A 123240-nucleotide genomic window follows, 5' to 3' on the forward strand; every position below is an offset into this window, starting at 1 on the left:
GCATAATTACTGTCAAAATCAGGTTTGCCGGAATAATGAATTCAATTTAATTCAACAGACTTACTTTTTTATAACCTTAAACATTAAATAGAGCCAAGGCTAATTTGTTTGATCAGCAAATTTGTAGAAGTTTGTGAAGAGCAGCCCCAAATAGAATAAGATGGGCTTTCCGTCTCGTCTGGCAGCCATCAGGTGAGCCAGGATGGGTGCCTACAAGTACATGCAGGAGCTATGGAGGAAGAAGATGGGACGTGATGCGCTTCCTGCTGCAGGTCCGCTGCTGGCAGGACCACCAGCTCTCAGTGCTGCCCCAGGCAGCCCTACAAGGCGCGCAGGCTGGGCTACAAGGCCGAGCAAGGTTATGTCATATAGAGGATTCGTGTGCCTAGGGGCACAACCTATGACAAGCCCGTCCATCATGGTGTTAACCAGCTGAAGTTTGCACGAAGCTTGCAGTCTGTAGCCAAGGAATGAACTGGGTATCACTGCCGGGCTCTGCGAGTCCTGGATTCTTACTGGGTTGGTGAAGATTCCACATACAAATTTTTTGAGGTTATGCTCATTGATTCATTCCGTAAAGCTATCAGAAGAAACCCTGAGAGCCAGGCCACAAGCACAGGGGATGCAGGGGCTGACATCTGCAGGCCGCAAGAGTCCCTTGGAAAGGCACACAAGTTCCACCACATGATTGGTGGTTCTCGCCCGGCAGCCTGGAGAAGGCACAACATGCTCCAGCTGCATAGCTACCTCTAACACCAGTCAGTCATGTTTGTGAACTTCATACCTAATAAACCGTTCAGGACAGTCATGTCTGCCTAAAGGTGTGGTTTGTTAAAACTAGCCTGCAGATACTTCATGGGTGCTTTGCTTTGTCTTAATTTTGTTACGGAGTTATGTCAGTGTTTAGAACATGCTGTTTGGTATAACTGATGTAAAATAAATTGAAAAAGGAATGCTGAAGCCAGCCCTGTAGATTGTGTTTCGTGCATGTGGTATGCTCTTCTGGGATTTGGTTTAGCAAGGACAAACAATCAGATTTATGTGGAAACTGATATAGGTTGGGAGTGTCCTGACCTTGTAGTTATGACCGTGTTAGATTTTCTAGACCTGCTCCAGTGTTCAATGTTTGCAGCTTCTGTCTCTAAAAACTGTTTTTCTTAATGCCATTATTTTCAAGCACTGAATAAAACTTAAGAAATTAGTCAAATGAAATTAGATTATTTCAAACAGCATTACTGTGCATTCCATGATACCATGAAAGCTCCTCACTCAGCTCTAGGGCTCTGAATTTGTGTTGTGTCTGCACTGGAATGTTTCCATGGGAATTGAATCAGGTTAAGTGATTTACCTAAAGATTTACAGGGTACAGCCCAGCATGGTAGCCTAGCAGCTAAATTCTAAAGCCTAGCATGTACCAGGATCCCATATGGGTGCCGGTTCTAATCCCAACAGCCCCACTTCCCATCCAGCTCCCTGCTTGTGGCCTGGGAAAGTAGTAAAGTACGGCCCAAAGCCTTGGGACCCTGCACCCACGTGGGAAACCCAGAAGAGCTCCAGGTTGCTGGCTTTGGATCAGCTCAGCTCCAGGCATTGCAGTCATTTGGGGAGAGAATCAGCAAATGAAGATCTTCCTCTCTGTATATCTGACTTTCTAATAAAAATACATCTTTAAAAAAAAAAAGATTTACAGGATAGTAATCAGTACTAAAGTGGGAATCTAGTAGACTGTCACATGAAGATGTTCAAAAGTATCAATAGTAGAAAACCAATGTTGAGATATGCCTGTGGCAGACTATATGCTGTAAGTCCTCTATCCACATTTAGGGCAGAAAGTGAGGTTAGCTGTTTAAACTTGTGTCTTTCAGTCCAGCCAGTTCTAAAAGATTATCTTGGTCAGCCCACATTAGTGAAAAAATGACCGTTGTTACAAGCTCCTGGTTTCAAGTCACCTCTGTTAGCTGTAGTTAATCTGTCTCATCCCTTGTCAGACTCACTAACTTTAAGATCTTCCTGAACAAATTCTGCCCATCGGTTGTTGCCCAACCTTCTGATTGTATCACGTCTCCAGGTTAAACTGCCATTTCCCTGGGTGGATTTTCATTGTGAAGAAAATTTTAATAAGTAATTGGATTTCAAAATGTTATTGCTGGTTTCCCCGAACCAAGTTTTCTATTTTCTCTATGGATTTCAGAAGACTCGGTTCATTTTGAGACATTTTTGGTGGCAATCTCATTCAAACCTGAGGCCACAATTCCTTTCCATTTAAAACCTTAAACCATGTATTTTAATTGTATAGGAGCCGTTTAACTAAAGGAATAATTGTGTTCAACAGCAACAACAAAAAGAATAAAATAGAACTCCGTATTATACTTAATGCTGAAAACATATAAATTGCATTAGCAAAGGATATCTTCAAATGATGTTATCTTGAATGTTTAAAACATTTGTATAAGGGACCAGCTTGGTGGTACAGCAGGCCAATTCTCTGATTTGCGGTACCAGTATCCTATATAGGCACCAGCTCATGTCCCACCTGCTCCACTTTCCATCCAGCTCCCTGCTTGTGGCCTGGAAAAGCAGTGGAGGATGGCCCAAAGCCTTGGAACCCTACAGCTATGGGGAAGATCCAGAGGATGCTCTTTGCTCCTGTTTTTTTGTTTTGTTATTGGAAATACAGATATACAGAGAAAAGGAGAAACAAAAAGAAAGATCTTCTGTCCACTGGTTCACTCCCCAAGTGGCTGCAACAGCCAGAGTTGAGCCAATCTGAAGCCAGGAACTTCTTCCGGGTCTCCTATGGGGGTGCAGGGTCCCAAGGCTTTGGGCCATCCTGACTGCTTTCCCAGGCCACAAGCAGGGAGCTGAGTGGGAAGTGGAGCAGCTGGAAGCAGCCAGGATACAAACCGGCATCCCCTGAATCCTGGGGACAAAGCAAGCATTTAGTCCCCAGGCTATCGTGCTGCACCCACTGCTGGCTCTGGATCTGCTCGGCTCTGGCCACTGCGGCCATTTAGGAAGTGAGCCAATGGATGGAAGAACTCTCTCTTCTCTCCTTCTTTCTCTCCTCTCTCTGTAAAATTTGCCTTTCAAATAAAAATAGTTTTTTAAAGCATTTGTATATACTTTTTTTTACATCAAAGTATCAGCAGTTCGATTTCTTTTTTTAAAAATGATTTCTTTATTTTTATTGCAAATTCAGATATACAGAGAGAAGGAGAGACAGAGAGAAAGATCTTCCATCTGCTGGTTCATTTCCTAAGTGACTGCAACAGCCAATCCAAAGTCAGGAACCAGGAGCCTCCTCCGGCTCTCCCATATGGCTGCAGGATCCCAAGGTTTTGGGTCATCCTCAACTGCTTTCCCAGATCACAAGCAGGGAGCTGGATGGGAAGCCAAGCTGCCAGGATTACAACTGGCGCCCCAGATGGGATCCTGGAGCATTCAAGACGAGGCTCCTAGCCGCTAGGCTACTGTGCCAGGCCCAGCTGTTCAATTTTTAAATTTGGAGGAATTTTAGTAATGTGAAATTTGCACAGGCTTTAGCCTTACCATGGCTAAATCTCAATCACTAATGAGCTCCTTTGAGAGATCTGTCATGTGAGCCTACCTTGCTGATGCCATCTGGAGGTAAAGAAGTTTTCCAGTGTCAGGTGAGTCAACACAGCAGCCCCCGTGGTTTCAGTCGTGGGTCAGGAATACATGCACAGAGGGGACAGGCGGCTACTGCGCCAGGCCCTCTCTTGCCTTTCACTTGGGTTCCACATTCCACTTTGCCCAAGGGGACCTCCTTCTGCGTTCTGCTCAGGCACAGGCTTAACGCTTCCTGAGGAAGAGACAGAGAAGCCTGCACACTGCCCTGCACGCTCCCAGCACTGAGGCCGGCTTTTCCTAGAAAAGCCCAGAGTGCAATGCGCTTCTTGTCCTCTAGGCTGTTCCTTAGCGAATGTGGTAAAGGAGAGATCCTCGCTAGCAAAGATCAGCATCTCAAAAAAAAAAAAAAAAAAGATTAGCATCTCTTTGTGGCCACAGGAGCACTAGCTCATCATGAGTCCCAGGGAGTCCACCTGGGCATCACTCCCTTGGCAGTGGACAGGGCTCACTCTGTTTCCATAGATGTACCCCATGCTGCCTAGGACCTGTGGCATTTTACCCCATACCGTATTTAAACATTTGTTACCGGGGAACCCCGGAGGGCCACTGGTCTTTGAGTGGACAATAGCAGGAACTGCATCTGATGGGCCTTGACCCAAAGAGGGATTTGTGGGGAGGATTCTGGGAATCTCAGGAAGGTCTGGAACATTCCCAGACACACAGGGCTTTCCCTGGGAACATAGCCATGGCTCTGCTGAGACCCATTAATCCAGTGAGGTAGTGTTGAACCTTGTAGGGGAGTCGTACTGGACCATGCTGGGGATGGCTGCGGACTGTCACAGGCTGCTGTCACAAAAGTATCGGCTGTCACAGAAGCAGTTGGTGGCCATGTCAGGCTCAGACATCTGCAGCCAAGGGTATGTGTCAAGGAATCTGCAATAAGCTTGAGACAAAACCTCTTGTTGGAGGCTAATCCTCCACCTTCGAGCATATGGATGCTGGTTCTGTCCCAGTGGCTCCACTTCTGATCCGTCTCTCTGCGTATGCCCTTGGAAAGCAGCAGAGGATGACTCAAGTACTTGGGACCCTGCACCTGCGTGGGAGACCTGGAAAAAACCCCTGGCTTCAAATCAGATCAACTCAGTTCCAGCTGTTGCGGCTATTTGGAGAGTGAACCAGTGAGTGGAAGATCTTTTCTTCTGTAAATCTGACTTTCTAATACAAAATAAATAAGTAAATAAATCTTTTAAAAATAAAATAAACCCTCTTGTTGGTTCGGGATGTCAGGGCTTGGAATCTCGAGGCCAGCAGCCACGCTCAGGGGACCACAGGCAGGACACTTGGCCCAGGGGGACAATATGGGGCTGTGTCTCCACGACAGGCCTGCTACAGAGGGAGTGTGACATGATCCTGCACACGCATTCGTCAGGCGCCAGGGTGGCTGCAGGTGCCCAGGACATTGCTGTGCTGTCTCTGCAGTGAGTACTGGGGAGCAGGGGCCTCCTGTCCACAATCTGAGTGCCACATGCATGGACACCACAGGCTTGCATGGCAAGGGAGAGGGCACAGCCAGGACTTGAGAAGGCAGAAATACCGAGCACTTAGTAGCTGATATACAATCATCTAAAGAATGTAAGTTTGCCTTTACTCACCAAATAAAAGTGTTATAAAATGTTTACTGCGTGACACAAGTCATGAAACAAACCATTTATCAAATCACCCTAACCATGGCCACGTCATCTGTTGGTTTTTCAGCAGAAGCCATTGGTGTGTGGTCTTTGTTGGTTGGACATGGCTGTGTGTAGGTCACTGTGCCCCCCACTGAACCAGATGGGGTGTCAAAAGTTACACACCAGGGCGGGTGTCGGGTCAGTACTTGGCATTCCCTTCAGGACGCTCACATCGCACATCACAATGCCCAAGTCCCCACCCTGAGTCCTGCTTCCTGCTGTTGTGTCTCCTGGGAGGCAGCAGGTGACGGCTGAGTGCTGGGCTTCCTACTCCCGACACAACAGACCTAGGTTGCGTGCTGGGTCCTGGCTTTGGCCTGACCCAACCTTACCTGTCGTAGGCACCTGGGGAATGAACCAGTGCATGGAAGATGGATTCTCTTTTTGCTTTTCAAGTACAATGAAAATAATTTTAAAAATGTATAAACATCACAAGTTTTCTCTGTATAGAGAAGGTTCTTTATTGCCTTACTTTGTTAGTTTATTCATTAGATGAGTCACTAACTCCAACCCACGTTCCGGGAAGGGAATCAGGCTCCACGTCTGGAAAGGAGCGTAGGAATTTACCAGGCAAATTTCAAAACCGCCCTCTGGCCATAAATTATTTACATTCCTCATTGCATCCGTGCTATTAGTCCACTGTTGCTATAATAAGCTACCTCAATTCGGCAGCTTAAACCAAATACAGATCATGATACCACAGTCCCGGAGACCGGAAGCACAAAGCATGGGGCTACATCAGCCATCACAAGACTGCGTTCCTACTGCGGGTTCCAGGGGCATCCGTTTACCTGCCAGCTGTAAAGACCACTGCGTGCCATGGCTTGTGGCTCTTTCACCTCCACAGCTGGCAGGGGGACAGGTGTTTGGCTTGGGGTGGGGGGACAGGTGTTTGGCTTGCAGGATGTGGCAGGCTAATTCTCTGCCTGTGGTGCTGGCATCCCATTTAGGCTCTGATTGGGGTCCTGGCTGCTCCACTTCTGATCCAGCTCCCTGCTGATGTGTCTCGAAAGGCACTGGAGGATGAACCAAGTCCTTGGGCCCCTGCACCCATGAGGGAGACCCAGAAGCAGCTCCTGGCTCCCAACTTCAGACTGAACCAGTTCCAACTATTGTGGCCACTTGGAGAGTGAACCAGTGGTGGATAAAGTGTCTCTCTGTGTCTTTCCTTCTCTCTCTGTAACTCTGCCTTTCTGATAAAAAAAAAAAGTAACTCTTTAAAAACAACACAAAGAGGCTGCCTGGGTTGCCCAGGTCCAGTAACAGAGCACCTGGTTGGGCGCGGCTCTACCTCCTCCTCTGCTTTCTTGCTCCTGTACTCCTGGGGAGGCAGTAGGTGGCGGCTCAGAAGTACTTGACTCCTGCCACCCACTTGGGAGACATGGACTGGGTTCCCAGCTCCTGACTTTGAACCTGGCCTAGACCTAGCAGGCATTTGAGGAAGGAACCAGCAAATGGCATATCTTTTCCTGTCTCTTTGTCTTTCAGTCTTTCCCATAAATAAATATATCTTTAAAATGGGGGAGGGGCAGCGCAATCACGTAGCCGGCTAAGCCTCTGCCAGCCTCCCATATGAGTGCCAGTTAGAGTCCTGGCAGTTCCACTTCCTGTCCAGCTCTCTGCTAATGGCCTGAGGAGGCAGTGGAGAATGGCCAAATCCCTGGGCCCCTCTGCCCACATGGGAGACCCAGAAGAAGCTCCTGGCTTCAGATCGGCTCAACTCCGGCTGCCATTTAGGAAGTGATCCAAGGGATAGTTCTCTGTCTCTCTTAGTAACTCTGCCTTTCAAATTAAAACAATAAATAATGCACAAGATTCCCCTAAAATCACACCCTAATCTCTGATTTGGAACTGTAAAGATATGGTGAAAGGAAGGGGGGGGGGACAGGTAATTGCACTGCTGTGAGAGCTGCCCAGTGCAGCCCGTAGGTGTGCACCTGCCTGTGCACATAGCCCCTGTGCACTCGCCTCTAGGGGTAGAATAAGGGAAACCAGCTGTGTCCCGCCCTGCTGCCAGCGGTGCCCTTAGGCAACTCATTCCCTCCTTTAGCCTCCTCCTAGGGGAACCAAAGGTGAAACTAGAAATTTGCTCATCAAGAAACCTGGGCCTGCCTGGTACCAAACCTGGAACCAAGTATCTGGCAAGTGTTAGCTGTCAGCATTACAGTCCTACTTGCCCAAATTTCCATTGTGTCCTAGAAACTGGTGTTTACTGCAAGAGATTGGTCATCATGAAGACATGGCTATCTTCTTTTCTTTTAAAAAAACATTTATGGGGGCCCGGCGCGGTGGCGCAGTGGTTAAGGTCCTCGCCTTGCATGCCCGGGATCCCATATGGGCGCCAGTTCTATCCCGGCAGCCCTGCTTCCCTTCCAACTCCCTGCCTGTGGCCAGGGAAAGCAGTCGAGGATGGCCCAAAGCTTTGGGCCCCTGCACCTGCGTGGGAGACCCGGAAGAGGCTCCTGGCTTCGGATCGGCATAGCATTGGCCTTTGCGCTCACTTGGGGAGTGAATCATCAGACGGAAGACCTTTCTCTCTGTCTCTCCTCCTCTCTGTATATCTGACTTTCCAATAAAAATAAATAAATGTTTTTTTAAGATTTATTTAAATAAATGTTTTTTAAAGATTTATTTAAATAAATGTTTTTTTAAGATTTATTTAAATAAATGTTTTTTTAAGATTTATTTAAATAAATTTTTTTTTAAGATTTATTTATTTTTATTGCAAAGTCAGATATACAGAGAGGAGGAGAGACAGAGAGAAAGATCTTCCATCCGAAGATTCACTCCCCAAGTGGCTGCAACGGCTGGTGCTGCGCCGATCCAAAGCTGGGAGTCAGGAACCTCTTCCAGGTCTCCCACACGGGTGCGGCGTCCCAAGGCTTTGGGCTGTCCTTGTCTGCTTTCCCAGGCCACAAGCAGGGAGCTGAGTGGGAAGTAGGGCTGCTGGTATTAGAACCAGCACCCATATGGGATCCCGGTGCATTCAAGGTGAGGACTTCTGCCACTAGGCCACTGCGCCGCTGGGCCCAAGATTTAATTTTAAATTTTGATTTGAAAGGCAGAGTTACAGACAGAAGGAGAGACAAAAAGAAAAATCTTCCACCCACTGGTTCACTCCCAAATGGTCCCTCCTCCCCTTTCCCTTCCTCCCTCTTCTTCCTCTCTTCTATCTTTCACTGAGGCTAGAGAGGGGAGGGGAGGAGGCAGTCCAGCGGGAGGGCTCCCAACAGGTCTCCCTGATTACTAAGCCAGCTGTCCCACTCTGCTGCTCGTGGTGATGCGGTGCCCAGTCCAAGCCCCGCTCCCCGACAACCTGTGCTCACCAGTGGCGGCTGCGGGAGCAACGCCAGTGAGGTCAGGGACCTGAGTTTGACTGCAAATCAACATGTACTGGTTACATCATAGCCCTCAGAAGGAGAGGGCACCCACGTGGCAGGTGAGCCTCCGCACCCCTTTCTGTGGCTGTGGCAGACATTACTAACCAATTGCATCACTCTCACACTGAGCCAACCCGAAGCTGCAGACAACCACAGCGGGAGCTGATACCTGGTTGGATTCTCAACTCACAGACAGACAGGACACGGAGGTCAGGGAGGGCGTGAGTCAGACTCTGGGCAGGAAGGTGGTGGTCAGCACCCACATGCAGGAATGTCAAGGGGGTGAGGTGGACAGTAGGGCCCCCAAGCAGCCAGGAGAACTGCGGCCAGGGCGGGCAGAGCCGACTCACAGTTAACAAAGCATCGTCCCCAAATGCCCAGCACTCCTGAGGGCGCAGTGACTCATTTCCACGCCACAGCTGAGGCCCACGGCCTGGGGTGACAGGGACGCACGGACCCCAAGGCCACACCCCAGCCAGGCTCGAGAAGCCCAGCTCCACGGGCTAAGGGGCAGTGGCTGGGCAGCGGGCCGGGGGCCTTACCCAGGGGGCCGGGGGCCTTACCCTTGGCCGCTGTCAGCACGGGCGCCTCTCCCAGGGTCACCCCGCTCGTGTGAGGGATGCACAGCCCGGGAGCCTCGCTGGGATCCTCTCCTGCGGTTTTCCAGCCGCGACCTCCTCCCGGTGCTTCTCCTGGGAAACACGGAGACGCAGCGCCGCCTAGCGTCCGCGCGGCGGCAGCACCTGGCCGGGCAGAGGGCGCATCCCCCGGCCCTGGGTGTGCAGGCTAACCAATGGATGGTCACTCTGTCCGAGGCCCTGCTCAGCTTCGGGAAGCAATCCCTGCGCCGGAAATCCCCCTTTTTTAAGGAGGGAAAAATCTCCATATCCACATTTTAATTGGAAAGCCATTTCTGAAACGAATCAGCTGAATTCAAAAGACTGAAACCCATCTTCAGGCCACCACCAGCAGCTTCTGCCCCTACTGAAGCCGAAGTAACCACTGCCTTCCCTCCTAGACTCTAGACTGCCCTTCTAGTACCTTCCCTGCCAGCCGTCCGTGTGCTCACCCAGATGGACACACAGGCAGTGCAGGACTAAGCAGCCGCATGCGAGATTTTTCCCAGGACAGACTCCAGGGGGCGCCACCATCAACGCTGATCGTCCTGTGTCCACCAGGCCAGAGGCCCACCTTTATGGAGGGCAGAGCCAGGGTTGCTATGCAGATGGAGTCCTGGCAGCCCCGGCGCACCACAGGGAGCCCTCGCCTTCCCCTTGCAAAAGGGATCTAATTTCCATGAATTGCAACCCAGTGCCGAGGGTGTCCGCCTGGACATCAGGCCGAATTCAGCGGCTGCCTGTAGCTCAGGGCTGGCAGCCTGGCTCCTCCCAGGAGGAAGCAGGGACTGGGGAGGTGTTGTTGTCCAGTTGAGGAGTGTTCACGCAGTGCTGACCGCTGCCCTCTTGCCTGAGCCCCTGCCCAAAGGCAGCCCCTGAAAACAGAGACTGGAGGCCCTGCTCCCCCAATTACCCACCCCTCGGTGACAGGGAGTTTGCCTGCACCCTGGCCTCACTCTCTACCCCTGGCATTTAGGTGGCAGCAGGAGTCCTGTGTCCCTCCCTTCACAGGTCCCTGCACTCAGTGCTATCCTGCTCTGAGCCTCTGAGGACTGCTTAGGCATGGGCTACACAGCAGAGTCTGAGCAGTATCCCAGGAGGCCCCCTTGGCTCCTGGGTGGGCTGGCATCACCCAGTTCACTAGAGGACCTTTCTCTCTCACACTCCTGCACTGGCAGTCTCACCCGTGCCCTCATATGACATACAACTGAGGCAGGGTGGAAACACACTCGTGTCTTTATTGGGCTCTCTGAAGGCGACCCCAGTGCCTGAGCTGCCCCCAGCTCCTCAGGCCCTCCCAGCCCCTTCCACCCATATACACCAGCCCCTGTTCTGGGTGGCTCTGGCTGGAAGATGCCCACTGCCCACCATTCTCTCCCAAAGTTTGAAAACCACTGGGTCCCCAGTCCCTGAGACAGTCGGCTTTCCCACTGCCTCCCTGGGCACCAGGCCTTGGTTGCCCATCTCCGGCCATGTGGTGTGGCACGGTGGGCTCTGACCTACAGCTTGGTGTTGAGGTGGAAGAAGTGAGGTGCCGCGTAGGTTGGCCCAGGTGGCACAGACCAGGTGGCTGAGGCTGGGCTGAGTCTGTGGTTGAAGGATGCAGGCGGCAGGTGCATCAAGCCGGTGGCCAGGGGCGCAGGACCCGTCGTGGTCAGGAAGTGGGCCGGGAAGGCCGGGATGACCAAGGGGCTGAAGGGGAAGGCGACCTGACCCTTCAAGGGGTCTGGGGCGCAGGCCAGGTTGAGCGGGCAGCGCAGTGCAGTGGCAGCCCTGTAGGCTTCTGGGGGTGCAGGACCCAGCAGGCAGGAGACAGCCACACCAGGGCCCGTGGCCTGGGCCCCGCCCTCTTTGGAGTCTGGCTCCTTCTGGAAAGGAGATACGGCCCGTAGTTTTTTGCCGCCATGGACAAAGCCCTCTCCCTCCAGCGCGCGCTTGCTGCTGAGGCTGGGGCTGCTGCTGTGGGGGGCAGCAGGTGGAGGCACGGAACTCTCGGGGGGCACCTTGGCCATGGGGGACACCCAGCAGGCCTTGGGCTTTGGGTAGAAGCCACTCCTTTGGGAGCCACTCCTGTGGAAGGCTGAGGGCCGGCTAGCTTCCCCACCCCATGTCAGCGGGGGCTCCTTGGCTGGTGGCCCCTCAAGCACCCTGTTGTGGAGGCTAGCGAAGAAATCCCGGGGGTGCTGGCTGATGGGCTTCAGTACTTCGGCAGGGTAGGCATGGAAGCAGCCTGTGAAGACAGGGGTCGCCAGGCCCCGAGCCTCATCCGGGGGGCTGCCCCTTGCAGTCTGTGGTCCCTCCTGAGGGGTGTTCAGCTCGGACCCGGAGCTCTCGGCTGGCCTGCTGGGGCTCCGGGGACTCTCTGAGAGATGGGTGGCTGCTGGGGTCCCCCGGGGCACCCCGCTCAGTCCACCTGCGCCGTGCCGACAGCCTTCCTCCTGGCATTGCAAGGCCCCTGCCTTGCTCACGTGGGCCAGGAGCTTCTTTTTGGCCAGTGGTGACATGATGCCATGAGTCCCCTTGCAGTAGAAGCTGGACAGGAACCGCTGGTAGGCCTCAGGGCAGCTGCTGGCACCCACCATGGGCAGAGAGGGCCCCGAGGCTGGGCACAGCTCTTGCATATTGTCCCTGGGGGGCTGCTGGCTAGGGAAGTGTGCTAGGTCGGTGGCATCGGCCTTGGTGGTCTTGCCCGGCATCATCTGATGGGAAAACAGCGAGGTCAGGGCTGGGGGCTCAGAGAGGACAGCCATGAGCCCGTGCTGGCCCTGGGAGCACCTGTGTGCCCTGTGACCATTAGCTGAGTGCACACAGCAGTGTTGGGGTTGGGAACAAGGGACTGGCAGGTGGGATGTGGGATGCAGTACGGACCACAGCTTCTGCAGGGGTTGCTGGGGTTCCTAGCAGGGTGCTCTGCACAGCTCCCTCCACTAGGAGGCGCTTTGGAAGCAGGGTTCTTGGGCTGTCAGTGCTGGCTCAGGACTCACCTGGTCCACTTGCGGGTCCACTGCAGCGGCTGCTGCCGCGGCCTTCTTCGGCCTCTCGGGGGCCCTGTCATCCCCCCGTGGCTCTTTGGCCAGCTTGTACTGCTTCCTGGGCTTGGAGGGGGGCAGCGGCTTGTCCTCCTCCCCTTTCAGATGCCTCACGTAGGGGAGCACCAGCCTGAGGGAGGAGTGAGAAGAGTCCACCAGGCCAGGCCTCCCCTTGCCTGACCTCCCTGAAGACTCCTGGCAGAGGGGAGCACTCCCTACCCAACTGCACACAGTTCATCTAGGGCACCCGCTCGCCTTGGGCAGAGGCCCAAGAAGGGTGGGCGTACATGCAGCTGACACCCTGCCTTAGGGCAGGGGATGGTGGTTAGGGGCCTAGCATCTCCACCCACTGCCCTTTCCCAGCCGCTCAGCGTGCTCTGCCTGTTCTGGGGATCCCACAGCAGCTGCCCCTACCCACCTCTCGTAGTGGCGGCGTGTGCATGTGGCGGCGCTGGTGCTGCCCGGGCTGCCCCCCAGTTCATCATACACGTTCTTCCAGAGGCGGCGGCCGGTCACCTGCAAGGGCGCCTGGTGTGGGTGCGGGAGGCGAGCACGCTGGCAGTGTGGTGCTCGCAGCTCCAGGCGTGGTGGGCAAGGGCTGCAGCTTTGCACCTGCTTCTCCTGGAGGCTGCCTGCCCACTCCCAGGGGCCATCCGACTGACTGCTGGCCCAAGCAGTTACCCACACACAGGACAGCCAAACAGATGGGCCAAGCCAGGAAACTAGCTTGGAGCAGCCAATGTTGGCGGCAATCCATCTCCCCCTAGCAAGCAGGGGCATGGTATCTGGGATCCTGGCTCCTTCCTCCTTCTGCAAGTGAGATCAGCTCCACCGCCCCCAGCCAGCCTCCTTCCCCAACTGCCTGGGATGCAGCACGGGGCAGGGTGGAGGTGAGCTGTGGATTGTGAGGTGCTTTCCTTACCAGCTCGTAGGCCCCCAGCTTCTCCACTGCCTTGTAGATCTTCCACAGGTTAACTGGAGGGAAGAGAGGGCCAAGGCGGGTTGGTATCTGCTGGAGGTGGGGAACAGCCTGCAGCCGTCCCTGTGCCCAGGTCAGGTCAGGCGGGCTTCTGCAATGCATGGCATGGCTGGCAGAGGGTGCACAGCCAGGCCTTCCCAGGGTACATCCCTTCTTAGCTGCAATTCCTGCACCTGAAGCCACCCAGGGTAGAGTTGCCTGTCCCAAGGGCCCTGCCCTGTCTGCAACCATAGGGAGAGGGTCTCTCTGCTGGGCACCCCCTCCCTCCCTGCCTGCACCCCAGGGACGCACTCTGCTTGAAGCCGAGATGGGGCACCCTCTCGATGGGCGTGTGTCGCTCCTTCATGAACTTGTAGAGGCTGACCAGGAAGGCCTGCTCCTCCTCCCGCTCCCCGCCTGTCTCGGGGGAGTCCTGGGGAAAGAACAGGAGGCAACAGGGTGGGCCTCAGTGGAGGGGTGGCTGGGGACAGGCAGAAATCACTGGCCGGTGTGTGTGGGGGAGCGGATAGGGTGCCCAGCCCTCAACCCTAGCTCTGGTGGGCAGAGAATGTCACCAGCCTGTGTCCAGGGCCCTAGGCCAAAACCTCCAGAGGCCTGGCGGCCCAGGGTACCCAGGAAGGCCACGGAGTAGTACCTGCCTTGCCCTCCCTCTGTTGGCCAGGATGAGTTGCCCTTCATAGGCCACACGTGCGTCTTAGCCCCTGCATCTCACGGTGAGGTCCATCACACAGGTGCTTGGTGCTTCCCTGCCCTGCAGCCTCACCCGGTCTGCCTCCCTGAGCCGGCAGCAGCCAAGCCTCGGTTATGTTCGCCTGCAGGACCCAGGTGCAGTTCTCTGCTCTGAGAGCAAATGAGGATTCCTGGCCTTTGCATCAGAATAAGGGGCTTGACTACAAAGACTAAACTTGAAAGTGACTGCTAAGTCCCTGCTTGCCTTCTGCTGCAGGTCCCAGGCTGGCCTTGTAAGGAGAGGGGCCCGGACTCCCTTCTGGGCAGCGGGAAGATGTCCTGGGAAGTCACCAAACTCACCTCCAGGCCCACCGGGCTGTGGCTCCTGCTCTGCTCAGGACAGGGTTGAGGTGACGCAGGTGGGTCTTGGGGATCCCCTTCCTCTGACTGTTTCTGTTTCCCTTTCACAGGTGGTGCTGCCAGGGAGAGAGGGGGACAGGGAAGGAGAGAGAGAGGGCACATGAGGTGCACGTGGGGGACAGGTGGTCCAGGAGAGTCTCCCCCAGCTCCTGCTGGCTGGGATGAGGGGCCGCCTCGCAGGGTGAGCTGTGCCCGTTGTCCCTGGCTGCACGTGGGCTGTGCCTCTGAACACCACACACAGATGATACACACACAGGCTCACACACACATAGGAGCTCACACAGACAAGTACACACAGGCTCACACATACACAGGAGCTCACACACACAGGTACACACAGGCTCACACACACAGTTACACACAGGCTCACACATACACAGGAGCTCACACACACAGATGAGACACACACACAGGTACACACAGGTTCATTCACACACACACAGTTACACACAGGCTCACACATACACAGGAGCTCACACACACGAGCTCACACACACACACAGGTACACACAGGAGCTCACACACACAGGTACACACAGGCTCATTCACACACACACAGTTACACACAGGCTCACACATACACAGGAGCTCACACACACAGGTACACACAGGCTCACACACACAGTTACACACAGGCTCACACATACACAGGAGCTCACACACACACAGATGAGACACACACACAGGTACACACAGGTTCATTCACACACACACAGTTACACACAGGCTCACACATACACAGGAGCTCACACACACACAGGTACACACAGGCTCACACATACACAGGAGCTCACACACACGAGCTCACACACACACACACAGGTACACACAGGAGCTCACACACACAGGTACACACAGGCTCATTCACACACACACAGTTACACACAGGCTCACACATACACAGGAGCTCACACACACACAGATGAGACACACACAGATACACACAGGCTCACACACACATAGGAGCTCACACAGACAAGTACACACAGGCTCACACATACACAGGAGCTCACACACACAGGTACACACAGGCTCACACACACAGTTACACACAGGCTCACACATACACAGGAGCTCACACACACACAGATGAGACACACACACAGGTACACACAGGTTCATTCACACACACACAGTTACACACAGGCTCACACATACACAGGAGCTCACACACACACAGATGAGACACACACAGGTACACACAGGAGCTCACACACACAGGTACACACAGGCTCATTCACACACACACAGTTACACACAGGCTCACACATACACAGGAGCTCACACACACACAGATGAGACACACACAGATACACACAGGCTCACACATACACAGGAGCTCACACACACGAGCTCACACACACAGGTTCATGTGAGCATATTTGCTCATATACACTCTCATATGCATCATCATACACACACATGCTTACACTCCCACACATCCTCACACATTCACACACTCACTTACACTCATATATTCTCACAGGTCCCCACCCCTGGCCGGGGCACTCCTCTCTCCTCACCTCTGATCCCACCTGTCCTGGGGCTCAGCCCTCTTCCCACATCTTTGAAGGAAAACCCTAAACCACCCAGTGGTCAAGCCGGCAGGGGTAGGGATTGGCAGGGGTGTTCGGAATGCCTGTCCCAGGCTTAGGGGGCAGGGTGGCAGCTCCTCCCACAACAGCACGACCGTGAATCCTGGCTGTCTGTCAAACACGTGGCCTAACCCAGCATCCAGAGTTCTACCCGCCCCTAATTAGGCAGCATGCTCCCGTCACCTGCGGGGGGCCTAGGAAATCTCCACTGCCCCTTTGCTGGGTGGCTTTCGCCAGCCCCTTCCCTTGTGCCATGGGCTACTGCACTGCCTGCAGCTTAAGCAGCTCCCACCCACGCCAGAGCAGTCAGGTGGGCCGGCAGCCCTCCACACCCCAGCCCCACCCCACTCCGCAGAAGGCAGGAGCAGCCACCGGCTCCATCTGGCTGACAAATGGTCCAGGGCTGCACTCAGGGGGGCAGTACACCTGAAATGGGGAACCCACCTCCTTCCACAACCATTGTCCTTCCTACAGCTGGCACCATCCCACACAGGAAAGCCTCCTGGTTGGGAACCTCTGAGCTGTCCTGTCTCCTCCATTTCAACCACAAAGAGATCTGGCCTGGACAGTGGCCCAGGGCCACTGCACCCAGCAGGCTGGCACAGCCATAAGCAAGCCATGGAGTGGGGGAGCTATTGTGCCTGCCACGACCTGCTCACACCGTGGGCTCCTGGCCTCTGTCCCTGAGCTCTTTCATGTATGTTCTCTGATTAGAAGCCAGAGAGGGGGAGTTGCCTGTCGATCCTTACCTGCCACAGGACCTGTCTCAGACGCTGACCCCAGCAGCCCCCACCAGCCTGTTGGGAAACCCACCCCTGGGCTGTCTAGGAGAAGAAGTGCACACACATGCCACCCCTGACTACTTGTGACCTAGCCAATCTCCAGAAATGCTGAGCATGACAACTGACCCATCTCACTTTCCAACCAAGCTGGCTGCCTCAGTTTTCCCTTCTGTGAAATGGGAGGCCCCTGGGTCTTGGTGAACTGTGAATTCCTGAAGTTCTCTGCCCTTGCCAGCTCTCCTTTGCCTGCCTGCCTGCCTGCATAGCCACTTTCCATTGTCCTTGGCTTCCCTTGTTTTGGGGATGGGGGCCACATGCAAGGGCTCCTCTCATGGGGAGCCTCTGGGCCAACAGCCGCCAGCTGCTGCCCCTCAGCTTCAGAAAAGTCAGGCAGTTGAAGCAGGACTCAAGAGGGACGCCTGGGGGACAACCAGAGTGAGGGGCGTAAGGCCAGAGGATCTGGGGTCCTCTGCCCTCAGCGCCCGCAGTGTGTGAGCTGTGCCTGGGCCAGCCTCCTGGAGTCCCAGTGACCTGAACTGGAGGTTGCCATTGAACCCCAGCTGGGACCGGGATTGGAGCGCCCTGAGCCACAGCTGTCTCCGAGTTCCCAGATGAACCTGGCCTCCGTAGGTCTCCTGGCCAGGACCGGCTCTGTGCTGGCCGGCTGCTGGGCCTCAGTGCCACAGTCTGAGGTGAGGACCATATATTCTCCTCTTCTTTGGGTGTGGAGGGACACCCCAAAAGAAAAGTACATGGAAAACGGAATTCAGAGATCCCTTTATTTTTGGTACCCCAACAACCCACTTTAAAAGCTGTGCAGGGTGTTTTCAGAATGTACATTTTTCCTGAATTCTGAAATGCAAGGATTCCAAACATTTTTTAAAAACAACAGAATAGATTAAGTTTTCAATCCTGTTTTGCATGAACATTTGGACATGCTCCTTTATATATCAGGGCCCCAGGCAATTCCAGCGCTAGCCATAACCCCATATGCCATAATCCAAAAATGTGGAAATCCCCCAAAGTCAAATCCTTAAGCCTAAATTCACAACCCCAAGTGATGAAATCCCAAAAGCAGGAATCCCAAAAGTCAAACGGTCTTTTCAGGGTGTTTCCTTTTTGCTCTTAAATCCCCACTGTGTTAACTTGCCAGCATTATTATTATTTGTCTAGCATTCACTATGCTATATATTCCATCTTTGCATCACTTCCAATACTGGAGGGAGAATCCTAATGAGATGTATGCAGCTTTTGTTTCGTTTTTCAAAAGCACACTATCGCAACACTGATCATGATGCCTGTGCACGTGGTGAGCCTCGGGCCAGAGGCTCGGCTTGGGACGCCTGCACCATCGGGGGCCTGAAAGTCCCGCTTCACTGTCCACCCAGCTTCCCACTGACATACAGCCTGGGAGGCAGAACAGGTGCTAGCTGAAGTCTTTGGGTCCCTGTCATTCGCCCCGAGGCACCTGAGATGAGTGCCTCCTGGTTTGGCCCGGCCTCACCCTAGCTGTTCTGGGCTTCTGGGGTAATGAATAAGCAGGTGCAAGACACCTTCCCCCTCAACCTCCTTCTTCCTACCTTTCACATAAGATACGTACATAATTTTAGAATTTGGTAAAAACTTCCTCACAATAAAGAAGGACATTCTACATTTGCATTTGGAAAACCTTTCTAGAGAGCTCAGTTCTGTGGTGGAGTTCTATGGAAGTTTATTTTCCTTAAAGAGTTATTGACGAAGGGAGCGACAGAAAGATTTTCCATCTGCTAGTGCCTGCTATAGCTTGAGCTGGGCAGGGCCCAAGGCAGAAGCCAAGAACTCCGTCCAGGTCTCCTGCAAGGGGAAGGCCAGCACTTGAGTTATTCGCTACCTCCCAGACATGTTAGTAGGACACTGGATTGGAAGGGAGGAGCCAGAACTCAGTACCACACACTCTGGTGTGGGATGTAGCTGACCTAGGCCGTGGCCTGACCCACTGTACCTGTCCATCCCCCACTGTAGTTGTGGGGGACTCATCATGTCAAGGACTTGTCTGTGCCAGACTTCAGATGACAGCAGTTAGAAAGCTGGGGGCAAGCAGTTACTACCAGATGACATATGTCTCATATACTTCATATCTTATTATTTTTTTAATTTTTAAAATTTTTATTGGAAAGGCAGATGTACAGAGAGAAAGAACTTCCATCCGCTGGTTCACTCCCCAAATGACTGCAATGGCCAGAGCTGAGCTGATCTGATCTGAAGCCAGGAGCCAGCAGCTTCCTCTGGGTCTTTCACGCGGGGGCAGGGTCCCAAGGCTTTGGGCTGTCCCTGACTGCTTTCCCAGGTCATAAGCAGGGAGCTGGGCCGGAAGTGGAACACCCGGGTCACAAACCAGTGCCCATATTGGGATCCTGGCCCTTGCAAGGTGAGGATTTAGTCACTGCAGCATCATACCAGGCATATATATCATATATATATATCATACTGAAAAACTATATGTATTTATTTAGAGAGAACTTTCATTTACCGTTTCACTCCCCCAGGGCCTGAAGTGGGAGTTAGGGACTCAGTCCAGCTCTCCCACACTGCTGGCAGGGACACAACCATTTCAGCCATCCCTTCTGCCCGCCGCCCCACTCCACCAGCGGCAGCATCAGCAGGCAGCTGGAGCCAGGAGTCAGTGCCAGGTGCCAAACCCAGGTACTCTGACCTGATGCATGGCTACCTTTAACAGCCAAGTCAGATGCCTACCCTAGACTGTCCTTTCCAACCTTTTTCTTTAGTGAGTACTGTTTGTCCTCTAATATGTCCAGGCAATTGTTGCAAGTACACATGCTTATGTTTATAAAAATACTATATTATTGCCTTTGTTATTGTGTAGTGACCTATAAAGTATTCTGTCATTTTTCTGGTTCTCAAATTTCGTCTAAAACTTATAAATAAGTGTTTTTAAATTTTTTTCTGGAACTCTATTTTCAGGATTTTGATTTTCAGAGTATCAGTCCTTAGGGATTTTGACATGGGGTTTTTCCATATTTAGAATTGTGCTTCTTGGGATTGTGGCCCAATCCCCAGGTAAATCTTCATTAGTAAAAAAGTGGTCCAACCATGAACAACCAGCTTGCAGCATCTATATATATGGAAGTTGGTCTTCCTGCCTGCCCAGTTTCCAGCTCTGCCACCTCTTGGCGTGGGACCCAAGTGGCAAGTCTGGGTCCCTCTCCTGGCTCTTCAGGGGAGGGGAGGGGCTCATGCAGCTGGCTACCCCAGTGTCCCTACACCTTGGTCCATCTGGCTACTGGGCCCTGAGTGGCTATCATGCTCTGGCTGTGGGTTCCAGCCTTCCCATACACTGCCTCTGATGTCCTGAGCCCCATGCACCTCTTCTGCCCTGAACATCACTCAGACATGGACATTCTCATCGAAGAACTATCAGCAATGAAAAAGGTGGGTGCTGGCTGGCTGCTGATTTCCCATCCCCGCCATCTGTTCTGCGGGGAGGCCTGGACTAGGGATCACCCAAGAGGGCTCCCTGCCAGCCGAAGTGGCCCCATGTTTGACAGGGAGCACATGTGAGTTTACTTTGGGACGTTCTGCTGTGTTTGCTGGTGGAAGGCTGGGATCCCCTCCCAGTGTTTCCATGTGTGTCAAACAACCCACTAGTCAGAGGGTAGGTGACACCACTACTCCTCTTGTTAAATGATTCTGCCTGAATTATCCAATAACTGTGTCACATGCTCTTTAACCAAAGTATTACTTGGTTCTGATTGAACTGCGTGTAAATTTAGAAAAGGATTAATACATCACGGCATAGTAGTTTAGGCCTCCATCTATGGGGTGGGGCAGGGGGCTGCTGGCTTCCCATACAGGCATTGGTTCATGTTCCAGCTGCTCCACTTTCCATCCAGCTCCCTGCTTGTGGCCTGGGAAAGCAGTCGAGGACGGCTCAGAGCCTTGGGACCCCACACACAAGTGGAGATGTAGAAGAAACTGCAAGCTCCTGGCTTTGGACTAGCCCAGCTCTGGCCGTTGCAGCCACTTGGAGAGTGAACCAGTGGAGAGATCTCTGTCTCCCCCTCTCTCTTTGTAAATCTGCCTTTCCAATAAAAGCAAATAAATAAACCTCACAAAATAAACAGTTACTTATCAAAAAGAAAGAAAGAAAAGGACTCAGAGAGAAACAGCACCACTACAGCTCTGCCCCCGTGGGGCCAGCATCACCTGCCCACAAGGATTCCGGTCCACCCTGTGTCCTCTGAGGTGCCTTCTGGAAGCCCTGGCTGGGCCTTTCCTACTTTGCTCCAGGAGTTCCTGGGACTCCCCTTTCATTGTCCACACCGCAGGCGCCAGCAGCGGCTCCTCCTCCCCCTTCCCCAACCTGCTCAAAGCTGTGCTCTGGCTGGCCTCAGCCTAGCAGCTCATCTGCAGCCACCCAGTGGGTGCTGTGTCCCTCTTGAATGCATGTCATGCCTGAAACTAAAAAAAGGCTCAGTAACTCGCCTGAGGTCACACAGCCCACCAGCGCAGGGCTGGGATTTAGAACCGGAGCAGTCTGATGGTTTCAAGATGCTGAACCCTGAAACCCTGCGCGGGTTTGGCCTTTTCAATAGGAACAGTGATACCCCAAGACCCTCAGGTGGCTCAGAGGCCAGACCATGACCGCTGTCCCCAAGTGGATCTACATGGCATCACCTCTGTTCCTCTGCCAGCGAGAGAGCTGGTCCGTGTTGGCTGCTAAATCAGCCACATCCTGGCTGCAGCCCCACCGAGCCCCTTGGCCCCTGCCCCCTTGGCATCAGAGGTGTTCCCAGCTGAGATGTCTTTAACCGCCTATCACCCTAAAGAATGAAGGGAGAGGAGGGGAGTGGGCTGCCCCTGGCCAGAACCTAGGAGGAACCTGGGAGGAAGGTAAGAGCAGTGCAGTGAGGAGGGGCCAGCAGAGGAATTCAACCAGGGTTAAGACAGTCAATCCAGGGCATGGGCTGGCATGGAGAGATCCATGCCTCCTTCTAGGCTGCCACACAACAGCTGGCATCCAGCAAGACCAGGAAGAGGGATGTAGTGAGGGATCCAGCACCACAGGGCTGCAACTGTTGCCAAATCAGATATTTAACTGTTGTGCCTCAGTTTCCCCATCTGTAAGCTGGGTGTGCTGGACTCCACAGGCCAAGGTTCCAAGCAGAAGGCAGGAGAGCAACAAGGCTTTTCCAGCAAGCACAGCCGCGCCCCCAGCCTGCACACACACAGCCTCGAGTGAGAAGTACACCTGCTGCCCTGCTCCCCCCACCCCATCACAAGTTGGCAGGTGCTGCTGGCCTGTGCCCAAATATACTGGGTACCAGATTACCCCAGTGCCCAAGGGAGGGGCTGACACACCCCTGTCTCTCCGCCCCGTCTCTCTTGCCAGCCCCACTCACCCTCTGTGTGATGGGAAGGAAGTGCCACTTCCTTTCATGAAAAGTCACTGACTGGGAACACGGCGTCAGTTACTACCCATCATGGTAACAGCAGCAGCCTGGGGAACGCCAGGCACGCCCTGCCCCCTCACCCAGCCGAGGTTGTTGGCTTAAGTTACTCCCAGCTGAAGCCTGAGCCGGAGCTGAAACAAAGACGGCCTTTGAAGCGGCCAGTCAGCCCCCTGTCCATGGCTGGGAGCCTGCTGCCTGGCAGTTGTTGCTGCCCTTGGGACTTTGAGTCAGTCGTGGGACCCCTGAGGATGGAGGGTGCAGCCCTCCCTAACCCCAGCCACAGTTCCAGGTCCCAGGTCAGTCCCTAGGGCCAGGATGGGGCTCTACCTCTCTGTTCCAGCGACCCCAACCTTTCTCAGCCTTGGCACCACCTGTAGACACAGAGTTTCCCATGCGTGAATTGGTTCCCAACAACGGGGGACTCAGATGAACACAAAAAGCACCTGCTACTCTTTCCCTGCTGTCCCAAGACTGCACAAAGAGGAGCTGGCCCGGCCAGTACTGCATCTCACAAGCCCTGGACCCCTCGGGAGGGATCTGCGCCAGCGGGAGCCCTGAAGCGGCGCCCGGATGGCGCCTCTGTCACCAGGCCGAGCGGAACCCTCTCCATCCATCGCCCGTGCGCTCCGCAGCCTGCACGCCAGCCCTCTGTGCCGCACGCCTGCCCCTTCTGGGGACCCAAGGAAAGAGAAGGGCTGGGGAAAGAGCCCGAAGTCCAGAAGAGAGATCAGTAGGGACGGAGCGGAAGGCGGCGGCGGCGGCGCGCCCCTCGAGCAAGTTCTTGAAAACCCGCGCGGCCACTTTCAGGAACCGGCGGCCGCGCAGGACGCGCCTTTCTCGGCGGCGCGGGCGGTTCTGAGAACCGCGGGTCGTCGCGGGGGCGGAGGCGAGGGGCCGCGACGGCGCTGCTGACAGCTGTCACAACAAATGAGCGGACCCGTTCGAGATTGAAACCGCAGCAGGAAGTGGGACAGCAGAGCCCTCCGCGGCTGGTACATCTCGGTCCCGGAGACGGCGAAAAGAGTTTCGAGATCAACGCCCGGGAAGCCCCGGGCCGCCAAACTTTTAGCCTTGCCCTTGGCTCCAAGAGCGCGGGCGCACACAGCCAGCTTGCCCGGTACCTTGCCTTGCGGGCCGGACTGGGGACACCGGAGCCCCCGGCGCCCCGGACGCAGGCTTGCTCCCCGCGCCCTCGGCCCCGCAGCCGCCTCAGGCCCCGTGGCGCCCCCCGCTCCCCTCAGCCAGGGGTGACCCCGGCGGCGTCCACGCGAGCCGGGGCACAGCTGGCATCCTCCCCGCGGGGCCGCAGAGCCCCGTCCCGACCGGGTCGCAGAGCCGCTTACCCATGGCAGGGCGAGTTCCCCAGGCACCCGCCCGGGACCCTCTCCGTCGCGCGCGGCTCTCCGGACCCCGCGCTCCTGCTCGACTGCCCGCGGCGCCGCTCGCCCGCCGCCTCCCCGCAGCCACGCCCCGCCCCGCCCGGGCAGCGCCTCCGCCCCGCTCCGGGTCCCCATTGGCGGGCCTGGTTACCCCGCGACGGGCAGGGACCGCCCCCAGAGCCCGCGGATCTCTGGGAGTTGTAGTGCGCGTTTCCCTCTCCTGGGCTTAGGGATCAGGATGCCTAGAATGCGATTCAGGCAGGCTTCCCGCTCCCCGCTCCACCCGAGAGGAGCTGGGGCAGGAAACGCTGAAATCATTGCCGCCTTGCGCCTCACTTAGAGTCTTGGAAAATCCTCCTCACTCACACTGGTTGAATCCGACTTTGACTTAAAGGTGGCCTTGGGTACTACCCATGTCTGGCACAGGAGGGGCGGTGGTTGGCATCAGCTCACAAGCCCTTGGCCTAGGATCTGTGATGGTCCCAGAAATGCCCAATGTCCCCAGCCTGTGCGCCATGGCCAATATCCACACGTGTCGCATGGACAGGGCGACAGGTCCTGTTGAGGGTGAGGCTTAAGGGTGAGTGGGGAGGGGGCAGGAGGTGCCACCCAGGCAGCAATCACTTGGACCTGCATAGACCACAGAGAGTAGCTAGCTAGCAAGAAAGAGACAGAGAGAAAGAGGTCGCCTATCTACCAGTTCACCGCCAGCCAGGGCTGGACCTAGGCTTGAGTCAGGAGCTTGGAATTCCATCTGGTTCACCTGCATGGGTGCCAGGGGCCCAAGCACTTGGTCCATCTTCCTCTGCCCTCCCATGCACATTAGTGGGGGCGACCGGGTTGGAAGCAGAGCCTCGAGTTTTGAGCTTGTTGACTTCCATGTAGGATGCCAGCATTGCAGATAGAGGCTTAAGCTACTTCACCACAGCAATTTTCCTCTCCCATCAAATAATGAATGGCGATGAAAACAGTGCGCCCCATTATCAGGCTTACAAGCCACACTCCCCTCCAGCAGAGCTGAGATTGTGGCAGAAAGCACGCTAATGGGAAAGCCACCAGCAAGCTCCCCGAGCCACTTCGCGCAGGGAGTGACTGGTCCAGCCCCGGTAGGGAGTGGCACCTTGGACACTGCCCTTGGGGCTCCAATCTAGGCCAGCCCATCTTTCCTGGACTAGACATCCCATGGATGAGGCACTTACTAACTTACCACGCAGGGGCTCCCCCTCCTATGGGCTGGGTCGTTGTGCCATCCGGATAGGGCTGGTGTAGTATAGACTTTGCTGTGCGAAGCCTCAGAAAGCCAGCACCTGCCCCTGGAAGCATATAAACACTACAACTGCCCAAGCGTCTCCCCCATCCACCTCCACCTCTGACCCCAGGACCCCAGCCCCAGGACCTCACGAGGTACGAGTGCCTACCACCTGCAAGTCTTGATGTGTCTACGTGTCTCAGTTCAGAAAACTGGATCACCAGTAGCGAATAAACATGCTCTTCCTGGGAAAACATTACAAATCAATCGTCTTCTCCAACATTAGTCCAAAGTCAGCTCCGTCTCTGACACAGAGGTAACGGCTACTATAAGCCTGGGTAAAGACTTCCAGCACTTTCCCTATGCAGCGTGTTTATAGGAAGATATGTGGCATTGCCTTATGGTCTTATTTTTTAAGCAAATGCTACAATAACGATTGGTCCATTCCACAAGTGGTTGTTTTGATTGACAGCGGCGTTTGGAAATCATTTCATTAGAACACAGACTGTGGCTGGCACGACATCTCAATTGGCTAATCCTCCTCCTTGCAGCACTGCTATCCCACATGGGTGTCAGTTCATGTCCCTGCGGCTCCACTTCCCATCCAGCTCCCTGCTTGTGGCCTGGCAAAGCAGTAGAGAATGACCCAAGCCCTTGGGACGCTGTATCCACCTGGGAGACCCAGAAGAAGCTCCTGGCTCCTGGCTTCAGATCAGTTCAGCTCTGGCCCTTGTGGCTTTTTGGGGAGTGAACCAGCAGATAGAAGGTCCTTCTCTCTGTCTCTGCTTCTCTGTAACTCTGCTTTTCCAATAAAGTAAATAAATCTTTTTTAAAAATAATTTTTACTTGTTTGATAAGCAGAGGGAGGTCCTGTTCCCTGGTTCACTCCTCACAGTGTCTTTAATTACCTCACCATAGCTCTTCATCTTTTTTTGAGATTATGTGAGTTCTGCTGAGAACTTTCTAAGCCCCCTTTAGAACCCTTTCAAGGCCCAGGAGTTCACAACAGCTCCCCTAGGACTGAACTGAAAGCTGCCTCCTAGTGCACAGCCTCACTTCCTGAGGGTCTCATTTCTGACATGGCAACCGGGCCATCCTCCACAAGCATCTAGGAGTCCTTCAAGGGCAGCCCTTCTCTCCATGCCCCCCACACCTCTGCTACCTCGGCTGCATTTCAATGAGGAGGCCATCAGGCCCAAGGTCACACAGCCAAGTTAGAGCTGTTACTTCCTTTGAGACTGGCACATCCAGCCAGCGCTCAGGAAGCAGAGCACAGCCTCGCGTTCTGTGTGGAGCAGCTCTGATCCCAGGCTCAGCCCTTGCAAAAGGTTCCCTGGGGCTTTGTTTTCCAAGGAGAAGCGGTCTTAGTGCTGGCTGGTTCTGCTTTGCTGCCTAGCTTCTCCCGGCCCTCTCCCGGCCCCCTCTCCAGCTCCATCCCACCCATTCACACCCGCTGTCCAGGAAAAGGCCAGCTTCAGAGTGGCATTTGCAACTCATGGAAAACAACAAGTGTCCGAAAATAGACGACACCCCTGCTCAGGAATGGAAAAAATCGGCTCAGGCATTCAAATGCCTCTTTTAGAAAAAGACGAGAATAGCTCTGGTCTTCGGGAAGCTGCTGGGGGTGAGGGGCGTGGGGCAGTGGTGGTGCCAGCTCAGAGGCAGAGTTCCAGATGGCCAAGGGCCAACTTCCTACAAACAAGGAGGCCCCACTGCTGCTCCCCCAACACTGGGCAACTGAACCCCAGCTCCAAAGCCTTGGCCACGCTGGGCTCTGCATCTACGCTGGCTCAAGGAAGTTCTGTCTGAGACTCCCCCCCCCTCCCCGCTTTGGTCTTGCCCTCCAGTGCACCTGGAGAACTTCCTTATCTGGGCTCGGGCTGGGTTGGCACCCCTGCCTACACCCCAATTCCCAGACAGCTGCCAACAGGTGCAGGTCCATGAATGCTGAGCTTGCAGAACTATAAGAGTGAGAGAAGGACTCCCCTGGAAAGGGCCAGGAGGTGATCAAGTTTGGGCTGTCACCTGCACTTGGACCAACCCAGCTTGTGGCCTTGATTCCAGTGCTTTGACTGGAAAGCAGTCAAAGCTTTCTTTATTCACCTTGCATGCAATTTACGCAGTCCTGCTGCATGCCCATTCCAAGCTGGACACTGGGACATAGCCAGTGCCAGAGCATGATCTGAAAGCTTAGGAACAGGAGTTGGAGACTTCACCAGTGACAAAGGCTGCTGAGAAACACTCTGTTGAAAGAAAGGAAGAAAGGAAAAAAAAAAAAAAGAAAATGAAACACATTCCGTTATCTGTTATGAAGCCAAGGTCAGGGCTGAGGGTTGACCATGCCTGTCATGGTCCATCAAACATCACCAGAGCCTCTCACGTACATTAGTTAACTTAATGCCACCCCGGGGTAAACACTGAAACCCATATACAGCCAAGAACACTGAGCATCAGGGAGTAAATACTGGGCAAGTGCACACAGTAGGGCCTAGCAAGGATTGCCTGTGGGCCAGGATGTTGGTGAGTTCAAGATAAACACAGATTGGAAGAAGCTTAGACTTGGGGGTTCAGTGGGGAGGGTGGGCCTCCCAGGACCAGCCCTGAACTACATCTCCCAGGTTGCTGTGCAGAGGGGGGTGTGTAGGAGCGGGCTGCTGCATAAGCCAGGCGGTAATTTCTTGGTATTAGAAAAAAAGAAAGAGAGCCTCAAGCGTCACATCTAGGAATAGCCTTGGAGCCCAGCCAAGTCATTATAGACGATGAGTAATCCAGTTAAGTCATTTCTCTAAACACCATTCCTTGTAAGAGAATTAAAATATCAGCTTACATCAAAGGGGGAGGCAGGCTCCAGGGACTGGGCAGGACTGGACCAGGAGGCGGGGGAGGAGGGATGGGAGTGGGGAGAGGTTGGCAGTTGGCCAACAAAGGGAGGAAGAGTTGCAGCCCCTGGGCCTCAGTTTACCCAGTTATTAGGGGCCCCCGGGGTGCGGCAGTTTTGATGTTGCCTCCTTTGGGGACGATCTGTGTCCTGTGTGAGGGTGAGGGAGCAGCCGCTGGAGCCCAAGAAGCAGGAGGGCCCTTCTCTTGGTGTCAGCCACGAAAGGCAGGGCTAAGAACACAGGGAGGGGTGAGAGGTCCCAAACCTTCACCGAGGTGTTGATTTCCCTCTAGACAGACAGGAGAGGGGGGTTCCCAATTTCCATTCACGTTTTGAGTCTTTTAGCTGCTGTGTTGTTGAGATGGTGTGGAGCCAGCCATGTGGAGTGGGGCGGCGGGGGCGTGATGCCAGCACTTGTGTTACGTTGCAAAGGGCAAGACTGAGAGGACTTGGCGGAAAGTAAGGCTGCACAAGGCAGGGGCTGGACCCTCCTGTGGTAGGCCAGGGGCCGCCAGGCCTGAATTGCAATGTTGACATTTCTCCCAACCCCTAAGCTTGGGGATGCAGGCTGTTGCTCAGGGGGACCAAAGTGGCCAGCCGGGGCTGTGTTACTGACCCTTCTGCCCCAAGACCTGGCCTTGCTGACCTGGGTCTGGAATCTGGGACCACCCCTCCCTGTCTCTCAGCTTTTCCAGGTTTCAGACGGTAGTTTCTAGGTCCACAGTCTCCTCTTTGGGAGATTCAGGCCAGGTTGCAGGAGTGCAAGGTGAAGGTTCTGGAGAGAACCTTGATGGTCTGCATTAACCTCTTCAATCCTGGAAGCCCGGGTACTGGTGGAGGGGCTGCTCTCAAGAGTTTTAGGCTTGGAGGGCCCTAAGAACTCAGCCTCCTGCACTCCCCCTACCCTCCCCAGAGCTGGAGGCCAGGCCCACCTTCTTCCCCTCAGTCAGGGGCAGCCCCTTCCCTGCCACTGCTGTGAGGTTTGCTTGAGGCAGAACTTAGCAGAAAGAGTCCACTGTGGCAAACCCAGACCCTCACTGTCCCCTGTATGCCCAGATCCTGCTTCCTTCCCATGCTGACCCTGAAGCACTCCCACAGACCCCACGTCTGCTGTAGTGTGCCTACCCCGGGGCACAGGTGTCTACCACATCTATGTGCTCACATACGGGTCTCTCATCACAGCTTGCACACAGAATCACACACACACAGACACACTTGCTGTCACAAGTCAGTTGCTCGTCGGCCCCTCAAGGTTTCCTTTACATCTGGAGCCCCACCCAGCCAGCTGAGGTATGGAATTGATCACCACCCCAATGCCATCCAGCTGCCCACTCATGCTGTGGGATCTTCAGCCATGGCCTTGGTCTAGGGTACTTTACTCTGTCACTGCCGTCCTCTGTCCCTGCTGTAGGTTCAGTCATTTCTTTCCAGAGCTGCTTGAGTGGCACTAGCCAGCATGGGAGGCAGAGGGCTTCAGAGAGAGAGAGAGAGACTGGGGTAAAGATAGCTGTGGCACCCAGTGCTTGTCAGGGAGCTGACAAGTCAGGTAATACAATTGCACTGGTTAGGGGTGGGAGTTGTCACCCCATTGACCCACACTCCTCACACTGCACGTCTATACTTTTCTGTGCCTGGCGCAGTAGTCCCTACCCTGTATACCTGAAGAACTTCTCCCCATTCTTCAAGGCTGTGTCTCAGCCCTCCCAGCGGACACCTCTGATATGCCATGGAACATACTGGTTTCCCTGAGGTCAGTCCCAAACCGTATGCGACTGGTTGATGGTTCCTGAGCCTCTGTCCCTTACTGGAGGTGGCTCTTCCTCACTGCTTCCCTCCTGCCACAGGTTGGCAGCTTGGGTCACAGGCTCTTTGCTGGGCGTATCTGCCATTGCCACTGCCGCCACTGTTGCCACTGCATCCTTTCTGGGAGCAAGGGCAGGAGCTGGAGCTGGACTATTGAACTGCACACAGGGCTGCTCACGAGGGAGGTGGTGAGCACAGGCTTGGGGACTTGCCTTGGCAGAGCAAGCAAGCGATTGGGCATCTTTGTGAGAAAACCAGTGTCCTAGATCAGGGCAGGTTCTCCATGCACCTGCTCCTCACCTGTAACATGAGAGAATAGCAGCTCCCAGCTTTTCCAGTGCAGCTTCATGCATTAAGCGCAATAGCCCAACTGTCCCCAGTTCAGGGCAAATCAGAGGGCATGCAGGGAGCACAGCCTGGGGCAGAGGGCCGGGGTACAGGCCCTAGCCCAGCAGATAGACCCTTTGCTGGGGGAAGGCCCCTCCCCACGCCACCACCTCCCTCCTGCGGCAGGCAGCGTGTGTCATGTTTTGTTGGCTCTGGGGCTTTTTAAATTTTAAATAAACAGAGCTGCCTGAAAGCCCTCATATTCTGGGTAAGTTCTGAAACAGCTCAGAAATTCCCACCGCCCCGTTGTGAGTCAGTGGCAGGGGCGACAAGCATAACCGCTTTGGCCCCCAGCCAGAGCAAGCAGAGTAGCAGCTGGGCAGGCCGGGGTGACCCCAGGGAATCGGGGTACGGGGGATGGGAGTTGTCAGAAATATAAGGCTGTTTCGGGGAGCTCATGGGGCCCAGGGCCCCAGGGATCTGGGCGGAAGAGGCGCAAATAACCCCCACTTAAAAAAAAAAAAGAACATAACGACCACGATGTCCTTCCTCCCACCAACTCTGCATCACTGGAAATAAAAAGCAGTGGAACGGCTGCGAGGGAGTCGCACGGGACCTGTGCGCTTCCCGTATTGCACATGCGACGGCCGATGTGCAGAAAATTGGCTTTCCAAGCATTTTGCTGTTTTCGACTTGGCTGTCTTAAGTCAGCACTCGGTGGGCTGATCACCCTCCACCCACCGGCCTTGCCCAGGCCTCAGCGACCCCCTTGTGGGTGCTCGCGGCAGGGTTGGTGCAGTGGGGAGCTGGGTGCGCCCTTCGTGCTGCCTCCAAGCCCCGCACCCCTGGCTCTGGCCTCCAAGCCCCGCACCCCTGGCTCCGGCTCTGGCTGCGACTGGCACGAGGGGCACAGCACGCTCACCTGCCTGCCCCAGCGCCTCCTCGCCCCGGTCTCTCCCACCCTCCGCCGGAGGACTAGGTGAGGGTTTCGGCAAGCGCTTTCCTCGCCCAACCGGATCTGAGTCAAAAAACGGGAGCTGAGTCAAACCGAAAGAAAAATTCGGTTAGCCAACTCTGCTGATATTTCTCCGGGACCCAAGCGACTGCCAGGCAGGGAGCACCAGGGCCAGAGCATCGGCTGCCCCTCGGGCCCCTAGCAAAAGCCCCCCTTCACTCCCCTTCCTCTCACCTCATAAAGGGGGAGGGGGAAGGGACGGAGAGAGCTGATGGAGAGGAGGAGGCCTCTGCTAGCCGCATAGCATAGCAGCGTCTGCCGGCTGCCCAGGGTGGTCCCTGAGCCTTGATCTAATGAGCCCTCTGTCCCCACTTCTATCCCACTGCGTAGGGATTCTTGAAGGGGCAGGGAAAGCTTTTCCAGAAATCTGGAAGTTCCACTCTGGAAACTGGCCTGGTGGATGGGGATGGAGGGAGGGGACCAGCTGCAACCAACTTGACCTAGACCTAGGGTGCACCCGTTCTCAGGGTTCTCTAGAACTGGCATTCCTGCAGATAAACACCCATCCATGCTTTTCACTTTTTAAGCTCAGCATTCTCGGAGCCTGACCTGCCAGGGTAGAGGAGGGGTGGAGTGGACCAGTCCAGGAACCCCACCCCCCAGGGGAGGGAGAGGGTTTCCCTTGACCAGATCATCCAGCTTGAGATCACCTGAGTGGGATTCTAATCCCTGGAGGAGCCCCCTGCCCCCAGCTCAGCTGTGGACTGCAGGCCCCTAGACTCTGTAGATAACTTTCTGGCCCTGCTGGACTCAAGTTCATCCTGACCTCAGGACAGGTGTGGGGAAGGAGATGCTGCTGGCTCATCTCCCTGGGCTGCCCAGAACACCTGGCCTGGGCCTGCTGGGTGGCTGCCCGGGGCCCAGCTTGCCGCTTCAGCACAAAATCTGCCCTGTAAGCAAGGCCGGGCACCCAGCTACTCGCACAGGGGTGAGTCCTACAGACACCAAGATGGAGTATTGCCTACAGGGCCTGGCTAGTGCACACCAGACATGGGGGGAGGGAGGGGAGACAAGGTCAAGGTCCAAGGAGTGTGCGAGGAGGGCATCTGCTTTCAGCCCATGCCCCCACACAGGACTGCAGGGCTGGGCAGCATGGTCACTGACCTGTTGGAAGAGCTGTCATTAGCCCCCTGCTTGAGTTGCTGTGTTATGGGGAGGAGTGGCACCAAAGTGTAAGACCGTTCTGGGAACTTACTGATACTAAAATCTATTCATATAGTGCGTGGCCGGGAGCAGGGTGGGGAGAGGGGAGGCCAAGAGCTTCTCCTTCGTGGGATGCTAGATGAAAGCCTGCAGGGGGTGGGCAGGAACAGGTGCTTGTGCCTCATCCTGTGATACACTTGGGGGGTGGAACTTCTCCTAGACATGGGTCTGTCACAGAGGGTAAGTGACAAGGATTGTTCCAGACCTGGCCCCTGCAGGGTAGGCACTTGGGAAGGGGATTCTCCTTGGAGCACGTGCCAGTGGCTGGAGGAGGGGTGCACTAACACGCTGGCAGGTGCACACACATGTGCCGGCTGGGTTCTCCTCCGTGTGGAAGAGCATCCTGTCTCTTAGCAGTTTTCAAATGACCTTCAACACCTCCCGCTTTTAAAGGAAAGGGAAACAAGCGGTGGCTGCTCCCTGAGGGATGCCTTTCCGCTTCACATGAATGCCACCCCTGGGGTTCCAGGGCCCAGGAGTCTCCAAGAGACAGCATGTCCTGGCGTCAACCAAAAGGATATCTCTTGCTGTCCCCTGTTACAAGGGAGAGTGGCCAGTACCAGGCCCCACTGCAGCAAGCAGGTGCCTGGGCACCTTCTGAGGTTGCACTGTTGTCTGGGTCTCCTTCATTGCTGCAGGCAGTGGTGGGAGGTGGGGAGACCCCAGGGGCCAGCTCCCCACAAGAGCCAGGGGTTGGCGGTGGATGCTACCCCACTGCACACCGGCCAGTTGGCCTGAACATTTGTTTTTGCTGTGTGGGGATCTCCAAGCACGCAGTAAATTCAGAGAAGATGGTTGCTGATTTCTGTACACTCCTTTTTTTTTTCCCCTTCCTGTGATCTGGCTTGTTTATCAAGAGCTCTGTGAATGAAATCCTCAAGTGCGCGCACACACACACACACACACACACACACACACACACACACAGACACATGACGTTCTGGGGAATTCTCTTTTCTGAGTAACGGAGGCTTAACTGGAAGCCCGGGTTCTGAGGCCTTTCTTGAAAACTTATCTCCAAATGATGAGCATTTCCCCGACTTAGTATTTTGCAAAGTTCCACCACTTTCTAAATATGTGACCTTGGTCAATGTCGCTAACCTCAGTAACCTCAGTTTCCTTATCTGTGAAATGTGCACAGCGATGCTTCTCTTTAGGGCAAGAAAAGAAACAGACTGGAGCGCTACCCAGCACACACGGGGGTGTCAGCATCGCCGTGATGCCGCGCTCACAGGTGCTGAGTGGACCCAGGAAGCCGGCAGGGATCTAGGATGGTGGTTGGGAAGGCATCGCTGATCTGCTGATAGAGTTGTGGGATTTGGGTAGGTCAGCCTGCATCTGCAGCCCTCTGTCCTGGTTAGGTCCTTCCAGGAGTTTGCTTGTCATTTGTTGCGATCTTGCTTGCTTGCAGCCCCTGGGTCTTCAGCCCTTGGATTTTCTGCTCAGTCTCCCTGGGGCAATGCACGAGGGCAGACGTTGGGCTCTGCCTCTGGGCCCCAGCCCCACCCCAACCCTGGGCTGAGCTGTGCTGTAGCTTTGGTTGCTGGGATGCCCAACGGTGGTTTTCTCAAGTCTTCATGCTTAGCTCTCTCTTCTCACTCCCCTGCCACATCAGCCTGTCCCTTCTTCCTTCTCTCCTTCCCTCCCCCTGGCAACTCACCCCAGACACACGTAAGGCTTCTGAGTCCTGCCAGCTGGGCCTGGGTGGGCCATGCAGTGAGATGAACAAGTGCTTGTTATGGGGGCCCCACCACCCCTTCCTACCCCTTCCTACCCCTTCCACTTACTTGCATCTACTAGGCACCAGGAGGCTCACTCTGGTGCCCAAGCTCTTTGGCACACAGCAGGAGCTGGAGGGGGCCACTGCAGCTGTGTGGAGCACACGCAGAACACATGTGTGCTGAGCAGTGCTGCACACAGAGCCCACGCTGCAGGTGTGGAGGGCACAGGGGTAAGATTGCTCTAAAAGCCTTTTGGCTGTTGATAACAAAACTCCCACTCAGCATAGATAGTGTCAGCAGTCTCACAAGGCCGCTCCCGTCCCACCTCGTGCTCATCCCAGCCACCAACGTGCCCGATTTCAAACAGCTAATACTTTAGTCACTGGAGAAAGTTGTTGAAGGGCTGTGATTCAGGCAGTGACGGCGAGGGGAGCGGGGGAAATCCCCGACCTGGAGCTAGCCAGAGGTGCAGGTGCATGACAGGGTCCTGAAACCAGCTGCAGGCACTTACCAAACAGAGGTTAGTGGCTCTGAATGGAGTGGATGGCGGGACCCTATCTGGATGGGGTTAGCAAAAAAAAAAAAAAAAAGAGAGAGAGAGAGAGAGAGACTTTCCAGCATCCCTCACAGCCACAGGGTGTCAACAGAAGCCGGCTGGTAACCTCGGGGAGTTGGACTTGCCTGTTACAGGTCTTGCCCCTTCCTCTGCTTCAGTTTCTTCTTTCTTCCTGTCTGGGAAGAGCCATGAGGTTGAGGTAGAGTCAGAGTGCCAGGACTGAGAGTTGAAGGCTCTGGGAAACTCCTTTTCCCTCTCTCGATATTTCCTTAGCCGTTAGCCAGAGGCTGAGGGAAACGTATTGAAAGTTTGTCTTGGTTTTAAAGATTGCTTTTATTTATTATTTATTTGAAAGGCAGAGTTATAGAGAGAGAGAGAATCTTCCATCTGCTGGTTCGCCCGTCGAATCGCCGTGACGGCTGGGGCTGGAGTGAGAGCTTCATCTAGGCCTCCCATGTGGCTGCAGGGGCCCAAGGACTTGGGCCATCTTCCACTGTTCTCCCAGGCCATAGCAGTGCGCTGGAAGCGGAGCAGCCGGGATACGAACCGGTGTCCACATGGGATGCTGGCACGGGAGACCACAGCGTCCCCATGTCAATGCTTCTCTCCAGCCCCCAGTTTGTTTTGAAGATCCCAGTGGTTGTTATTGTTCTTCCTGGTGTAGTTATTCTGCTCCCCAGGGTAAATCAGTGATGACCTGGATTTATACCAAGATAAATTCTCCATTTCCCGTGGCAGACCCAATAAAATATGTCTTTTTAAAGGCAGAAATAATGGGGCCTGGCAGAGTAGCCTAGTGGCTGAAGTCCTCTCCTTGCATGTACCAGGATCCCATATGGGTGCCAGTTAATGTCCTGGCTACTCCACTTTCATCCAGCTCCCTGCTTGTGGTCTGGGAAAGCAGTCGAGGATGGCCTAAAACCTTGGGTCCCTGCACCCAAGTGGGAGACCCAGAAGAATCTCCCGGCTTCAGACTGGCTCTCCTGCCATTGCGACTATTTGGGGAGTGAACCAGTGGATGGAAAATCTTTCTCTCTGTATCTCCTTTTCTCTGTAAATATGACTTTACAGTAAAAACAAGCAAACAAATAAATCTTTGTAAAACCAGAAATAATAACAACAAAATTATGTGACTTAACCTTTATTAACTTTTTTATAAGATTTATTTTATTTTTACCGCAAAGTCAGAAATACTGAGAGGACGAGAGAGGAAGATCTTCCATCTGATGATTCACTCCCCAAGTGATTGCAATGGCCGGTGCTTTGCTGATCCAAAGCCAGGAGCCAGGAATCACTTCCGGGTCTCCCACGCGGGTGCAGGGTCGCAAGGCTTTGGGCTGTGCTCAATTGTTTTCCCAGGCCACAAGCAGGGAGCTGGATGGGAAGCAGGGGCTGCTGGGATTAGAACCAGTGCCCATATGGGATCACTGGAGCGTTCAAGGCAAGGACTTTAGCCATTAGGCCACAGTGCCGGACCCATGACTTAACCTTTAAAAAATGTAAGAGGGCCCGCTTTTCAGCAACTCCTTTAAACAAAGGCTTCATTTCTCAGATTCTATGACAACCAGCTATGGCCACGTTATGTAATTTACAGTCAAGAAGCTGTAAATGAAAATGTTGCCTAAGCCTTCCAGCAAATTAGCTTCACAGGGCGGCCAGCTGAGCTGAGACATGGGCCCTGTGAGTCTTCTTCCTTCCTTATTCCCAACATTGTGATGTGCCAAGTGGAGCGTCCACAGCCCTTTGGGTGCATAAAGTGACTGAGTATACAGGCCAGTGCTGGAGCTGGGCAACGGCCAGCCTGGGTGCCCCTGTGCCATGGCTGCCCTGCTTGGCTTACCTCAGCTGATTTCATGTGGGAAGTAAAAGAATGTCTGCTCCTTCCCAAACTGCTGTTCTCCTGCGTATCCTTTGTGTGCAGCAGTGTGGTCCTGAAACCGCCACACAGTGTGGCAGGAGCCATGTGCACATCCGCCTCTGCATGCGCTGGCCCAGCTTCCCACAATGCTTTCCTTTCCAAAGATGTTTTTTAAAAATCTATTTGGAAGGTAGAGTTACACACACACACACACACACACACACACACACATCTACCACCTGTTGATTTTGTCCTCAAATGGCCACAATAGCCAGGGATGGACTAACCTGAAGCTAGGAGCCTGGCACTCTATCTGGGTCTCCTGTATAGATGTCAGGGGTCCAAACACAGACGAGATGCTGGTTGTTGTGGTGGCAGTTTGATCTGCTACACCACAAACTGGTCCCTTTCTTGTCTGTTCAAATGCTAATTGTTTTTTAGTTTTCATTTTATTTGAGAGACAGAAAGTGAGACCATTTTCATCCGTGAGTTTAGTTCCCCAAATGTATGCAAAACTGGGAGCTTGGGAACTCAATTGAGGCATCCTACATGGGTTGTGGGGACCCAGTCTCTTAAGCCATCACCACTGCCTCCCGAGGTCTCCGTTAGGGTAGCAGGACTCAGGAGCCAGGGCTGGGTCTGGACGGGCCAGGACTGTCCTTGCCTGAGAGGTGATCAGACTCACAGTCAGCTCTGCTTCCTGCCACTAGGGGGCGGTGCTAGCACAGCCCTGTGGCCTCCAGGATTGCTGAGCTCTCAGCTCCCTTTTTGGCCCTGACAAGCCCGTGCTAGCTGTGGACTGTACCTGCAGTCCTGGTCCCACAAGGGACCTCGATGGACCTTCTGAAATTTCCTCACGATGGGGAACAGATACAAAAGGGTCCCAGCGGAGACTCAGGGCATCCCGGCATCCTGCAGTACTGACCGCAGTCAGCAGGGGCCGCCCGACCGCTTGCCACAGGCTGCAGACTGCACCTGTCCTTCTTGGAAGGAACGTTAGCAACCTCAGTTGGCCAGTTACCAGCTATGAGGTGTGGACAACCCTGGAAGGGAAAGAAAGATGTACCCTCCATCTCGCGGCAGCCTCCATCTCGCGTGCACACAACCAACTAGTATCCTTAAAGCTCCTACTATGCGACAAGGGGGGCACGGATGGGGGAAACGTATCACCAACGAATACTTAGTACAAGGGGCCCAGCGTCCCAAGGGAGGAGCTACAGATAACATGCCAATGAAGGTACAGACTCTTGAGCTGCAGAGCCTGGGGCCAGATGTCGGTTCTGGCATGTATCTGCCTTGTGATCATAAACCAATTGCATTTTCTCTGTGCCTCTGTTTCCCAGTGGGCAGAAGAGGGTTGGTTATGATCCCTTGGCAATACAATACTGTGTGCATCTGAGGAGCCGCTACCAGGACGATCATGTTACTACGGATGACACCAGGCTTGGAGCTGCGGTGTCTGACGGAAGCGCCTGGGTTCTGTGTCTCCTCACTCTGGTTCCACCCATCACGTGAGCCAGGTGAACAAGAGAGAAGTAGACACAGGTATGGAGGCATGTAATCCTCCCACAACATGGGAGCCCTTGGAAATGAAGACTGCAAGGGGCAGGGAAGCATTTTCCCCCCTTTGGTTTGCTGAAGAGCAGAGAGCAGGTGTGGACGGGCGATGGGATACAGGGCTAGGGGTAAAGGGCGGTGGGGGTGGGGCACAGCATGCCTGTTCAGTTTCTCTCTGTCTCCGTGTCTGAGCGTGGGCTTCTTGCTTCTGTTGTCTTCTCACACACCAAGAAGGTGCCCTCTTTGGGGGGGTGATGTGTCACATGAAACTCGAGAATGTGTAGAAGGGGGTCTTGTCCCCTAGTGCTTAGTTTCTGGGCCGCCTACCCCTGCTAGTTGGGATCTGCAGGAGGGCCCGGCCCACCTGGCCTCCTGGCCTTGGGCAGTTTGCTGGTCAGGTGGCCAGGGGGTAGTGACAGCATCTGGGAGCTGCTGTACATATCTCTGGGTTGGGAATGTGGTTTATCCACAACACACGGTGGGCTCAGCCTTCCAGAAACCACCTGAAGTGACCAGCGCTGCGGGTAGAGCCAAGGGCTGGGAAGTGTGAGGAGGAAGTCGCAGGCCCTGCAGCTCCCAGAGACCAGGGAGACCTTTGGGGCACTGTGTGGGGTGCCAAGTTCCGTTTCTCCACCCCAAGAGGCCCTTTACTTCAGGTCGGGCCAGCTGGAGCTGTTGCCCCTGTGCTGATCCTTGCACAGGGTTACTGGCCTTTGCAGCCTGGTCCGGTGGAGATGCTGAGACAGCCCAGCCAGGGGCTGTGTTGGGTGGGTGGGAAGGTTCAGGCTTGTAGGAATGCCTTTGACCATCAGCCAGGGAATGGCTGTTGTTGCCCTCACCCTCTGACCAAAGCCATGGAACATGAGGCCCCTCCCTTGGTCTTCCTGTGCCACACACTGAGGTGGGGGGCCTCTAGGGAAGGTAGGGGAGCCATCCCAGGTAACCCAAGGCAGAAACTGGGCCTCCAAACTGCCCGTCCTCTCCCACCCCAGCCAGAGCCCATGCGTGAAGGCCAGCCCTCCCTGAACTGCACCCAGGGCAATAGCTGACAGTGAACTCGATTTGGGATTGTGGGAGGGACTCAGTCAGGAGGTTGACTTAGGGACCACAAGACCCTCATACCAGCCTCAGGCCCTGACACCCCCATGGGTGTGGGGAGGCTTCTGGAGCCACTCGCTCGGCCCATGCCTGTAGCACCTAGGTGGGGTCTGTGACCATGTCGCCATGTGGGAGTTCCTGGGTGACAGCCAACCTCTTGTTTTCCCTCTGTGAGCCTCAGTTTCCCTTGCAGAAATCACGGGGTGGATGAGTCCAGAGTGCTTTGTCAGAGTGGACACCCTGCAGAGATGGGTCTAGGTGTGACCGCCTCCTGTAGGACCATTTACAACTCCTGGGGACTTGCGACTTGTGAAAAGCTGATGAATAGCTCTGTGAGGCAGGAGGAGGGACACTTGGCTCTGAGCCCTTGTGTCTGCTGAGCCCCCTCCTCCCTGCTGGAAACCTAGGGTGTATAAAATGGGTCCTGAGATCAACCCAGTTGGGCAGCAAATCTCCGATGTGAGTGCAGGGGCCCAATGATTTGACCCATTTTCCATTACTTTCCTAGGTATACTAGCAGGGAGCTGGTTTGAAAGTGGAGTAGTTAGCACCCATCAGCATACCTGTGGACTGGGCTAGGGGAAGGCCAGATGGGCTACCACTTGCGAGAGCCAGATGAGTGCTGGTCATGACAGGCTAGGCCATGATAACTGCAGGGTCACATGAGAGCTAGGTCTGGAGGTAGGCTAGGCTGAGTTAAGTTGTGGTAAGAGCTGGAATGCACTCCAGTCTGACTAGGCTATAGTACCTGCTAGTAAGTGACATGACTGGGAGCTGGCCATGTTAGGCTGGGCCACAGCACCTGCCAGCATGCACAAGACCTAGGGCTGGGAGTTGGCCTGATAGGAGAACCTTGTGGACCTTCCTGCTGGGTTACTGCTTCCTGAGGTGAGTGTGAGAGCTGGGACTGGGGATGGGCTGGGCTGGACAGAGTTACAACACCCATCAGCTGGCATCTGGGTTGGCTACGCTGCTGTACCTGCTGATGTGAGAGAGAGAAGCCATAATAGAAGTGGGCCAGCAGCTCCAACTGGCAAGTTCTGGGACTGGGTGCAAGTCATGTAAGGTTGGACTGCAGTATTCGCTGGCAGGTACAAGGTCTGGGACTGGGTGCAGTCCTGGTAGGGGAACTGTGGGCACTACCCTGCTGAGCTGCAGCTCTAGTTAGCTGAGTTCACTGGTGAGCATGAGAACTGGGTCTGGAGGTGGGCCAGACTGACCAAGACAGCAGTATCCATTGTCGTATGTGTGAGCTGGATCTGGGAGCAGGTTGGGCTGATCTAAACCGCGGCACCCATGAAATGAACTGCGCTGCGTTTCAAATAAAGAAAAATAAATCTAGAAAAACAAACAAACCACTGATGTCTGGGTCCCCCCCAAGCCAATGGAAGCTTTGGGGGGACAGGGCTGGGCATGGCTACATGTTGACATGACTTTGGTAATTTCAAGGTGCAGCCCAGTTGTCCTTGGTCACCCAGGAGTGAAGGCTGCCCTGGAATCATCTCCGGCCTTGGATCCCAGTTTCCTCCTTACAGGCTAGCCAGCTGCCGCAGGGCGGGTCAGCGACAAGCTGTGAGAACTCGTCAGGAAATTCCCTGGATATTGTAACTCGTGACAGCAACATCTAATTAATCATCAACCCTGTAACGTGATCCTGGGGCCATAAAAAGGAGACCTGCGGAATCTCTGGAAACCTGGTCACTGGCCCTCAACACACTTTTCCTCCCAGACCTAGACACCTGAGCACAGATTCCAGTCTGATGGGCGCCCGAATCTGCACCCAGATCGGTGAGTAGAGCTGAATCTGCTTCCACTGTAAGGTGCATGCATTGGGGAGTGGAGGGTGGGTGTCACCGCCTGCTAGGGAGGGATGGGATGGGATGGAGGTGTGGTAGATGTCATCTCACCCTGGTCTGGCTGCCCTACACAGGAGTCCAGCTGGGGTTAGGGAACTGGATCCAGGATCCTTGCAATGATAAAATGACTTGCACGGCCCATTTGCGTTTCACATCCTCGTGGCTGGGTGGGTAACAGGAAAGATGGGAAGCTTGGAGCAAAACGAGTGATCCCAGCTCTGCTGAGTTAAGCTGGGGATGAGGGAATGTCATGGATCAGACACCTCTTGTTGGACCCTCAGCCTCCTTATCTGTAGGGTGGGGCTGAGGCAGCCCACCTGGGCAGCAGGCAGGGCTGCAGATGCACAGATCAAAAGGGCAATAGATGCCAAGGAGGTCCCCCAAGAGCCATGCCTGCAGCTGCTGTGATCCTCAGTGCAAGACCCCCTGGCCCCGATGGGCCCCTAAGGCTCTCACACTAGCCTGCACACTGAATTCCATGGCCACGGTGGGTCCTAAAGGAAGCAGGCTGCAGGTACGAGCAGGGCAAGAAGCTGACCGGGACCACTCCCCACCTCTTCTGGCCAAGAGAATGTGAACTACTCGTGTCTGAGTGCCTGCAAGGTGGGGCGAATACAAGACTGTGAGGAGGGCTTAGCAGGTGCCTGGTACCCCCGAAGCCTTGACAGCTGAAGGGGTGGTGATGATGATGCTGCTCTAGCCAGGTCTTTGCCAAGTAGGAGGCTGGTCCCATGCCACCCCTATTCTCAGAATGTCACCACAAAGATCCTACAGCTTGGATGGGTCTATCTGTCCAGGGATAGAAATACACAAAAGTCGGCACCAGCCTTCCCTAACACCTGGCAGTGAAGGTGTTATTATCCAGCTGGGCACCTGGCCTCACCCCAGCTGCAGCGGGAGCTTATGAGGGAACGGGTTCATGAGGGAAGGTCCTCTGTGGATAGCCACTGTGCTTGTCTGCTGGGAAATGGGCCAGTGGTAGGAACTGCACCCATGGGTGTGAGGGTGCTCTGGCACCTGGCCCTCCTACCCCAGGGGCAGCTCCCGAGCTATACCTACGCCACCACTCCCCAGCCCAGCAGTCGGGTGTTCTGAGTTGACTGGGGCAAAGGGTAAGGGGCCCTGAGGGAGTAGCAGGCCTTCGAGCAGGGTGGAGGAGGCAGATGTCCACACCTTTCATGCCACTGTGATCCAGCTCACAGTTCAGGTGCCAGCGCCCTGGGGATGGGGCATGCTCGTGTGAGCCTGTACAGGCCTGCAGGAGGAGGGAGCTTCCAGACTCACTGCCCCTGGACCTTGTACAGTAACCAATCAACTGAACCGTACAAGAGGATGTAGGTGCCTGGAGAGCGGACTTCCAGGAGCCTTGCAAGGCCATGCTTGGGCCATGCTCAGGGGCCAGCTTGAGGCAGGAAGCGGAGTCCGGCTGGGCAACACGAGGAAGCTGTACGAGTGCCCTGACCACTAGGTATCTGCACATTTATCCGTGTCCCCTTGACCCCCTCGGTTCCTCCCTGGGGTCATGGGGAGCCAGCTCCCAGGGGCTGATGGGGTCACCAGCGATGGGATGAGCTTTGTACATGTCCAGACTCCCATCCAGGGTCCCCTGGGGGGTCTTGGGTCCTGCCAAGAGACTTATGTGCCTACTGGGGTGCTTCCCAGGGAGCTCCCCTCCTCCCCAGACCTTCTGGGAGCTAGGTCTGCTCCTAGCACCTTCCTGTATCCAAAATGGGTCCTTCCAGGGGTCAGCCTGTGTTCCTGGCACCTGCCTAGGGGACAGGCTGGAAAGCCCATCTATGGCCAGGCCAGGCTCATCTCTGCTGGTCCCTCTTCCAGGCCCCTGCAGCTGAGCATGGCCTGTCTCTGGTGGTCCAGGCCCTGGAAGACCCATTTTTCTGTATGGGCTGCCCTCCGGGATGCAGAGACAGCCCCTATTTGACACCTAGGTTTGCCCCTGCCTTTGGTGGGATATGAGCCAGTTGCCTGCCTGCTGTCAAGAGGGGGTCTCTGCTACCTCTTGGGTGGTGGTGGGGCGTGAGAGGGCTTTGATGGCATTGCTCTCTCCAGGGTCAGCTGTTCCACCACAGCCACTGCGCTGGTTCCTTGCCAATCCTACCCCAATTCTTTTTACCCAGTGACCTAGCTGAGGGAGGGGGTGGTCTCCCCGTCCCGGGTTTGCTGGGTTATAGCCACCTGCCCTCAAGAACCCCCTGGCCTTCCATCCAGGACCCCAGGGCTACAGGCAGCTCCTGCCATTGCTTTCTGTGGGTAAGGTGAGCCCCTGCAGGCAGCAGCCAGATCAGGAGCAGGCGACACTGGGGTCAGGGGCATGAGCAAGGGGGCACGCCAGTGGACATGCTAGGCTTTGTGAAGGACCTATTCAGAGATCCTAAGACTGGGGTGCCATTTCAGGAAGTTGGATGTCCCCAGGGCCTGTGCTCCTGTGCCAGAACAGAGCCAGCCTGTCTCAGGGTGGGGGTGCCTGAAGGGATGTGGCAGCCACGTGCCAAATCAGGGGCTGTGCCAGTGGTGAATGACCAGGTCTGGGGGCAGGGAACATGCCTCACCCCTTGCAGCCTGGGGTCTGGCTCAAGTTTTGGGTGAATTTCCTTGACTTTATTTTCAGCAGGAAATAGTCCACGGCTTCTGTCCCCTGACCCAGAAAGTACAGGACCTGAGGGGGCTGGGAGAGGCAGGGATGGGGGCCTGAGAACTTGTTTGGCTGGGGGCAGTTCTGGGCAAGGAAGCTGTACCTGCTTCCTCCAGTCCCTGGGGGGTAGGGTGGGGGTGGAAAATCCTGCCCAATTAGGAATTGCCCTGATGACAGCAAACTGCAGGCATGGGGGAAGTTCCCGGCTCTCAAAGCCCACTCCAGCCCAAGACCCAACCCAGACTTTTAAGGAGCTAATGTGGGACCCGCCCCCCCCTTTCTTCCAGCCTATGAGGGAAGGTTGACAAGCTTCATTTTGCTCCAATAATCAGGCTGTGACCATCATGGGGTGATACTGGACGACATTAGCATAGCAAGCAGAGTGGGAGGAACACGGCCCCCAGCCAGGAACTGCTGGAGTGGGATGGACCACAGCTTGCGGAGGCCCTTTCACCCCCAGGCTGTGTTGGGGTGCATAGAGAGCATGTGATGTAACAGACATAGCATTTAAGTTCCCCGAAGCTGTTGCTGGGAGCTGGGCGTGAGCAAAGCCAGAACAGTGAGTAGCATCCCTAGGGAGGGTTCTAGAGGTAACTCAGATTCCAAACACGATAATGTCCTCTTGGCTCTAAGCGGTAATTGCGGGTGTAGGGATGCAGTGTGGTTGAGGTATAAGCTGGGGAACATAGAAATGGTTCTCCCAGGGGAGGGCAAAGTGAACTAGGGTGCTGAGGAGTGTTGAGGGGGCTCCTGGGATACATGAAGACCCTAAGGTGCCAGGGTCCCTACGGAAGTGGGAGTTCCCTGAGGAAATGACATCTTGCTTTCCCTGTCCCTGTCCCACAGGCGTCCCAGAACCCCAAGAGGCTCTTCGCTTCCACGACCAAGCCAAGGGCGGGCAGGTGCGTCTGGACGCGCAGGGCTGCACGGCCAGCAGGTGCGGCACGTTCCACGATGGCATTGTGTTCAGCCAGCGACCCGTGCGACCCGGCAAGTGCGTCGCGTTGCGCGTGCTGCAGCGCGAGGATGGCTGGTACGGCGGCCTCCGCGTGGGCTTCACGCGCCTGGATCCCGCATGCATCTCCGCCTCCAACCTGCCACCCTTCGTGTGCCCGGACCTGGTGGAGCAGAGCCCCACGTGGGCGGCCATGCTGCCCGAAGGCAGCGCGCTAGTAGGGGACTTGATCCGCTTCTGGGTGGACCATCGGGGGCGGCTGTACGCCAAAATCAACAGGACCCCGCGATTCCTGCTGCGCAGGGACGTGCTCCTGGGTGCGCCCCTCTGGGCTGTGATGGACATCTACGGGACAACCAAAGCCATCGAGATACTGGGTGAGGCGACCGCGGGGACGCAGACAGTTGAGGGTGAGGGTTAGAGATGAAGGCTGGGGTGGCCCCCTCATGCACTCAGAGCCACCGGGAGACACTTCATTTGTCAGTCCTTGCCCAGTGCCAGGAATGAGGATGGTGCTGGAGATATCAGCCCCTCCAGGCCCGGTCATAGGGAGGACAGACTAGTCTTCTAAGAATTTATGATGGGACCAGGACATGGCAGGCTGGTACAGGTTAAGCCCCAGCTTGCAGTTCCAGCATCTGTTATTGGAGAGCTGATGAGAGTCCCAGCTGTTCTGCTTCCCACCCAGCTTCTGGGATAACAGCAGAGGATGGTTCAAGTGTATGGATCCCTGCCACCCACGTAGGAGCTTCCAGCTTCCAGCTGCTTAGCTTCAGCCTGGCCCTGGCCATCTGGGGAGTGAACCAGCAGATGGACAAGGTCTCTCTGCCTCTCTTTCTGTTTCTTTTTTTATCCTGTTCTAATTCTCAAATGAATAAATAATCAATTTAAAAGGACTTATTTGAAAGGCAGAATTACAGAGAGAGATCTTCCATCTGCTGGTTCACTCCCCGAACGGCCACAATGGCCAGCACTGTGCCAGGCCAAAGCTAGGAGCTTATCCTGCGATTCCCATGTGGACGCAGAGGCCCAAGTCCCTGGGCCATCTTCAGCTGCTTCCCCAGGTGCATTGGCAGGGAGCTGGATCAGAAGTGCAGCAGCCAGGTTTCGAACAACTGCCCACCTGGCCTACGGGCATCATCTGAGACAGGCAATCCAGTCTGAATCGAAACCCTGAGAGGAACAAGTGGTCGTTACTGTGAAACCATCAGTTAAACTGAAGACCTACATTCCAGCTTCCCCAGCAACATAAATTATCCTAAGAGACGTGCTGCAAACAGGCTGGACACATCACAAAACTGCCAACATTCACCTTTCCCTGGCTTCTCTGCCCACATTGCATTACTGCCAGGCCTCACCTCTCCTGGAACTCTTGAGAGCAAACAAACTAGAAATACAAAGCATCTTAGCATTGCATCTTCACTGACTCACCCAAGCAGTGAACAGAGGGGCCATGCACAGGGGGTACCAGTCCTTGGAGTCTCTCCGTGGGAAGCTGGAGAGCAAGGAGGTACTGAGGAGGCCAAGACTCACAGTGCCAGAGTGACAGAAGCACATGACCAAGAGCGAGCCCCTCCCCCATCATGGGCACTTATGGGGGCTTGTGAGGGGAGTGGTTACCCAACAAAGCAATACCACCCCCTCTCAGGTTCCAGGTGATGGTAGGAGGGCATTGTAGGTGGGCAGAAAGGACACTGGGGCCTGGTGCAGTGGCCTGGTGGCTGAAGTCCTTGCCTTGAAAGCGCCAGGATACCGGGTGCCAGTTCTAATCCTGGCAGCTCCATTTCCTCTCCAGCTCCCCGCTTGTGGCCTGGGAAAGCAGTAGAGGACAGCCCAAAGCTTTGGGACCCTGCACCTGCATGGGAGACCTGGAAGAAGTTCCTGGCTCCTGGCTTCAGATCGGCTCAGCACTAGCTGTTGTGGTCACTTGGGGAGTGAATCAGTGGATGGAAGATCTTCCTTTCTGTCTCTCCTCCTCTCTGTATATCTGACTTTGTAATAAAAATAAATCTGAAGAAAGAAAGAGAAAGAAAGAAGAGAAAAGAAAAGAAAAGAAAAGAAAAGAAAAGAAAAGAAAAGAAAAGAAAAGAAAAGAAAAGAAAAGAAAAGAAAAGAGACGGACCCTATAGGTGGAAGAGGTGTGGCTTTCAAGCTCTTGACCTTGAACTAGCTGCCTAAGACCACAACAGTCCCTCGGGAGACACCAGTGTGCCCTGGTTCTGTTAGTTTATCCCCTCTTTCTGCAAATTTTATTTTCAGATGTGACTTAATTAACTATTTGAGAGGCAGAGAAACGGACCGGAATCCCCCATCTACTGGGATTCACATACCCAAATGGCCGTCTGGAATTGAGATCTGGGAGTTGCTCACAGTGCCCCAGGTGGAGGCAGGGGCCTGGCTACCTGAGCTGTCACCACTGTGGCCTTCCAGAGGTGTAGAGCAGGAGGTTAGTGTTGACAGTGGAGCCAGGACCCGAACCCAGACACCTTGAGATGGCAGAAGCCAGCATCCCAAGTCACATCTCATGTGAATTTATTTCTATGCAATGTTTTAAAAACATCCCTTAGGTGGTACGTAAGATTTTTTTCCTACATTTTTATTTATTTTATTAATTTTCTAAAAGATTTATTTTTTTTATTGAAAAATCAGATACACAGAGAGGAGGAGAGACAGAGAGGAAAATCTTCTGTCTGCTGGTTCATTCCCTAAGTGGCTACAACGGCCAAAACTGAGCCATTTCGAAGCCAGGAGCCAGGAACTTCCTCTGGGTCTCCCATATGGATGCAGGGTCCCAAGGCTTTAGGTTTTCCTCGACTGCTTTCCTATGCTACAAGTAGGGAGCTGGATGGGAAGTGGGGCTGTCAGAACACAAACCAGTGCCCACATGGGATCCCAGCGCTTGCAAGGCAAGGCTTTAGCCATAGGCTACTGTGCTGGGCCCTTTTCTTCATTTTTATCTGAAATCTTTTTTATTATTTATTTATTTGTTAAAAAAAAAAGGTGAAAGAAAGTAAAATGTCATGGCCAGAGAGAGAGAGGACAGGGGGAAAAAAGACAAAAATAAAGAAAACATCAAATATGAAAATTCTCAGAGATAATGCATTTATAAACATAGAAATGGTTATAATGAAGATGGCTGTGATGAGTGGGTGTGAGTACGCATGTGTGTGTGTGTGTGTGTGTGTGTGTGTGTGTGTGTGTATCTGACCATGGCAGCTAGGGGACTCAGTTCAGTCCTTGCTTGGCCTGATTCTCTCTTTCTCTGCAACCCTTTCTGGGCTTTGAGAACACAACCCCCCAACGGTTCCTTGAGGGTCAGGATGAGGGGACTGAGTGTACAGGACCTTGGCTGGCAGAGAAGGGGGAGAGGCTCCAAGGGACCCACTAACCCACAATTCTGTAAGCCAACTCTGACCAGCTCTGGCCCCTTGGGAACCACATCTCAGCCCTGTCTCCTTTTACCAGCGGTAGGTAGGAAGTGTGACCAGGTCATGGAGAGCAAAGGATGGTTGTCAGGGATTAGGGCCTGTGAGAAGCAGCTGTGTTTTTTTGCCGGGAAGAATAGAAAAGGAGACTGGCTGCAGTTTGGGCTCCCACATCTGTTAACAGAAAGGGCTGGTCTCTAGTCTACATCAGGGTGAGGAGAGGGCATGTCCCGTGACGGGCCAGTTTCTTTGAGGTCATAGCAGATCCTTCCTGTGAGTTCCAACCCCCAATTTAGAAGCTTTGCCTGGGCAGGGGAGGCGGCTGGGTTCACCGTCAACTCAGTGTCCTTGGCCAGTTCCTCCTGAAGAGGAGCCGACAGTCAGGATGGCATCTCAGTGATGGAAAGCCGGAGACCCAGGGAGGGGGAGCCGAGGCTTGCCAAGGGACACTTAACCCTTGTGTCCAAATCCCCAGCTCCAGGCAGTTCGCACAGTCCTTCGGCACACGGTCCAGTCCTGGAGCACTGGGTGGGCTCAGCCCAGGTTTGTCCGGCCCCACGGCAGTCTCTTGCACCTCTGGCTCCGGATGCAGGTGAGGCTGAGGGCTTGCCCTTGGGTGGTGGCGAGGAGAGGAAGGACTGAAGGCGGTGGGCATAGGGCAGAGGTCACAGCCACAAGGTGTAGCTGCCAGGGGGAATGGCCAGAAGCCCAGCCATCACGCTGCAGATGGAGAAGGAGACAGGTGCTTGGCTGCTGGCCTCAGGCTGCCAAGGGAGAGGGGAGGCCGAGTTCTCTCAGGGCTCTGAATTGTCCTTTCTGCCTTAGATCCCACAGTCAGCTGGTGCCCCACAGCCATGCCACAGGCCCCGTGGGAGAAGGTGCTGCCTGAGCAAGCAGGTAAGTAGCAGAGGTTCCTAATGGCAGCCTCCCAGCTGTGTGGACCAGGACCTGGGTCAATTTCACAAGTGACCAGAGCACATGCATGAGTAGATAATGTGACTGTATTCTTGCTTGCAAAACTGATCTCTATTCATTGGAAACGCTTTGCCAAATAGACATAAAGATAAAACGATAAAAAAGTTTTTTTTTTAACCCATTACCTCTTGAATGGATTTTTTCCCCTAGTGCTTTTGTGATTTCTTTTGTTTTTAAAGATTGATTTTTGTGAGAGGCACAGTGACAGAGCAAGAGCGATCTTCAATCTCTTGGCTCACTGCCCCAAGAGCCAAGCCAGGATCCAGGAACTCTGTCCAAGTCTCCCTCGTGGGTGCAAGGGCCCAAGCCTTTGGACCAGATCAGAAGTAGAGCAGCTGGGACACAAGCCATCCCCCATATGGGAAGATGTGTTGCGGGTAGTGGCTTAATACACTGTGCCACAAGGCCGGGCCTAGAGTTTTGTGTTTTTGTTTTTAGACAAAGAGACAAAAAGAGAGACAGAGAGAGCACTTCCATATACTTGCTCATATCCCACATGCATGTGATGGTCAGGGTTAGTCCAGGAAGCCAAAGCTGAGAGCTTGCAACTCAACCTGGGTCTCCTGAACAGGTGACAGGAACCCAAGGCCTTGAACATTCACCTGCTGCCTGCCAAAGGTCTGCTTAGCAGGGAGCTGGCATCGGGAGGTGGCGCTGGGGACAGGATTCAGGTGCTCCGACATGCAATGTTAACGGTTCACCAGGTAGACCAGGGACAGCACCAATTCCTGTCCACACTGCACTTCCGTCCTAGTTATCCAAACCTGCCCCTGTGATCGCTCACGCTATATCTGGGGCACAAGAAAGAGAAACAGTAGTTAAGAACCCAGAAAACAATTCCAACAATATAGCCTGTCATTAAGAATTATTAGTTATTTCTAGAATGGAGGGGGTCTGCTGCCACCGTGGAAAGTGAAGGTGGGGGAGGGCTACAAAGGTAACTTCAAGAAATTCATGCAAAGTGTAATTAAACTGTGAATTAAAACAAATCAAAGAGATACAAAGTATTTTGAAATGCAGGCAGAGTGTATTTTTTTTTTCCCCATACATTTCCCCTGAACTGTTTGAAGACCCCCTAGCAGGTACATCACAGCTGTGACACTTGGTGACATCTTCAGGGTGTCTTTGAGGTCATGATTTTCGCGGTACTGCTCAGCCCTCTGCCCTGTGGCTGCATTCTGACCCCCAGTGTCTCTCCTTTCCCCCAGTCCCACAGGCCGAGGAGTGTGTCATCTGCTTTCACCACGCCGTCAACAGCTGTCTGGTCCCCTGCGGCCACACACACTTCTGCAGCCACTGTGCCTGGAAGGTCTTCAGGGACACAGCCAAGTGTCCCATGTGTCGCTGGCAGATCAAGGAGGTGGCCCCAGCGAGGGCTGTTCCTGTTCCTGGGACCGAGGAAGGCTCGTGAGAGAGAGAAGAAAGCTAGTGCCAACAGCCAGATGGGCCCAGCTTGAGCAGGGGTACCCTGCAGAGGGCCCAGCAGGGGCCTGCCCTGGCCAACGATGGACAGTAGAGAGAGGAGTAGTGGGCCTGGCGGCTTTCCTGAGCCTTTCCCCAGCAGGGATGGGGCCAGCTCATATGCCGAGCCTTGGAAAGGTGTGGCCGGGTCCCTGGTCTGGCTGCCTCCAGGAAGGCGCCCTTGAGTTGGCTGGCATCTCCGTCCAGCCATGAGGTTTACAGTCGATGAGGGCCAAGGCAGTGGTTGTGTGTCTGCCTCGTCCACCAGGCCTCCGTCTGCAACTGAGTCAGCCCGGAAATTGAACGCTATTGTTGCCGGTGTTTTCTTTTCCGCTTCCGGGATGTGAAAATAAAGCTTATCCTGCAAGGAAGTTCTTTTGTATACTACACTCTCCTCACTGCGGTTGCTGGGAGCAGGCAGTAGCAGGTTGGTCAGGATACCTGGGTGTTTGAGCACTTGTGTTCTTTCTTCAGCTGATCCTCGGTGCCTCCCAGGGGACTGGGTGGGGCTGTCTGAATGAACAGCAAGGAGCCTCCCCCTGTTCCCAGCCCTCATGACCCTCAAGTCAGAACCTTCCTTGCCCACCTGTGACTTTGCTGTTGTCCCTGGCTCCATGACAAGGTGGAGGATTTATTAGCTTGAGGCATCTCCTTAGAGCAAGTTTAAACTGACTGTGCTCTGGGGTGTGACTGTGACCTCTGTGCCTGGCCCACAGCCAACTAGGGACCAGCAGGTCAGTATGATGACAGCAGGGGGACACCCAGGTGTCGTGCACTCGGCAGTAGATTCTCCCCTCCACCACCCATATGTGCTGTGACTCTGGGCTCTGACCTCTCTCCCCTCCTGGCAGCCTCAGCTGCTTCTTCTGTAAAGTAGACACAAGGTCAAGTAAGGTCATTCTCTTGCTGGGGTTGAAAGACCTTTTCTAGAACATGGACCCAAGAGGGTGCCTGGACAACTATCAGGGGCTTAGCTTGAGTCCTGGCAGCAGCTGGTTCATTCCCTAGTAAGCTCAATGGCAGGAGCTGATCAGGCTGAAGCAAGGAGCCTGGGATTCCATCCGTGTTTTCCAAGTATGTGCAGGGGCCCGAGCAAGCACTTGGGCCATATTCCACTGCCTTCCCAGGCACAGGAGCAGGGAGCTGTATGAACCGTGAACAGCCAGGACTCAAACCAGCACTAGTATCGGCATCTGGCGTTGCAAGGCTGGCTCCATCCCACTGACTTTTGCCAGGAGCCCTATATATCCAAAATAACTTTGGAAGGTGTTACCAGAAATGCCCGGTGGGTTCTTTCCTCAGCTTAGTACAGAAATAAAAAGCCGGGAATCTGTTGCAAACAGAAAAGTTTATTTGCGAAGGGACCAGGGGGCAGGGAAGGGAAGGAAGGGGAAGCACCTCCGGAAAAGAAGCCGGGAGGTGGGGTGCCTATCGAAAGAGGGAGAGAGAGACACCAAAGGTTTGAGGAAGGGTCTTGGGGTTTTAAGCCTTCCTTGACCCCTCCTTGTTGGGTGGGGAACCTACAGGTGAGATGTTCCCCATTGGTGGTCTCTTGACTAATTAGGAAATGGGTGGACAATGCTGGTACCGCCCACCTGAAGGTGTGGCCAGGACCTCAGAGGACCTGGATGGTCTCAGAAGGGTTCTGTGACTCCTGAAATAGACTTTTCATTCTCTTGTCTTCTTGCTGTTGTCAGGTTTCACAGTAACCTCCAGCCGGAGGTGGGGCTTCTGGAATGGGACAGAAGAAGGGGGGGAAGGGTTGCTGTGAACCATTCTTCTAAAACAGCAACAGGAAACTTGGACATGAAACAAAGACTAAGAGCAACTTGCAGAATGCTTATCCAAGAGGAAGTGCCCCGTGCTGGTTAGGACCATGGGGAACTGCTAACTACTTGCTCCTTCATGCTCCGCAGGTGCCTTGCAGCCCCTGGGGTGGGGAACAGATCCAAGCAAGGTCCCTACCTGGCCGGCCCCTCACGCGCCTTTGAGAGCTTCATCTCGGGGTGGTATTACATAACCAGGCATGCAGTTCTCCCCAGGGGAACACTCGAGTTTCCCAGGACCCCTGTCAGGCATAATCAGATTCAATTATTCCACATCATAGGTGTTGAAGGCGCTGAGACCACCTGTGATGAACACGAGCCTAGGTTAACCTAAAAAGGGAAAAAAAGATGTCCACAGAGAGCTAAAAAGGCTCTGGACATTCCTGTTTTGTTGATCGAAAAAAGCTGGGCTCATGCCCAGGCAAGACCTGAGAGAGCCCCAGTCTCACTTGTGACCCTTCCCTATGCAAGCAGGAAGTGGAGAGCAAGACAGAGGGTAAGCTGTCTACCAGAGACAGGCAAAGGGTGGGCAGTTCATCCACTCAAGGTGCTGAAGGAAACCTCTGGTGAGCCCCAGCTGACCGTTTCACTGAGCAGAAGTTTCATCCAGCTGCATGTTACCAGGAATATACGCGAACAGGGTTAGCCCCGGAAAGTCACTAAACACAGCAACAACAATGTCGCTGTCCTGCAGCGATGGACTTGGAGCACCGAGCCAATAATAACACGCGTGGATCCTGACTGATGGTCAAAGCCGAAGTTTATCAATGGCATCAGACTTTATACACTGAGGGTCATATGGGATAACGGAGGAAGTATTGAGCTCATCAACAAAACCCAGTTACAGTTTCTATGCTTTTGTTTGGAACTCCTTTTGTCTTGCATATTCCACCAAGTGTTCTCAAACACATACTGTCCATTCAACTGTTCTTATACAGATGATATCCAATCAGGTATACAAAAGGTGGCCATTCGGTTGTTTTCATGCAAATATTATCCAATCAACTGTAATCCTGTGCTCCCTGACCTTCTAGGGTCACAATGTCCTCCTACAAAACAACAAAAGCAAAACAATAACGAAGGGGCTGGTGCAGTGGCACAGAGGCTCAGCTTCTGCCTGCAGTGCTGGCATCCCACATAGACAACCATCTGAGCCCTGGCTTCCCCACCTTCAATCCAGGCTCTCTGATAATGTCCCAGAGGGAGCAGTGGAGGATGGATGGTTCAAATGCTTTCGTCCCCGACACTCACGTAGGAGATGCAGATGAAATTCCAGGTTCCTGGCTTCAGCTTCACCTAGGCTGGCTGGTCTGGCCAGTAGGTGGAAGATCTCTCTGCCTCTCTCTCCTTCTCTAATCACTTTACCTTTCAAATAAATATTTCTTCTCCTTCTTTTCTCCTAATTTCACCAAGGAAAGAAAGCAAATGTCTTCTTGGTAAAAGAAGACATTATTGCTAAAATGTCTACAGATGATTCATTTGGAAACAGAAGATACAGAATTCAGTGTGTAATTTGCTACCATTTTGCACAGAAGTGAGAAATACTAAGATATACTTCCATGTGGTTGACTTTTCATGCAGACTGTTTCGTGGGAATACCTCAATGGGAATGGGGACAGGTGGCTCAGCAGACAAAGTGGTACTGGTCAGAGTCCGGGGGGCACTGAGCTACACTGCACGCCGTCTCTATCCCTACTTGAGTTTTGAACCCTAAAGCCTGTTTTTTTTTTCCCAAAGATTTATTTATTATTATTGAAGACTTATTTATTTTCATTGGAGAAGCAGATTTATAGAGAGAAGAGACTGAGAGAAAGATGTTCCATCTGCTGCTTTACTTCCCAAATGTCCTCAATGGCCGGAGCTAAGCCCATCAGAAGACAGAAGCTTCTTCCATGTCTCCCATGTAGATACAGCTGCCCAAGGCTTTAGGCTATCCCTCCCTGCTTTCTCAGGTCACAAGCAGGAAAGCTGGCTGGGAAGTGGAGCAGCTGGGATATGAACCAGCACCTATATGGGATCCTGGTGTTTGCAAGGGGGGGAATTAGCTAATTGAACCATTGTGCTAGGCCCAAGATTTATTTATTATTAAAGCTAGAATTACAGAGAGAGAAGGATACACACACACCCCCCAATAAGAGAGGTTTTCCACCTGCTGGTTCACTCTCTAAATAGCTGCAATAGCCTAGACTGGGCCAGGCTGAAGCTGGGTTTCCCTCATAGGTGCAGGGGCAGCTCGAGTTTTTGTACCATCTTCTTATAACTTTCCGCATGCATTAGCCGGGTGGTGTGTTGGATGTAGAGAAACCAGGACTCGAACTGGAGCCCACATAGGATGCTGTCATCTCCCTTTCCCACCTTCCAAAAGGAACATAGGTAATGCCTATTAAGACTCATTTCATGTATTAATTCTGTACATATTTTTAACAATATTTTATTTTTATTGGAAAGTCAGATTTACAGAGTGAAGGAGAGAAAGAGAGAAAGATGTTTCATCTGCTGATTCTTTCCCCAAGTGGCCGCAACAGCCAGAGTTGAGCTGATCAGAAGCCAGGCGCTTCCTCCAGATCTCACTTCACCTCCCATGCAGGTGCAGGGTCCCAAGGCTTTGGGCCATGCTTTACTGCCTTCCTGGGCTATAAGCAGGAAGCTGGAAGGGAAGTGAAACAGCTGGGACATGAACCGTTGCCCATGTAGGATGCCCTGGCTTGCAGGTGGAGGATTAGCCTGTTGAGCTACGGTGCTTGCCCTGCAGCCAGGATTTGAACCAGGTGTTCCAGTAGGAGAACAGGTGTTTCAAGCGGTGACTTCACTCTTGCACCAACGAGGATTTTAGAGTGGTCATCCTGAGAATGTTTCAATGAGTAATTGTAAGTCCACTTCAAACAGGCAAGCAAATGAAGAAACAGACTCAGCTAAGAAATAGGAAATATAAACAAAGATGAAATGGAAGAAATGTCAGGAATGGAAACTGTCATTACTGAAACAACAAGTTCAATGAATGAAAGACAGAAAAATATCCAAATATGGACAACAACACTGATTAAAAAAGTAAAGAATAAAGTCTTAGTGACCTGTTGGGGCTCTAAACTCTCTAAAGAGCTAATGCTTATGTCAGTAAAATTTCAGAAGGCTGGTAGCGGGGAGAAAAAAAGGCATTTGAAGAAAGACTACAGCTTTCCCAAATTTGGCAAAACCCATAAATCTAAGCTTCAGGAAGCTGAGCAAACCTTGAACAGAATAAGTCCAAATAAATTCATTCTGAAACACATCATAATTAAACTTTGAAAACTTAAGGCAGAGAAAATAGCTGGGGTGGTGGGGAGGGCAAGGACTGTTGTGTAATGGTTAAGCCACAGCAACCCATGTTGGCTGCCTGGGCTGCAGTCCCAGATCTGCTTCCTACCCAGCTTCTTGCTGATGCACAACCTGGGAGGCAGCAGGTGGTGGCTTAAGTACGTGGGTCCCTGGCAACCACGCAGGAAGCTGCTTTGAATTCTTTGCTGAACCACTGGATGTGTGAGGTTGGTTACTACAGTTCTCGCGTCTTTAATTTACTTGAAAGCTTTGGAGAATCATGGGCTCACGACTTTTCTGTTGACCTGTCAATAGTTCATTCTCAATCCAACCATTGATTTCTATATAGTGTGCTAAGCAAATTTCTACTCCTGTTTCTCAATGAAATCTATTTATATCTTATTGGTAGTAGGATACTTTATGGTGATGTCACATGTTGGAATCCCACTAGAAAGAGAACCAGTTAAATGGGAACTCAACCTGGTGAACGCCATCCGTGAGGAGTCTTTAGCTGGTGTCACACTGGAAGACAAAAAGCCGAAACTAAGGCCAGGAGCAAGACCACATTGTTGCTCAACATAATCTTATCAGCGCAATTAGAGCAAAACACACACACACAGAGTCACCCAAATCAGGAAGAAGTAAAGTGGACTGTCTCCTGCAGGTGACAAGTTCTCACATACAGGTAACTCAGAAGCCCAACCACAAAACTAGTAACAATCTATATACATACGTGAGTTGTGTTTTCACACATGAACCATGAGCTAGCAGAAAAAGAAGTTAGGAAAACAATAGCATCTACAACAGCATCGAAAGTTTTGAAATAAATTTAACCCAGGCACCTGGAAACCCTAAAACACACACACACACACACACACAGACACACACACACACACACAGACACACACACACACACACACACACACAAAAAAAACCCAGAAAAATACACAAATAAATGAAAAGCTTGCTGATGCTTTTTCACTGGAAGAATAGTGGTGGGGCCAGTGGTATGGCATTTGTCTGAAGCACTAGCATCCCATATGTATTCCAGTTCAAGTCCTGGTTGCTCCACCTCTGATCCAGCTCCCTGCTAATGTGGTTGGGAAAGCAGTGTAAGATGGCCCAGATCCTTGGGTCCCTGCACTAACATGGGAGACCTGGAAGAAGCTCTGGCTCCTGGCTTCAGACCAGATCCGGCCATTGTGGCCATCTGGTGAGTGAGCCAGTACATGAAAACCTTCTCTCTCTGTCTCTCCTTCTCTCTGTAAATCTGCCTTTCAAATAAAAATAAATAAATGCTCAAAAAATTAATTTTATCAAAATGTCCTTATCACTCAAAACAATGTACAAATTCAGTGTAGTCCCTGTTAAAATTACAATGGTATTTTACACAGAAATAGGAAAAGAAAAACTTAAAATTCACATGGAACCACAAAAGACCTCAGATAGGCAAAGCAATCTTGAGCAAGAAGATTAAAACTGTTCTGTAGGTAACATACTTCCTGATTTTAAAATAGGTTAAAATTGCTATGGTAATTAAAACAGCTTAGTATTGGCATAAAAACAGACCAATAGGGGCCAGCAAGGTGGCACAGCACAGCAATCCTCTGCCTGCAGTGCCAGCAACCCTAATGGGTATCAATTTAAATCCCCAGCTGCTCCACTTCCAATCCAGCTCCCTGCTTGTGGCCTGAGAAGGTAGTAGAACATGGCCAAAGTCCTTGAGCCCCTGCACCCATGTGGGAGACCTGGCAAAAGCTCCTGGCCCCTGGCTCCTGGCTTCAAACCAGCTGGCATGGCTATTTGGGGAGTGAACCCCAGATGGAAGATGTCTCTGTCTCTTCTTCTCTTTCTTTGTAACTCCGATTTTCAAGTAAAAAAAAAAACTTTCTTGAAAAAAAAAAAAAGCAAAATACCCACAAGACCGTTGGATCAGAGTAGGAAACCAAGAAATAAACTCTTGCAGCCAACTAATCTTCAACAAAAACAGCAAGAAAACACATCAGGCTAAGGATAATCTCTCCAATAAAGGATAGGGCAGGAAGTGGATATTGGCATGCAAATGAATTAAATTGAGCCCATATCTTATGCTACACAACAACATCAAGGAAACAGGGGTTAGACTTAAGTGACTTGAAACTATAAAACTCCTAGGTGAAATCATTCCTTTGGCAATGACCTCAGCAATGATATACTTGGATGTGGCACTAAACACACAGGCAATCAAAGCAACAATAAACCAGAGGTACGGCATCAAATTAAAAAGCTGCACAGTCAACCAAACGAAGAAACCTTTGAATAAAAGAAAGTACTGATAAATCATACCTCCAGCAATGGGCTCCTGGATGATAAACTCACACTACTCAGTGGCAGGAAAAAACTGTCTTATATTAAAATGGGCAAGGATCTCGTTTTAGTCCAGTTTCTGTGGTTGTTACTGAATGTTCACTACTGAGCAGTTTAGAAAAAATGGACAGTCCAGAGACTAACAAGTTCAAGAGCACTGGGCCATCCCCTGGCAAGACCCTTCTTGGTGCATCCTGTCCTGGCAGGCAGTGTGCCTCCTGTGGCGAGGCAGCCAGCGCGCCAGTCAGCCTCTCTGTTATGGCAATGCCGCTAACACCAGTCAGGGACATGGGTAGGACAAAGGGATGTCCCACCCCCACGAGCTTATCTAGTGCAAGGCACTGCCTGCCAATACCATGAACATGCAACCTGAACTTCTGGGGAAAGACACTCAAACCTGAGTAGACCTGAGTAGACATTTTTCCAAAGAAAACCTACCAATGGCCATCAGGGAGGCTACAGTCAAAACATCAGAAGGAGGGGTGGGTGTGTAGCCCAGTAGTTGAGATGTCCATGTCCCGTATTGGAGAGCCTGGGTTTGACTCCAGCTCCTACCAGTGCAGGTGCTGTGCTGTCAGAGGCAGCGGTGATGGATCCAACGACTGGGTCACGGAGGGGATCTGGATGGCTGTCTGCACCCTGGTCCAACCCCAGCTCACTCCTTCAATGTGGTGAGCTTTGGGCTTTGGGGAACAAACCAGCATATGGGAGCACTCAGTCTCTACCTCTCAAATTAATAAAATTCTGTTGAGATTATTCTTAATTTGAAAGGCAAAGCTACAGGAGCTAGAGTTGGGTCAGGGTAGAAATCAGGTCTCTCATAAGAGTGGTGGGGGGCCCTAGTACTTGGACCATCTTCTGCTGCCTTCCCAGACATATTAGCAGGGAGCGGGATTATAAGTGAGGCAGCTGGGACAGTCATATGGGATGCTGATGTTGCAGGTGGCAGCTTAAAGTACTGAGCCTTAACACCAGTCCCAAATAAACAAAGTATTGAAAAATAATGTCTCCTTTATCTAAAAACAAAACAAAACAAAAAGTCAAAAGATAACAAGCATTTGTGAGAATGTAACATCTTTGCTGGCAACGTAACTTGATACAGTCATTGTGGAAAACAGAACGGAAGTTCTTCAGAAATAAAACTAGTGCTGTCGTATAATCTTTTGATCTCATTTTTGGTGATTCAGAAAATCAGTGTAAGCACCATGCTCATTGCAGCACTGATCGTGGTGTGGAAACAATTCAAGTCTCTACCAATGATGAATGGGTAGAGAAACTATAAGATACACTTAAAGTTACATTGTATATATGTGTATCTACTAGGACATTGTTCAGGGATCCAGGTGGAGGACATTACTCCAAGTGAAATAAACCAGACAGAGAAAGGAAATGCTACATGATGTCATTTCTTAGGGGAATCTAAAAAAAAGTCAAATTCGAGGAGACAGAGAGCAGAGGAGTGCCTAGCAGGTGCTCACAGTGTGGGAATGGGAGATGCTGGCCACAGGGCATGCACACACTTTCAGTTACGAGATGAGTGAGCTCTGCAGAGATAGTGATCCACAAAGAGACGATGGTTTATCACAGTACACTGCGTGCTTGAAATTTGCCAAGAATTTTTTTTTTTTTTTTTTTTTTAATGAAAGCTGTCATTGTGGCATTGCAGGTAAATTCACCGCCCTGGGATAACAGCAACGTTCTGCATGGGCACCAGTTCACGTTCCTGCTGCTTCGCTGTGTCCATCTCTGCTCATGAGCCTGAGAAGGCAGTGGAAGAAGGCCCCCAGTGCCTGGGCCCCTGCACCCACAGGGGAGATTCCAAAGGAGCTCTTGGCTCTCACCTTCAGCCTGATTATTGCTGTTATTTGGTGAATAAACCAGCAGATGGAAGATTCTGTCTCTCCCTCTCTCTTTGCATCTCTTCTTTCAAGTAAATGAAGAAATACATCTTTTTTAAAAATATACAGTAGGCCAGTGGCATGATGGCCTAGTGGCTAAAGTCCTCGACTTGAACGCGCCAGGATCCCATATGAGTGCTGGTTCTAATCCTGCAGCTCCACTTCCCATCCAGCTCCCTGCTTGTGGCCTGGGTAGGCAGTAGAGGATGGCCCAAAGCCTTGGGACCCTGCACCTGTGTGGGAGACCTGGAAGAAGTTCCTGGCTCCTGGCTTTGGATCAGCACAGTACCAGCCATTGTAGTCACTTGGGCAATGAATCATCGGGTGGAAGATCTTCCTCTCTGTCTCTCCTCCTCTCTGTATATCTGACTTTGTAATAAAAATAAATAGATCTTTTAAAAGATGTATATACAATAAATGAAAAAAAAAACCCCACCTAAACTAGAAAACAGAATGCAACAAAGCAAAATAAAACAACATCTAGTCCTTTTGGAGGTTTTAATACACTAGGCATTTATGCTTTGGGTATTTTCTTCAGCTTTTCCATGTTTCCCTGAGTTCTTATATTCTGTGCTTTTTTTCTTTCTTCAAGTTTTTTTAAAAATGTATTTGTGGGGCCGGTGCTATGGTTCAATGGCTAATCCTCCAACTTCAAGTGCTGGGATCCCAAATGGGCACCAGTTCTCCTCCCGGCTGCTCCATTTCCAATCCAGCTCGCTGCTGGTGGCCTGGGAAAGCAGCAGAGGACGGCCCACAGCCTTGGGAGCCTGCATTCGAATAGCACACCTGGAAAGAAGTTCTGGCTTCGGATCAGCTCAACTCCGACTTTTACAGTCATTTGGGGAGTCAGCCAGATCTTCCCCTCTCTGTCAATCTGCCTTTCAAATAAAAATAAGTAAATCTTTTATAGCAAACATGTTTGTAGGACAGAGAGTCAGAGAGAAAGATGTTGCATCATCTGATTCACTCCTCAACGGCCAGAGCTGGGCCGATCTGAAGCCAGAAGTCCAAAACTGACCCTGGTCTCTCATGTGCGTGTCTGGAACCCATGCATTTACACCACCTCCTGCTGCCTCCCTGGGTTCACATCAGCAGGAGTCTGGCTTGGAAGCAGAGAGGATCCAGGACACAAACCAGGCACTGATACGGGATGCACGTGTCCCATGCGGCATCTTTACTCCTGCCCCAAACATCTGCTCTCTTCCCAAGCTCTCCCTCATTCCCAATGAAGGTATTCCTTTGAGGAAGGAAGAAATCTGTTGAAGAAAAAATGGAGGAATCATCTGTTAAAACTTTTAATTTTTAATTTTAATTTTTAATTTTAATTCAGGGGACTGTATTGTGGTATAGTGGATTAAGCCACTGCCTGATTCAAGACCCAGCGGTTCCACTTCCAACTCAGCTTCCTGCTAATTTGCTTGAGAAAATCAATGCATGACAGTAAAAGTGCTTGGGCCCCTGTACCATGTGGGAGACCTGGGTGAAGAAGGTTCAGGCTCTGGCTTTGTTCTGGCCCAGCTCTGACTGTTGTGATCATTTGAGGAGATAGAAGATCTCTCTCTTCCAGCAGGTAGAAGTTCTCTCCCTCTCTCTCTCCTCCTCCTCCTCCCTCTGTCTCTGTAACTATCTTTCAAATAAATAAATATGCCTGACACAACGGCTCATTGGCTAACTTTGTGCCTTGTATCTGCAAAGATCCCATATGAGAGTTAGTTTGTGTCCTGGCTTTTCCACTTCCCTTCCAGCTCCCTGCTTGTGGCCTGAAGAAGGCGAAGGACAGGAGAGGTTACCCTGGAGGGGAGGACTGAGGTGGGGTTGGGGCGACCGGATGAATGAGAACGCTTACATGGAGTAGGAGTGCTCTGCAACAAAAACAGTTTTTTAACATTTGATTTAGAAAAAAAAAAAAGTGTTGCTTTGGAAAACAATGTTGGTTGCTCAGAGAGTTGAGTAGAGTTCATGTATGATTAGCAACCCCGCTTTGTCTGCTCAAGGGAACTGAAAGTACATGTTCATACTAAGCTGCTCTGTTGTTAGATTGTTCGTAACAGCTCCAAAGAGGAAGCAACTCAAACGCCCACCAATCAGGAATGAATGAAAAAACTCGGGGGCCCAGTGTGGTAGCCTAGTGGCTGAAGTCTTCACCTTGCATGCCCGGGGTTCCCATGTGGACACTGGTTTGTATCCTGGCTGCTCTGCTTCCCTTGCAGCTCCCTACATGTGATCTGGAAAAGCAGTAGAGGATGGCCAAAGGCTTTGGTATCCTGTACCCATATGGGAGACCCAGAAGAGGCTCCTGGCTCTGGCTTTGGATCAGCTCAGTTCCAGTGGTTGCGCTGCCTGGGGAGTGAATAAGCAGATGGAAGGAAGGTCTTCCTCTGGCTCTCCTCCTCTCTGTATATCTGACTTTCCAATAAAAATAAATAAATCTTAAAAAAAAAAGTGAGGGAGAAAATATGGTATGTCCTTGCAATGCAATATTATTTGGTTGTACAAAGGGAATAAAGTGGCAATACAGGTGGATTTTGAAAGCGTTATGACAGCAGGCATTTGGCTTAGCAGTCAACACACCAGTGAAGACACCTGCACGTCCCATCAGCCACTTGGCTCTAGCTCCAGATTCCAGCTTTATGTTGATGGGCATCCCTGGGGGGCAGCAGTGATGGTTCAGATATTGGGTTCCAGCCACCCCCAGGGGCGACCTGGATTAAGCTCCCGGCTCCCAGCTTGGACTCAGCCCAGTCCTGGCTGCTGAGGGCAAGGAAATGGGAATGTTCTCTCTCCAATGAAAAGCAAACAAAAGACAAAGAAAGCAATAATGTTCAGAGAAGGAAGTGTGTTGTAAATAGCCGCACCGCATGACTCATTCATATGAAATGTTCAAACAGACACATACAGAGAGATGGAAAGTAGATTAGCAGGTTTGGGGGCTGGGCAGGGGAGAAATGGAAAGTGGCAACTAAGGGATGAGGGATTTCCTTTTAGGGGGTGGAAAATTTTCCAGTGATGTCTGCACACCTTTGTGAATAGCCTAAAACCAGTGACCTGCACATTACAAAAAGATGAATACACCTGGTGTGTTTTACATCTCAGAAAAATATATATTTTTTTAAGAAAATTCCAAAATCGATTAATAAAGAGGAGAAAGTGGAGAATGCGAGAGGAAGATGACCCTGGGAGCAGGGAAGAGAGGAGGGGACATTTGCGCTGGACTTTTGGGCCAGCAAAGAGGAAGGGACCGTCAGAGGGCAGGCACGGAGTGCTCAAGATGTAACAGCTGAGAGTGCGTTGGGGTAGACATGAGGCCAGAGAGGCGAGGCAGAGGGGCAAGTGGGGGGCTGGATGGCGGGTGTGCCTGGCTGCTGGAGGGCGAACGTGCCTGGGGTTCGACCCACCCCGGCCCCTGCATCGGCTCACAAGTTTCCCTTTCCTGGAAGTCTGAGTTTGCAGGCTCACCACGAAGGTCTCAAGATGAAAATCAGCAGCTCCCATGCCATGAATCACCTTCACGTGGCGCTCCACCCGCTGGGTAAAGGGAAAGCAAAACTGCAGCCGGGGGTTGGCAGAGGTTGTTGTCAGCGGGAAGCTAGCCTGGGCCATGTCCAGCTAATGGGACTTTCCTGAAGGAGCTAAAATTCCCCGCATCCAGGTGACTTTCAGATGAAGCTTCCGGCTAGGACGGCTTAGCGATGACTCAGGTCTGGGGGATAAGGAGTCCTCCTCCAGGGAGCAGGTCCGCTTGGGCACCTGTTGGCCCCTCTGGATGCATCTCACTTAGGGTCAGGCATCCAGCCCTGCGGGGCCCTAAAGCGTAAAGGCTACCCCTCCCCTCATGCCCCCTGGCTCACGAGCTCTGGAAATTCAGAAGATGTGCAGCAAAGGTGTCAAGCACAGTTCCCAAGGCCGGCGGCTGAGGAACTCCAAGGCCAGCTCTCCTGCTCTGCAGCCCCTTCCTCTAAAAGAAGAGCCTGTGGGGGGGCCTCCTGGGGGCTCTGGAAACTCTATCCCGTGCTCTTCAGGGACAACCTGGGACAATACTTGCATTTAAGGCCAGAAACTCTGAGGCCCCAGTGCTCACAGCAGGCATGGCATTGTCAGGATTAGGCGTACAATCCTTGAATCCCTCAAGCTGAACTTTATGAGCCCCCCAATCCTTCTGAAAGTTCCCAATCAACGGCCCATTTTATTTTTATTTATTTAGAAAATTTAAAAAAAATTTTTTTTAGTTGATGTTTACATAGTCAATCAGGGTGGGAAGGATCTAAGGTTAGGGAGAAGTGGGTGTGATCATTGTTTCCAAGCTTTCTATTTCTTCTTCCCATCTCTGGGGGAGGGGGAGAGAGGGGATAGGCCATTCCAGTACCCTAGGATGGGGAAGGGCCAGCCGATATCAACCCAGAGTCACAATGGCGCATGTTCAGAAGGTTCTGCCCAGGTAGATTTGATAGTTTCAAAATGTTGTCGATTTCACCGATCAACGGATGAGGAAACCCTTCCAACGTCCTTTGGCTGACACCGTCAACCTTATGGTCTCCATTCGCCCAGATCATTGCTGTCAAGGTTTGCCTGGGGTAGTTGCCCATATGTTCTGTCCTCCATTCTCTGCTCTGGCACCAGATGTCCTATGGGCTTCCCCCACCAAGATGGCAGTGGTGGGCAGAGCCAGGGTCCTGCATCTGCCCAGATCCACCCACGGTGTAATTACTAGGCTGCCCCCGCGAGAGGCTATTTTTAAAATGAGAGGGCCTGGTGCGATAACCTAGGTGGCTAAAGTCCTTCCCTTGCATTTGTCAGGCTCCCATATGGGCACTGGTTTGTATCCTGGCTGATCCACTTCCCATCCAGCTCCCTGCTTGTGACCTGGGAAAGCAGTCAGGACGGCCCAAAGCCTTGGGACCCTGAGTCTGTGTGTGATACCTGGAAGAAGCTCCTGGCTCCTGGCTTCAAATTGGCTCAGTTCCAGCCATTGTAGCCTTTTGAGGAGGAATTCAGCAGATAGAAGACCTTCTCTCACTGTCTCTCCTTCTCTCTGTAAATTTGCTTTTCCAATTAAATAATTAGAAAAAAAATAAATGTTTAAATGCAAACAATAAAATAAGAGCATCATTTGCTTAATGTCCTAATGCTAACCCTAACACGGGCTAGCAGTGTGGCTCAGAGGGTTAAAGCTGTCTTCTGCAACTTAATATACATTAGGGCCCCAGTTCCAGCTGCTCCGTGTCAGAGCCAGCTCCCTGCACATGTGCGGGGAAAGATTAGCTTATTTTAAAAAGAATAGGATGCAAATGTTAATATCCACAGAATCAGAAAGTATCAAGGACGTAACCAACAATATATGAGACCTGGATAGAAAATACTTTAAAATTTTCTTTCTTTATTTTTTGGAGACAAGTTTTTTTTTTTTTTTAAAGATTTATTTATTTTTGTGGGAAAGGTAGATTTACAAAGAGAAAGAAAGTCTGAGAGAAAATGCATGCAAGGTGAGGTCTTTTGCTACTAGGCTACCGCGCTGGGCCCAGCAGATCAGATTTTTAACAGAGAGAGGGAGACTCAGAGAAAGATCTTTCCATCCAGTAGTTTACTGCCCAGGCAGCTACAACAGCCAGAGCTGAGCTCACCCAAAGGGAGAAGCCTGTTGTCCTAATTCATACCAGCTGTTGACCTTGTTTCACGGCTTCTCGTTTATGGAAATGTAGAGTGATGGAGTAGTGGGGTCTACCTTATCCAGATGTGAAGGTACAACGCAACATGCATCCCTGCTTCCAGACGAAAGATGGACTCCCAGTGAAACTGCTGGAAATGTGTAGACAATGGGATGCCAGACTGTCTGACACTGTCCCAGCAATGTCGGGGCACACTTAAATAACAGACTGATGGAATCATGACTCCTAATGAAGGACTATACTATTGTAGCAACTTGGGGAAAATCTGTTGGCGGGTGGGAGTTTTGGGGGAGTCCCAAATAAAATAAAAACAAAGCAAAACAAAAAAACAAAGTGAGGAGCCTGGAGCCTCTTCCGGGTCTCCCACGTGAATGCAGGGTCCCACATGAAGGCTTTGGGCCGTCCTCCACTGCTTTCCCAGGCTACCGGCAGGGAGCTGGATGGGAAGCAGAGCAGGCAGGATATGAACTGGTGCCCATATGGGATCCCTGTAGGTTCAAGGTGAAGATTTGGGCCACTAAGCCATTGCATTAGGCCCATATATTAAAACTATAATAATGGTCCAGTGTGGTAGCCTAGTGGTTAAAGTCACTGCCATGCCTGTGCTGGGATTCCATATGGGATTTAGGACCCTGCATCTGTGTGGGAGACCTGGAATAAACTCCTGGCTCCTGGGTTTGGATCAGCACAGCTCTGGCTGTTGTGGTCTCTTGGGGAGTGAATCAGCAAGTGGAAGATCTGTCTTTCTTTCTCTTTGTGAATCTGACTTTCCAATAAAAATAAATAAATCTTTTAAAAAATCTTTAATAAAAACATATAAGGATTATCTATAAAAAGGCATATAATCTCTCAAATGTAATGGTTTAATGTTATAATCAACTTTCATAAATTAATACATAAATTCACTATAATATCAATACAAATTATATTTATTGAAAGCTTGATTAACTTTCCTGAGTTAAATAATAGTTCCTCCAAATATCAGGTCCACTCAGAACTTCGAAGTGTCACTTTTCTAATGTAGCTGCAGGTGTCATTAGCCACGATGAGGTCGTATTGGGCTGGATTAGGCTCGCAGCCCGTAACCAGCATCCTCACACGAAGCCATGTGAAGGCTAGGCAAGGCCAGGAGGATTCCAGCAGCCACTGGGAGCCGGAAGGAGGGCAGGCCCCCCTCCTCCTGCGAGACTTTGGAGGACGCACAGCCCTGCCAGCAGCTTGATCATGGACTTCTGGCTGTTGTGACCATTTGGAGGGTCAATCAGTGGATGGAAGATTCTCTCTTTCTGTTTCTCTGCTTTTCAGATAGATAAATAAATAAATAAGTCTTAAAAAAAATCGCCAGGGACTGACACCGTAGTGTAATAGGTTATGCCTCTGCCTACGGTGCCAGAAACCCACATGGACACTGGGTCCTGTCCTGGCTGCTCCACTTCAGATCCAGCTTCCTGCTTGTGGCCTGGGAAGGCAGCAGAGGTTGATCCAAAGCCTTGGGACCCTGCACCCATGTGGGAGACCCAGAAGAAGCTCCTGGTTCCTGGCTTTGGATTGGTTCAAAGCCAGTTGTGGACGTTTGGGGAATGAACAGTGGATAAAAGATCTCTGTCTCTCCTCTCTCTGCGTTTTCCTTTTCCTTTCTGTTTAAAGGTTTATTTATTTTTACTGGAAAACCAGACATCTAGAGAGGAGGAGAGACAGAAAGGAAGATCTTCCATCTGTTGATTCACTCCCCAAGAGGCTGCAATGGCTGGGACTGCGCCGATCTAAAGCTAGGAACCTCTTGCAAATCTTCCACATGCATGCAGGGTCCCAAGGCTTTGAGCCATCCTCCCAGCTTTCCACAGGCAAGGAGCTGGATGGGAAGCAGGGCTGCTGGGATTAGAACCGGCGCTCATATGGGATCCTGGCACATTCGAGGCGAGGACTTTAGCCACTAGGCCATTGTGCTGGGCCCCCAAAAAAGATTTCTTATTAATCTCTTAGCAAAAATAACCTATAGCCCTCGACAGTGATTTCAATGTGTTTAAAATGAAGGCTTTGCCTAGGAAAACCTGCTGGTTGATAGGTTGCAGAAAGCTCTGTATTTTACAATTTAAATTAAGATGGTTATAGTTTATACTATTTAATCTACCTATTAGGCCATCAGTGAATTTTTGTAATGAACTCAAGCAATGTCAAATCACATAGGCGGCACTACAGAAGTAGGCAAATAATTTCTTCCTTGCAGAAGTTCATGCGAACTTTCAAAGTAAGTCACCCATAATGCAAAAAGTTGTTTCATGACGCCATGACACACAAAAAAGCAACAGAAATGGATTTATAGTTAATATATATTTATAGTTAATATATATTTATAGCTAATATTCTTTTAAATGGTCAATTTTGACTGTGAATGTATTAAAACATACAGCATAAATTTACAATAAAAAATTTCTTTATCTTTATTGGAAAGGCAGACCCAAAGAAGAGACAGAGAGGAAGATCCATCATCCACTGGTTCATTTCCCAAATGCCTCAATAGGCAGAACTGAACCAATCATAAAGCAGGAGCCAGGAGCTTCCTCCAGGTCTTGTTCGTGAACACAGGGTCCCAAGGTGTTGGGTCATCCTCCTTCTTTTCCCTCCAGGCCATTCACAGGGAGCTGGAAGGGACGTGGAACAGCCAGAACATGAACTAGTGCACACATGGATGCCGGTGCTGGCAGGTGGAGGATTAGCCAGTTGAGCTGTCACACTGACTCCCAAAACTTACCATTTTAATACATTTATTTATTTACTTGAAAAGCAGAGTAACAGAGAGGGAGAGAGAGAGAAAGAGAGAGATTTTTCATCCATTGTTTCACTTCTTCAATGCTCACAACGCTTGGAAGTGTGCAAAGCCGAAAACAGGAGGCTGAAACTCCATGAGGGTCTCACTCATGGGTAGTAGGGACCTAAGTACTCATGCCATCATCTACTGCTTCCCTGGGTGCACTAGAAAGGTAGGTTGGGGTCTAGCGCGGTGGCCGATGACTGAAGTCCTCACCTTGAACACGCCAGGATCCCATGGTTCTAATCCCCAAAGCCCCGCTTCCCATTCAGTTCCCTTTTTGGCTGGGAAAGCAGTCGAGGACAGTCCAATGCCTTGGGACCCTGCACCCACGTGGGAGACCCGGAAGACGCTCCTGACTCCTAGCTCTGGATGGGCTCAGCTTGGGAAGTAAACCATTGGACGGAAGATCTTCCTCTCTGTCTCTCCTCCTCTCTGTATATCTGCCTTTCCAATAAAAATAAATAAATAAGAAAGAAAGAGAAAGGAAGGAAGGAAGGAAGGAAGGAAGAAAGAAAGAAAGAAAGAAAGAAAGAAAGAAAGAAAGAAAGAAAAAAAGAAAGAAAGAAAGAAAGAAAGAAAGAAAGAAAGAAAGAAAGAAAGAAAGAAAGAAAGAAAGAAAGAAAGAAAGAAAGAAAGAAAGAAAGAAAGAAAGAAAGAAAGAAAGAAAGAAAGAAAGAAAGAAAGAAAGAAAGAAAGAAAGAAAGAAAGAAAGAAAGAAAGAAAGAAAGGTGGGATGTAGAGGATGGACATGCACCTGCCTGCCACTCTAGGAGGCAGTGACCCTGCACCGCCCCCTGGCGGTGGAAGGCGGGGCGGCAGGCAGCCTCAGTCTCCGCCCACGTGCAGGCCCCTTCCTGCTCTAAATGCAGAGATGGAAACCGGTACTTGGCACCTGCTTATTCATGCTCTGTCAACACTCAATGAGCTGGTTACAGGAAAGAAGTGACGCACAAGGGGCATTTTTTAAAAGGTAGAGGCTGCAGTAAGAAAGCTATAAAATCAGTCTTAGTATATACGAGAACATCTGAATCGAAGGAAGGCATATCACATTCTTTCACAGTAATAGACTTACAAATTACATGGATGAATAAATGACCAAGAGCTTATAAGAGAATAGAACAGAGCAGAGAGGTGGATCTTGTCTTATGGAGCTGATTCTGGAGGGAACATTTTATAATCCATCAGTACTATATTTGCATATGAAAGGGCACTAGGTTGCCAGAACTAATGAGATAATTCAGAATCAGAATCCAACACAGAAGTTAACATTGAATTCCTCTGTCAGAACGCAGTCCCTGAAAATACGTGCAAGAACCGAGGCTGGGAGCAGCCTAAACCAGGCCAGGTTACACTACTTGCTGTCATATATATACGTGTGGGTCAGGTCTGGGGGTGGGCTAAGTCAGGCCAGTTTTTAGCACCCACTGGCAAATGCAAGAACCAGAATGGGGTGCAGAACAGGCCGAACTGGGCCACAACAGTAGCCAGTTCACATTAGGGCTGAGACTGAGGGCAGTCCAGGCTGGGCTAGACTGCAGCACCCACCAACGTGAGCTGAACTGTAGACAGTCGAGTCAAGCCAAGCCTCAGCACCCACTGGCAAATGCTGAGGTGAGGCAAGCCACACCAGACTGGGCTGTGACATGTACATGTAATACCCTGGGGTAGGGGGGCGGCTAGCCCAATAGAGAAGCCATGGGGGGCACCCATGTTGGGCCATTGCTCCCACTGGTGAGAGTGAGAGTTGGAACTGAGGGCAGGCAGATCAGGTTGGGAATGGCTATAACACCTGTTGGTCTACATGTGAGCTGGGTAAGGGGGAGAGCCACACTGGGATAAGCAACTGTATCCACTGGCACAGCCATGAGTCAGAGTAAAGGCAGGCTGATCGGGCTTTGCCTCAGCATCAGCTGGCAAGTGCTGGGAACGGGGGCAAATCCGGTCAAGTTAGACTGCAGAACTACTTGTGGAGTACAAGATCCAGGAATGGGAGGTGGCCCAGTAAGGAACTGTGGACACCTCGCTGATGGACTGCAGCTTCCACTGGTGAGCATGAGAAACAGGTCTGGGGTCAGGCCTCACTGGAGAAGTGGTGCATCCACCAGCGTAAGTGTGGGCTGGGTAATGGAGCCAGTCAAGCTGAGTTAGGCTGCAGCACCCATTGATGTGTATGAGAGTCAGATGGGATGTGGGACAGACTGTACTAGTCCGCTGCACATATTGGCATGCTCAGGAACTATGGCTGGGGGTGGGCCTGGTGGGGGTTATTGGAGTTTGCTACGACGGGGCTGCAGTTCCCACTGGTCTACGTGAGGGCCGAGTGTGTGTTGGGCAGGGTTGGCCTGGGACCAAGCATCCATTGGTTTGTCTACGAGATGGGGCTAGGAACAGAACTGACCAGGTGGCTGCAACCACCAGTGTGTGTGGGGGGGGGGGAAGGGAGGGGGCGATGCTGATGTGGGTGATAGACTGAGCTGGACCTTGAACTGGCTGGAACATGCAGGAGTCAGGTCTGGGGTCACCTCTGGCAGGGTTTCTTTGGGGATCCCCTACAACTATATCACTGGATTTAGAACTCCAGCCATGGGGAAATTCACAGGACCTGTGGTCTGACCATGGAGTGGATGTGCCAGAATCAGGCCTCACAGGATTGGGCTGGGCTCCAACACCTATCGGGTTTTGTAAAACATGGGGCTGGAGATGGAACTGACCCAGCAATTGCAGCTATCAGTGTGTGTAGGCTGATTTGGGTAACAGACTATGCCGGACTCTGTATTGGCAAACACACACAAGAATCAGGTCTGAGATGGCCCCAGATGAAGTTCCTTGGGCAATTCCCTACCAACTGAACTGCTGGACTCAGACCCCTCACCACGGAGAGAATTGCAGTTCCATGGGCTGACTGTGGGAGTGGATATGTCAGAGCTGGGCCTCCTCAGTGGCTCAGACGGAGCAGAGGACAGCATATCCAAATGTACATGGAGGATATGGCAGTACATCAGAGCTTCCAGAGGACACCTGGTACCATGGCAGAGGACAGAGGACAGAACAAATTGATCAACTACCCCAGCCAATCAATGACAGTGAAGATCTGGGCAGACGGAGACACTAACGTGGACTATAGCAGCCAGTGGATTCAGGAGAGATTCCATCATGATTGGAGTGGTAGGTTCACTGTTGAACTATCAAAACCTCTTGAGAAATACAAGGTGTTGTACATTTCTATTTTTCTTCCTGTTGTTGACTTTGTGGCTTTTCATTTAAGAGGGATGTGAGGTGATTGTGTAATGGAGTCTCTCCTCCTCTTTGTATATCTGTCTTTCCGATATAAATAGGTGAATCTTAAAAAAAACCTTTTTTTAAGATTTATTTATTTATTGGTTCACTCCCCAAGCGGCCGCAATGGCCAGAGCTGAGCTGATCAGAAGCCTCTTCCTGGTCTCCCACGCAGGTGCAGGGTCCCAAGGCTTTAGGCCATCCTTGACTGCTTTCCCGGGCCACAAGCAGGGAGCTGGATAGGAAGTGGAGCCGGCGAGATTAGAACCAGCACTCATAGGATATCCTGGTCCGTTCAAGGCGAGTACTTTAAGCTGTTAGGCCACCACGCTGGGTTGCCACTGTGATGGTATTGGAAGGCGAGACCTTTAAGAGGTATGTAGTTCATGAAAGCTCCATGCCCCCAGCAACAAACTAATGCTATTGTTGTACCAGTGGGTTCACTGTTCCTTGTGTGTTCACCTTCCATGGCAACACTAAAACCAAGCCCTTACATAGTGGTTTGAATGCAGATACTAGACACTATCAGGAACCAGTCTCCCAGCTCCTTTCTTAGCTTAGATTCTTCGCCCTTTTTCACACACACACACACACACAAGAATCTTCCATCTGCTGGTTCACTCCCCAAATACCTTCAGCAGCTGGAGCTGAGCTGATCAAAGCCAGGAGCCAGGAGCTTCTTCTGGGTCTCCCATGCAGATGCAGGATCCCAAGGCTTTGGACCATTCTCTACTGCTTTCTCAGGCCATAAGCAGGGAGTTGAATGGGAAGTGGAGTTACTGGGACACGAACTGGAGTCCATTTGGGATACCCCCACATGCAGGTGGATTAGCCAGTTAAGCCTTCATGCCAGCCCCATCACCCTGCTTTTATGAGTGCCATTCAACCACTTGGCGAAAAGCAACACACTGGATTGAAGGACTGGTGCAGTTGGCCTTACAAGATCCCCAACCACCAACCCCAGAGGTTCTAACCATTGGACTCAGGAGGGCACCTCCCCCAATGGATACCACCTTGACACTCTCTTGTCTCGAGGGTTTCTTTTGCAGAAACTCCAGACCCAGAGCAATAACTATGCCAATTGCAGTATAGTTAAAAATTCTCTGGGGTGGGCCATGGCGCAGTAGCCTCGCAGTTGAAGTCCTGGCCTTGATCCCATATGGGCACCAGTTCTAATCTTGGCAGCCCCACTTCCCATCCAGCTCTCTGCTTGTGGCCTGGAAAAGCAGTGGAGGACAGCACAAAGCCTTGGGACGCTGCATGAGTGTGGAAGACCCAAAAGCTCTGGCTCTGAGCTCCTGGCTTCTGATCAGCTCAGCTCTGGCCACTGTGGCCACTTGCGATGGAACATCTTCCTTTTTGTCTCTCCTCCTCTCTGACTTTCCAATAAAAATAAATAAACCTTTAAAAAAAATTCCGTAAGGGATATAATATTGTGGAAGAGTAGAAGAAGGGCTGTGTGCACTGCAGCCTAAGCAGACGCATGGACAGTCCTAGCTTCAGTCCCTAAGATCCCTTACCCCTAACCCCTGAGGAGCCCAACAACTAAGCATTGCTGCCCAACTCTCTGCTCTGAGTTTCCCAACAAACTCTTCCTCTCACCACCTTAGCATCCAGGGGGTGACTTTGCTGTGTCTGGTGGGCAGACCTAAACTGGGGGATTATGCAGGAACTCCTCCAACCAGTGTGGGGGTGCTCCACATCAGAATGATCAAGAAGGCCCTCGCCTGGTGTTGGCTCCTTAAACCTGGACTTTGCAGCTTCCAGAATCAATAGAAATTATTTATATTCATTATGAACTATCTTGTCCATGGTGTTTTGTTGTATCAGACCCCCAAAACACAGGCATGCTGGCACTGCATACAATTGTTTGTAAGAATGATATATTAAGCTTCGTCCCCATCCCATGAGGTCCGTGCTCCCCCTCATGTTTTACCACCAGTGTCTTGTTGCCAACTACGACCCACGGCCCTTGTCACCTTGGTTCTGTGTGTCTCAAGCCAGCAGCATGATGTTGTCATCAACAGAATTGGTCCTCATAGCCTAGGACAATTTTGTCCTCAACTTGTCTGATGTTTTAATGCCATTATCTTTTATAAGGTTAACTCATTAAAAGTTTTACATACTTTGGTTTTAAAAAAAAGTACAATATATATTAAATGTCTAAACAGAAGCACATTTAAACAAGGCTATGTGTTGATAAACTGGTGAAAATATTTGACCAGAGGCTCAAGGAAACCCAACAATATTGCACCAATGAGTGATGGTTCAGTATTCATTAACTCAGCACATGTAGAAGTTTTATAGAACACAGTTGCCCTGAAAAATGACAACTTATTGTGTAAGAAACACAAGGAATCCCAAGAAATAAGCACAAGGGAAGGATCATAATCATAACGATTAAAGTCAGACTATGATTTTGACAATAGCAGGGAAAAACCAATCTTACTTAGACTAATGATAAGGATGGCAGCCGCCCTTGCATCAGATACCATGGACACCAGGAGACATTGGGACTGCATACTCAAACACAGAAGGATAAATTTATAAACCAAGAACTCATGCATCAAAGCCATGACCCGCTGCTTCAGTGCTGAGCAGCTCATTGCAAACACCATGGCTACTTCTGTTCATGACTCAGTGGCTCAGCCACCTGCTGCCAAGCAGGGGAATAAGTTCCCACTGCTGCAGTTCCAAGACCCTCACTCGCCAGGGGTCTCACACTAGGAGTGGTCAGGCTGGGGAAAAGAGCTATCTGCCTCCTACTTCACTCAAACCATAATTCCTTTGCAGACATCAGACCTTGTAAGTTTTGTTGCTTTTTTAAAATCTGTTTTGTTTGAAAAGCAGACTTACAGAGAAGGGTTTACTCCCCAAATGGCTGCACTAGCTGCTGCTGGGCTGGTCCAAAGCCAGGAGCCAGGAGGAGGGAGAAGCTTGGGAGAGGAAGGCCAAGGAGGAGTGGTACTCAGTAAAGAAACTGGCTCTTACTTTAGCAGCTCAGTCTCCCACTAGAGAAGTGTGATGAGCTAAGGGAAGGCATGGGCTTGGCTAGTTCTCCCAGGAACCATAGAAAAGAGAACCAGCATGGAGAAAGAAAGGCAGTGGTTCAGCCCCACCAGGATAGCATTCTCCCCCGAGGGCATCTCTACTGTTCACACTGAAGCCTGTTCACACCGCCCTAACCCTCCAACAGGGCATAGTGGGTAGCAGTTGGACACAATTTGGAAAAGCACATTCTTGGGAGATTTCTTCTGTCTGGTGTGGTTCTGGCTTGGAAGTTAGCATCAGCAGTCCTCAAGGCTTCTGGCCTATCACAAAATCTCCATTTAGATAGTAAACTGAGATAAGTGCTCTTATAGAGACTCAAGACCTGCCAAGGGCAGAATGACCTGGATCAGTATTTGCCACAAGGTCCAAAACTGGCCCGACTTTGCTCCTCCAATTCCCAAGGTTATAAAAAGAAAGTGTACCTTTTGGGGGGCGTGCTGAATTCTGTGGAGATGGATGAATCTCACCGGGCACTGTCTTCATTGTCTGCGGATTCAAGCAGCCTACTGCACAGTGGCTACGAAAAACAAAGACTGTGGGAGCAGAGGGCAGGGTTCAAAGGCAAGCTCTGTCAGCAGCCATGCAAGTTACTTTACCTGTGGGTACCTTCATCCTCCTCTGTAACATAGGAATGGGGATGGGACACTCCCCAGGGAGTGCTGGGAGGGGTGAGGAAGTCACCCACAGACAGGACTGAGTAACCGCGAAATACATGCCGCAACCGTTACTACTTCAAGCCCCAGAAGAATTCAGATATTTAGCCATGGAGCCTGGCTTGGAATACCAGCCTCCAGCTAGCAATTTCTCTGGGCAGGCAGATCGTTTCAGCCCCTCAGCATTTCCTGCCTCACACTGACCTGTGTGTACCCTGAGTCACTATCAGGATTGGGTCTGGATCGAACATCAGTACTTAACAGACTTACAAATATTGTCAGACATATTCTTCTGGATGATTTTTATTTTTAATTATTATATACACATTATGAGTTTATACGATGAAGTTTATACACATGGATTAAGTAGGTATTTAAGATTTACATTAAATGCCTACTAGGAAATCATTTCTACGCAACAGTGGAAAGTAAGACACATCAACACAGAAAACAACTGTACACGGATAGAGAGAAGGGGCACAGGTTTCACAGCCACAACAAAGCCCTCACATGGTGTAGAACACCAGACCACAGTGGAGGGAAGAGCAGGCCGACAGGCACGCAGTGGGGGCCAGGACCCTGCTCCCAGCCCTGGCATCCTCCTCCTCTCATGGTAAAGATGTCCTTCTTCACTGGAAAAGTGATGACGAGCCTCTCGCTGCCGCCTTCTTCCCTGGAAACTCACTCTCCTTGCCTCACAAGGACATCAGACAGATCTTCCATTCCTTCCAGCTTGAGATTCTGAGGCAAAATCAAAATACACATCCTGAGAGTAAGTGAAAGAACCATAAAACAATTCTAATCTAGGTAGAAAGGCAGTGACTGCAAAGAATGAGGTCTGTCCCACAATTATATAAGGAAAATCACATCAGCATGACAAAGCCAGTTGCCAACTATTGCCCATCCGTGCCAATCACAGGGAATAAGGCAAAAGCAGCCAGATGTCTCGGCCTCTGGTCACTGCAGCCCTCTCCCTGTGGGAGAGCCGAGCTCTCCACCCTGACGGGACCGAGGCAGCTGGCAGGGGGGCCACCAGGACCCGGCTCAAGTATGACTCCATCCACACATCCTGCTCTCGGCACTGCCCCCAGCCCTGAAACCCAGTCAGGCCCGGGACAGCCCCTCACTTCTGATTCTTCAGGCTCCCTGTGCCACGACTCTTCCCCTAGCTTAGGCATTCTTACTAATGCCAGGCAGCCGGTTCCCTCAGGATCTAGTTAATCAGTCACACTCTGCAGGGACACAGGGCCACTGAGCAGAGGGCTCACACCCAGCAGTGCAGACCATGACTGAGGCGAAACTGTTACCCAAGGGCTGGGTAAACTGGGTGCAGAGGAGAGTCACAGACCTAAGAGAAGTTCCACAAAGGCTACACTTGGATATCAAGCGTTTTGAGACTGTTTCTTCTGGGGACTCTAACTTCTGAGTCATCCAAGACCCACGTAGGTTATCATAGTGTCAGGGCCATGTTGCAAGCCCAAACTGCTGCCCAAAGCCAGGCCCCAGCCTAACAAGCCACGAGCCATAGGTACTAGCCCAGTTTGGAAATGCCAGAAGCGCTAGGCCCTGGTGGAGACCTGGTCACAGCACGCTGTCACTGTAGACCTTGGTGAGGCCACAGACTCAGTAGGAAGGAACAAGGCAATAGGACCCTGGCGCAGCTTCCTCACCAAGACATGCACAGTCCAGGGCAGTGCTTGCATCCTGGGACTGGGGTAAATGGGGGCTTTGGGGCTGCTGAGCTCTGTGTGTATGCTGGAACACTCCCAGGGGGACAGGCCACCTCAGACAAGGAGAGAGTGTGAGAAGGAGACTCCAGGCTGCCCCCACCTGCAGCGGCTGAGCAAGGATGCCGCTGCTGTCAGAGAAGACCTGCAAGCACATCCTGCCCCTCAGACAATCCTCATCAGAGCGCCCTGTGGCTTCCAGTCAGGGTGACGATGGCCGTGAGTCTTTACTTTTTCCTTCCTCATTCTTTCTGCCTGTAGTCCAATGGCCAGAGATACCTCAGGATGATTCAGGCATTCCCAGAGATACTTCTACCACTGTCTCCCAAAACCAGGGAAGGTGCTGCCCACCCACTTCCCTGGCCCCACGGGCTTCTGAACAGGACCTGCCATCTCTCCACAGCCAGCTGAAACAGCCAGAGTCGCACCAATCTGAAGTCCGGAGCCAGGAGCCTCCTCCAGGTCTCCCACATGAGTGTGGGGTCTCCAAGGCTTTGGGCCATGCTCCATTGCTTTCCTAGGCCACAGCAGGGAGCTGGATGGGAAGCAGAGCAACTGGGACATGAACCAGTGCCTATATGTGATCCTGGTGTGCTCGAGGTAAGGATTGAGCCACTGAGCCATCACATCAGGCCCTCAAATAAACCAATTAAAAAAAAAAACAGTTGGGCCCGGTGCAGTAGCCTAGTGGCTACAGACCTCGCCATGCAGGCGTCGAGATCCCATGAGGCATGTTATGTTCTCAGGTTAGGGAACCGACTGATGATAACTTCAATGTCCAGAATTGCTCCCTTTGAGTCCTCTTCACTAGTTTCATTGCTAATCAAACCTGGTGGCCGTCTGTCAAGTTCCTTCTGGATGCGGATGCCTGGTTAATCATTTAGGTTGATGATAGATACAGGTCACTGAAGTTAAGACAACCCAGGGCCGCAATGTAGTGTAGCATGTTAAGCTGTCACCTGTGCTGCAGCATCATATATGGCTGTTGGTTTGAGTCCTGGCAACTCTACTTCCCATCCAACTCCTTGTTAATGTGCCTGGAAAAGCAGCAGAGGACGGTCCAAGTGCTTGGCAGGGGATACCCAGAGGAGGCTCCTGGCTCTGGCATGGTACAGTCTTGGCCATTTGGGGAGTGAATAGCAGACGAAAGATCTCTCTCTCTCTCTTCCCCTTTATCTCTGTCTCTCCCTTTCTCAATGTGTAATTCTGCATTTCCAAAATAATAATAATGATGTCCCACAGTAGTCTTTGAAAAAATCTAAAAAAAAACCAACCACACCTCAGATGAATTGATCCAGGGATTAGTCAGAGACTCCTGGGCTTACCAGAATTACCCACCTTCTCGTTGGCTAAATGCAGGAGACAGGCAAACGCCAGAGGAATGGAGAGGTTCTGGGCCATGAGTTGGGGCAGGCTGGAAACAAAGGGGAGAGTATTTAGCTGCAGTTCTGAAAACAAAGGCTCTTTCATCGTGTCTAAATAATATGCACATACAATGACTCATGAGAAACAAAGAAATATTTCAGATGCATTTTATGAGCAGGTTTGTCTAGTGTCGTATTTGGGAATAAATGGTCTCCTTTGCCATTCCTGCCATTGGCAGAGAAAAGTATTTCTACAGACTGGGCTTTATGAGCTCATCCATCAATGCAGAGGAAGCAGAAAAGCTCCCCCGACAGAAGTCAGCAGGCAGCGCCCAGGGGGCCCGTCCCCCCACGGCCGGGCTGAGGCTCTGAGCAGCAGCCTGGAGCCCCGTGCTGCCCTGTGCCTGGCACGCACCTCTTCTGCAGGTTCTGGGTGAGCCTGCTGAGCATCTTCTCGCCAACCACCTCCTCTGGGACCTTTTCCTTTGCAGGTTCACTGTGGTTGGCCTAAGGGAAGAAGCAGGCACATAGGGGGAGTTCACTCTGGAAAGGGTATCAGAAACCTGTAAAGTTGTATTCCCCAGTATATCCCTGGATGAAAAAAAAAAAAAAACCCACACAACTTCTGAGTTATTCTGGAAGGGAAAGTATCTCTAAGGAGAACAGGTGGCTCAGCTCTGGCCTGGGACACCGACAATCTCTGGGTTAGAAGCTCCAGGTTCCTAGCGTCAGCCCGGAGCAGCCTCAGCCATTGCTGCCATCTGGATCTCTGTCTCTCTTTTCTCTCTGTAACTTGCCTTTCAAATACATAAAATAAAACTCGAAAAATTCATAATGAAAGTGAAAAGCACATTTCTCTTACACTTGCACCCCATTCTGTTTTAACTGGCAAGGACTGATGCAAACAACGGCGGTTTGCTGATATATCCACTACTATAGTCTGGGCCCTCAAGCAAGCTGTGGACTTTCACTCCTTAGCCAGCGGAGCATTTTAGTGAGTGAGCTCAATGCATGTGGTTCAGAACATTCCCTCCGCAGAAAGGGGCTGGCTTCAGTCAACGGACGTGTTCAGTGGCCGCGACTGCGTTAATAAAGGTTTCCCTTGTTTTGAAGGAGAAAAACCTGTCAGCATTATTTTTTCATGACTTCCTTACTGAAAATATATTCCCTGAATCAGAATTATTGGATCAAAAGATTTAAATATTTTATGGCATTTGAGATGCACAAAATTCCAACTATCAACTTAGAACTGCCAGCAGCAGTGAGTAAGTACTCTACGTTTTCCTCAACTCAGGACTGGATAACACTGTCTGGCTGGCACACTGCTGCTGATGTAAACATCATAAAGATGCTTTCATTTGTGTTTTCCGCTTACGGGCCAGGCTGGGTGACGCCCCATGCATGAGGCTGCGAGCTCGCGTTCCCGAGAGTCCCGGGGCCTTCCCTGTATTCCGCATGCCTCGCTCCGTGCTGCAGCCCCGGACCACGTGCAGCCCTCTTGTAGCCGCAGACATCTGCCCTCCCCACCACACGCCAGGAACCAAGCAAGGATGCGTGCACTGCTACCTCGGCACTGGCTTCTGTTCTCGAAAACTCGGTCAGCAAACTCCACATGCTCTGCTTCAGTTTCTTCATGTCCATCTTTTTGGCAGTCTTGGCATAATGAATTTCAATTTTATTTACCTGAAATAAGTATATGACAAAACAAAATTAAGCAGAAGAAAAAAAAAAATCTATCATCAGTTTATATAAAATCAGACCTGGAGTTCAAATAAGCTAATCAACTAAAGAGTTACAAGAGCTTGCTTTAGATAGCTAGAGTCCCTTGTGTCAAATCTAATTATAATCTACACTAATTGGAATTCCAGTGTAAAAGAGATAAGTGGATCACATATTAACCAAAGCACCAAGCCTGCAACAGGCATGGAATGCACAGATATCTGATATGTGATAATTGACCATGACCTGGATCTGCCCAAGAGCTTGCACTAGTCTCGCTGAGCTAGCACACACATCTGCTGTCCCTGCAGCAGCCTCTGTCTACACGCTGCATCTGGGTGACCAGCTCACCTCTAGTTAAAGGGGGAGGCAGTGCATTCCGCACAAACCTAAGCAGCAACAGCTCACTCCCACTGCCCTATTCAAGACTCAGCCTGCAGCACAGCAACAGGTTACAACCAAGGAGGGAGAAAACAAATATCAAACTCACAGTAATATAATCTATGTTTAATCTATTGCATGCAGTCAGTGTAATCCTCAGCTGCTTCATCCTCACCTTCTGGGGCTCGGCCAGCAGGTTGGCGTCCCCATACGTTGTGATGTCCAGTTGAGGGCCTTCAGGAGTGTCGCCATTCTCTTGTGCTGTAGGAGACCCCGTTGGCCCCACAAACAAGTCGTCTGACTCTTCGTAATCGCTGTCACCAGCCTGGGCAAAGGTACAGCTCTTCAAATTTGGAACAAGCTTCCAGAAGGGCTTAGAAACATCCTTGAAACGCACCCCGTGTGGACCACCCTCCGTTCATTAAGAGGGTCTTGCCAGGGTCGATTTCGAGCTTCCAGTTGTTCTATTTCATATAAGCGCCAGTTGGGAGGGACCTGTTATCCGAAACCTCCGGAGTGAGAGTTCCAAGGAATTCAATGGGCATCACTGCCACAGCGTCCGTGCTGATTACTAACCAGCTGAGGGGTTACGAGAGCATTCCCAGGACACGGGGAGAATGATCTGCATTCCTCATCCCAGGGCTGCACGCTCAGCAGCAAGGGCGCTCACTAGCTGGGAGCAGGTCAGAAAACCTCTTGGGCTCAGACCCATGGTAGATGGGTTGGAAGCTTGGGGCAATCAGGTGTGGGTGTGGACAGGAATCTATTTTTCAATAAGCTCTCTGGTGATTCTTGTGCACAATCAAGCTTCAGGGGCAACAGCCAAGCAGCTAGTCTGAATTTTCACCGAAACATACCAGCCCACCTCTCCTTCAGCCAAGGACACACAGTGCATCAATTCTTGAGGCTGTTTTCCCTCTTCCCCGTGTACAGGGATCCAGACCAGGTTTAACATTATCCCACTTCCTATTTCTTTTGTTATCTCACTAGTGGTCTCAGAAGGGAAATGGAAATGACAGTTCAGACCAAGATCTAACAGTGAGAGGCTTGCACGTGTTCAAGCAGGAGAGAAACCAGGTGAGAGCTACATGCCTGTTCTCCTGCGACACACCCCAAAGCTTTTCTTTGCCCCTCTAGAAGGCATCACCTTGACGAGGCACCATGTCTTATCTACCCAGCCAAAACACTAGCTCCTTAGCGCGCCAACAGCGTTTGTATGCCTTTGAAATCCCCAAAGAGCCAAGGTCAGTGCTTTGTCTGATCCCATCTGGGACCTGTTTACTGCAGCGTGTCCATCTGCTTCCTGCTTACAGGGCTTGTGGTAAGGCAGGCCAGGGCAGACACTGGTAACTCAGCTCTGCTCAGCTTCCCACTCTGAGGACCAACCCTGTACCCACAAAACTCCCACCTGATGCAGAATGTCCCCCAGCTTCTGCTGGATGGAAGCAGGGAGGCAGCAGTGCCCCTGCACTTTACCTGTAACCCAGGACAGAAGTTGGAGATGTCATTTGGGTTGTTGTAATCATAATCTTCAAGTTCTTCATAATGCTCACTCTTTGGCTCCTGGCCCCGGGCCATCTTCAGTAACTAGAAGACAGAAAAGAACATATGTAGAAAGCAATTTCTAAAAAAGCAGCTGCTGAACCACGTTGAGGAAAAAACACTTTAGTTGCTAAAATTTATTTCCTTCTAGAATTAATTATCCCATTCAGTCAGAAGGGCCCTGTCCAGTCACCCAGCACTCAAGAACTCCCCAAATGATGTGATCAGACATGTCACCACGCCTTCGTTTTTCTTGCTTAAAGACCGATTTTCTGAAAGGCAGAGTTACACAGAGTGATCTCCTGTCCACTGCTTCACTCCCCAGATGGATACACAACAGCTGGGGCCAAGAGCCTGGAGCTCCATCCAGATCTCCCATCTGGGTGGCAGGTGCCCAAGCCCTCGGGTCATCTTCCTCTACCTTCCCAAGTGCACTTGTGTAGAGTTGGATAGGAAGCAGAGCAGCTGGGATTCCAACTGCTGCTGCCATTTCAGGATGCATGTTAACGCACTCCACCACAATAGCCCCATTTCTGGCCTCACTTTTCTATCTGGATCATGAGTGAGGCGATGTGAACTGCACAAAGCAACTGGTGAGTGTTTCTATACTGGCAGTGAGCACTCCACCAATAGGGCATGCTTACCTCCGTGGCATTCCAGCATGGAGGTTTCAGTGTCCCACCCACAGTCAGGCAAGAGGGTTCCAAGTCTTTTGTGAGCATCTGTCCTATAACTTTTCCTTCAGCTTGGCCTCATATACCGCATCTCTGGCAACTCCCCAAGTCTCACATACATTCTTCCTCGCACTCTCAACTCTCCCTGCTGCCTGAGCGTCACGTACCAGTCACTTGATGTCATACATGCTTGGTAAAGGAACTGACGGTCAGCCTTACCCTGGTGCCTGGTTTCAGATGAAGCTGGACCAGAGTATCGACCTCATAATGGAAATCCATAGGCAGAGTGGTAGCTTTGCAGTTCTGGTTCTTCAAAGTGGACTTGGCCAGAACAGTAGCGGCCTTTAAAAAGAAGTACTGTTTAGACTTCTCTAATAATGGACAATGCATTTGTTCTTCTAGAAAGCACCTTGGGAAGGGTTTGGGCAGCATTCATTCTACCCTCAGAATTGCCATGGGTCTGTCTATGAGAAAACGTGATTTTGTAAGCTCTGTTCTCCTTATTCTAAACTTGATTCTTTCTGCTACCAAGTTTCGGACTGTTTCTCAGTAGTCTCTTTAGAGGACAAAGTAAAATAGAAACTTTGATGCTAAGTTTGTACTTAGCTGTTATATGTATGATGGATGTTAATGTTGATGCTTCCACTGTTCCTGTGCCACTCTGATTTAGGTTAAACTCAAAAACATGTTAGCTTGGAAGAAAAAAAAAAGGGGGTTTACAGCAGCTGGTTGTGTATATACTAAAATTGAGATGTCAAGGAAGTAGTTACAGGATGTGGTTAAGAACTTGCATTTTCTAACATGTTGGTCACTCAATAAATACCACGTTGATTGGCTTCATGATGTGGTTAATTTCGATGTTTTTTCCTATTGAAAATGTGCAGTAACATCTCACTGGAGGAGGTGATATTCTACCAGCTCTACTTTCAGACCAAGGATGGTCTCCCAATGAAACTGTTGAACTTATCTGGACAATAAGATGCTGGATTCTCCGCACGATCCATACCCAGAATGAAAGAATCATGACTGGCTATTAACTGTACTACTGTAACAATATGGAGGAATTCAATATGGGGGGAGGACTTGGGGAGGGGCTGGGGGAATCCCAGAGCCTATGAAACTGTGTCATAAAATGATATAAAATTTAAAAAAAAAAAGACAATTACAAAAAAAAAAAAAATAAAATAAAACGCATTTACTCTAAAGTTAAATTTAAAAAATGTTTTTCGCAAATCACATCTGAAAGGGGGGGGGTTAAATCTAATCTTAACAAGCATAAATGCTCAGAGTACAAACCTTTGTATTCCGAAAATATGCATCAAAATTAATGTCATCTTCAAAGTCAATTTCAAAGTCTTTCTTTGTACTTTTCTTTCTGTTCTCGGACACAGAGACGACATCTTCTGCATAGGAGAACATGGGTGTCAGCACTGCTTGCTTGGTGGCCTCAGGGACCTACCAACAACCTCACCCATCGCACAACAGCATCGCCACAGCTGTCAGAATGTTAAATAACGCACTTCCTTTTCTGTCTTAAATATGTAATGTGGGGCCTGGCGCGATAACCTAGTGGCTAAATCCTAATCTTGCAACTGCTGGAATTCCAATGGGCGCTGGTTCATATCCCAGCTGCTCCACTTCCCATCCAGCTCCCTGCTTATAACCTGGGAAAGCAGTCAAGGATGGCCCAAAGCCTTGGGACCCTGCACTTGCGCGGGAGACCCAGAGAGAGGTCCTGGCTCCTGGCTTCCGATTGGCTCAGCTCTGGCCATTGCGGCCATTTGGGGAGTCAACCAAAAGATGGAAGATCTTCCTATCTCTCCTTCTCTTTTCCAATAAAGAATAAAACAAATCTTAAAAAAAAAAAAATTGGAATGTGTGTTTTGGTTAACAAAACACATTAAAAATGCATGCTAATAACTTCCCTTCTGAGAGAGAATGCAAACCCTTCCGAGTGCTGCACGGGGCTGTCCGTGCAGTGACTGAGAGGACGTGTGCCTGCCGGAGCCTGGTGGTCATTACCACCCAGAACCAGTGTCCAAATTCACAGGGGTCCTAGGGAAAAGTGCAAGGTCCTGAACCCAGTCTCCCCAACTCTTCCTACTCTACGTTAAGTGATTGTCTGAACAGGAGGTGGCTCACCTGCTCGAGGATACTTTAAAAGGCTCATGAAGATACACACTTAAATTATAGGGTTCAAATTTTGTACCGGTATAAACTTGTTAACACTATTCTTCCATAAACTTTTTGAAGTTTTCTCGAATGAATTATTAGCTTATCACAGGTGTTGAAGCTAACTGACTGGTTGGCTATCTGCACAGCCTCTTTTCTTAAAACTTCCTTGTAGCAGTACGTACGTTTGTGTCGAGGCCTAAAGCGCCAGTGATCTGGGCCAGCCCACATTTTCATGGTCCGGGGACTGAAATAGGAATATTCTCCAGGTTTCATGGACAGAAGGGGGCACATGGTCCTAATGTCTCCATCTCCAATGGAAATCACTTCTTCCCTGTAACACACATGAAATCATGTTTGCATATGTACAATACAATCATGTATTTAAATCTCAAGAAGTATATGCCACCAATGGAGACTATTTCCACAGTGAGCAGCATTTCTAAAAGTTCAAAATCAATACTTCACCGCTGACAATCCTGTAGTTTTTACTTTTCAAATGTTTCCAGTCTCTTGATTTTTCAACAATATAATCATTTATACAAGTATTTTGGATATTTCAGTGTACTTTTAAAAATGCCAGTCTTCTCCTTTGAGAGACGAGACAATGGGCATAAATACTTAATCTTAACAGATTATACATCTAGACAGATGCCAGAGCTGAGAACTGGACAGTGTGCCCTGAATCCGAGCATTTCAATGCACAAGGCTTCTTGTACCAGACAATCCCTCCTTATTCTTCTAAGATTCATTTATTTATTTAAAAAGAAGAGCTTTACACATACACACACACACACACACACACACACACACACACACACACACACACAGAAGAGAGAGAGAGATCATCCACCCATTGGTTTACACCCAAATCTGCCATAATAGATGGGGCTAGACCAGACTGAAGCTAGAAGCCATGAGCTTCTTCCTGGTCTCCCACATGGAAGCAGGGCCCAAGCACTTGGGCCATCTTCTGCTGCTTTGCCCAGGCACGTTAACAGGAATCCTGACTGAAAGTGGAGCAGCTGGGACTTGCTTGGGTGTCCATATGGAATGCCAGTGTTGCACACAGCAGCCTTCCCCACTATGCCACAACACCAGCTCCCCTGCTTTCTTTATCACCCTTCCATAAATAAAGGCTCCCACAGATAGTGCCAAAGTTGTTACTGAAAGTAAGACATTAACCCAACTTAAACTTTAGCCACTCAAAAGCTTTGAGAACTCTATAGAAAAAATGTTAAGTCACTCAGTTTTATTCTTTGCTCTGTTGAAGTGTCTAAGCTGCCAGACCAGCACGGCAGTTTTGGTTTGGTCTTTCAGTCTTTCTACAAGGTGATAGGAAATGGGGAGGTGACTTTCTCCTGAAAGGTTCCACGCTGTTTGAGAGCCAGTTAGTGCTGTTGTGCTGCCCTCTATAGGTCGTCAAAGGGCAGGAAACTTCAGAGAACAGCTTTCTATTTGGATTGAGCTATACACACAAAGTTGACATTAAGTTCCACACAAGAAGGCATACTTCTCTCACCCCTCCTTCCCTCGCTTGACCTTCTCCATTGTTACCAGAGGCCCACCAGGTCTGCGACCCTAATGTGGCAGGACTGCAAAATACTGCTAATGGACACTTAAAAATGAATGATTCTGCTATAAAAATAATTAAGAAATGTTAGAAACCTGACTTGGTTGCATATTGTGCATTGTTTTAACTTTGCATATTGTCTTATATTAAATTTTTCCCTTTTGGTTAATATTTCACACATCGGTTTCCTAGTATTTGTGAATATTTTAGTTTTCCCTTTGCTACTGACTTTTACTTTCAAGTCATTATAAAAATAGATAAATAAAGTTCCGAGTGGCAGATGTTTGGGTTTGCATCCCAGCTTTGCTCCCAATTCTAGCTTCCTGCCAATGTAGGACCGGGAGGCAACAGTAAGGGCTCAAACAGTGGGGTCCCTCAGGAAAGGTACTTCCGTGAAGCAGCAGTAAGGTACCTGCAGTACAGGGATCCCTGTGAGCAGACACGTTTGAGTCCTGGCTGCTCCTCTTCCAATCTAGCTCCCTGCTAATGCACCTGGGACAGCAGTGGAGGATGGCCCTTGGGCCCCTGCACCCATGCAGGAAACCCAGAAGAGGCTCCTGCCTGTTGCAGGTATTTGGGGAATCAACAAGTGGATGGGAGATTTTTCTTCCTCTTCCCCTGTCACTCTGCCCTTCCAATAAATAAATAAATAAGTCATTCTAACAGAAAGAGCAAGAGAAAGAGAGACAGACACAGACACGGGAAATTTTTCTGGGTGCTGGGAGTCTTACTGGCAGCTTTGGACTTGGCAGGGCTCCTTCCAGCTCTTGAACTCTTCCTGGTCCCCAGCTGCAGTGCAGTTAAGCTCATCATTGGCATCAAAGTCGTGCTCCAGGGGCCCGTCAGGGAAGTCCCCGCAGTCACTGTCCTCAACCTCAGCGTTGATGTCAAACACCTGATCATTCTTCTTAAACTTGTCTACCAGGGCTGACAAGGACTGCAGGAGGACACACACACACAAAAAAGTTTGTTCCCCGCCTCACTTCTATGGTGGCCACCTGAGCTCACCTTCAAATTCCAGTTTCCAGCCTTCTCCTGCCCCCCACCCCATCCTGCCTCCCAGAGCTGGCGTTCTCAGGACAGAACAGCGTGGCTGAGGAAGTTTATATTGTGTGGTACAGGATGAAGCTGCATTGTTGTCAGGCACACTGTGTGAAACTCGAAACAGAAATCTGCATCCATTAACCACATGTTTAGAGAAAGCATTTTGCCATGGAGACCATTTATTTTGGAATTTGTAATCAGTAGGCTAAAGGGGGCCGTGCTAAAAATACACAAAGAAAAAAGCTTTCCGCGGGATGGGTTCTCAGGAAACTGTGTGCCAAGGGACTTAACCCCAAACAGCAGGAAATTCCTTGAGCTTGACAGCAGCCAAAACCCCAGAGGCCACTGGGATAGGCACACTTCATAGTAAAAGCAGCATTGCACAGACGGCAGGCCCACCTCCTCCGGGGAAGTAGAAGGGGTACATGGGGCTGATCAGAGTTCACTCGCAGGCGTGAGGGTTCTGCCCCTCCACAACACACTGTCCCCCCACCCCACTCCGCATACGTGCCAAGGGAAATATTGTTTGTTCTCCTGGTTAAACGACGCCACAGTTTTGGTTCCCACTGGGCAAAAATAATCTTGGGCGACCCAACTGAAACCATGAAGCAGAGGAAAAACGCCCAGAGCCCTTATAAGTCCAAAAGCTGACCACACCTCATTATGGCTTTCACTGTCCCACTTGGTGAACTGGAAGCCGGCCAGGGATGGGCAGATCTGGCGATCTTCCACACACTGCAGCAAGGGTGCTGGAGAGGACACAAGAACACACATGAGTCTGGCCCAAGTGTGTTCCTCGGGCCTTTCCCTGGCATGCTGAGGAGCCCCCACAGAGCCGAGGCACAGTCACCTCGCTGCTCTCCCCAGGGACTCAAGGTCAACATGGCCGGCAGCTGAGCGAGCAGGTGCACATGTGCACACCCACGCTGCAGTCAGAATACAGGTTGTCATTTCACAAACTCATGAAATACTAGCAGTGAAATCTGAAACACGTACATTTGGTCTGAAATGAATGCTGTGCCCTATGCTATAGCTGAGAAATAGAAAAACATTTCCTGTTAAGAAGGTATCCTAAGTAGGAAAGCTTGGGTCCAAGTACTGACTTTGGCCTCCAGCTAATAGGCTCCAGAGGAAGCCACAGGTGACAGCTGAAGCTTAAGTCCCCGGGGTTCCTGCAATTCATATGGGAGCCTTAGACTGCTAGCAGCTTTTGGCTTTGGCCTGGCCCAAGCAGCCTTTTATGGGCATCTTGGCAATGAACCAGCACATGGAAGATCTCTGCATCTGTCACTGTCTGTGCCTCTCAAGTAAATGTGGTAGAGCAAGTTCAGAGGCCGTTTGGGACACTGTATTGCATACTGGAGTGCCTGGTTCAAATCCTGGTTACTCCATTTCTGATTAAGTTTCCAGTAATGTACCTGAAAGGCAGTAGGTGCTGGCTAAATAATCTGAATCCCTGCCATTCACGTGGTCAGCCCAAATAGAGTTCTGGGCTCAAGGCGCTGGCCTGGCCCAATCCTGGCTATTGTGGGAATCTGAAGAATGAATCAGTGAATGAAAGATATCCGTATTTACCTTTCAAATAATTAAGTTCTTAAAAAACAAACAGGGTCTAGAGCAGTAGCCTAGTGCCCAAAGTCCCTACCTTGCATGCGCCTGGATCCCATGTGGGTGCCAGTTTGTGTCCCAACAGCCCCACCTCCCATCCAGCTTCCTGTTTGCGGCCCAAAGCCTTGGGAATCTGCAACCGCGTGGGAGACCAGAAGAGGCTCCTGGCTCCTGCCTTTGGACAGGAACAGTTCCAGCCATGGTGGTCACTTGGGGAGTAAATCATCAGATGGAAGATCTTCCTCTCTGTCTCTCCTCCTCTTTATATATCTGACTTTCCAGTTTAAAAAAAATAATAAATAAGTCTTAAAAAGAGAAAACAAAAATGACTCCTCTTTTTAAAGTACAGTGAGATGGCCCCTCTTAGTGTAATTCTCTGCCTGAGGTGCTGATATCCTATATGGGTGCTGTATTCATGTTCCAGTTTTTCCACTTCCCATGCAGCTCCCTGCTTATGACCTGGAAGAGCAGCCTGGGACCCTGAACCCATGTGGGAGACCTGGAAGAAGCTCCTGGCTCAGAAGCTGAAATGACAACCATTTGAGGTTTGAACCAGCACAAGGAAGACCTCTCTACATCTCCTCACTAACTTCTGCCTTTCGGGGCCTGGCATGATAGCCTAGTAGCTAAAATTCTTGCTTTGCATGCATTGGGATGCCATATGGGTGCCCAATTGTGTCCAACTGCCCCACTACCCATCCAGCTCCTTGCTTGTGGCCTGGGAACGCAGTATATGATAGCCCAAAATCTTGGGGTCCTGCACCCAAGGGTGGGAGATCTGGAGGAACCTTGTGGCTCCTGGCTTCAGATGGGCTCAGTTCTGGCCATCACAGCTGCTTGGGGAATAAACCAGCAAACGGAAGATCTTTGTCTCTCCTTCTCTCTGACTTACCCAAAAAACTTAATAAATAAACCATAAAAAAATAAAAGAATGGGGTCAGGTATGGTGACTTTGTGGCTAAAGTCCCTGCCTTGCTCGCACCGGGATCCCATATGGGCACCAGCTCACATCCCAGCTACTCCACTTCCCTTCTAGCTCCCTGCTTGCAACCTAGGAAAGCAGTAGAGGATGGCTCAAAGCCTTGGGACCCTGCACACATGTAGGAGATCCAGAAGAAGCTCCTGGCTTCAGCTAGGCTCAGCTCCAGGTGTTGCAGCCACTTGGGGGAGTAAACCAGAGGATGGAAGATCTTTTTCTCTGTTTCTCCTTCTCTTTGCAAATCTGACTTCCCAATAAAAAATGAACAAATATTTTTTTTTAAAAAAAGTATCTGCCTTTCAAAAATAAATAAATCTTAAAAAATAAAAAGTACACTAAGTACATAAACAATCACATAATGGTACTTATTTTTAATCCTGAACTAAACTAGCTATAGAGCAACTATCTGAGACGATCAGAGAACTCTTGTTCTGGTTGAGTGTACATTGGGAAAACAGATGTTAACGCAACAGTCAGCTTAAGCACACTGCAGACAAGAACAAAGGATGAGGATGGCTGCTGTAACAGCTGCACAGTCCTAGGAGGGGAGCATCAACCCATTCAACAGGCACATATGATGCACACCAAGTACAGCTGTCCCCTGAGTTGGGTATGGTCTTCACAGCTGCCTGCCCCTGCCAGCACATCCCGAGTGCAGAGCCCGGCAGGGAGGGAGGGAAGGATGTGGAATTTCTGGCAGGCCAGTGTCAGGGAGCTGAGAACACGGTGGCCCACAGAATAGGCCACAAGCAACTCATAGCACCCATTTCCTCTCAGGACCCTGGACTGGAAAGAAATGAAAACCAACCCTCTCTAGCCAGAGGTTTCTTAAAAGACCTCTTCTCTAGTCCAAGCTCTGACAATCCAGGGTGAATCCAGAGCTCCCTGGCTGCGAGAGCCGGGTGAAAGAAAACTGTGGGTATCTAAGGCTCATGGCACACAAAACCAGGAGGCAATGCTGCAGAGAGGAAAACAGCAGGTGGCTAGACACAGCCAAAGCAGACACTCAGCCGGCACTGCAGAGGGGCTTCTGGGCCCTTGAAGCAATGGAAGAGCAAAGGATTTATCATATCTGACGCTGACACAGAAACTTTGTGGATGACAGAAATGATCTGGTGAAGGCCATTATCTGAACTTACCTTTTAAATCCGTCATTTCCACCCAACCTAAATCCGGGAAGTCGAGAGGTTCTCCTGTGGAGAGGGTGTGGGCATCCGAGGGGAAAAGCAGCTCACTTCTATAGTCATGGCAGTGGAGGGTGGAGAGGAACACCCCTGCTGTGCTACACTCGTCAAACGAGGCCGCCGTCTTCTGAAACATGGGATCCACCTGAACACAAAACAGACAGGCAGCCCAAGAATGACAGCTCGTGCTAAGGGAGGGAGGGCCTTGCGTGCTGAAGCCTGGTCTCTCACACTGAAGCATGCGCTCGCTGGAATACGTCATCTCTGCACATGACCAGGAGGAGGAACCTTCTGACTGACCAAGCACAAAATAGAAAAGAAAGGCTGTGTGTGGTCAGAGGATTACAGGCACGCTGTTCAACAGGACAGTGCATGGTGACGAGCACACACCATGTCCTCTTTACAACATACTTAGTTGCACTTCTGCTGGCCTGGCGCCACCCTGGCTGAGCCCTTGCTATGGCAGGCATTTAGGCAGTGAATAAGCAATCTTCCTTATCTTTCTGTTTCTGTGCCTTTTAAATAAAAGGAAAACAGAACTGTAAATAAAAACAAAAACCTTGACCTTACTTACAACCACTCACATCCAGCATCCTCATTCCTCTCCTCCCAGCTGCTCCCTCCCACTGACAAATTTCAAGTCTATAAGAACGCTTGAAGAATAGTGGCACTCATTTTTGTGTGACTTCCACCTAAATTCATCACTGCTGACGTTTTGTACCTGCTCTCTAGAGACAGACAGAAGGACAGACACAGCTCATGGCACTTTCCTTGGGCATCAGTTATTGAGCTCTTTCTCTCAGCTCTAAATCCATTGTCTCTCCCCTGCTGAGTGGTGCTGGATTGGGGACCTCTGGGCTGTGCCCATTGCTCCCTCCTAGACTCTGCCGACAGGGGGAACTGGAGGGAGCGTGCAGCGCTCCAGGAAGGAGCCATACTTGCTCCTCCTTCAGGTTTACTAGTTGTGTTGAGTAGCCCCAGCAGTGCCTCTTCACCCCAAGGATCAAAGCCCATGCGGAATTGCAGTTGCATAAACTGCCACTTTCCAGCAATTCCCCGAAGCGGCATCAACGTGTGTCCCTCAGCCACGAGCACCAGCCAAGCAGCACCCCATCCTTGGAGGCTGAAGTGTCAGCTCAGGAAGGAATCCCTCCGAGCAGTGGCCTCAGCTTCCACTTGCCTGAGATTCTTTCTCGTCTGGCCACTGCATGCTCCTGGGTTCCCCCCTTCCTACTGGCTGCTTCTGCAGTTCTGACCTCCTGAGACCAGGTGACCAGAACTCTGTCCCTTTTCCACACTCTCATTTCTCTGGTGACCCACTCCACTCTGACGTGAGCACTCACTGAGGGAACCTGAAGACTGCAGAAAAGAAGTGATCTAGTTTATGGCTGCATAAAGTGAATACCTAGGACCTCTTTTGACAGCAACTGCACATCTCAGAATTTCCTTATATACTCCAAGAAGCATGCGGAGACAATAGGTACCAGGACATTCAGTGAAATGCTTTTAATAGCAAAATTCTTTTTTTTTTTTTCAGCAATGGATCTTGCATGTACCGTTGACAGCAACATTCTTAAAAACTTGCCACAACACCTGTTTGGCTTAAATTAACCATGTTAATTACAAATGTGGGCTCCAGCACCATTTCTGTAAGCAGATGCCTCAGAATCGGTTAGACGGCAAGGTTGTTTAGAGGCCACTTAGTTCCCAATCCTAGCTCACCCACTGGGAGCATCACCTTGATAGCTCTAGGCCTCGGTTATCAACTTAATAAAAGTGAAGCAAGGTTGTGAGGAGTAAAGCAGTTAACATGGGTGGGAGGCTTGCAGAAGGATACAGCCCCCAGTGTATGGTCAGTCAAGTTAGCTCTCCTCATCCTGCTGCAGACACTAAGAAAGAAAGAAAAATCAAACTTTTCAGGCAGATTTCTTGGTAATCTGCAACTTCTCTGAAATATTGAGGGACTACCAAGCAGAGTGAAAATGAAGAAACATCAGTGAAGTAATTCCACTTTCTAAGGCGTAAACAAGCGCCACGCAGCCCTGGTCCCGCCGAGCTTCTGCACCCAAGGCGTGAATCAGCCGGAGCCCGCCCTGTGCACAGCTCCTCACCTCACATTTCCGATCTGCTTCAGACACGTTGAGGTTGCTTATGTTTTGTTCGATGGTTTTGTACGAATGCTTTTTCTTTGGCTTTGGAGCCTTTTTGGTTGTTCCTGTTTCAGTAGCACTTCTGTCTAAAAATGGATAAGACAGCGTGCTGCAAAGACAGCTTGGAAGCATGTGCAACCCTCTTCAAAACCCTGGGCAGGAGCCCACAAACGTGAACACTATGATCCTCTCCAACAGGAATATCTCACCTGCAGTTGATGGAGAGCAGGACTACAGTGAGCAGCTGGCTCTGATGGAAGCCCATTGCCAAAGCTCTCCCTCTCCCCCAAATCAGTAAGCTCCTCTTACTCAGTTTTTGCTAAATAAAACCGAAGAAGTGGTACAAGACCCTTCTCTTTTTTCAAAGGAAAACGGTTCTAGGGTTTGATTACCTTCTCATGTAAGGTCACCCATGAAATGAAATGCCCATGTCTTTAATAAAATGAGATCCTTGGTTTCTTGTGACTTCACTCTAGCACGTCACTCTAGTTCACCAGGTAGTACAGAACTACTTGGCAGGCCCCCAAACAGCCCCTTTGCTCCAGATGCCAACCCAAGTACCTGCAGCTTGGTCCTCTCCTTCTTCGGGAGATGGCGTGTCTTTGCCCAGCCCTCCCAGGACTCTGTACACATCGGCATGGACAGCATCTACGCGCACAGCATAGATCTTGGTGCTGGCATCCAAGGTGCCAGCAGCCACCTAGTTAAACAGGCAAAGCAGAGGGAAAAACCTTCTGAACAGACAAAACATAGGAAGCTTCATGAATATTTATGTGCTCCAAGAAAAAGACTTTATTCCCTAAAATTGGGAGGGAATATATTCTGTAATGTTGACCTGAATGTCCTGCTTTACCAACTGATTTTCATACTGTGTTACACACACAGCCCGTGGGCTGGTGCTCTTTGGCACGACCCTCTCGTGTATTACCAATACACTGATACCCTCCCAGTGGGGGAAAATATATAGAAAATAAAACAAATTTATAGGAATAAAGACAGTATGCATCTTTGCCACATTTCTTCAGCGAGTCAGAATGGCCAAGTAGTCTAAGTATAGAAAAGAAAGTAAAGTAGCAACTGTACTGTCCAGATGAGGGAAGCTTGCAGGTATCTGCAGAATACAACTGTGCTACACTAAGGATTGGGAACTCGGATGCAAGAGGAAGTAGACACACTTCTTACTTTAAAGTTGGTTGGCTCGGTGTCTTTCTGTTTAAGGATCTCGGACATAAAATCAATCAGGTGCAAGCCGAAAGCATTCTTGGTGGTGATTTTCTGAAAGCAGAAGATTGCACACACGTTTGTCATTTGCAGCTGAGGCATGTGTAAATGATGCTACCCAGAATAGAGGAAGCTGAGATTTTCTTAGGAAAACCAATGCTTCCCCATCGATCTTAATTCTTGGAAACAGAGCCAAATGTGTACATCTACCTCCTCCTTCTCAAGTTCCAGACAGGAGAACATGATCCCTAAGCACTTGCTACACGCAGCACTTGCTCTATGCATCATACACGCAGGGATGCAGCTATGTTCAGAGCAACTCTACAAGGCACACGGCACCTCCTCAGTCCCAACTGACGCTGCAGGACTCTACAGCAGAACAGTAGAGGGACGCCATAAGGCACAGCTTTTAGGTGCAGACAATGCCCGCTGAGACTAGCACCAGAACCCTACCATCTACTATCTCACTCTGGGACCTGAGCCATGCTGCCTCTCCAGAGACACTGCCAGAAGCAGCCACCTGTGAGGAAGTGCTCCAGAAACCCAGAGCACTCAGGGAGGCCAGGCTGGACACACCAGCACCAAGGAGAGAAACTGGAAAAGAAAGGAGCCTTCAGGCCTGGTGCCATAGTGTAGCAGTTTAAGCTCCCATCTGTGGCACCAACATCCCATCTGGGCACCAGTTTGGAGTCCGGGCTGCTCCACTCCAAATCCAGCTCCCTGCTAAGGGGCCTGGGAAAGCAGCAGAGGATGGCCCAAATGCTTGGGCCCCTGCATTCATGTGGGAGACCTGGAATAAGCTCCTGGCTCCTGGCTTTCAGATTTTCAGCCATTGCAGCCATTTGGGGAGTAAGCCAGCAGATGAAAGATATCTCTGTCTGTCCTGCTAACTTTACCTTTCAAATAAAAATAAATCAATCAAAAAAGAGAAAAGGGCCCAGTGTGATAGCGTAATGGCTAAAGTCCTCACCTTGAACGTGCCAGTATCCCATATGGGCACCAGTTCTAATCCTGGCAGCCCTGCTTCCCATTCAGCTCCCTGCTTGTGGCCTGGGAAAACAATTGAGGACAGCCCAAAGCCTTGGGACCCTGAACCTGTGTGGGAGACCCGGAAGAGCTTCTGGCTCCTGGCTTCAGATTTACTCAGCTCCAGCTGCTTTGGCCGCTTGGGGAGTGATTCATCATTCGGAAGATCTTCCTCTGTCTCTCTTCCTCTCTGTACATCTGACTTTCCAATAAAAATAAATAAATCTTAAACAACAACAACAACAAAAAAACTAATGGATCTGGTGCAGTGGCCTAGAGGCTGAAGTCCTTGCCTTGTGCACGCTGGGATCTCATATGGGAACCGGTTCTGGTCCCAGCGGCCCTGCTTCCCATTCAGCTCCCTGCCTGTGGCCTGGGAGGGCAGTCAAGGATGACCCAGAACCTTGAGAGACCCAGAAGAGCTCCTGGCTCCTGGCTTCAGATGGGTGCAGCTCTGGCCGTTGCGGTCACTTAGAGGGGGTGAATCATCAGATGGAGGATCTTCCTCTCTGTCTCTCCTCCTTTCTGCATATACCTAATTTTGCAATGAAAATAAATAAATCTTTTTTTTTTTTTTTAAAGCTAACATCGAAAACATTTTCTACAGAACCAGAGAGTTACATTTTTCCTGTGATCAAGGCAGAGCGCTGATCCACCAGGTGCTACTCACATTTTCAGTGGAGAGCTTGATACAGGTGGAGTAATGCTCCGTAATCTGCGTGTTGGTGAATTTAGGGATTGAAGTTGAAACATCAACACTCCTACATGGGGAAAAAAAAACCTTCGGCCAAGGACCTAGGATACTGTACCTTCTCGAACTCCAAACCCAGAACCCATAAGGTATTGTGGAGATGCCAGGACCCACGCAACCCACACCCAGGTGGTCACCTGAAGGAGAGCCAGCCCAGAAACACGCTCACCTACTGGAAGGGGAGGCTACCAGATGCGTTGGGTCAGTGCTGAACTGCAGGTCAATGACCCTAGAGCGCCTCCGCTGCATCCTCTCCTTTTCGTCGTCATTCTGAGGGAAGTCCTGAAGCACGGGGGTGCCAGGTGTGCTGAGCGCAGCCTTCTTAGGCAGGGCCATGGAGAACGTCCGCTCTGACGGGGAGGACACACTGACGGGGCGTCCACGGACATCTGAGGGAAAGTTATAGATTAGGACTGGCGGTGAAGGAGCGAAACATTTGCTCAGCAAACCTTTGGGACCAGCACTGTGACATGGTGGGTTTAAGCCACAATCTGTGCTGCTGGCATCCCACACAGGTACTGGTTCCAGTTCAGGCTACTCCATTTTCCATCCTGCTCCCAGCTAATACTCCTGTCAAAGCAGCAAAAGATGGTCCAACACTTGGACTCCTGCATCCACAGAGGAGATCCAGAGGAAGCTCCCGGCCACTGTTCTCATTTCCTTCCCTAGCTCTTCCTTTCAAATAAATAAACAAATCTCACAAGAAACCATTAACAGAGCATTTCCTGCATCTAACAGGGCCTTGGGCCTGTCACAGGGGTAGAGGTTCACCACACAGTTCCATTAATATCTCTCCCAACTCCCTTACTTGATGCTATGACCTTTACAGTGTGGTTTTCTTTGAGGTGAGGGAGAGATAGGACAGCCACTCTGCAGCTACAACAAACCTAAGCCGTGGATGGGAGCTATGGATACAGTTGTTGCTTCTGACCAACTCATCAGCCCCTGGGATTCCAGTTCCAGTTCATGTGTATCTGGATAGACAGAGCGAACAAGCCTGTACAAACTAAACAGAACACTGAGGAAGTACCTACAGATGACTCACTGGCTGCAGATGTCCTTTGAAAAGGAAGCTCTGGCCGTCACACTGACCGAGCAGGCAAATGCAGCCTCACTACAAACAAGCCAACCTAAAGCTTACTCATCTGACATGACACAAGATCAAAGTCATCACTTAGGGAAAATTCTGGTAGAAGCCTAACCTAAATTTAATCAAAAATTTAACTTCCAGTTTGTGGGAAAAAACAAGGAGTTGGGTGTCAGTACTGTTGTACAACTGGCCAAGCTGCTACCTGCAATGCTGGCATCCCCTATGCAGCTCTGGTTCGAGTCCTGGCTACTCCACTATGATCCAGTTCCCTGGGAAAGCAATGGAAGATGGCCTAAGTATTTTGGTCCCTGCTACCTGCAAGGAGGACTTGGATAGGGTTCCAGGCTTCTGGTTTTGGCCTGGCCCAGACCTGGCTGTTGTAATCATTAGGGGCTCTCTCTCTCTGACTCTACCTTTCAAATAAATAAATATATTAAAAACAAAGGTGGGAGAAGGGCCTGCTCCATAGCCTGGTGATTAAAGTGCTTCACACACCAGGATCCTATATGAGTGCCAGTTCATACCCTGGCTGACCCACTTCCATCCAGCTCTCTGCTTGTGGCCTGGGAAGGCAGTGGAGGACGGCCCAAAGCCTTGGGACCCTGCACTTGTGTGGGAGACCTGGAAGAAGCTCCTTGCTTTGGATCAGCTCAGCTCCGGCCATCGTAGTCACTTGGGGAGTGAACCAACGGATGGGAGATCTATCCATCTCTTCTTCTGTTTGTAAACCTTACTTTCCAATGAAAACAAATAAATCTTTAAAAAAAAAAAAAAAAAAAGCAACAAGGAGTTGAAAATAGCCTAAATGACACAAGGAAACATTCATACAAATTAACGATGTGGTTTGGTCTCAAAGAAAAAGTGTCAAGGCTGGCTGGTGCTGCAGCACAGCAAGTTAAGCCTCCACTTGTGGTGACAGCATCCCATATGGGCACCATTTCAAGTCCTAGCTGCTCCACTTCTGATCCAGCTTCCTGCTAATGCCCTGGTAAAGCAGCAGAGAATGGTCCAAGTGGTTTGGCCCCTGTACCCCTGTGGCAGTCCAGGAAGAAGCTCCTAGCTCCAAACTGGTCCCAGACCCAGCCACTGCAGCCATTTGGAGCACGAACCAGAGTATGGAGTTTCTCTTTCTCGGTTTCTCCTCTCTGTAACTTTGTCTTTCAAATAGAAATAAACAAATCTTTTTTTTTAAAGCAAGTTTCAAAACAAAACGGAACAAAAGAAAAAGTAGGAGGATTCTTCTAGATTAAAAGAAACCAAGAAGTCATTTATATCAAAAGCAACACAAGCTTTTGACCAATCACTGATCCAAAAACAGAGAAAGAAATCAGCTTAAACAATCTGGGAATAATCCAAGAAATTTGTAATACATAATAGCCTCTCTTCCTCTTTCCCTTCTCCTCTAATGTTGTGTATAGAGAGGAGGAGAGAGAGGGGGAGGGAGGGAAGGAAAGAGAGGGAGGAAGGAGAAGGGGAGATAGAGAGAGAGAAGGATCGAGAGGGAGAGAGAGAAATCAATCTTTAATCCACTGGTTCACTTCCCAAACAGCTACGGCTCCAAGAACTGGTTTAGCCCAAAGTCACAAGGCTGGAACTTCAGCCAGGTCTCTGACACCCAAGCACTTGGTCTATCAGTCACTGCTTCTTTCCAAGCACAACAGCAGGGAGCTGAGGTGGAGCAGCTGGGATTCAAACTAGAGTCCCAACATGAGATGCGAGCTGTGCCATGATGATTCTGCATTCCTGTCTTTACTGACCTAACAAAACAGAAAGCAAGGAAAAACACATCACCTAGCAGCTATGCGGAGCAGTACTAGAGAAAGAAAAGGGATGCTCGCAAAGCCTTCTAGGAGAGAGTATATGAATCAGGAAATGCAGCATGACTGTTGGGGACCTTCACATTCCAGAGACGACTCAGCATTGCTGCTGTTCTTCCCTCATCGTCATCCAGCATGCAGACTGGCAGGGCCGTGATTGCTGTCAAGCAAGTATTAAGGAAGCAAAGAGAGCAAGGAGGAACAGGAGGGATTATATGGACCTAACACAGAATGGACCAAGGAGATGAGAGTGGGGAGTGATGGTAAAAAGCAGAATACAGAGTGGTACTCAGCACTGAGCATCAAAAACTGAGATGACACGGTCATGTGCCATGGTCCACTACAGGAGAGCAAGAAACAGCGATACTGGGAAAGAGAAGGAAGAGCTGAGACACCTCGGGAGGAAGTTCCCAGATTTCAGAGTCAGAAGGTCTGGCTTCAAACCCAGCTCCCTTACTTCCCAGCTGGTGAAGTGTTAAGCACTCTAAGCCCTTGCTTCTTTATTCTCCAAATGGGAATGTTTGTAATGAGAATTGATGACACAGAAAATATGCACAACGTAACACATCTTACAGGAATGCCTGAAGGTGGTAAGGGGCAGACATCTGGCAGGGCTGTTCAGCTGCCAGCTAAGGATAGCACATCCCACCCCAGGGGCCTGGGTCCCAGTGCTCCACTCTCAACTCCAGCTTCCTGCTAGAAAGGACCCTGACAGGCAGTGGCCGTGACAGCTCCAGTACTCAAAGAGCTGGCTTCTTGTACCCACGTGGAAGACCTGGCTTCCCAGCTCCTGGCTATGGCAGGCATTCAGGGAGTGAACCAGCTGATGGGAACATGCTCAAATGAAGAAATAAACATAGAAACAACAGACAACTGCTCATGTGAGCAGAGACATTAAATAGGAGTAGTAAAAACAAAAAAAATAGTAGTGATTAAGGATAGCAGAGAACAAATAAAATATAAGAACTACCTCCTGTGTTCCCCAATGAAGAATATGAATACAGTAACTCTCAACTGAAGTCAGAACAGACAAAAAGGAAACAAACAAGAAAGAGGCAAGAGACCTTTCTAGAAAGAAAATCAATAGGACCTGTGACTGGATGCTGGTGCCTCAGAGTGAATAAGGGAGCTGGCTTCTAAGAAAAAGAGACACTAGGACAAAACAGTGCTAAAGGAAGCGCTTGTCGAAGGGCACCGGCTGACCACAAAGAGGCAGACCTAACGCCCTCCCTGCCTCCAGTGGTCTCCTGGCTTCTCTGCTCGCCTCTGGCACCATGTCTCCATTAACTCCACAGGCGCTGCTGAACTCAAACAGCTCGCTGTGCCCGCTTCCTCACCCCCCAGCTCATTTTTCAACCTTCTCCCCCTGTCGCCTGGTTTGCCTCCCCTACTCTGCAAAATCTCTGTCTCTGTGGGACATATTGGTCCCCGAGGAACGTCGGCCAGCAGGTCTCAGCTGTCGCCCTGCACTTTGCATGGGTCGTCGAGGTTCTCATTTCATCAGTCTTCTTGTTGACCACAGCTCTGCACCCGACAAGTGCCGGCTGCCCCCAAGCGAGCACGGGATCCTTTTTTTTTTTTTTTGAATGAATGTGGGAACGGGGGTAACCACAATCCTTCCACCGCGCGGAGACCCCCTTCCAGGACGGGCGGCCCTTGCAGCGCCCACACAGCCCGCCGGGTGCAGGCGCAGGCACCCCACGCGCGCGGCCCAAGCACGTCCACCCTCCCCAGCTCGGGCAGCCCGCCTGCCCTGTCCACCCAGGAGCACCGAGGTGGCGCCGTGCCTCCCCGCCGGCCCATCTCACCTGGGAAAGGAGGACCCATCTTGCTTCCGCTGCCTCCCAGGCTGTTTTAAATCGCGCGCGCCCTGACGCCCGGGCACCGTAACGGACGCGTGACGTCACTCGGGGCGGGGTCACGGTTGCGCCTGCGCAGACTGTCTGGCTCCGCTGTGAGTACGGGGTCGCCACGTACCAGCCGGAAGTGAGGCGTCCGGCATTGGGATCCTAGCGCCTTGGGGTGTCCTGCCGGAGGACTGTGCAGGCACTGTCCTCGTGTGGTTACCCCCGCTTTCTGAGGGCTGGGCACGGCCCTGGGAGCCGGGGACTCAGCGTGGAGTGGGACGGGCCAGGACTGCTTTCGCGGAATTTCTAAAAGGGATCCCGATTACCGAAGAAACGGGTTTTTCTCGACGAATTTTTTTTGAATGCTGAAGAAGTGCAGAGTGAAGATGGGGTGGGGTGAGAGCCAGCTGGTCCCGAAATTAGGCCCTTGGAGGAGGAGAAATCAGTGCTGTGTACTTTTTAATTTTTATTATTTCTTTCGCAATGAAAACCATCGTAACGGATTCTTGTGAAAGTCTTCCTGGAAATCATGTTCCTCTCACCCCCAGTGAAAGGCTGGAGTGGTGTATCAGGTGCCCCCTTGTCCACTCAGCTTCACCTGACTCCAGGGGGTTGTACTGTGGGAAGAAGGGGCGTGCCCCCCATATCCCTATAAGCGCCTTTTACTCTATTGTAACAGGCTTTTTTTTTTTTTTTTTTAACGTTCGCTTATTTGTAATTGAAAGGCAGAGTTAACAGAGAGGGGAGACACAGATCTGCCATCCCTCCCCAGTGGCTACAAGGGCTGGGCTGACCGAGCCTGCCTGAAGCTAACAGCCAGAAGCTTCCTCCGGGTCTCCCACGTGGGTATGGGGCTTGAGCACTTCGCCCGTCCTCTGCTGCTTTCCAGGCACATTATGAAAGAGCTGGCTCACAAGTGGTAACAACCAGGACTCAAAACAGGCCCTTACCCTCACTCCCCCAAAATATGGGATATTGGCACTGCAAGTTGAAGGCTTATTGTGCTATACCACAGCGCCAGCCCCACATCTGGAATCTTTTACAGGGATTCTTTGTGTTTTGGTCACTAAAGGTTGGGCGGTTTTTAGTATGAGGGACAGGGCTCTTGCTCCTTTGTGTGTTATATGTGTGTGTATGTTTTGTTGCTGCTGCCCTCTTTGTAAGACACTGACATGCCTGAGATTCAGCCCACCACATGCCATCCATGCCCTTCAATCATTTTGGTTGCTGTCCTATGTTGGAAGTCACTGTTGACCCCCAATTTTTAATTATTTGAGAGAGACAAAGGGTTTCTGTCTGCTGGGTCACTCAAATGCCAACAATGGTTTGGGCTGAGCTTGGTGGCAGCTGTGTACTGGGGACTCAGTACCCGTACCTGTATGGGGTGATAGTTCATTTCTGTCACTTCCATACATTGTAAAATGATTGACAGCAAAGCTGTGTCTGCACACCACTGTTCTCCCAGGTCCTGAGGCTGGCCCTGAACACAGCAACTTCTTAAACATGTATTGAATGGGACTGACGTTATGGCATAGTGGATAGAAAGTGCTACCTGCAACACCAGTATCCCACATGGGCACCGAGTTCACATCCCTGCTACATCCCAGCTTCTTGCTCATGTACCTGGGAAAAACAGCAGAAAATAACACAAATGTTTGGGCTCCTACCATTCATGTAGGAAACCTGAGTGAAGCTCCTGGCTCCTGTCTTGGGCCTGGCCCAGCATTACAACCATCTAGGCAGTGAATGAGAAGATGGAAGATCTCTATGTAACTCCAAAAAAAAAAAAAAACCATATATATACATGGAATGAGTGAAGCTGAATGACAAGTTTAAATCCTGGGTTAGCATGTTCATCTCATTTTCTTCCCCACCTTTAAAATGAAGATGACATTGGACATGACACGATAGCTCAACTGGCTAATCTTCCACCTCCAAGTGCCAGGATCCCATGTAGGTGCCGGGTTCGTGGACAATATCCCCTCACTTTATGAAGAATCAAGTTATAAAGTCTCTGGGAGCCTGTGGACTCAGTGTACCCATGAGTCCCTGTCATTTCTGGTTTGTTCTTCCTGTTAAGTGTGTTTTGACATAGGACAAGTAGAAACAGCCGCTCCTCAGGATTCCCTGTTCATTCAGAGCAATGAGTATTAGGGAGGGATGGTGTTTGGTGGCATGGAATTGCCCCTCAGCCTCTCTCCAACCCCGGCCGGGGGAAGATGAGGCTTGAACCTTCTCTGTGACAATAATGGCGCCTCCCTAGCTGACTGCTTGGGACTCCCAGCGCTGGGGAGACAGCTTTGTGTGCCAGGCACTTCCAGTGCAGACAAGTCTGTGACCTCCTGGTTCTGAATGGTGTCTTTGTTTTAGGGTTAGGGCTATGGGCGGTGCCAAGGGATTGACTGATCTGTGACTGATATCAGTGGAGTGCAAAGCTCAATTCCTGTGTTTATGCAGAAGTAGGGGGGTCCCTCCCCCACCCCGCAGGCAGCCAGAAAAGCGGGCTGGGCCATCCCTGTCTGCGTCACTGCTCACAGGGATTCTTCTTCTGAAGACATGGGAAACAAACCTTCCTGTAAACGACAGCGTTGTCAATGGACTGCTTGAACAAGCCTTCTGTAGCTTCAAATTCACTCTGACCTTCCAGCATGCGGCTGGCTTACGTCATAATGTAGCTCTTGCTCTTAAGCCATCAAGTCCCTGGGATTCAGTGGGCACTCCCCACCCCCAGTTGAAATGACCTTGCATGCATTTTGACCTCTGAGAAAATGCCTTTAATTCTTGTACAGACTATGAAATTCCAGACCTCCTAAAGACTGGGCTAAGAACCAACAGTTTCTGGCTTCTAGAATTTCCAAATAATAATAATGCACATAACATACTACCCTTCAGCTTAATATTTATTAACATAAAGCATTTTGCTCTTCGTGACACCTCCATCCTCAGAGCCTGTTTCACTCCTAAAACCACACTGAAAGGAGGCCAGGGCTAATCACTCTCTTCCAGGCTCTGTCACCAGTGGTGCGAATATGGGAAAGACAGTGGGAGACAGAGATATCTTCCATCTGCTGGTTCACTCCCTAAATAGCTGCAACAGCCAGAGCTAGGCCAGGCTGAAGCCAGGAGCATATGGCTACTTCTGGGCATCCTACATGGTTGCCAGAGCCCAAGCACTTAAGCCACCCTCTGCTGCTTTCCCAGGTATATTGGCAGGAAGCTGGATCAGAAGTAGGGGCAGCTAAGTCTCAAACTAGTGCCCATATGGAATGCTGGCATCACTGACAGTGGCTTTACCCACTACATCACAATGCCAGCCCTACATATCTTTTCTGTTTCTCCTATGTACCATGGAGGGGATAAGGAGCCTTCTTCACAACATTCTAAGGTGAGAGGATTAAATGAAATACCAGATGGAAAGCTAAACAGTGCCTGGGCCATTGGCAGTGTTTAGTGAACAATATGTACACTGTGACCATAACTGCTGTTGTATCCTGGGGGATTAGGCAGGTTTTGTTTTCACATCTCAGTTTCCTAATCTGGGAGGTTTCCCTTCTAATCACAAGAATATTCCCAGAGCACTATGGGTGTCTGTTTTCTCCATTGCCGCCTGATCTGTCTTCCGTATCCTTTCTTGCACCCTCGGCCACACCCAAGCATTGCTGGCTATTCCCTTTGTAATCTGCCTACTCCTAACTTTACACACTGTTCTCTTGTCCCCCGTTAGCCTAGGAACAAACATGTCCTCCTAGAAGCCTTATCATGTTCTTTTCACCTAAACAGACGAGAGCTTACATGTGTTGTTGGTAGCTGCTGAGGTCCTTTTAGCTGGCTGATACTTTTTATTGAGCACCATGAAAATGAATAACCTTGATGTTCCTTAACATCTGACTTACTCTTTCCTGGCTACCGGCCATGCCACTGGAAAACCACAGGACAGACTGGTTCAAGGTATGTTGAGAAATACCAGGATGAAGCTGTCAGGGTAATGTGAGTCTCTTGGGAACAAGCACCTAAGCATACTCATCTGCTGAGGGTGTTACTGCACAGATCCAATTTACATAGAAAACAGCCTCTTTTATTGATTTCAAATGGAAGTACCAGCAAAGGGATTTTAAAACACCAAAATGCCACCAGCATAGACCCAACCATCATCACATATTTCCCTAAAGATAGTACCTGGTAGATGCCAGTGAGGTCCCCCTAAATTGACTGGCACCAGTTTTGGGGACACTTTTAATGTCTTAATTTTTATTTTGCTTATATCGTTGTTGAGGAGAGGGTGTGGATTCTACAATAAAAGTCCATAAAAAACAGTATCTAATCACCCCCTTGTGCCCCACAATGAGGTCAAAGTTACATGTGGGGCCAGGTTCTCCCCAGCAGACCTTCCTGATATTGCTGGGTAGAACAGTACTGGTATTTCTCAAACAATCACACCCTAAGCTATTAACACTCCTCCACAGGATGCCCAGGTTTAAGAGAAGGGGGGAAATAACAGCCGACCCATGTTTAGGGACACAACTTAGTTGGAGTTGGACTGCTTCACAGTGCCTTCCTGTCCAGACCTGGCAACAGGCCTGGGTTGTGTGAGCCCACTCTTCAAAATCACAAACATGCTTCAAGTAATCCCTTTGTCATCTTTGAAAAGAGAATACAAACTCACCACTCAGCTGTGGAAAAAAAAACCAACAAAGCCTGCTACACACGTAGCCAAATCTTTCCATTTCCTAAGTGGCTCCCACTCAAAACAAAGTAATGGTTCCCCTCAAGGGCCCCCAGAAAGACTGTCCTTGTCAATCGCTTATAATGTTATTTTCAGGCACTCAGCAAGCTATCAGACAGCTATTTCATTGTTTATAGGAAATGCATAGGAAATAACTATCCCCATTATGGGCCAGGTCACTATGATTTAATGTTTGTTTATAAGTCAGTGCTAGTAATTTATTTGGGTAGTACTGTAGTGGTTTTTTTCCTCCCCAAAATGTATTAAAAAAAATAACTATGCCGTACAAAAACTAATAGAAAATAAGCCATCTTGGTTATATTTTCCAAATAGCAAAGGTGTGGAAAACTAGGTCCTAAAATATATAAAAAGTTGGTCTCACAGTATCTGGGATAAAATGGACTTGCCATCAGCTTGGATAAGAATTGAGTTGCAACAAGGAAAGCAGCTCACAGGATTATGTTGGGAATGGCTCACAAAAAAACAATCAGCTGGGATGGAGGTATTCTCTGGTTCTCTTTCACTTCCAGTGTTGCTAGAAAAAAACACAACCTCACAGGCCCCTTCTGGATCCCAAGTCCTGAGCAGCGACACCCTCCCCTAGCATCCATTTCCCTGGACCTGCTTCGGATTGTGATGAGAGTAAAGTCAGAAGAAGGAAAGCCTCCAGCGCCTCATCTAAGGAGGGCCCAGCAGACTGCACGGATCACCTTAACCTCACACACCCCATTTATGTTATCACAATCCACACTGGCAAGGTGAAGCTTCCCTTAAAGCTGATAGTACATAAAAACAAACTCAACCCCCAACAACAACAAACTCTTGCAGCCTGAGAAATCAGAAATACCTTCTCCCGTTATGTGCAGTGCATATTTTTTTTTTGTGGGTTGGCTTTTGTACTGGTCTTTAAAGCGCCCCAGCCAATGGGGCACAGGGCAGGGTTTTCACCTGAGTCAGGAGGTTGTGGAACTCTTCCACTGCCTGTGAATGTGCTACAGGGTTTAGCACCAGGTGCTGGAAGAGATTGACAGGTTCAGCATTCCGAAATGTCTTAGGGATCGGGATGGTGAGGGGGAGGAAGCTGTTCCCAATGAGGAAATGATGGAGAGACCTTTGTTGGAGGCCACGCCCCAAGAACCAAAGAATGTCCTGCAGCCGCTGTGACAGCATGTTGTGCTGCCAGTCCGTGAGGGGTAAGCGCAACAACAGGTGCATTAGGGCCGTCTTGAAGTGGTAGGAGGTGAGGATGGGGTGAGATGCCCCAGGGGGTAAGCTTCGGTGATCCTGGAGGCTTAAAATGATCTGGAGGCACTTGAGGTGACAAGTGTTCTCAGGGGCAAAGCGCCCCACCAGCTTCAGAAATAAGTGTTCACAGGCTGCAAAAGACTCAGGCCAGTCCACGCTGCTGAGCTGTTCCTGGTCAGCAGCCTGACTCACCAGGTAGACCAAGGTGTCTTCTCGCTGCACCCCCAAGAGCAGCTGGATGGAGAGAAAACGGCCTGAGCGGTAGTCCAACCTCAGCTTGCACGAGGTGGTGGACGGCGGGAGGCTGAGCTTGAAGTCATACTTGTGGGCCACAAGGGCCCAGGCGTTGCCTACCATGTTGCGGAACCACTGCACAGTCTTGCACACGTCCAGTTGGGAGCCAGTGCAAAGGGCCGCCTTGATGGAGCTGCCACATTTGCTCCCCACCCCCGTGGGGTCCCTGTGGTGGTGCACAAGGCACAGCACATCACCCAGGAGCTTCTCGCGTTTGCACATACACTCCGACTCCACCAACACACTGCCACAGCGGTGGCCCAGGACCGAATTCCTCATCTCCAAGACAAACATAGTGCCTTGCGGGGGAACAATGGGCACCAGGACATCAAATGTGTGGGTCTCGTGGAGGGTCCCCCACTTCTCAAAGGCAGCCCCAGTGCCCAGGCAATCCTCCAACTGTGGGTGAGCTTCGCGGCGGCTGAGCACCCTACAGGCCTCAATGAGATCGTCCACAAAGCTCTCCACGAATTCACAGGTGCTCGGCAGGTCACGGATGGCGTTTTGGACGTAGTGTTTGTAAAAGGATTCCAGGGCCTCCTGTGAGGGGAAGTCGGCGAGCCAGTTGTACGAGGTGACAGGCACAATCCGGACTTCCTCCTCCTCCTCCTCCTCACTGCTGGAATCAAAGGCTGGCTCATGCTGCATGTTCTGTCGCAGGAGCTCAAAGATGAGGAAGAGGCAGAAGAGGCCGGCGTTCCACGCGTTGCCCAGTAACCAGCCCAGAGGCCCTTCCTGGCCATCAGCCCGGAACGGCCACCCCATGTCTTTCTTCCCCAGCACCAAGTCATCAGATGTGTCCCCTCTCCAAAAGTTCTCAGCCTTCTGCTTCTGTTCAGCCGCCCGCTTCCTCTCTTCGAACTCTGTCTCTAACTGGCGCATCTCCTCGCTCAGTCGCTTCTCCAGCTGCCGACTCCTGGCCAATGTGTCCAGGTCCATTCGGTCGCTGACGAACAGGGGGTGATGAACAACATACATCACTGCCAAAAACAGCAGGCTTATCACAGCCATGGAGGCCTCTGCATCTGAGGAGGAGGAGGGTGGCAGTCAGTGATCTTCTCCACTCTGCTCTGCAGGGTACGTTTCCACCCACAGCGTCCTGACACCCCAAATCCTAGGTGTCAATTACTGAGGAAGACCCAAAGCCCAGGGAGCCAGGCATGGTCCTGGGCAAGGGTGGTCTGCCAGGAGGCGACTTGGGAGAACGGGGCAGCAGCAAGTGTCACCCTTAGCACTGTTTTCCTCTGCATGGTGCGGCTGGTATTTAGGCTTCCAGAAGGTGGACAGGGGACTGCACTCGCTCTGCTATAGGTGGGGAAGGGAGGGCCCTTGCTGTGGGGTGGCCTCACCAGCGCATCAGTTCCCCGGGCGGCACCAGACACACCCAGCTCCTCCCCTGAGTCAGCCCGAGCCACAAGTTTCCCAGCTCCAGGTGGCCAGCCCCGGGTCCCCCAGCTCTGGCATTGCACTTCCTCTGTGACTTCACAGTCCTCATTCTGTTCGCCCAGTGTCATCAAACCACTAAGTCTCCTCCCTCCCCCACCCCCTGCTCAGTGGACACCTGGAAGGATGCCAGTGCTTGCCACTGCACCCACCTGAGGGGCACTGCTGGACGCCTATAGATCTAGATTCACTTCTCAGGCCTGGAGGCATCCTGCAGAACCAGTTAGAGCCCAAGGCCCACACCTGACAGGAGATCGGCTGGCAGGTGCTGGGCTGTCCCCACCCACCAACACAGAAGCCTGAAGCTTCTGGCATTCATTCCAAAGGCTCACAAGCTACCTACCTCATGAAGGACTGTTCCGTGGGGACACACAAGCCAGGTGAGAGACTTTCTGCCCTTTAGAACTTGGCCTTTTTGAGCATCACCGTCCTCTCCAGGAACCCTGTTAACATGTGCAAGGTAGGTGGGGACTTCAGCTTATGGCAGAGTCTTCTCCATGTCTCCCACCTTCCACATTTATAACTTCCCCCAACTTCCAGAAACTTCTACTCTCATCAGCCCAATCAAAGGCTCAGGCCCTCCTCCAGGTTTCTCCCGTCGCCGCAGCCGCCGCGACCAGGTTACTCACGGTTGGTGTCAGCAGGGACCGGGTTTTACACAGCCAAAGCGGCCTGACGGCTCCTGCCTCCTAACTGGCGCGATAAGGGCTCCGGGTTCATCGCCCGATCGGCCGGCGGGAGTGGTCTCGCTCCTTTCTCTCTTGGCCCAGATCATGTCTGTTCGATGGTCGCTGCTCCGCGGGCCCCGGCGAGCCTCACCACGAGGCGCGCAGAACCGAGGGCGCCCGCCGGCTGCACCGGCTCCCGCCCGCCGTCCGGGTCCTGTCCCGGCCCGCCCCGCCCGACCACGCCCCGTCGTGCAGGCTCCTCCCCACTCAGCACCCCGGCTCGCCGCCTTTCTCGCTAGGCACCAGGCCCGGCCCTAAATCCTCTCCACCCCCTCTCTGTGCAACCCTGGCCTCCTGGGTCTAGAGGATCGCCGAGGCGCGGGGGCTACACCGTCGCAGCTGCCGGGACTCTCTGAGGTGGAGCCTGAGGTCAACTGCACTGTCAATTGTAGGGGGAGGGGGAGCGTGGTGAATGGGGGCGATGAACTGTGGCAAAACTGGAAAGTCATTCTCACTTGTGAGGCTGGGTCTGAGCAAGTTCTCACCACCCAAAACTTGCCTCACCAGCAGCCTATGCCCAGACCTGGCGGAGGCTGGGGTGGGGTGAGATGGGATAGGGGTCTTTCCTACCAAAGGGACTTGCCCGAAAAGACCTGGACAAGAGCTTGGCTTGTCAGTTAGCCGCTAGCCCCGTGGTTTGAAGACTCCTAAACTGACAGGGGCAGCTGTGCTAGGGATTAAAGTCAGAGCGGCCTTGCCGCACCTGAAGAAACACCGACCAGAGGTTAAGTTTCCTGAACTGGATCTTCGAAGTCTCAGCAAGAGACCTGTGACTTCCTGTCCTCTGTCAAGCAGAGGAGGAGAAAAGGAAGTGATGACTCCGGGATACTGACTCACTGAAATCCTCTCAGCTCAAAGACAGTGGATGTTTCAATTCTTCTAATCCAGTGGTGATGCGGGGGTGGGTGGGTTGGGGGGGGAGCTCCCAACCAGGGGACAGAACTTCCAAAAATACTTACTCAGTTACCAGCCGAGAGAGTGACCACTGAGATTCCAAAGTGATTTAGTGATTTTTTTTAAAATGTGGATGAAGAGAAAGAGATGACAGGTTTACCAAGCGTTAAGACGTGTAAACAGGGTAATGAAATATTTTTAAGACAATGTCCACATGTAAAAGAAAAGGAGCATACACTTCACAATGTTTGCAAATGCTGCAAACCCATCAGCATTTAAAAACCTTGGGTTTAAAATGGTTATGGTTGTGGTCAAGTGAGAGTTTATTTTTAAAAGCGATTAAGGGCAGCATTGTGGTGCAGTGAGCTAAGAGACTCTATGCTGGCAGACTATAAGCACTGGTTCAAGTCCTGGCTGCTTCATTTTCAATGCAGCTCTCTGCTGTTTCACCCTGGAAAGTCACAGAAGATGGACCAAGTGCTTGGGTGCCTGCACCCATGTGGCAGAACTCTAGATGAACTTCCTGGCTCCTGGCTTCAACCTGGCTCTTCCCGGTCTCCCACGTGGGTGCAATCCCAAAGCTTTGGGCTGTCCTTAACTGCTTTCCCAGGCCACAAGCAGGGAGCTAGATGGGAAGCGGGACCACCGGGATTAGAACCAGTGCATATGGGGTCCCGGCGAGTGCAAAGTGAGGACTTTAACCACTGCGCTATCACGCCAGGCCCTCAGCCTTAGATTTTGTGTGTGCCAGCGGTAGCTCTGACCCAGCTTGGCATAATCCCGCCCTTGTCTTGGCCTTTGCCTTTGGATGGTATAACCTGGACTGAGCCAGCCTGCCCACAGTCCCAACTCTCGCTGGCGGGTGCTCCCTGCTTGTGGCCTGGGAAAGCAGTCGAGGACAGCCCAAAGCCTTGGGCCCCTGCACCCATGTGGGAGACCCAGAAGAAGCTCCTGGCTTCTGGCTTCAGATTGGCTCAGCTCCAGCTGTGGTGGCCACTTTATGAGTGAATCAGCAGTGGAGGGAAGATCTTTCTCTCTGTCTCTCCTTTCTGTAATTCTGACTGTCCAATAAAAAATCTTTAAAAAAGAAAGGAAAAGTTTTTTTCAGGGTCAGCACAGTGTTATAGCAGTCTAGTCCTCCAGCAAAAAAATGACTCAAGTCCTTGGGATCTTGTATCCACATGGGAGATCCAGAAGGAGCTCTTGGTTCCTGGTTTCAGATTGGTCCAAGGGCCTAGCACAGTAGTTTAATTGGCTAATCTTCTCCTCCCATGTGGGCAACTGTCCTGGTTGCTCCACTTTCCATCCAACTCCCTGCTTGTGGTCAGGAAGAGCAACAGTGGATAACCCAATACCTTGGAAGCCTGAACCCCCATGGGAGACTCAAAGAAGCTGCTGGCTTCTGGTTTTGGATTGGCTCAGCTCTGGCCGTTGTGCCCATCTGGGGAGTGGACCAGTGGATGGAGGATATTTGCCCCCTCAGTCTTTTCTTTTGTCTTTCTATTGCCTTTCCAATAAAATTAAATAAATATTAAAAACAAACAAACAAAAAAACTAGAATGGCCTAGCTTTGGCTGTTGCGGCCACTAGCAGAGTGAACCATTGAATGGAAGACTCTCTCTGACTTTCAAGTAGATACAAACTTTTCTAAAAGAAAAGAAAATTTCTTGCCTACCATTATCTGAGAGTAGGTCATAAGACCCTTCCTTGTTCCAGAGGGGCTTTGCCCCCTAACCAGAAGGAGGTAATACTACCACGAATAGGTACAGAAGAATCTGAACAGACAGGCTTTCCTGGGTTTTTGCACTGACCTTATCACGACTGACCTTTGTCCAACCCCATTTCTACACAGCTGTACCTGTTTTGTCAAACCTACCCATAGAATAGACATTTGCCTTTGCATATTGGCCTCTTTTTTTTTTTAAGATTCCAATGTCACATGGAACTGTGATGAAATAAATTTGTTATGCCTTCCTATGTTAACCTGTCTTGCTATGTTGCTGTTGGCCAGGACCCTTAATGATGAGTGAGAAATAGGATCACCCCCTTTTCCTGTCCCACTCTTTCAAACACTAAAATATTATTTGACCATTTATAGAAAAAGTCAACTAACTTCTATTTTAAACATCAGTATGTGCACATGTCTCCCAAATAAAAAAAAAAAGATTTATATTTGGAAGGCAGACTTACAGAGAGAGAGAGAAGGAAGGAAAGACAGAGAGAAAATAGATCTTCCATCCACTGGTTCACTCCCTCAGTGACCACAAGGGCCAAGCAAGGCAGGTCAAAGCCAGGAGCCTGGAACTCCACTAAGTCTCCCACGTGGGTGGCAAGGGCCGATTTACAGAGAGAGGGAGAGTTAGAGAGGGAGGTCTTCCATCTACCGGTTCACTCAAGAAATGGCCACAACAGCCAGAGTTGGGCCAGTCTGAAGACAGGAGCCAGGAACTTCTGCGTCTCCCACGTGGGTGCAGAGGCCCAAGCACTTGTGCCATCCTCTGCTGTTTTCCCAGACTAGAAGCAGGGAACTGGATCAAAAGAGAAGCATCAGAGACTCAATCTGGCACCCAGATAGGATGTTGATGCTGCAGGCAGAGGATTAGCTTGCTAGGCCTCCATGCTGGCTTCTGCACATTTCTTTCTTTCTTTATTTTTTTTTAAGATTTATTTTATTTTTATTACAAAGTCAGATATACATAGAGGAAGAGAGACAGAGAGAAAGATCTTCCACCCGATGATTCATTCCCAAGTGAGCACAACGGCCAATTCTGAGCCGATCCAAAGCCAGGAGCCAGGAACCTCCTCCAGGTATCCCACGCAGGTGCAGAGTCCCAAAGCTTTGGGCCGTCCTGGACTACTTTCCCAGTCCACAGGCAGGGAGCTGGATGGGAAGTGGAGCTGCCGGGTCCAGAACTGGCACCCATATGGAATCCCGGCGCATTCAAGGCGAGGACTTTAGCCACTAGGCCACACCGCCAGGCCCGGCTTCTGCACATTTCTTAAAGACGTTTATATATATATATATATATATATTGGCATAGTTGTGAGGCAAAGACAGAGGGCCATTCACTTTTCACTGAAGTTGACCGCAATGACCTGGACTGGGCAAGGATAAAGTGTGGTGTAGGAACTCACTCCAAGCCTCTGTGGTGGCATTACCACAGCCCCATCCCTCTGCCTAGTGTATCGTGTGCATGTTAGCAGGAAGTTAGAGTCAGGAGTCAAAACTCGGAATCAAGCCCCAGCTGCAACATGGACATGGGCCATGCTAAATGCCAGCCTTTTGGTATGAAAAATCCACCAGCCCAGGCATTCGGCACAGCAGTTGGTACTCTTTGGATGTCAGAGAGCCATGTGTGAGTTCCGGGTCTGCTCCTGGGTCCAGCTTTCCGGTCATCCCTGATTCTAGTGTCCTATATTGTATACCCTGGAAGGCAGCAGTGATGTGTTTGGGTCCCTGCGGGTGCAGGGTCCCAAAACATTGGGTTGTCCTCGACTACTTTCCCAGGCCACAGACAGAGAGTTGGATGGGAAGTGGAGCAGCCAGGATTAGAACTGGCAGCCACATGGGATCCTGGCGCGTTTAAGGCGAGGACTTTAGCCGCTAGGCCACCGCACCAGGCCCTGGAAGATAGTTTAAAATGATACAGATGAGAAAGCTTTTGAAAATGGTCCTTGTGGTATACTCATGAGTTTCCTATATATATATATATATATATTTTTTTTTTTTACCACCAATAAACCTCTGCATAAGTCTCATACTCATGTTTTGTATATGACATACTAATGAAAAACAAGTGTGCGGGGGGCCAGTGTTGTGGCATAGCCTATGAAACCACAGCCTGAGGTGCCCGAACCCCATATAGGAGGGGAACACAGTTTGTGTTCCGGTATTGGTGATGTGTCCACTTCCAATTCAGCCCCCTGAAACCTATGTAAGAGACCAGGGAGAAGTTTCTGGTTACAACTTAGCCCAATCCTAAGCTGTTGCTACCGTATGTGGAGTAAACCAACAGATGGAAGATCTCTCTGTTTCTCTCCATCTCTTTGAACTAAACAAACAAATAAATCTTTAAAAAAAAATTAAAAAGCAGGGTAGGGCAATGCAATGGCTAAATTGGCTCATACTCCCCCTTCAAGTGCCAATTTGTGTCTTGGCTACTCCACTTCACATCCAGCTCTCTGCTTGTGGCCAGCAGAGGACAGCCCAAAGCTTTGGGACCCTGCACCCACATGGGAGACCAGGAAGAAGCTCCTGATTCCTGGTTTCGATTCAGCTCAGTTCCAGCTGTTGCGGTTACTTGGGGAGTGAACCAGTGAACAAAGATCTTTTTCTCTGTCTTTCCTTCTCTGCATAAAATCTGCCTCTCCAATAAAAAGAAATGAATATATTTTTTAAATCATTTTAAAAAAAATAGGACTGTGGCATGGTAGGTAAAGCTGCTACCTGCTGTGGCAGCATGCTATATGGGTGTCAGTTTGAATCCTGGATATTCTGTTTCTGATCCAGCCCCTGCTAATGTGCCTGGGAAAGCAGTGGAAAATGGTCCAAGTGCCTGGGCCCCTGCACCCAAATGGGAGACACAGAGGAAGCTCTTGCATCCTTGCTATGGGCTAGCGACCTCTGGCCATTGTGACCATTTGGGAAGTGAACCAATAGGTAGAAGATCTTTTTCTGTCTCTTTCTCTCTAACTCTTTCAAATAAACAAATAAATAAATAAATACAGGAGTGTACTGTAGATATAAATAGATTATGAAACTACTCTTATTAACGTGGGAAATAAGTCACAGCCTATTAAGTAGAGAAAAGCAGGTCACAAACTTTTTTTTTAAAGATTTATGTTTTTTTTTGTTGTTGTTGTTGTTGTTTTGTTTTTTGAGGAGGCAGATTTACAAAAAGATGGAGAAACAAAGATCTTCCATCTGCTGGTTCAGTTACCAAGTAGCCACAGTGGCCAGAGCTGAGCTCATCTGAAGCCAGAAGCCAGGAGCTTCTGGGTTTCCAACATGGGTCCCAGGCTTTGGGCCATCCTTGACTGCTTTCCCAGGCCACAAGCAGGGAGCTGGATGGAAAGTGGAGCAGCAGGGACATGAACCACTGCCCATCTGGGATCCTGGTACATGCAAGGTAAGGATTTAGCCACAGAACCATTGTGCTGAATCCAGAAAAATTTTCAAGAGCTGGATCTCAAAATGTTTTAATTGATCTTCAGAAGGTAGCAGGACTGGCTGCAGGTGACTTTTCTAAACCAACCAAACAAAAACAAAAAGCCAAACCCCCCACCCCAAAACTTTTTTTTTTTTTTTTTTGCTCTTTTTCCTAGCTATTAAGCCATGATCAGATAAACTCTTTACAGACAAAAGGAATCATTCAGAGCCCAGTGTAACTGGGCTATTTTCTCCAGTCTTTGTGTACCTTAGCTGTCTGCCAGCACAAAGCAGTCATGAACAGGTGCACAAACAGGTGCACCCCCGAAAGGTATGCTTAACCCAGGGCTGCAGGACTGCCTCTCCCTGCCTGCTTCCTGGAGCTCATGAACTGCCTCCTCAGCTTTGTTCTCTCAGCCTGGACACATTTCATTACCTTCAGGAATGAGACCCATGCAGGAAGCACTGGTCCCCACTGGAGGGTCTGAGGGATCTAAGGACCCAGAAATATGGGTGGCCATTGGTGTGGTAGAACGAGTCTGCAGCTTTCACCACTCAAGTTAGTATCTCATTTGTGGAGTCTTGTCGAGTGAGATGCTAGTGTCCTTCTGCAAAAGCACGAGCTGGTGCTGGAGGCTGCCAGCCGGCATGCCCACTCTCCCGGGCGGACAAGCAGAGAACTCTGGCCCAAGTGAAACATTTCTGGTGCTTTCCTGCAGATGCCTGCCACCCCAGGGAAGACACATCTTAGCTCTGACTGTTGAGTTACCAGTTACCCTCTGCTTCTCTGTGGATTATGGTTGGAGCATCAGCTTGCTTGTAATTTATGTTGGCAAGGACCATTTGAATCAACTTGGTTAACCAGTTTCATTTTGGTTAGCAGACACAAGGAGTTTATGGCATAGAGTGTGGCCAGATAACCAGCCTCCAGCTTTATTGACTTGTGAGTGTGACAAGTAAAGCAGATAACAGGAAGGTGTAATTTTGGAAAGAGAAGCTACCTCCTGGGGATGTGGTTTGCCAGGCTTCTATAGCAACGGCTAGGGGATGCCCAGAGTATAACAAAAGAGGAAGGCGAAGGCTTCAGATGCTCATTCTAAGCAAACAACGTACATCTTCGTGCTTCTTCCTTTTTGTGCATTCAGCACATGGCAGCAGTCTCCCCTGGGCACAGGGTGTAGTGTGAGGAGGAAGTTCAGTTTAGACAGTGGCGATCTGACTCAGCCTGGCTTCCTGCAGCTTTGGCAGGTCCTCATGTCACAGTGCTCTGGTCCCAGGGAGCACCGTATTGTAAGAGCTTTCCCTCCACATTCTCTAAACACATTCAAGCCAAAAACCATTCCAGAGTCTCTTGCTCCTGTTCTCATGCATCCCCCTCCCCCACCTCACTTTGTGCCTATACCCTGCCCTCTGTCTTACATTTTCGGCATGGAAGAATGAGACGAAGTTTCTGACAGGGTGACCGTTGCTGTCCCAGTGAGCTGCCTCTCAGATCCTCCTTCAGACCATCCTGTCCTCTGAAATGAAATTATCGAGGACCAGCTAGATGAGGAAAGGAGTCACCCAAGCCACCAACACAGAGCAGAGTGACTTGGGGGGAGGGTATGACTGCGCAGGGGATTGGGAGCCCTTGTGTGGCTTCCTTCTCTCTGCCAGACCCAGGCCCTGGCATGGGCCAGACCTCTCCATGCCACTGTGGCAGCTTTGCCCAGAGCACAGCGTGTGCCCTACCCTTCTCTGGGCAGATGTTGGAGGGGGGAGGGGGAGTGTAGGAGGCAGAGAAAAACCCTTTTCTGCCATCTGATCTTGGGCAATCCTTCTTTCCCCCATGGACCCTGTGCTGCTTCTCTAACACAATGAAGAAAGTCCTTCTGTTGCATAGTCGGTGTGCAGATTAAATGACCTGATAGGTGAGTGTGTTGGAGCTCCTGGCCCACAGAGCAGTCACCCAAGTCCTTCTGAGCTCACTATCTGTCATCTGTGTATACATGACTAAACATGCATTACACTGCATCCTGGTCAATGGTTATGTATTGCTTTGGCCCATGAGATTCTAAGGGCAAAGATCAAAATTGGGGGCTAGTGCCATGGCATAGCACGCTTAGCCTCTACCAGTGGTACTGGCTTCTCAACTGGGAGCCAGTTCAAGTCCCAGCTGCTCTGCTTCCAATCCAGCTCCCTGCAAATGCATCTGGGAAAGCAAGGAAGGATGGTCCAAATGCTTGGTCTCCTTTAGCACATGGGAGATGTGGAGGAAGTTCCCAGCTCCTGCTGGCCTTTGTAGCCATTTGGACTGAGAACCAGCAGAAGGAAGAGCTCCCTCTCTGTGTACGTGTCTGTATCTCCCTCCCCCCTCTCTTTCTGTAGCTCTACTTTTCTAATAATTCTTTTCTTTTTTCTTTTTAAAAAAGACCCATTTTTATTGGAAAGTCAAATGTACAGAGAGAAGGAGAGACAGAGAGAAAAATCTTCCATCCACTAGTTTACTCCCCAAATGGCCGCAACAGCCAGAGCTAAGCCAATCTGAAGCCAGGAGCCAGGAGCTTCTTCTGGTCTGCCAAGTGGGTGCAGGCTCCCAAGGCTTTGAGCCATATGGGATCCTGGTATGTCCAAGGCGAGGTCTTCAGCAGCTAGACTACCGTGCAGGGATCATAATATTTTTTCTTAAAAGAACTATATAGTAAGATGTTTCTTCAAAGAATTTTCACAATTTTTTTAACAATTGCATGGTTTTTATTCATCTATTTATTATTATAAGCTTTAAAACTTACCCTGATGTGACAAACATTTAGTGTCACATGCTGTCCAACAAAGACCCATGTTAACAAAGACTTGCATGTTACCTACACACTTAAACATAAAAAGAAAGAAAAGTCGCTGTGTTTCTTTCAGTACTACATAGAGAAGGATTATTAATAAACCAACTCCTCCCTGTGTATGGGATGAACCACTATTGCTCAACACATCTCAACAGCCTAACAATGCATATTAGTTACTTCTGCTTTATTTCTTTTTTAAAAAAAATATTCTCTCTCTTCTCAGATGTAGCATACGCACTGTTTGGAGAACAGCAAATGTTGCAAAACTCTATAGGGAAACTGAAAGATAAAATTGAGAAAATCTTCCAGGAGTAAAGTAAAAATGAAAAGAGCTAAAGGAGAGCATAGAGAAGATTCCTAGGGGCGAGCCCAGTGTCATATGGAGATGGGGGGGCAGAGCCAGGAATGATCAGAGAAAATGGAGAAGAGGCAAACGTGTGAAGGAAATACCAAAGCAAGTGCAGTGTAATGGCAAGATGTAAATCTCTGTATTCAAACTGAGTGTCTAGCATACAGGTTAAAGCAAACCTGCATCAAGGGCCAAGCATGAGGCTAACAGCTAAATCCTCACCTTGCATGTTCTGGGATCCATATGGGCACAGTTTATCTTCCAGCTGCCCCATTTCCCTTCCAGCTCCCTGCTTGTGATCTGGGAAAGCGATACAGAATGGTCCAAAACCTTGGGACCTGCGCCTGTGCGGGAGATCTGGAGGAAGCTCCTGGCTCCTGGCTTCAGATGGGCTCAGCTCTGAACATTGAGGCTGCTTGGAGAGTGAACGAGTGGTTGGAAGATTTTTGTCTCTGTCTCTTCTTCTCTCTGTAAACCTGCCTTGCCAAAAAGAATAAATATTTTTTAAAGATTTTTTACGTGAGTCCATTGGAAAAGAAGTTTTGTCCCTACATATTGATTGTTGCGTACACTTTGCATGTAATAAGTACCTTGTTTATTGATGCAGCCTGGAGCCTAGTGCAGTGCCTGGAACATTAAAAAAAAAAACCAATAAGGGCCTGGTGTGATAGCCTAGTGGCTGAAGTCCTCACTTCTCAGTACATCTGCCTTTCCAATAAAAAATAATAGAGACAGAAAGAAAAAAAAAAAACCAACAAAAAAAGGATCTTTTCAACTGATGATTCACTCCCCAAGTGGCCAAAACCGGAATTGAGCTGAATGGAAGCCAGGAGCCAGGAGCTGGGAGCTGGCACAGGATCCCAAGTTTTAAGGGCATCTGCCACTGCTTTCCCAGGCTACAAGCAAGGAGCTATATGGGAAGTGGAGTAGCTGGGACATGAACTGGTGCCCATGTGGGGTCCTGGCACTTGCAAGATGAGGATTTAGACACTGACCCATTGCACTGCATTGCACTGGGTCTCTATTGTTTTCCTTCCTTCCTTCCTTCCTTCCTTCCTTCCTTCCTTCCTTCCTTCCTTCCTTCCTTCCTTTCTTATTTATTTTTATTGGAAAGTCAGATTTACAGAGAGAAGGAAAGACAGAGGGAAAAATCTTCCATCCACTGGTTCACTCCCAGGATGGCCGCAACAGCCAGAGCTGAGCTGATCTGAAGCCAGGAGCCTCTTCCAGGTCTCCCACGCGGGTGCAGGGACCTAAGGCTTTGGGCCGTCCTCCACTGCTTTCCCAGGCTACAAGCAGGGAACTGGGTGGGAAGTGGAGTAGCCAGGACATGAAACAGTGCCCATATGGGATCCTGGCACATGCAAGGTGAGGACTTTAGCCATTAGGTTACTGTGCTGAGCCCCCAAAGTAAATAAATCTTAAGAAAGAAAGAAAGAAAGAGGGCCCAATGGCGTGGCCTAGCGGCTAAAGTCCTCGTCTTGAACGCTCCAGGATCCCATATGGGTGCCAGTTCTAATCCTGGCAGCTCCACTTCCCATCCAGCTCCCTGCTTGTGGCCTGGGAAAGCAGTAGAGGATGGCCCAAAGCTTTGGGATTGCACCCTGCACCCGCGTGGGAGACCCGGAGGAGGTTCCTGGCTCCTGGCTTTGGATTGGCTCAGAACTGGCTGTTGTGCTCACTTGGGGAGTGAATCATCAGATGGAAGATCTTCCTCTCTGTCTCTCCTCCTCTCTGTATATCTGACTTTGTAATAAAAATAAATAAATCTTAAAAAAAAAAGAAAGGAAGAAAGAAAGAAGGAAACAAGAAAGAAAGAATACATTTTGCTCAGGGACAGCGCTGTGGCGTGCAGGTGAAGCTGCTGCCTCTGGTACCAGTTTCCTGTATTGATGTTTGTTTGAGTCCTGGCTGCTTCACTTTCTTTTCTTTTTTTTTTTAAAGATTTATTTTTATTATGTTTTTATTGGAAAGGCGGATATACAGAGAGGAGAGACAGAGAGGAAGATCTTCCGTCCGATGATTCACTCCCCAAGTGAGCGCAATGGCCGATGCTATGCCGATCCGAAGCCAGGAGCCTCTTCCGGGTCTCCCACATGGGTGCAGGGTCCCAAAGCTTTGGGCCGTCCTTGACTGCTTTCCCGGGCCACAGGCAGGGAGCTGGAAGGGAAGCGGGGCTGCGTCCATATGGGATCCCGGGCGTGCTAGGCGAGGACCTTAACCACTTGCGCCACCGCGCCGGGCCCCTGCTTCACTTTCAATCCAGCTCCTGTTAACGTTCTTGGAAAAGCAGCAGAAGGTGGCCCAAGTGCTTGGGCCCCTGCACCCATACGAGGGACCTGGAGGAAGAAGCTGCTTGCTTTGGACTTGTACACCTCTGGCCATTGTGGCCATTTGGGGCCTGAACCAGTAGATGAAAGATCTTTTTGTATCTCTCCCTGCCCTTCTCTCTCCTGAACGCAACCTTTCAAATAAACATTTTAAAGAAATAAAATGGGGCCCGGCGCGGTGGCGCAAGTGGTTAAAGGTCCTCGCCTTGCACGCCCGGGATCCCATATGGGCGCCGGTTCTAATCCCGGCAGCCCCGCTTCCCTTCCAGCTCCCTGCCTGTGGCCTGGGAAAGCAGTCGAGGACGGCCCAAAGCTTTGGGAACCTGCACCCGCGTGGGAGACCCGGAAGAGGCTCCTGGCTTCGGATCGGCATAGTATCGGCCCGTTGCGCTCACTTGGGGAGTGAATCATCGGACGGAAGATCTTCCTCTCTGTCTCTCCTCTCTGTATATCCGCCTTTCCAATGAAAAAAATAATAAAAATAAATCTTTAAAAAAAAAAAAAAAAAGAAAGAAAATGTGCTCACCGATAAACTGAATGAATGAATAAAATATTTGAAACATCTGCATTCCTGGAAGAACTGATGCCTTAGGCAAATAGGAAAACCACTGTCACCACCAATCCCTTTTTCACTTAGCATACTGAGCTATAATTACTGGAGTCATTTGATTTCACCTCCGTGCAACTCTATAACGCATATGTTCTCTCCTGCGTCATGGGTGGTTTTCCACATGAGTGCCAGTCCCATATGCAAGTTCAAGTTCACAGCAGTCAACAAAGTTGTCCAGCACTCTCCCTTCCCAGCCCCAACAGTTCAGGTAACCCTACAGCTACAACACAGTGCCGGCCCCTGAACAGAACTCTTAACAGTTGTTGAGTCATGCCTCTGTCTCCTTGCCATCATGCTTTTGTTTTCTCTGCAATTCCCCTTCTGTTGTTCCTTCTCTTGTTTCCACCGCTTCAAAGCCTCTCCAAGGCACAGTGTTTCTCTGCTTTCCCACAGTGCCCCCTAGTGGAATGCACGATGCTTTATGTTTTTACAGCTGCTTTTTACGCATTTTACTTCGAGACTGTTAACTTCGCAAGGGTGTGTGTTGTGTCTATTTTTTTTTTCCCTCCTCCAGTCCCTAAAAGTGTTCACTTAGTTCAGTGCACATAGAAACATTTGAGAGGTGAGGCTGGGAGCAGTAGCTCACTGGTTTAAGCAGTCTCTTGCAACACTGGCATGCCTGTTACAGCCCCGTCTATTCTGCTTGAAATCCAGCTTCCTGTTAATGCACCTAACAGACAACAGATGATGGTCCAAGTGCTTGGATCGCTCAGATTAAAGTTATCAACTACAGTGAACCCTCGCTTTTCTAGTTTTTTTTTTTAGATGTTTTTAAGGCAGAGTAAGAGAAACAGAGAGGGAAATAGATATTATATCTGCTGGCTCACCCCCCAAATGTCTGCAAGGGCCTGGGCTGAGCCTGGCCAAATCCAGGAGTTCCACCCAGGTTTCCCACATGGGTGGCAGAATCTCAGTACTTCAGCCATCCTCCATTGCTTCCCAGGATGTAGTAAGAGGAACCTGGATCAGAAGGTGAGGCAAAGGTGGGAATCCATCTTAGGCCCTCAGGTTATAGAGTGTGGAAATTCCAAGTACCAGTCGATTATACTTGGCTGTGCCATATGCCTACCCCCTGCTGGATCCTCTTAAACAGGCGATCTCAAGGAACGTGTTGTTGCCTCAATCTTGAGGACATGAGGCTCACCCAGAAAAAAAGAGCAGGTAGTTATGTCAAAGTCACATAGTCACTGCGGAGGAGAGAGAAGGATCTGATGGTCCCTTGGGAAGCTAGCGACCTATAAAACAAAACAAAATGAAACGTGGACCAGAAAATCAAACTTCATGCCTATGGTGGCCAGGTGGGTAATAGCCGGGAGGTGGTCAGGTATGAGAAAACAGATGCAAGAGCGAGCAGGGTACACACATCCTGGGACCTTGAGAGCTGCTGATTACCACTGACCAAACACTTCACGTGGACACATGGCCATCCTGTGGATAGTTTTTCAAAAGATGGGAAAAGTCCAGATTCTATGTGAATTAGGCCAATGTTTAACCACAGTCAATTAGCCAAAGGGAGGGGGAAGGGATGAACACAGATCAAATGCAACTCAGACGATGAAGACAGATTCTTTTGACCTAATATCTGTTGGCTACCCAGGGCACTGGAGGTGAGGGGCTGGGTCTGCTCCAGACCCGGCATGTCTCCCAGGCTTCAGCCCAGAACAGGAGGGGCCACAGGAGCCAGTTATGTCACTGGCCTGGTGGGATTCTAGCTGATCAATGCCACACCTGAATGGACATTCCTTACATAATTGGGGCAT

General features: G+C 50.7%; 4 protein-coding genes, 1 long non-coding RNA gene and 1 pseudogene across 6 annotated transcripts; 3 read left to right on the plus strand and 3 right to left on the minus strand.

Moving 5' to 3' along the window:
* The first annotated feature begins 123 nt into the window (after window positions 1–123).
* Window positions 124–753, plus strand: LOC121164949 (annotated as a pseudogene).
* Window positions 754–10406: 9653 nt separating this feature from the next.
* ARID5A (AT-rich interaction domain 5A) lies at window positions 10407–23662 on the minus strand. The gene is made up of 7 exons (XM_040993500.1): window positions 23586–23662; window positions 14356–14471; window positions 13618–13738; window positions 13270–13322; window positions 12766–12863; window positions 12303–12477; window positions 10407–12017 (listed from the first exon to the last, which is right to left on the minus strand). Exons 1-7 carry the CDS (start codon window positions 23587–23589, stop codon window positions 10818–10820), a joined length of 1767 nt encoding a protein of 588 aa, XP_040849434.1. The 5' UTR covers window positions 23590–23662; the 3' UTR covers window positions 10407–10817.
* A 474-nt stretch (window positions 23663–24136) lies between these two features.
* On the plus strand, window positions 24137–50225 carry NEURL3 (neuralized E3 ubiquitin protein ligase 3). Its single transcript, XM_040993351.1, has 6 exons — window positions 24137–24188; window positions 25001–25025; window positions 40616–40674; window positions 44239–44757; window positions 48598–48669; window positions 49956–50225. The coding sequence occupies exons 1-6, from the start codon at window positions 24137–24139 to the stop codon at window positions 50156–50158; spliced, it is 930 nt and encodes a 309-aa protein (XP_040849285.1). The 3' UTR covers window positions 50159–50225.
* A 9946-nt stretch (window positions 50226–60171) lies between these two features.
* LOC121165379 lies at window positions 60172–65351 on the plus strand. Its single transcript, XR_005885221.1, has 3 exons — window positions 60172–60183; window positions 65039–65052; window positions 65204–65351. It is a non-coding gene; the product is annotated as an uncharacterized LOC121165379 (long non-coding RNA).
* A 10194-nt stretch (window positions 65352–75545) lies between these two features.
* Window positions 75546–100876, minus strand: NCAPH (non-SMC condensin I complex subunit H). Of its 2 annotated transcripts, none has more exons than XM_040993501.1 (18): window positions 100858–100876; window positions 96312–96492; window positions 96062–96152; window positions 94327–94419; window positions 93706–93844; window positions 93106–93230; window positions 90950–91139; window positions 87881–87972; window positions 86911–87116; window positions 84792–84940; window positions 83731–83837; window positions 82654–82776; window positions 81695–81805; window positions 80394–80543; window positions 79685–79801; window positions 78534–78625; window positions 78093–78168; window positions 75546–75768 (listed from the first exon to the last, which is right to left on the minus strand). In XM_040993501.1, the coding sequence occupies exons 1-18, from the start codon at window positions 100874–100876 to the stop codon at window positions 75709–75711; spliced, it is 2121 nt and encodes a 706-aa protein (XP_040849435.1). In that variant the 3' UTR covers window positions 75546–75708. The 2 variants fall into 2 exon arrangements, with proteins under 2 accessions (XP_040849435.1, XP_040849436.1); XM_040993502.1 differs by having other exon boundaries at window positions 96312–96531.
* A 4079-nt stretch (window positions 100877–104955) lies between these two features.
* Window positions 104956–109461, minus strand: ITPRIPL1 (ITPRIP like 1). Its single transcript, XM_040993503.1, has 3 exons — window positions 109231–109461; window positions 108945–109044; window positions 104956–108183 (listed from the first exon to the last, which is right to left on the minus strand). The coding sequence occupies exon 3, from the start codon at window positions 108167–108169 to the stop codon at window positions 106526–106528; it is 1644 nt and encodes a 547-aa protein (XP_040849437.1). The 5' UTR covers window positions 108170–108183; window positions 108945–109044; window positions 109231–109461; the 3' UTR covers window positions 104956–106525.
* Between the last annotated feature and the right edge of the window lie 13779 nt (window positions 109462–123240).

Source organism: Ochotona curzoniae, unplaced genomic scaffold (assembly GCF_017591425.1).
Source record: "Ochotona curzoniae isolate NIBS_2020 unplaced genomic scaffold, NIBS_Ocur_1.0 contig_883, whole genome shotgun sequence".
Lineage (NCBI taxonomy): Eukaryota > Metazoa > Chordata > Mammalia > Lagomorpha > Ochotonidae > Ochotona > Ochotona curzoniae.

What these genes read in the sequence shown, in the direction of transcription:
- NEURL3 (XM_040993351.1), top strand. Translation starts at nt 24,137, where the DNA reads ATGGCCAATATCCACACGTGTCGCATGGACAGGGCGACAGGTCCTGTT. An exon ending in GGCGACAGGTCCTGTTGAGG is followed by an intron (nt 24,189 to 25,000) that starts GTGAGGCTTAAG and finishes CTCTGACCCCAG; the next exon opens with GACCCCAGCCCCAGGACCTC. An exon ending in CCGAATCTGCACCCAGATCG is followed by an intron (nt 40,675 to 44,238) that starts GTGAGTAGAGCT and finishes CCTGTCCCACAG; the next exon opens with GCGTCCCAGAACCCCAAGAG.
- NCAPH (XM_040993502.1), bottom strand. An exon ending in CTTTAGGCCTCGACACAAAC is followed by an intron (nt 83,838 to 84,791) that starts GTACGTACTGCT and finishes TCTCCTATGCAG; the next exon opens with AAGATGTCGTCTCTGTGTCC. An exon ending in TGCATTTAGCCAACGAGAAG is followed by an intron (nt 75,769 to 78,092) that starts GTGGGTAATTCT and finishes ATTTTGCCTCAG; the next exon opens with AATCTCAAGCTGGAAGGAAT.
- ITPRIPL1 (XM_040993503.1), bottom strand. Translation starts at nt 108,169, where the DNA reads ATGGCTGTGATAAGCCTGCTGTTTTTGGCAGTGATGTATGTTGTTCAT.
- ARID5A (XM_040993500.1), bottom strand. An exon ending in CCATCTCGGCTTCAAGCAGA is followed by an intron (nt 13,323 to 13,617) that starts GTGCGTCCCTGG and finishes TCTTCCCTCCAG; the next exon opens with TTAACCTGTGGAAGATCTAC. An exon ending in ACACGCCGCCACTACGAGAG is followed by an intron (nt 12,478 to 12,765) that starts GTGGGTAGGGGC and finishes CTCCTCCCTCAG; the next exon opens with GCTGGTGCTCCCCTACGTGA.